Source organism: Muntiacus reevesi, chromosome 1, assembly GCF_963930625.1.
Source record: "Muntiacus reevesi chromosome 1, mMunRee1.1, whole genome shotgun sequence".
In the NCBI taxonomy this organism is placed as follows: domain Eukaryota; kingdom Metazoa; phylum Chordata; class Mammalia; order Artiodactyla; family Cervidae; genus Muntiacus; species Muntiacus reevesi.
This window is the reverse complement of record NC_089249.1, coordinates 249,098,563-249,242,292: the sequence shown is the minus strand read 5'-3', so window position 1 is coordinate 249,242,292 and position 143,730 is coordinate 249,098,563. Positions and strand designations below refer to the sequence as shown.

At 42.5% G+C, this 143,730-nt stretch overlaps 4 protein-coding genes, 1 long non-coding RNA gene, 1 other non-coding gene and 1 pseudogene across 14 annotated transcripts; 3 read left to right on the top strand and 4 right to left on the bottom strand.

Annotated features, from left to right (window-relative positions):
- Window positions 1-33,149: 33,149 nt before the first annotated feature.
- PTTG1 (PTTG1 regulator of sister chromatid separation, securin) lies at window positions 33,150-40,676 on the bottom strand. Of its 5 annotated transcripts, none has more exons than XM_065936397.1 (6): window positions 40,610-40,676; window positions 40,036-40,136; window positions 38,921-39,105; window positions 37,329-37,422; window positions 34,040-34,198; window positions 33,150-33,311 (listed from the first exon to the last, which is right to left on the bottom strand). In XM_065936397.1, exons 2-6 carry the CDS (start codon window positions 40,124-40,126, stop codon window positions 33,232-33,234), a joined length of 609 nt encoding a protein of 202 aa, XP_065792469.1. In that variant the 5' UTR covers window positions 40,127-40,136; window positions 40,610-40,676; the 3' UTR covers window positions 33,150-33,231. The 5 variants fall into 5 exon arrangements, with proteins under 5 accessions (XP_065792469.1, XP_065792483.1, XP_065792475.1 ...); XM_065936411.1 differs by having other exon boundaries at window positions 38,921-39,102; XM_065936403.1 differs by having other exon boundaries at window positions 40,547-40,633.
- A 3,762-nt stretch (window positions 40,677-44,438) lies between these two features.
- SLU7 (SLU7 homolog, splicing factor) lies at window positions 44,439-60,804 on the top strand. The gene is made up of 16 exons (XM_065919036.1): window positions 44,439-44,551; window positions 47,392-47,575; window positions 48,429-48,582; window positions 48,909-48,989; window positions 49,284-49,448; window positions 51,234-51,302; window positions 54,519-54,566; window positions 54,759-54,890; window positions 55,152-55,249; window positions 55,404-55,471; window positions 55,607-55,746; window positions 56,492-56,653; window positions 58,010-58,114; window positions 58,250-58,321; window positions 58,428-58,544; window positions 59,201-60,804. The coding sequence occupies exons 2-16, from the start codon at window positions 47,406-47,408 to the stop codon at window positions 59,378-59,380; spliced, it is 1,761 nt and encodes a 586-aa protein (XP_065775108.1). The 5' UTR covers window positions 44,439-44,551; window positions 47,392-47,405; the 3' UTR covers window positions 59,381-60,804.
- Window positions 60,805-62,605: 1,801 nt separating this feature from the next.
- Window positions 62,606-68,074, top strand: FAM200C (family with sequence similarity 200 member C). 3 transcript variants are annotated; one of them, XM_065919032.1, is made up of 4 exons: window positions 62,615-62,660; window positions 63,501-63,578; window positions 63,680-63,702; window positions 65,652-68,074. In XM_065919032.1, the coding sequence occupies exon 4, from the start codon at window positions 65,701-65,703 to the stop codon at window positions 67,483-67,485; it is 1,785 nt and encodes a 594-aa protein (XP_065775104.1). In that variant the 5' UTR covers window positions 62,615-62,660; window positions 63,501-63,578; window positions 63,680-63,702; window positions 65,652-65,700; the 3' UTR covers window positions 67,486-68,074. The 3 variants fall into 3 exon arrangements, with proteins under 3 accessions (XP_065775102.1, XP_065775104.1, XP_065775103.1); XM_065919031.1 differs by lacking the exon at window positions 63,680-63,702 and adding an exon at window positions 64,350-64,391 and having other exon boundaries at window positions 62,641-62,660; XM_065919030.1 differs by lacking the exon at window positions 63,680-63,702 and having other exon boundaries at window positions 62,606-62,660.
- Window positions 63,499-124,817, top strand: C1QTNF2 (C1q and TNF related 2). 3 transcript variants are annotated; one of them, XM_065919035.1, is made up of 4 exons: window positions 98,694-98,740; window positions 111,944-112,005; window positions 117,139-117,391; window positions 120,078-124,817. In XM_065919035.1, exons 3-4 carry the CDS (start codon window positions 117,148-117,150, stop codon window positions 120,689-120,691), a joined length of 858 nt encoding a protein of 285 aa, XP_065775107.1. In that variant the 5' UTR covers window positions 98,694-98,740; window positions 111,944-112,005; window positions 117,139-117,147; the 3' UTR covers window positions 120,692-124,817. The 3 variants fall into 3 exon arrangements, with proteins under 3 accessions (XP_065775106.1, XP_065775105.1, XP_065775107.1); XM_065919034.1 differs by lacking the exons at window positions 98,694-98,740; window positions 111,944-112,005 and adding an exon at window positions 63,499-63,578; XM_065919033.1 differs by lacking the exon at window positions 111,944-112,005 and having other exon boundaries at window positions 98,639-98,740.
- Window positions 82,313-88,374, bottom strand: LOC136168675 (uncharacterized). The gene is made up of 3 exons (XR_010663341.1): window positions 88,144-88,374; window positions 85,220-85,502; window positions 82,313-82,920 (listed from the first exon to the last, which is right to left on the bottom strand). It is a non-coding gene; the product is annotated as an uncharacterized lncRNA (long non-coding RNA).
- LOC136158529 (glycine cleavage system H protein, mitochondrial-like) lies at window positions 101,622-104,430 on the bottom strand (annotated as a pseudogene).
- On the bottom strand, window positions 110,316-110,418 carry LOC136156716 (U6 spliceosomal RNA). Its single transcript, XR_010661202.1, has one exon. It is a non-coding gene; the product is annotated as a U6 spliceosomal RNA (small nuclear RNA).
- Window positions 124,818-143,730: the final 18,913 nt, after the last annotated feature.

The window sequence follows — 143,730 nt, the reverse complement described above, 5'->3', positions numbered from 1 at the left end:
TTGCCTGGAGAATCCCAGGGACAGAGGAGCCTGGTGGGCTGCTGTCTATGGTGTTGCATGGAGTCGGACACGACTAACACAACTAGCAGCAGCAGCACTGTAACATATATGCTATTGTCTCAGTCAACTCAGGTGGCTGTGACAGAATACCGGAGACTGGGTGGTTTAAGCAACAAACATTTAGTTCTCACGGTGCTGGAGGCTGGAAGTCGACGATCAGGGCACCAGCAAGGTCTGGTTCTTGATAAGGACCCTCTTCCTAAGTTTGCAGATGGACGTCTTTTTGCAGTATACTCAGGTGATGGAGAGCAGAGAGAGAAAAAAGCGAGTTCTCCCTCTCTACTTACAAGGGCACTAACCTTTGTCACCCAAATACCTCCCTAAGGCTCTACATTGGGGATTAGGTTTCAATAAACAAATTTTGGAAGAACATGAACATTCAGTACATTGCATACTGTGTCATATCCATACAGAACAAGCTTTCTTTTCTACAGCTGTGTTTGTTTAACGAGTTCCTTACTGATGGGCATCTAGGTTGTTAACAGTCTTTGTTCAAATGACCAATGCTGAAAAGACTACTTTAAATTATTATTTTAAAACTACATCAGATCATGCTACTCCCTTACTCAAAAATCTCCACTGGAATCTGATCTCACTTAGAGCAAAATTAAAATCCCTCTGACGGCCTACACAGCCCAGGGAAATCTGCACCCAACCCACCACCTCTCAGTTCTGGGACTTCATATTCTACCATCAGCCCTGCCCTTTCCAATGGGTGACAAATGCCTCCTTGCTGTCCCTCAGAACTCTCTTCTCTACTGTCCCCCCGGCTCACTCCTTCACCCACCTCAAGGCTTTGATCAACTCTCACCTTCTCAAGGAGGTGCCCACGTGTTAAACAGCCCACACACTTCAGTATTTCCTGTCTTATCCACTCCCCACTAATTTTTCCATACAATTCATCATCTTCTAACACACAACTTATTATCTTCGTTGTCATCTGCCTTCTCCAAATAAATGTAAGCTCGCCAAGGGCAGGAATTTGTGTCTATCTTGTTCACTGATGTGTCCCCAGTACCTTGAACATAGTCACTGGCACACAGGATGAGTTTAATGAATGTTCGTTGAATGAATAAATATGAATGAATTGCACCTGTGTGTCAGCATCATATACTTTCAACAATTAGAGGATATTAAGGTGTAGGAAAAAGGAAAGGCACACTGTATTTGGAGGAGGGAGCAGGGGAGTCAAAGATATGAATATGCATATAACCTAGCACATATTTCATGAGATCTGTGTCACTTTACACACATATCTCAGACAATCCTCATAATAACCTGTGACTTAAGTACTGTTGTTACCCCTTTTAGGGTTGAAGGGACTTGAGCAAAGACCAGCACAGTGAGGCATCCACAGTAACACAGTGGGAAGGGGGAAGAATCCACTGAGGGATCCAAACACAACAGCCTTGGTCCAGAATCATGCTCTTATCTCCCCAGCTTCAACTTTGATTTCCTCTCAGGCTAGAGGCCTTTGTAATGCAAGTGAAAGCCCAGAAAACCACTAATAAATCACCAAACTCCTTAACTTTATTTTTACAGGTGCACTGGAAGAATCATACACCTGTCCAGGCGAACGGCCCAGTAAGATTTAAGTAACTCACTCAAGCTCCCACTGCTCTGTATAGTGGATGTGAATGCAGATGTTGCTTGTTCCTGAGCTTACTCTCCAAGCACCACACCACACTGCCCACACTTGGGCCAGAATGAAGAAAAAATAAACAGGAGGGTTGTGTGCATGTAAAGACCAAGAAGCGCCCAGGAGTTTCCTTGTCCCCAAGGACTCACATCACCACCAAAGCCGCACAGCATGCTCGCTGGAAAGTTTTGACTTACAAGGTTCTTTCAACAGGAAATGTTGCCAGCTCAGATCTTACCTAGATCAGTGTGGTATCTGGGAGTTCTCCAAGCTACGTTAACAGGGCACGAGACAGATAATACCAGGGCCAGCCTTGAAATATTATCTAAGAGACAGCTGATCATCATCCTCTGGACCATCCAAATGTCTGAATTATGGGCAGTGTCAGCACACATTAGGCCCCTGAGACCCACTGACTGTTGCTCTCCACATCTACCATGAGATCATAGTAGTTTTATCTGGGCAGTGCATCCTTTCAGGGCAGGATATGACCAACATTCAACAGAACTTGACCCAGAGTAGGTTCATGAGTCTCCTGATGCTGCCTGTTTTCACTTGTGAAATAAAAATGAAGCACCGGGGCTATATTTGTTTACAAGCAGCTGCCTAAGGTTTCACTTACTTAAAAATGCCACTAGCCTGAGAGTTGGCAGACATGCGTTAAGATGATATCAATTAGTTTCTGATAGTCACATGGCATCTCTCTGAGTCTCAGTTTCTTCATCTGTAGGGTGGGTGGCTGGAATAAGGGCTGTAAACTCAGGCTCTGTTGTACTCTGAGCTCTGACTCTGGCCAAGCCCAGACCGGGGACCCCTGTTCTTCCTGCTACCCCATTCTTCATTCTGGCCACTATCAAAGGCAGACTAAGCCCAGGTTTCGGGTCTCAGAAAAAGCAGAGCAACCAAGAAAGGAAAGTCTTTTCTCTTAGTTTCTCCCCTCTGCCTTTAGAGCAGGAACTACTCTAGTTGTAGTGTGCGGGCTTCTCGTTGCAGTGGCTTCTCTTGTTGAGGAGCACGGGCTCCAGGGCACATGGGTTTTGTGGTTGTGATGCATGCGCTCAGCAGTTGTGGCATATAGGCTTAGCTGCCCCGAGGCATATGGAATCTTCCAGACCAGGGGTCAAACCCATGTCCTTTCACTGGCAGGCGGATTCTTTACCACTGGACCACCAGGGAAGTCCAGGAATGTCTTGAAAGCAAAAGATAATTCAATAAAAACACCACAGTGAAAACACATCTGAACATTTTTGTTATATTAAGTAACAATTTTTACTAACGGGGGAGAAGCATTATCTTTCCATGTTTTTAACCTTCCAACCTGACCCTGTTCTAAAAATGTAGAGGCTTCTGACTTCCTCCCTTTCTCCCTCCTTCCCTCCCTTCATTTGAGAAGATTCATAAAAACCTCTGTGTCTTGGTCTCCTATTTTTAAAAGGGAAGCAATTACCCAGAGTTATCTCATAATGTACACATTTGCATGTAAGGGGATACAAATCACTTACCATGAGGGCAAAGAAGTGCGTGCAAGGGCATTCATCACAGCATTGTTTGTAATAGCAAAATAGGGGAAATAAACTAAATACCCATCAACGTAAGTGCTCATCAAACCAAACCTGGCACATCCATCCTACAGAACACTAAAGTGCTCTTACAGTGATAGCCACAGACCTGCATGTGAGGAATGGAATCCTCCAGAACCTATTTCTAAATGAAAACAACAAGATGCAGAGCAATGCAGAGTAGGCTCCCACTTGCGTTTCTTTTAAAGAAACCCATATTCACATATGCTGATTTATACATGAAATATTTCCGGAACGATAAACAGAACTGTTACCAGTGGTTGTCTCTGGGGATTAGACTAGGCAGCCTGACAGGGAATAAAACTTCATTTTCATTCTATATGCTCTTGCACTACTTAATTATTTTTATCACTCACATGCAGCACTTCTATTTAAATAAACAAAAGGCGCGCATTTATGTACCATATTGTTATCAATGCTAATGGTAGAAGGCAATGAAAAATTACAATGTCAAGACCAAGTGGAAAGCATTCATTCATTTGAAAGATTGTTAGAGCATTCACTATGTGCAAAGTGACATATCTAGGAGCACCTACCCACTTAGGTCCTTCTAGGCACCAGCTCAAGCTCTGGAGGGAGGTGGGGCAGATTCCAGGTACACCAAGAATCCACCACTTCCTGGCTGGGCAACTGTGGGAAAGTCAAGGCACCTCCCTGAACCTCTGTTTCTTTATCTGCAAAATCAGGATATTTAAAGAACTTACTTCCCCCGCTCACCCACAAAGAGCTGTGATGAAGACTAAAGTAGATAAGGCAGGTGAGATGCCCAGCCCTGGTCCTTGTTAATGGTGATGAGCACAGGCCATGGTTATGACAGGTGTCTTTCTTTATCTGAACACCAGCCACTCACTCCCTCAAAGTCAGGAACCTCTTAGTTCTTGATAATCAACTGTCCCTCCCTGCCCAAAGATGATATATGAACTCAGAAACGGAACAAAATAGATCCAGAAAGTAAGGGATATCTTTAGTCTTAAGAAACTTAAAAGAGAATCTGAGCTAAGCTTCGCAAGATAAGTAGGCAGATTCAATAGGTATGAGTGTGGGGTGGATTCCTTGCAAAGGAAGCAACAAGGATGAAAGAATAAAGCAATGAAGAGGCCTGAGGAATGGCCAAGAGCCCAGCATGGGTAACTCCATCCCAGGAGTCCAGTGGACCCATCAGGGCAAGATTTCATATGCTGTGATGAGGAGATTCCAGTACAAAGTAGATACTGCAAGTTGAGGAGCAATGGAGTTTCTTGACCCAACACAGAGGTGATGAGGGTATTGGCAGTGAGAATAGAAATGAGAGGAGGGACCCTGAAAGATCTGAGGCTTGAAGACCACTTAGATGTTTAGCTAGGGAAGATGAGGAAGAAGCTCAAGATTAACTCCAGATTTATGGTTAAGGCAATAAATCTGAGCGCTCCATAACAGAGGGAGGCAGGTGGGTACATGTGAGCTTGTATAATATTGCCAAAGACAATTCACCCTTTTTGTTTTAATTTCCAAACTATCAAATGTGAGCCAGCTTTTCTAATTCATTCAATAAATCTTTACTGAGCACTTATTGTACATTAAAGAGTATGATATAAGCCAGGAATATAACAGTAAAGGAAGTACAGCGCTTGATCTCATAGGCCTTAACATCTACCATAGAGTGCAGGCAGGGTAACAGTCCATCAAAACCTTGCTGCTGCTAAGTCACTTCAGTCGTGTCTGACTTTGTGACCCAATAGACAGCAGCCCACCAGGCTCCTCTGTCCCTGGGATTCTCCAGGCAAGAACACTGGAGTGGGTTGCCATTTCTTTCTCCGATGAAGGAAAGTGAAAAGTGAAAGTGAAGTCGCTCAGTCATGTCTGACTCTTCGAGACCCCATGGACTGCAGCCCACCAGGCTCCTCCGTCCATGGGCTTTTCCAGGCAAGAGTACTGGAGTGGGGTGCCATTGCCTTCTCCAAAAACCTTGCTAGATCAGGAGAATTCATGGCATGTTGGGATTTCAGGTAGGGGCACCTACTCCAAGCTTGGGTGGCAGTGAAGGCTTAGGAAGTGACTTCAAAGCTGAGAGTTGAAAGAAAGAGAGGCAGGATTTAAGAAGACAAAGAGTCAGGGAAGAATACTCTAAGCAGGTAGACAGGAAGTACGATGATCACCAGATCTGGAGGAGTTGAAGAGGGGCGGCATGGCTGTACAGAGACTGGGACGTGGGGTGTGGACAGAAAGGAGGCACAGTGGGACCAGGTCACGACAGAAGGCGTTATACCTGCAAGCAAAGGCATCACTCCCTGGGCATTTCTCAGCACCAGCTTCATGGAGCACAAGCCATGCTCCTAAAGCTCCAGTCTGCACGCCTGGGAGAACTGCCTCCAGGTACATTGTCTGGGAGCACCTACCAAAGCCTGTGCAGAAGCACCAGTTTGGCCAATGAGTTAAAATCAAGTTTGGGTTTGAGAATGATGACTTTGGTTTTTGTATCAGATTTCTAAATAGGAATTTTTTTCAGCCCCATCAATGTCATGTGCACTGAGTTCCCCCTTTCACGCCCTTAAAAAAAAAAAAAAAAAAAACTCAGACAAAATCCATATGAAGGTGGATATCCTGGTGTGATGAGGTGGGATATGCATAAGTTTATAGCCTTGTCTGCAGATTTCTCCCATCCTTCATCTGACAATAAAACAACTTCCAAGGCCCTGACAACATTATCTCAGTCTCAGAATACAGAAAGTAAGAGCCATTTAATTTGATGCTGGTTCTGATATTGGAAAATATCTTTCAACTTGCTCAAAGTCATCCAGCGATTTGTGGATCTAAAGGCAGAGCAGTTTGATTTATTTTATTTTTCTACGTATCTTTCCCATTCTTCTCACCATTCATTTTTTTCTTTCCTTTCCTATTCTCAGTAGCACATAATAGAGACATACTTGTTTGCCTTAAGCAGTGGGGGTAGGGCAGAAAGTGCAAGGGAAATAATAAGGCCATTCATATTGGGGAACTTAAGACCTACAGCAGGACAGCAAGAAGGGCTGGAGCATTCACATGCTGGCCCTGGGTCCGTGGAAGCCCCTCGGAGACTGTAGCAGGAAATTCTTGCCCACCTCCCATCCCCCACCCCCCACCCCTCACCCATCCTGTCATTCCTCAGCTTCAGCTGTTTTCAGGACCTGTATTCCCTCTCCTCCCACTACCAACCAGTTTTACAGTAGTGTTTGTCACATTTTGACCCTTGGGTCATTAAAGAGATAGGACAAGTAGGTGGAATTCATGACCTCAGGCAGCTCCCAGGCTGGATATAGAATAACTATAAGAAGAACCGGAGAGGAGGGGACCTATGTATACCTATGGCTAATTCATGTTGATGTTTGGCAGAAACCAACGCAACACTGTAAAGCAATTATCCTTCAATTAAAAATAAGTAATTTTTTTTAAAAAAAGAATAAACACAGAGATCAGAATATGGACTAAAGATGAGGTGACAGTATTGTTGTATCAATGTTACATTTCCTAAATTTGATCACTCTACTGTGGTTGTGTAAGAGAACAGCCTTCATTTTAGGAAATATACTCTGAAGGATTTAAGAGTAAAGGGGCTTGGTATAAATTACTCTCAAATAGTCCAAGGTAAAAAAGCATGTGTGTTTGTTGTTGGGGGACTGGGGTAAATACGGCAAAATGTCTACAGCTGGTAAATCTGGTTAAAGAGTGCTTGGAATTTTTTACAACTATTCTTGCAACTTTTAAGTTTGAAAATATATTCTAAGTTATAAAATAAAATTAATTTTTAAAAAGCCCCAAAACATGGTCCTGGACCAGATGCATCTCCCAGACACTGGTTTAAAAATACTGTACTGGCAGATGCCTCAGAAGGGGGCCTCAAATACATGCAGAACAGCATCCCATAAAGACAGTGACAGCTGTCAGGTGGGATCCACAGGTGGAGAAGGCCTCAAGCCTTCTGCCACTCGAATACGCACAATGACTGGGAAGATGAAAATGTAGGAGATGAAGATGATTGTGAGAGAATACAGGAGGTTGGAACCAGTACCATGAACATGGCAGTCTCATTGACATAAGTATCTGAGCAGGACAGGACAAAGAGAGGTTGGTTCTCACAGTAAAAGTGGTTGATTTCATTGGGTCCACAGAAGGAGAGACAGAGCATCAGAATGGCCTGTGCAAGACCATTTGCAAAGCCATAAATATAAGGAGTGAGTGGGTGTCCCTGGTGGCTCAGTCAGTGAAGCATCTGCCTGCAATGCAGGAGGATCCAAGTTCAGTACCTGAGTCAGGAAGATCCCCTGGAGAAGGAAATGGCAACCCACTCCAGTATTCTTGCCGGGAAATCCCATGGACAGAGGAGCACGGCAGGTTACAGCCCATAGTGTCACAAGAGTCAGACAGGTCTTAGCGACTAAACCTACCTACCTACCTAATTATAAGGAGTACAAATGAGAGAGAAACAGACACATTGGGACATTTTACTGACTTATAACAAGGGTTTGCAGATTGCCACATAGTGATCATAAAGCATCATTGTGAGCATATAGCAATCTGTGAGCCCCAAGGAAATGGAAAAGTCAAACTGCATAAAGCAATCAAGGAAGGAAATGGATTTCCTTTTGGATAAGAGAGTGACATGCATCTAAGGAGTGACGCTGACGGCATAACAGAGATCTACAAAGGAAAGGTAGCTGAAGAAGTACACTGGAGTGTGAAGTTTTGAGTCACTTTTGATTAACAAAATCATGTTCACATTGCTGATGACTGTGATCAGGTAGATGACTAGGGAGACCACAAAAAGAACAGGCTGCAACTCAACACAATATGTCAGTCCCAGGAGCACAAACTCAGTTACCTCTGTGTAGGTTTCTTTAACATTGTGTTTGCTCAGCTTCTAATGAGGTCTAAAGTAAAGGAATTAAAAAGGAAAAAAAAAAATACTGTACTGGCTCCCAAGTCCCAACCCAGAACACTGGAATCTGCATCTCTAGGGCTGAGGTCTAGAAATGGCCTGTCAAATAAGCATTGGGAAAGAATGAAAAGAGCATCAGTGAGTTATAAGTCCCCCAAAGGGGGTGGGGGGTGTGGGAACAGGAAGAAAAAAACTCAAGAAATAATGGATGAAAATTTTCTAAATTTGACAAAAAGTATAAACACAGAGATCCAAGAAACTCAGCAAACCCCAAGCACAACAAACATGAAGAAAACCACAGGAAGGTACATCATAATCTAATTATTCAAAATCAGTGATAAGGAGGGAGGGAGGAAGCATCTAACAAAAAAAAAAAAAGACATTACCCACAAGGTGACAAGGATAAGAAAAATAGCAGATTTCTCCTTATTGGAAAAAAAAAAAAAGCAAGACAAGAAGACAGAGGAGCAGCACTTTTAAAGCCCTGGAAGGAATAGACCGGCCAGCCTAGAATCGGGCAACAAAGAGTGTTTCAGAAGTACAAACGCTGAAAGCGTTCATCATCTGCTGACCCAGGCTACAGGAAGTGTTAAAGTTCTCCAGGCAGAAGGGAAAGGATACCAGTTGACAATCTGGATCTACACAAAGGAAGAGCACTGAGAAAAATAATGTTTTCTTGTTATTTAAATCTCTTTAAGAGATAATTGACTGTTTAACAAAAATACAGACAACGTACAATAGGGGTCATAATATATTGGAAAGTACAAAGTTAAGACACCAATGGCACAAAGGGAGGGTGAGGAGAAATGGCAATATATTGTTCAAGACTCATATTATATATGAAGTGATATACCACTTGCAAGTGAGTGGTGATAAGTTAAAGATGTATACTATAAATTCTAAAGCGACCACTTAAAAAAGTTATCAAAAAAGTTCATTTTTTAAAATAATTCTCAATCCAAAAGAAGACAGAAAAAAGGATCAAAGAACAGATGAAATAATTAGAAAACAAATATTAACAGCAAGATAACAAACTTAATCACCTCTACAGAAAAGTTGCAAGAATAGAGAACTTAACTATACTCTTCATACAGATTCACCAACTTTTAAAGTCATTTCATATTTGCTCTATCACTCTCTCTACATATATTTTTTTCTGAACCTTTTGACACTCTGTTATAGACATCATACCCTGTTACACGTAAACACTTTCACATGTATTTATTTCCTTATTTCACATGTATTTATTTATTTCAAGGACATTCTCTTATTTCCTAAGAACAAGAACAAGCCAAGTTACCAAACCCAGGAAATTTAACAACGATGCAATACTCTTACCTTAAAAAACAAAAGTACATTTCAAAATTTCATCATTGCCCCAATCATGTTCCTTAGAATAGCTTTTTCCCAATCAGGGATTTGATCCCAATGACACATTACATTTAATTGTTAAATATCCTCAATGTGCAAATTCAATATACAGCCCTTTTTTGTCTTGCTTGATCTTGCCATGTTTTGAAGAGTACAGGTCAGTTGGGTGTTACTGTTGTTGTTTAGTTAGGTTCGGGTGAAGAACCTCCCTCAAACTGCGGCTCTCTGATAAAAATAATTTTCTTTTAATCTAAATCATATCATGACACTGCTTCCTTCTGAACTAAAAGCCTTGGAAGGGCAGCAATTGTATCTGTCTTATTCACAGATGAGTTCTCAGTACCTAGAATGGTACGCAGCACACAGGCATGCAGTACATATTTTTGGAAAGAACAAATGAAGAAGGGACAGAGGGTACCAAGAAAGAGAGAGAAGAGGAGAGAATGTAGAAGAAACCCTAATGATATCACTAACACCTGTGAGTTCTCCACATGCTAAACATTCTTCTAAGCACTGTGTGAATGCACCAGCTCACTCATGAGATGGTCAGAATCTTAATTCACTTATTTTCTGAGAATCTAGACCCTCTACCAGTAAAATGAGGAACACCTGACATTCTGGGAATATTGGAAAAGCTAAGCGCAGACTCAAAAAAAAAAAAATATGAGGTGTGTCAAGGTTATCTAAAGGGGCCTTCACAATGGGGGAGCCATGTAGAACAGCAGAGACCCATCCGGGGCAGCCAGAATAAAGGTAAACAGTGGGTGGAAGCCACCCGTCATAGTGAATGCCAAGCTCTCCTTCTGGGTAGGAACCCTTAGAACCATAGGTGGAGGCTCCAAACACCCCATTTTTACCACATGACCCTACCTCCTGGACTGTGGACATAAAATGTCAGAAAGCAGAGAGAGAAAAGAAAGGAGCCCAGAGCAGCAAAGCTGAGAGCTAGAGGAAGCGTTCCACTGATGTTCCAGTTCCTGGTTCCAGGCCACTGAAGGTCTGGCTTCCCTCCTGTCCTTACTTTCAGGAAACGCCCTCCAGCCTTCAAGAGCTCTCTTTACTCAGGCTACCTCTAGCTGGTTACTGTGTCTGCAGAATGTCTGTTGATTTGGGAGGGCTGCCTGCGATGGTTTGGGGAAGTCCCCCACTTAAGAGTCTTGGTGGGAAACAGAGAAGTTGAAAATGTCAGTCACTCACTCTCCCAGGACCCTGTGCAGCTGGGATGGTCAAGCACATGATCCATGTGCTTGCAATCAGATGTTACATGCAATGAAATGGAGCCTCGAGGGTTCATCTTAGTGGTTGGTGGCAACAGCTACACCTTCCATCCAGCATCACCAGTGGCAGGAGGTAAGCTGGGATTGCTTGACGGCAGTGGCATCCATGCAAGGCCAAGGCTGCATCATCACACAGACCGCTATTCTGGTGAGGCCTCACCTCCATGGTCACTGCTCTGTATCTCGTGCCTGTTCTGTAACTTTCCTGACATTTCTGTGAACCACCTGACATGCTTTCAATACATCCCCTTCCTGCTTAAGTCAGCTGAATTGGTTTCTGTTGTCTGCAAACTAAGAACTCCAACATATGCAGTCACTTTCCACAAGAATCCTAACTCATTCAAGGATCTCAGTCTTGCCCAAGTCTTAAGTGCATATTTCTGGTCTCTCGATGACCCCTCTTCTCCAGCCACTAATTAATACTGTCTACTGAGCCCAAATAGGGAGAGTCAGCCTCAGGTCAAGTCTGTGGGCAGAGAATTTCCTGCTGGACCTTATATTTTGGTATCCAAGCATATGTTGCAAGGGCTACATTTGGCCTAGGTCCCACTTTTGTGTGAACAGGAAAAGGTGTGGCCATCAACTGGGATGCCTTGTGCAGGGAAAAACCTGCACAGCCACACGCAAAGGCCCTGGTAGCTCAGCTCCTTCATGCCCCTGCTGGGCCAAGGCTCACCTTGCTGGACTGTGAACGAAAGTATGCTAAACACACATTTGTAAATGGACAGGTTCTTCATGTGCTTTAGGTTCAGCAGGAAAGCCAACTTGGAAGGCATGGGCTTCATGGAAGCTTGCAAGCTAAATAAAGCATAGAATCAGTGGTTTGCCACCTGGACTCCACAGAAGGATTTCCAGGGGTGCCTTGAAACAGCCTCAAATTTTATACAAAATTAGTGGGGACCTATGTTTTTCTGGGCTTCCCTGGTAGCTCAGATGGTAAAGCGTCTGCCTGCAATGCCAGAGACCTGGGTTCAATCCCTGGATTGGGACGATCCTCTGGAGAAGGAAATGGCAACCCACTCCAGTACTCTTGCCTGGAAAATCCCATGGATGGAGGCGACTGGTAGGCTTCAGTCCATGGGGCTGCAAAGAGTCGGACACGACTGAGCGACTTCACTTTCTTTTCTTTGTTTTTCTGGAGACAGTCTATATATAACTCTCATCAGTTTGTCCAAGGGCTCTGGACATCTACCCCACACATACACAAATAAGTTGTAACTTAAAAACCACTGGTATGATCTAACCTTTGTTTTACAAATAAAGAAAGGAAGAAACAAAAGGGTTCAGAAAGGTCAGAGAGCTCATTAGTGGTCAGGACAGAATGAAAATCCAGGTCCACAGCTCTAATAACAGAACTTTCTATGCTTCAGGGAGTTGTCACATGATCATCCAAAAAAAATGTCATCAGGAGAATTCCACCTGGTCAGGAATGTCCCAGCAGTGGCAGCAAGATCTCAAAGACAGGTGTGCCCAGGACAAGTGATCCTGCTCTTTCAAATGTCAGGCTCTGCTGCCCCAACCACCTTGCCCAGTCCCACAAGGGCGAGAACAGGCCTGCCATGGTGACGGAGCAGGTCAGGGGCCTTCAAGGGGAACTCTGATCTTCTGCTATTCCCCACCTCACCGCGCCACACTCTCCTCGGTCCCACACGCACACATGCAGACACCTGCACCAAGGGGCCAGGCAGAGATGCAGGAAACCTGTGGGCTGGAAAGCCACAAGCTGCTCAGCTAAAGCTTTTTTAAAAAAAAATATTTTTTTCAAAAGTCCTAAAACCCACACAGATACACTTGGCCTTCATATTAGAACCAAGGCTGTGTGTAAGTTAGACAGCCTTGTACATTCACATTCACCTTTCTCAGACTAGGCTTCCCCTTATTGGTAAACATTCATTTCGTCAGTTTTAAGACACTGGGGACAGGGCCACCAAACAGTTTCCCCCAGTGGCTTACTTCCAAGTTTCACTTTAAATAAATAACTCTTAGGAATTACCATAATAAATAGGAATCACTGCTGAGAGATGGACCAAGCACTGGAGTAAGCACCTAACATTATAATTTCATCTTCACAATGTGGATAAATACTATCACTGTTCCTACTGTATAATTAGAGAAACGGGGGCCGAAGAGGGTAACTTGCTCAAAGTTACAAACATGCCCGAAGAACAGCAAGGACAATACTTACAGGGAGCACAGCAAGGATTTAAATCCAGGTATCTTGGACTCCAGGTTCTAAACACTCAGCTGTTCGGCTATGTTAGGTTAAACTACCCCAAGGTAGAGACAGTGCTGGTCAGAATTTCTGGGAATCCGTGGTTTTCCCCAACCCCCTTCAAAGGTTCTAAGCACAAAATAAAAGGATACCCACCTGAAGTCCTAGATCTCCTTCGGATGAGAATCAGGGCTTCGGAGTCTTCAACTATTAGATCCAGAAGAACTTTAGAGAGCATTTCTTTTAAGCTCGTTTTACAGGTTAGGCCCGAGAGGCCCAGAGAGGGCAAGTGACAAGTTCAGGACACACAGCTAGTAAGTGGTCCCTTGACTCCAAGTTCAGGAAGCCATCTGCTATACCTGTCTCCAGAATGGGAAACTTTTTATCCACTGTTGTATGGTAGATGATTTTCAGGGCACACAGATAAAAGTTTAAATGATGTGGATTCTCTTACATAGTGAGAAAAATATTCCCTTTCACTTCTCTTTTAGCTCTCTGATTACTTTAAGGATCATCTTGGTTTGGTATGACAATGTGCTTAACACTTTTTAAGCTCCTTTTTTATAGAGACAATGAACCTTTGGTGGGAAACCAAGATATAAATAACCAAGATATAAGTAAGAATGCAGTAATTTGGCTTTATTTTGGGGGGGGTTTAAGCCAAACCCCACTTATCACTAGTTAAGCCAAGTGATATAAGCTTTACAGTACACATTTATTTAAGGTTTCTATTTAAATATATGTATTTAGGTTAAAGAAAAATCCACTAGAGAAAAATATTAAATGGATAGTTGAAAAGTGAAAGTGGCTCAGTCGTGTCCGGCTCTTTGCGACCCCACGGACTAGTCCGTGGAATTCCCCACACCAGAATACTGGAGTGGGTAGCCTTTCCCTTCTCCAGGGGATCTTCCCAACCCAGGGATCTAACCCAGGTCTCCCGCATTGCAGGTGGATTCTTTCCTAGCTGAGCCACAAGGGAAGCCCCAGGTCTCTACAGCTTGCCATAATACAAAGTAACCTAAAAAATAATTTCAGTGAAAATAAAACAAACATGTAGCTTCATGATCACTTTTTAAGCAAAAGATTCAACAACAAAAGTAAAACTCGAAAGAATGTGACTCTAATCCTGGCAAGTTCATGTGACTAGAAATCCAGCACACCAACTTGGTGAGGTCAGCTCCATGCTCCGCGACTTCCTCTCTTCACTCCCCACCCGCCCCGGACCACTGAGGAGCCATCACCTCAGGAGGAGTGTGACGTGAGGCCCCTGCGACGGGAGAGGGGAGCGGCCCGAAGGTACCGCGCCTGGACTGGGGAGCGGTTCGCTGCCGAGGAAGAGATACACCGCCCCCTGGTGGACAGTTTGGGGATTTAGCCTTCCGTTCTCTGGTCTGTGTCACCAGCAAGCCTGCTACTCGACTGATAGGAAGTAATACCTTGCTTTTGTATTAAGTGTAAACATATATGTAAACACAGATATGTGCTACTTTAGAATTTCACTTCAGGATAGTAAAATGGGTGTTACAGAATACTTTCTAAAGAAAGGGGCGTTTTGTGCCCGACAAGATTGAGAACCACCATCTTGGAGCAGTGAGACCTGCTCCCTGCTTTCAGGGCTCACCACGGAGGGCAAGCTCCACCGGAGACCATTTCCCCTGCCTGACAAGACTCCCTCCGGTCTTCTCCTTCTGTCCAGGTCTTGCCTCCCCTTCCAGCTCACAGCCATCTCACCCTCCTCTGCTATCAGCACACTTCCTCTGGATTTGAATCAGCTCCACCACAGTGGACTTCACACAAGTTACCTAACCAGTCAGAGCCCAGGCTTATAGCTGTTAAAAATGAGTGCCCATACCTACCCCCGGTGGTGGTGCTCTGAGAGTTCAGGAAACGTTGCAAGTGAAGCACTTAACACTGCCCGGAATAGAGTCCATGATCCGCAACGTCAGGTGATGGTTGCGACACCCACAATCTCCTTTCCACCAACACCTTCCCTTCAGTTTTATTTAAAGTGAGTGAAAAGTGAAGGTTGCTCAGTCGTGTCCGAGTCTTTGCGACCCCATGGTCTACAGAGTCCATGGAATTCTCTAGGCCAGAATACTGGAGTGGGTAGCCTTTCCCTTACTCCAGGGAATCTTCCCAAACCAGGAATCCAACACAGGTCTCCTGCATTGCAGGCGGATTCTTTATCAGCTAAGCCACAAGGGAAGCCCAAGAAAACTGGAGTGGGTAGCCTATCCCTTCTCCAGGGGATCTTCCCAACCCAGGAATCAAACTGGGGTATCCTGCATTGCAGGCGGATTCTTTACCAACTGAGCTATGAGGGAAGCCCCTTTATTTAAAGAGGTCTCAGTAAATCTGTATTGACTGATTAAAAAAAAAAAGAGTCAGGATTTTCAGACAAAATTTAGCACACTCACAAGCTGTGAGTGTCCTGAAGACAAAAACGCAATTGCCAGCCATCTCAGCTAGAACATTTCCCAATTAGCGAAAGGAGCCAATGGATGAATAAGAAGGCAGAAGTTGCCCTCTACTGGCATAGTTACTTATCTCGGGAAGAAAGGCAGGTTCTGGAAATGGAAAGCAGAGAAGGGTAGCATAACTTTCAAGAAGGACAAATCCAAGTGTTAAATTAAGTTCTGGGGACAGCAATGCCTAGAAGATACAGCAGGAATTTATTATCTCCTCAGTGGACTGTCCCAATGCCTTTATTATCTGACTTTACCCACAGGAAGTAGCTCGCTCAAGGTGATGTCACTAGTAAAGGGTAGAGCTGGAAACTGAACTCGCAGATGCCAACTACAAATCCAGAAATCTCTACCCTGCTGGGCAGCAAACCTCTTCAGAGTAGGAGCTGTGACTTAGGCCATTTTACATCCTGCCAGCACTTAGCAAAGAGTTAGGCACTCAGTCAGTTGTTACATGAAGTAATAATCAACATTTGTGAAATGATCACTCTGTACCCAAATGATCACTGTGCAAAGTGACTTTAATACATTATTTCACTTGTTCACAACACTTGCCTGAGGTGGCCTAGTTCATAGACATAGACTCTCTAAAGTCTCAGAGAGGTTGAGAAACTTGCCTAAGATCACAAAGCCTGGATTCCCACCTAAGCATACTAACTCCAGAGCCTGGCCTCTTATCTTTTAGTTCTCAAACTGTTGGATCCCAAGATTCCTTTACAATCTTAAAAATTATTAAGGACCATAAAGAGCTTTTGTTTTGCTTATAAGGATTATATCTATCAGTATATACAGCATTACAACTCAAAATGGGAATTTGAAATATATACTAGCTTATTTAAATATTGTAATAACTCTTTTAATGTTAACATATTTTTATGAAAAATATGTTCTCAACTGAAAAAATATTTAGTGACTGACACTGTTACACATTTTTGCAGATTTCTTTAATATCTGACTTACAAGAAGACAACTGGGTTTTCATATCTGCCACCGCAGTCAATCAGTTGTGATGTCATACTTCTATAAAACTTCACTATATGCTTATGAAAAGGGCAAATAACCTCTTAGTGTGATTACTGAAATGGTCTTAACCTCACACGTCCCTAATAGAGACCCAGACACCTTTGGAGAACCACTGCTTTGTGACCACCCATCTATAGGGTGAATGAGTCCCTTCTCCCAGAAGTTCATTCCACCTGAAACATTCCTACTGACTTTTCAAACACCTTTTCTTTCTCTTTTCCTCTCCATTCTTGCTCTTCTCCTGGCAACTGCATGTCTTCCACTAAGTCAGCGTTTTCTCCCACTGTACTTTGGATGTAGCCTGTCAAGGCAATGATGAGCCTCAAGATGGAACCCTACAAGCAGTAAAGAGAGGCTCTGCCTTAATCCTAGATGCCTCTATCTGAAGACCAAGGAGCATAAATGATTAATTCCTGCTATTCCATTTTTAAGGATAAGAACTTCTCAAAAACCCTCACTCAATTTCATCTAGACTAAGAAGCCTAATATTAAGAAGTTATAATCATTTAGGTTTTATTAAATAGTCATCAACAGCAATATCCTAAAAGTCAATTGCCTTTCACAGCTAGAGGGAATCATGGCCCCCTGCTTCCATCTCTCCCAAGCTGCCCATGATCATCAGTTAAGAGAGGCCCTCTGTTCCACTGCTGCTTCCAGACCACACACCCTCCCTCTGCCCTGAAATCCCAGCTCGCAATCTCTCATCATCAGAATATATCATCCATTGCCTGTTTTGTTGCAAATGCCTGGGTCAGTCCATTCCCTGCTTGAAGAATTTAACTACTAGCTCACTGCCATTCTCTCTAAAACCACTCTTTCATCCTGTTTATTCCTTCTAAGACCCTGCTCTCAAAATTCCCATAGTTCTTTTCCAATGAGCTTGGCTTCCACTACCTGACTACTGTGGTCATCTCCTGGATGATATCACTACCAACAACTTCAAACTGTCTATAATCTGATCCTCAGGCACCCCACCCTCCATCTTCCTGGCTCAGTGATACCCTGACCCCAACAATCCTTTAGTCCCCCAGGGACCAACACTTCAGGTCCAAACTCATTTCCTCAAACTCACGGCTCTCAAGATTCTACATGATTTAGTCCCTGCCTACCTCTCTGGCATTGTCTCCCAGTCCTCTCCCTGTTATTCACAACCCACCAGCCCTTCTGACCTCTCTGCATTTTCTCAAACAAGTCCATTCCTAGCTCAGGGCCTTTGCACTTGCTCTCTCCTCTGCCTAGATAGTCCTACTAAAGGCAGATGTCCTCAGGACTCTTTCCTCACCTCTTTCAAACTTTTGTTCATAAGTACCTTCTCAATGTGATCATCTATAATCTATTTAAAATTTCAACCCACCAACCCAAAGGACATACACTCTCTTCCCTACTTTACTTTTTCCATGCCACTTATCACTATAGCATATGGTATAACTTACTCTTATTTTGCAAATAGTCTGTTTCCTCCAACTAGGATGTAGGTAGACATTTGTATCCACTTTATTCAACTATATTCCTAGTACCTAGAATGGTGTCTGGCACCTAGTGAGCACTCAATAGATATTTTCTACATGAAAAAGGAAATTGGATTATGCAGATTTCAAACAATTTTTAAAAAGTTATTAAGTCATTTTCTACAAAAAATTTTAAACTGCAAAGCATCTACCAATTTTTCAGAATTTGTCAAGAATCTTTATTTGAAGTTTTAACAGGTTTAAAAGTGAAGTCTAAGTTACGTTTATGCCATTACCACTTAGCCTTGCCTCTTTAATAGAAACACACATCTGTTATGGGCTGAATTGGGTCTCTCCTCACCACACCCGAAATTCATATGGTGAATTCTTAACCCCAGTACTTCAGAATGTGACTACATTTGGAGATGGGGCTTTTAAAGAGCTAATTAAATCAAAATGAGGTCCTTAGGGTAGACCCTAATCCAACATGACTGGTGTTTTTTAGGACACGGACAACACCCAGCAGCCACTTGTCATACTTCCTGCTGTAACTCAATCCCACAAACTGATTGTCTACCCACAAAAGGGCTGTGGACTGGGAGACTGCAAAGATAAACCACGCCTCTGCAAGAAATCACTTGAGCTAGGGAGGAAGGGAAGAGCTGCCATTTCACTGTCCCCATTGCTTGAGCACATGGGGCCTAGGTCCCCAAAAGCCATTAAGCGCGGCATGTTCTAAAGTTTGTTCTGAGATTGCTGAGAGATGTCAGAACCAGCCATCAACCACCAGGGAAGGAAAGCCTGATAAAGTTAGCTTTGGGGTGTCTGCAGGGAAAACCTGCGGCTTCCTTGGTGGCTCAGTGGTAAAGAATCCACCTGCCAATGTCGGAGACCTGGGTTTGATCCCTGGGCCAACAAGATTCCCTGGAGAATGAAATGGCAACTCACTCCAGTACTCTTACCTGGGAAATTCCATGGACAGAGGATCCTGGTGGGCTATAGTCCATTGGGTCGCAAGAGTTGGACACGACTGAGCAACAAGGGAAAACCCATGTCCATGGTGGGACAGCATGGTTCCTCCCCTCCTGTAGCCAAGAGTAGCTCTAAACAAATCTCATATGAAGACTGGGGGACCTGCAAGAAGGAGAAAGAAGGACGCCTGCAAGAAGGTGTCCCCCAGATGCACACCTGCTGAGCTGCAGAAATTATAGGCCCTCCTGTTGCCACCAATAGAGCTGAGCATGGTGAGGAGCATCCTGAATGTCTGAGAACGTGGTGGGTGTCCTTTGTACTCTTCTCACTGCATCATGGGGATGGAGAGGGGATCGTTGGCCTGTGGGGACATGAACGCAAACAACGTTGCTGCTCCTGGCCCAGAGATGGCTCTCCTGCCAGAGTAGCCCAGGACTACAGGGTCTAAAGAGCCTCTGATGTGATGTGCCTGAAAAACCTTCACCCCATCTAAATCTCCATGGCCCTCGAAGGGCCCCATGGTTATTATTGTGGACCCTGGTGGTTATTAATGGAAGAGCAGAGGCCATGGATGGCCTTGGGACGAAGCAAGAGGAGTCCCATAAGGGAGGAGTGTGGGAAGAGGCATGGCTGCCATTCTCAGGAGGGCGGGGATCCACAGCCATGGGGGAGCATCTGATCACACACACATACCCACACAGTGGTGGCCCCCAGCACTGCACAGAACCAACACCCAGGGCAAAGCCAGGACACTCCCCATAACCAACATGCAGTTGGTCACACAGGAGATTCTCTCTTCTTCCAGCTGCCCACCTCCCCCACCCCCCAGCACCAGGCTGCAGAAGACCCACGAGGGGCTTGGCAGCTTCAGGGTAGGGGAGGAGGGTCAAGAGAAGAACGCGCAGTGTTGGTTCAGTCCCAGCTCTAGCTTGTGCTGGGCCACAGGGAGAAGGCTTGCGATGAGTTTGAGATTGGAGTTTTTAGACAAATAGGACTGAGTCTTCTATTCCAAGCTCCAAATTCATTTTAACCAAAAGTAACCAGAGAGCTATGGAATCTCTCGAAATTCTGTTAAGCATCACCTACCACCTACCCTGAAGGAAATAAACCCTGAATATTCACTGGAACAATTGATGCTGAAGCTTCAATACTTTAGCCACCAGATGTGAAGAGACGACTCATTGGAAAAGACCCTGATGCTGGGAAAGATTGCCGGCAGGAGGAGAAGGGGGTGACAGAGGATGAGATCTTTCAGTGCCATCATCGACTCAATAGCCATGAGCTTGAGCAAACTCCAGGAAATAGTGAAGGGCAGGGAAGCCTGGCACGCTGTAGTCCATGGGGTCATAAAGAATCAAACACAACTGAGTGACTGAACAACATAAAGGCAAAGTCAACAAAACACTGGTAGTAATTACTGAAGAGGGAAACTGGTTCACATTTCTACCCCGATGGCTGGGAACGTCTCAGAACACAAACAATCATCTACCAGGGCTGGGGGAGGGGAGGATGGAACGGGAGGTCAGCCCCCATATTTGCGCTCTGCCTACACCTCTCTGTGGAAGCCTTTGATGAGGGACGGCTCCTCAGCCCTGACTCTGCATGATGTTAACATTGGACACAGTGCAGTCACCAGATCTCCCTGGACAGAATCCCTCATTTCAGCAAATACTGGAACACCTACCACATTCCAGGCAAGACAGAAGACAGACCTCAGCCAGCTGCCGGGGTCACAGAAGAGACAGCCAGATACACCTTAGTCTGATAATCACTAGAAGTTTAAGGGTCTGGGGCTAATTGAGCAAAATGAAAGGAACCTAGCTCAATATTAGTGTATTAGAAAAAGCTTCTGGTAAGAGAAGTGTCTCTGTGGAGAGCTAAAGGATGGATGGGTGTGAGTTGAGTCACTAGGAAGAGATTTCCAGGTGATTCGTCACATCATCATGTCCCTGGGAGCCACCACATAACCTTGGGAGCCATGTAGAATTTATCCCAAGGGCAAATAGGCTTTATTAAAAAGTAAATGAAATGAGGACTGACTGCTTAATGGGCATGGGTTTCTTTTTTGGGGTGATGAAATTTTCTGAAATTAGGTAGTGGTCGTGGCTGCCTAGCAATGCAAATGTACTAAAAGTCACTGAATTGTACACATTAAATGGTTAAAATTTTTAAATGGTGAATTTGATGTATGTAATTTTACCTGGAAAAAAAAAGATGATACCTGGAGGGAACTTTTGATTTCAACCAAGTAAGATGGAATAAGGACCAATTTACCCTCCTGCCGAAAACAACTAAAACCAAGACAAATCTAAGAAATATGGTTTCCAGGAGAATAGACATTGGGCAAGAAAAGACAGCAATCCCTGAGGAATGGGAAACAAATAAAGTGAGTTCTAGAACTGCCCCAGCATATTACTTTGAGGGCTTCAAGGCCACAAAGTGGGGAAGAAAGAAGAGCTAAGCCAGCCCCCAGAGCTGAAGAAACAAGAGCAGAAACTCGGGGAAGACCATGGCAGCCAGCGCACTAGAGAGGAAGAGAGAACCCTGAAAATCTACAGGGGGTCTCCCTCCAGAGTCCACCACATGCATGCAAGAAACTGGATTAGAGGAAAGAATGCCAGAGCTCAGACAGAGCTGGGAATAGCATCTGTTCCCGACAGCCAGGCTGTAAAACTTAATTTATGGAACAGTGAATAGACTACTAAGAGTCTTAACCACATTCCTCAGAAAATTAAAAATAGAACCATCATATGATTCAGCACTCCTAGTACACATCCAGAGAATATGAAAACAGGATTTTGAAGAGATTTCTGCTGCATGTTCATTGCAGTATCATTCACAGATACAAAAACAACCTAAGTGTCCATCAACAGATGAATGGATTAAAAAGATGTGATATACATATATACAGACACACACAATGGAATATTATTCAGTGGTGAGAAAGAAGGATATCCTGTCATTTGCAACAACATGAATACACCTTGAGGACATTATGATAAGTGAAATAAGCCAGAGAAAGACTAATACTATATGTATGGTGTCACTTATATGTGGATTTTTAAAAAGTCAAATTTATAGAAACAAGTAGAGTGAGATGTTGCTCAAAGGGTACAAACTTTGTTATAAGACAAATAAGTTCCTAGGATCTAATGTACAGCATGGTGTTATGGCTAAATAGTGTATTATATAACTGAAAGTTGCTAGCAGATCTGTTTTTTTTTTCTTTTTTGTGTGTAATAAAGTTTTATTAAAGTATAAAGGAGATAGAGAAAGTTTCTGACATAGGCATCAGAAGGGGGCAAAAGAGTACCCCTTTGCTTGTATTAGCAATGGAGTTATATACTCTCCAATGAATCCAAAGAATGTCTGGAGGCTGCAAAGACCTCACCAGACCCACTCCCATAATTTACATTTTAAGATAACAGAGTTGGCCAGAAGGTTTAATCCAAAGATCGTCCTCAGGCAGGATACATCCTTGTAAAGACCAGACCTACTCCCATAAATTATGTTCTAAGATAACAGAATTAGCCAGAGGGTTTAATCCAAAGACTGTCCTTAGGCAGGATACATTATTGTTATATAATCCTAAGGAATGTAGAGGAAAAAAAGTTAAAAAGTTTGTCCTTTCTTCCTCCTTGAATATCCCAGACCTCTCTCTCCTTGGGGACCCCTAGACTTCTTATCAATCTACCTAGGAAATGACTCTCTCATTCCCCCCCTTTTTTTTAGGAGAATTATGTTGCCTAGGGAAAAGGGGCGTCGTTCTCATTCCATAACTGCTTCCGAGCTGACAAGGGGCGTTGTCCCTAAATTGGTGAGGCAACATATTCTCCTAATCCTCATAGTCAGGATGTCTGATCCAGGGGCTCCAAGTAATAGTTGGAGGAGGCTGTGGCACTCATAGGAGCTCGGACAACTATTTGTAAACTAAAAAAATTTTTTTCCCAATTATTTTTATTAGTTGGAGGCTAATTACTTTACAATATTGTAGTGGTTTTTGCCATACATTGACATGAATCAGCCATGGATTTACATGTGTTCCCCATCTTGAACCCCCCTCCCACCTCCCTCCCCATCCATGCCTCTGGGTCATCCCAGTGCACCAGCCCCAAGCACTTATCTCATGCATCCAACCTGGGCTGGCAATCTGTTTCACACTAGATAATATACATATTTTGATGCTATTCTCTCAGGTCATCCCACCCTCGCCTTCTCCCAGAGTCCAAAAGTCTGTTGTATACACCTGTGTCTCTTTTTCTGTCTTGCATATAGGGTTATTGTTACTATCTTTCTAAATTCCATATATATGCATTAGCATACTGTATTGGTCTTTATCTTTCTGGCTTACTTCACTCTGTATAATGGGCTCCAGTTTCATCCATCTCATTAGAACTGATTCAAATGAATTCTTTTTAACAGCTGAGTCATATTCCATGGTATATATGTACCACAACTTCCTTATCCATTCGTCTGCTGATGGGCATCTAGGTTGCTTCCATGTCCTGGCTATTATAAACAGTGCCGCGATGAACATTGGGGTACACTTGTCTCTTTCAGATCTGGTTTCCTCGGTGTGTATGCCCAGAAGTGGGATTGCCGGGTCATATGGCAGTTCTATTTCCAGTTTTTTAAGAAATCTCTACACTGTTCTCCATAGCGGCTGTACTAGTTTGCATTCCCACCATCAGTGTAAGAGGGTTCCCTTTTCTCCACACCCTCTCCAGCATTTATTGCTTGTAGACTTTTGGATAGTAGCCATCCTGACTGGTGTGTAATGGTACCTCATTGAGGTTTTGATTTGCATTTCTCTGATAATGAGTGATGTTGAGCATCTTTTCATGTGTTTGTTAGCCATCTGTATGTCTTCTTTGGAGAAATGTCTGGCTAACAGATCTTAAATGTTCACACCACAAAAAAGATATACATGTGATGGAGGTATTAGCTAACACTATAGTGGTAATCATTTTGTAATATATGTATCTCAAATCAACACATTGTACACCTTACACAGTGCTTTATGCCAGTTATATTTCAATAAAGCTGAAGGAAAAAACAGACTGGGGCCAGACAGATATGAGTGTGATTCTAGGCTCCAACAACCCATCACCTGTTTCACAAACTTTAGAAGCCTCATTTCCTCATTTGTAATACAAAGATTCATTTTATAAAGATACATGAGAAAACCATAAGATACATGGGAAAACCATAGTAAGAAAGTTGTAAGTCAGTACTAAGGGGAAATTAACCCTAGTCCTGTCTGACTGATTGAGTGAGTGAAGTAGCTCAGTCGTGTCTGACTCTTTGCAACCCCGTGGACTGTAGCCTACCAGGCGCCTCCCTCCATGGGATTCTCCAGGCAAGAATACTGGAGTGGGTTGCCATTTCCTTCTCCAGGGGATCTTCCCGACCCAGGGATCGAAGCAGGCAGACACTTTAACCGCTGAGCCACCAGGGAAGAACAGAGTCCTGTATAAAACACCTTAAAAGCAAGATTCAAACGAATCAAACTGTTTCCAAGTATTAATAGCTTATTTATATCCTAGAACAAAGTTTAAGAATGTTTCTAGAAATGTAAAATTAAAAAAATTCACATCTTATACCTAATTAAAAATTGTCAAAGCAGTAGGAAAACATGAACTGTAAAGAGGGGAAAAAACAAGCAAAAAAATCAATTGAAATCAACCCAGAGTTGACATAGATGTCAGAAAGAGCAGACAAGAACATTAAAACAGAGATTATAACTGCATTCTGTATTTTTAAAACATTGATTAGAGACACAGAAGATATTAAAAAAAAAAGACTAATCAAATTTCTAGAGGTGAAAACTACAGTGTCTGAAGTTAAATGATACCATAACATTTGCTGAGTCGGAAAACTTGTTCTGGGTGCCACCTGGAGAATGGTCTTAGGGAAAATAATATTAAAGTGGGAATAAGAAGCTGTTAGAACATCCCAGGTGAGAAAAGATGGTGGTCTGAGTAGGAATGCCAAGCACTGGAAGAAGCAGGCCTTTGTGAAACATTTAACAGAAGGAATTGGCAGGATGAGGTAGAGTGCACAGGTGTGTGAGGTAAGGAAGCTGAAGGTGACTGTGTGAAATGTAAGATGATGGGAAGTGAGCAGCTTCTCCACTTGAGGTGAGGGCAGGGAGCATCAGCTGTGCCTCACATGGAATCAGCAATGGGTAATGGAAATGCAATTCAGCAGGTATGAGAGTCGCTCAGTTGTGTCTGACTCTTTGTGACCCATGGACTATACAGTCCGTGGAATTCTCCAGGCCAGGATACTGGAGTGGGTAGCCTTTCCCTTCTCCAGGGGATCTTCCCAACCCAGGGATCAAACCCAGGTCTCCTGCATGCAGGCAGATTCTTTCCCAGAAGATCCATCAGGGAAGCCCTCAGGAGGTGTGCCTGCACGCTTCAGTCGTGTCTGACTCCATGTGACACTGCGGACTTCAGTCTGCCAGGCTCCTCTGTCCATGGGATTCTCCATGCAAGAATATTGGAGTTGGGTTGCCGTGCCCTCCGACAGAGGATCTTCCCAACCCAGGGATTGAACTGGCATCTCTTATGTCTCCTGCATTGGTAGGTGGGTTCTTTACCACAAGTGCCACCTGCGAAGCCCAACTCAGGAGGTATCTGCCACGAAACCAGGTGATGCCTCCTGCAGGGGCCACACCGGCAGCAGAAACGGTGAGCTCAAAAGCTGAAAGATAGGTACAGCTGGCTTCATGGGAGACGGAGGACAGAAAAGGGGGACACTGGAAGGCCAGGTAGGGCCCAGATCAGGCAGAGCTTACAGGGCCAGGGAGACAAATTCAGATGCTACCTGAGGTAGGATGGGAATCTACTTAGATTACAGTCTTAGCAGTGGACTGACAATTAGATTGGCCTTTTCAGCTGTCACTCTGGTCGATGGTTTGAATGGACTGGAAGGGGCATGAGCAGAAGCAGAATGACCAGTGTGAGGAATTTGATCATCATGAGAGATAACAGCTTGCACTGGAAGGGTGGGGAAGAAGCCAGTAAATTGAAGCTAGAAGTGTATACTAGAAGCAGAACCAGCATGTCTGGTTTGAGGTGAGTAAATGCCATTTATGGAAGTCGAGAAGGCTAGCAAAGGGCAGATTTGGGGGAGGAGAACCAAGAGTTCTAATTTATATATATTAGATGAGATCTCAGGTAAGCAACTATAGACAGGGGTCTCAGAGTTCAGGGGAAAGAAGTAGGCTAGAGACACAAACACAGCACAGAGGTGGGATTCTAAACCGCAGCAGTAAACAAGATCACAAGGAGAAGGTTTGTAGAGTGAGAAAAAAGGCCCACACTGAACCCTTACAATGTGACATTTAAGAAAGATATGGAGAAAAGGAAAGATTTTTTTAAAGGTGCAGTTGAGACTAAAGAATTTGCAAGAATTAAATAAATAAAACAAAATGCAGAGGAAGATGATAACTGAAGAGGGGAAATGACCCAGAGCACATGTGGAGACACTGGCCTATGACAGCAGGAAGGACACCTCTTTGGCAAGATTAAATTAAGGCAGCTTATAGAATAAATGACTGTTGGTGGGAGCCTTCCTCTGCTGCAGGGAGGTACACTACCTGAGAGGCAGAGGTGCTGGGGAGGAAAGGTAAAAGTTTAGAGAGTAGAGAAGGTATGAATAATCCACAGGACCTATTATATAGTACAGGGAACTCTATTCAATACACTGTAATAACCTGTATGGGAAAAGGATAGATGTATAAATAAATCACTTTACTATATACCTGAAACTAACACAATATTGTAAACCAACTATACTCCAATATAAAATAAAAAAAATTTTAATAAAATTTTTTGCCACTTTAAAAAAAAAGAGAGGAGGTATGAAAACAGTTGACTCAAAGTAGGAGGATAAATATGAGTGTAAAACTTGTCAGGTCATGTTGCATGGGGTCAGCTCCCAAAGTTAGTTGATCCTGAATCCTTAGGGATGCTAACTGGCTACAGAAGATGATTTTCTCCAGGAATGCTCCTCAGTTTTCAAAGATACTAACTACCACAGTACTGCATCCAATCCCTAGCCTCTTTTGAGGCTGTCCCAGAATCAGCTGCCCAGTCTCCAACTTAAGTCACAAACTGGGTGTTCAGACATCCTACAACCTTCAGAGCAGGTCAAGGCAAGGTTAAAATCTGACGCTCCCAACTCCACAATGAGCTCAGTGGGTAATCAACAATAGGAAGGCAATCTCTCAAACCTCCAGGCCCTCAAGGTTCCAGAAGGAAGGGCATTTTCTTTCTTCCAATGGTATAATGCTATTAATACACAAATTTTCATAAATTTAGACTATGCTAATCTCCCAAATGTGAGCACACACACACACACATAAGATAATGCTGGTAAGAGATGAACACATAGCTTTACAGATATTTTCATACTTGCTCTGGAAGTAGGGAGACCAATTTGGACTCTCTTGCAGATCATGATGATGATGAAGAAAAGATCTTGAGATGACAGTGGAAACAAGACTAAGGATTCAGGAGGAATCAAGGAGTTGGAACTGGAAGGATGACAAATGATAGGAAGAAAGCACAAGAAAGAGTCAAAAATGTACAAGGAAAACTCTCATACAAGAGTCCTCAGGTGTTTTTACAAGGATGTTTGCTGTTGCATAGTTTATAATTAGAAAATATGATACAGTTATACAATGGAAAATATGTTCATTAAAAAGGATAAAGTAAATCTACATATGTAGACATGGATATATGTAGACATGGAAAGACATACAATGTTCTTGGATTGGAAGAATCATTACTGTCAAAATGACAATAGTACTCAAGGCAATCTATGGATTCAATATAATCCCTATCAAATTACTACTGATGGTGTTTTTCACAGAACTAGACCAAAAAATCTTAGAATTTTTATGAAGACACAAAAGACTCTTAATAGCCAAAGAAACTTTTAGAAAGGAAAACAGCACTGGAAGAATCAGGCTCCCTGAATTCAGACTATACTACAAAACAACAGTCATCAAAACAGTATGGTATTGGCACAAAAACAGCTATAGATCAGCGGAACAGGGTAGAAAACCCAGAAATAAACCCACGCTCCTATGGTCACCTAGTCTATGACAAAGGAGGCAAGAGTATACTATGGAAAACGGTCCTGGGAAAATTGGAAAACTACAAGTAAAAAATGAAATTAAAATAGCCTTTAATACCATATACAATTACTCAAAATGGATTAAAGACCTAAATGTAAGACCAGATACAAAACTTTTAGAAAAAAACATATGCAGAATACTCCCTGACATAAATCACAGCAATATCTTTTTTGATTCATCTATTAGAGTAATGGAAATAAAAACAAAAATAAACAAATAGGATGTAATTAAGCTCAAAAGCTTTTGCACAGCAAAGCAAACCATAAACAAAAAAAAACCACCTACAGGATGGCAGAAAATACTTGCCAAAAAAGGGACAAAGGATTAATCTCCAAAATTTACTAACAGCTCATGCAGCTCAACATCAAAAAAAAAATCCAATAAAAAACTGGGCAGAAGACCTAAATCTCAAAAAAAAAAAAAAAAAAAATACAGATGGACAAGAAGCACATGAAAAGATGTTCAACATCACTAATTATTAGAGAAATGCAAATCAAAACTACCATACCTCACTCACACTGGTCAGTAAGGTCATGATCAAAAAGTCTACAAATAACAAATGCTGAAAAGCGTGTGGAGAAAAAGGAACCCTCCAACACTGTTAGTAGGAAAGTAAATTGGTACAGCTACTATAGAGAACAGAACTAAAAATAGAGGTACCATATGATCCATCAATCCCACCTCTGGGCATATATCCAGAGAAAAATATGGTTCAGAAGGATTCATGCACCCCAATATTCACTGGAGCACTGTTTACAATAGGCAAGACACAGAAGCAACCTAAATGTCCCATGAACAAATGAATTGATAAAGAAGATGTGATACATACATATAATGGAATATTACTCAGCCATTAAAAAGAAGGAAATAATGCCATTTGCAGTAGCAAGAACGGACTTGGAGATTATCATACTAAGTGAAGTATGTCAGAGAAAGAGAAATATCATATGATTTTACTTATACATGGAATCTAAAATATATATATATACACAAATAAACTTATTTATAAAACAGAAAGACTCACAGTCTTAGAGAACTTATGGTTACCAGAGGGGAAGGTGCAGAGGAGGAATAGATTGGGAGTTTAGGACATGTATACACTGATATATTTAAAACAGATAACAAGGACTTATTGTATAGTACAGGGAATTCTGCTCAATATTCTGTAATAACCTAAATGGGAAAAGAACTTGGAAAAGAATACATATATATGTACAACTGAATCACTTTGCTATATACCTGAAAGTAACAACACTGTTAATCATCTGTACACCAATATAAAATAAAAATTTTTTTAAATGTATAGTGCACCTTGGAAAGAGTATACATGGTTTCTATGACAGCAAAAGAACTTTTAAGAACTCAAGATGGTATATACAAAAGAGCATTTCTCATTATGGGATCCCTGGAACACTGCAGAACTGTTTCTACATTTCAAAGGGAAAACATTAGTGAAATTTATATTTGCAGATATAAGAAAAAATTAAATGCATCAATAGTTCAGAAGGATGATACTCAAAGTGTATATTGATACAGAGGCAGCACAACTAACCACCCCATATATGCTCTTTTCAGTAAGTGGATTTTGCTACATATCTTGTCAAAATTTCAAATTTTTCTGTAATATTTTTTGGTTTTATATACAGTTGAGGTATATGTATACAGTTTAAGATATATGTATATTCATTGCTGAAAATAGTTTGCCATGATTTTGCAGAAAAATACTATTAAATAAATGATAAATGAAAAACAAAAGAAAATCTTTCCATGGCACCCAACACCCCCATGCCAAACTCAAAACCCCTTGCACAGTTCAAATAGCCACATGGTCCCTGCTTCACTCTGCTTTGTTTGCAACCACACTGTTTGCTCAAACCTAAAGCCGGAAAAAAACAAAGGCAATTTTCATTTAGCAAGCTGTGTTCACTTGCTTCCTGCCATTTGCAAAAGCTGTTCCCTCTGCTCAGAACTCTCTTCCATCAAGCCTCCATCCACATGCACTTCCCCAGGAAGCCTTCCCCCGACTGGGCTGGGGAGTGCTCCCCAAGTCCTGGTCCTCCCCACCCCAGTGCATCTTCCTGTATCACAATGGCATTTGATACCTCTCTCCCCAAGGATGGCAGGCATCTGAGTGCAGGGGCAACATTGGTATTTAACCACGGTAGGCTTAGTTCCTAGCACATTGAGACTAAAGTGATAAATGATCAGATTACTGGAAAGAACAAAGTCAAATTAGGATTTCTATCATAGTACTAACCCTTTTGGCACTTGGTATAGGGACTAACCTTCCTATACAGGTTAGATCAGAATTAGTCTAATAGAGAATACTAACAATATATTTTTTAAAAATTCCAATTGCGTTTCTGTTGAAGGTTAATTGGAATTTGAAACCTGAAAAACTGCCAATGCAAAAATAAGTTAGGTGTGAACGAACCTTACATAAGTAAGATCATGCTTAAATGCAGTGTAGGGGAATGGTATGATTGAAAGAAATAAACTTTAATTCTACATTTAGGACAGATCATATTTCCAAACAAGCCTTCTCATGAGCTTTCTCTTAATGAAGCCAAACAATGTAAACTGCTACAAACAGCAATAATACCCACAAAAAGAGAATTATCTATGCTAAAGAAGTATCTGTTTAAAATTCTTAAAGTCAACAAACATTAAGCACTTTGAGTTCTGATAAACAGCGAAGAGAAGATCATTTGTGCTCAGGTCTGACCAAGGACCTGGTAAAGAATTGACCAGTCACCTTGCTCCCAGATCTTTGTTTCCTCCACCACAACAAACCACTTTCTAAAGTTTCTAAATGTACTGTAGGGTATGAAAGCCACTCAGATTAGGGTTAGCTTTTCAAACTGGCCTGATTATACCTAAGGATGTGAGGTCTAATCCTCTTAAAGTCAAGTGCCAAGTTGTCTTATTCTCTTTCAAAAATCTTTCTACTGATTTCAGAAATCCAGACTGATTCAGTAACGTTTAAAGGGTCAAAGTTTTGAAGTTAGGACCAGTGACTGTGTGTGTTCCTGTCATTTCATGCCTAGTATCTTGTGATTCCTCTAATAATAATGGGAAAGGGTTCACATTCTAACTTGACTATAGATGCTACAGACATTTCGGGAGAAAGATTTCCTGTATAGGTTAGTATTAAGCAAGGATCAAATTCAGTTGACTGCCTGGCTAGGCAAGTTAAGTGAGTTAAATAGGCTGGGTCACAGAAGAGACAGAATAAGAGGAATACTTCAATTCTCCCTTCAAGCCATCTCACATAGGGTCTAGAGGACAGAAAACCCACACTCCACCAAAAAGGCAGCCAGCACTCTATCATCACTCGACCAAGTGCTGGAAACAAGGGCCTACTATTTAATAGGTCTGCCTTTCAAAGAGAATCTCTAAATCCAAATATATGTGAAAACTAATTTAAAATAGTGGCAACAATTTTCTAAAATCATCATCAGCCCTCTCTGCCCAATAAGAAAAAAAATCCAGAGGCAACCATTAGCACTGATATTTTGATTCTGGTATCAGTTATGGAATCAAAATACCAGTTCTATCATTTTCTAGCACTTCATACCTTCAGTACACGAAGCTTCTAAACTTCAATGTCCTCATCTGAAAAACAGGATCATGAACGTGAAACATAACGCTTATTAAAGACTTAAAAACAATTCCCAACAGAGTTATCAACTAAATAGAGTTTCCTGTAGGTAAAGAGTGGATCTCACTACAAGTAAATTATCTGCTGTGGTCTTCAAAGAACCCAATTGAAGAGCTCAAGAAGGCAGAATTCTCAGGAGATTTAGAGCCTTTCAAATTTTGATCACTGAATACAGGGTATTGAAGTCATTAGAAACTAGATAGAAACAGCAATAAAGAATTCCTAGCAATAGACACTTAATGAGCTGGAAGTGGCTCTTCTAATTAAGAGGTCTAATAACTGTCACCAGTTAATGGCCACAAAAACGGAGTAAAGTATACATGGAGAGATATATGTTTCAGGAAAAACAGTGGCAGCTTTTAAAGCAAGCTGTTAAATCAAAGGGTTTTAGGATAAGTTTTTCAACTTAGACAAACTTCTCATCACATTATAGACTCTCATCTGTTAAACAGGTCTACTAGTTTTCACAGTTTTTATTACCAAAATACAAGTTGGTGTGCCCTACACCCAGGGGTAGGGCAAACAATACCAAAACGCTGGAGTATGGTATAGAGAAAGGTTCACTGAGCGCCACGCAAGGAGGTTGATGGCTCATGCCTCAAAACCCCCAAACTCCCCAAAAGCCTGCAGCAAAGCCCTTGTCTAGGAAAGCTGAGGGAGGAGAATGGTTAATTGTTGTGAACTTCTTGTGTCAGATCCTTTGTTCTTGAAGTCAGGTCATGGTCAGGTAAATGTTATATTAAACAAAAGTTACTCCCTGTTCTGACAAGAAAGGACCAGGTCCCAGGTACAACTTTCACCCTCCGAGGTCTGGGTTCTGGCTGAGAGGAGGCAGAGCTTAGTTTGTGGCTCCCTCAGGGCCAGGTCCCAGGACCCTGGTCATCGCTGAGGGAGCAGGCACCCAGGACCCAGCTGGCCCTCACGCTCCTCAGGCCGCCCGTATGGCAGGGATAGGTCCCGAAAATTGTGACCCAGACTGACAGCCGCTGCCCTTCGGTCACAGAGACAGGGATGGGGAGAGGTTCATCGCCTCCTCAAGGTCTGGGCCGGGCCGGTGGCCAGCCTTGGTGAGGGCTCTGGAGCCCTGCAGGCATAGACAACTCCTCGCCGGGTCCCTGGGCCCCTCAGCTCACTCACTGGGCTGAGGGTGGGCGAGCTGGAGGCCCCCAGAGAAAAGGCCAGGATCTTTCTCTTAACCTCACTCTCCACCTGACAACCACCACTTCTGCCACTAACAGTCGCTCATTGGCAGTTGGTTGCCTGGGGGATGGGCCCACTGCAGCGCCAATCAATGGCTGAGCAGACCACTAAAGAGTCTCATGGTGCAAGGTTACGGCAGCAGGCGCTGCCTGTAGCCTGCTACATTTTAAGCAAATTCTAAACAATACCAACCACAATATTAGGAAGAGTCTGTTAAACAAAGAATTGCTTTATTAATACAAACTATTAATACATGCCCACACCATAAAGTGCTAAGAAATTTAAATATCTAAGTCACAGCAAACAGGTGGCAACTCAACATCCAGAGTCGACAGAATGCTTGAGGGAGACTGCAACAGATCTAGAAAACAGGAATTTTTTATTCAGTATCTGCAAATCCACATGTCCATCAACACACACATTAGTTTCACTTTAATCATGAACTCGAACTCTTATTTTTCCCTTTGTCTCATGAATTACCCCCGCCCCACCTACATACATATACATACACCTTCTCACTTATTTCTTGGAATGTGGCTATGGTCCCAGAATTAACCTTCATTATGAAATAAATCATAGAAGTACCCCAAATTCTATCATTCTTAGAGACCCAAGTAACTGCCAACAATTATCACTAGTGTAATCTGGCAAATAATGTAAGGTATTCCATCAGATATAATAGAAAACATGCTGATAATGGCTTTCGACCACCAGTTTGAACCAAGACCTAAAACCTCCTGCTATTGTGTGGGTCTTATCCTACATGAGCTTTGGATTAACTTGGAACTCTCATTTCAAGCAAGTTTATTTTACATCAACTTTTAATATAAAAAGTTATACACTAAATTTCACCTTGTTTTGCTTGTATGTTGTAAGACTGTCCAGATTACAGAATGACTTAATTTTACTGGGCATTTGCAACTAAAAAACAGTACCAGTTGAAAATAGTTTTCATTATCCTGAAACCTTATCCCTTCAGTCTGAAGTATAGAAATTACTAGCCTTCTGCACAACCCTATCTTCACAGTAATGGAAGTGTTATGACACAGATTGTTTACAGCCCTTCTAGAAGGGCACTTGTTCACTTACTAGACTCCCACAGTGGAGGAGGCATCTTCAGAGGCGAAGGGGGGCCCACATGTAACAGCTGCTCAAGCTCCCTCTCCTTATCAAGGATCATGAGAGGCACTCCATTCAAGGGGAGGTGTGCGATCTGGTGCTCCTCAGGCAGGTCAAAACTCTCAAAATCTGTCACAGAAAGCACTTTGTCAGGGCAGCAGTTCTCAGGGTGGTGAGTGGCACCCTGCCAGTCTAAGACCCTTTCATGGGGCCCAGGAGTTCAAACTATTTTCATAATAATACTAATACATTTTCCCACTGTGCTGATATCTGCAATGGTGGTCCAAAAGCAACAGAGGATAAAACTTCTGTGCCTTAGCACAAATCAAGGCAGTGGCAATAAATTATATTTAGTATACTTCTCACTATCCTTCACTGATATTAAAAAAAATGCCTGTTTCACATATCACTTTTACCATATGCAATAAAAAGGTATTAATTTTATGAGCTCTCAACCCTTGAAAACATGTCTTTTTAGTATTCTGAATAAGTTGTGAAGTATGCCATTAAACAGTTTTATCATATACTGAAGTATCGTGGTGTTTTCCAAGAAAAACGATATGTGCAATTATTTGATTTGCAAGCTAAACCAGAGGTGTTACTTCTGGACACCGTTTACTATAAAGAACTAAAAGACAAACTTTGGTAACTCGGACTTGGATACGTGTTGCACATTTTCTCCAAGCAATGAAAGTCTACCAGTTCAAGAGAAGCAGTATTTGTTGCCAATGATAAAATCCACAGTTTCAAGGGGGAAAAAACCCTAAAATTTCAGAAAACTTATTTGCAATCATTAGCTTGACAGCTTCCCAGTACTGAATACTTTTCTGATGAGGTCAGTGGTGAGCATTAATGAGTGTGCTCTTGACATGCGTAAAGAAACATTTCAACTTGTGGATGACCTACATTTCCCAGCAAACCAGTATTTCTAAATGATCAATGGTGATAAATGCAGGATAAAAGATACATTCAAAGTGCAAAACAGACCAATGGATTTAAGTGTCAGAGAATAATACAATGATTACTGAAATGGTTTCAGATTCTACATTGCAACTATGCATACAGAAGCAGCCACAAGTTGAATTTTAGTGTAATAGCGAAGAAAACTATCTATACTTATCTGAAAAGACTTAAAATATTTCTTTTTTCCTAACCATGGCTGCAAAAGGCCAGATTTTCTTCATATACATCAACCAAAAACAGATTCAACAGACGGAATGCACAATCCCATGTGAATCTAGCTGTTTTATGTTAAGACAGATTAAGCAAATTTTCAAAAACATAAAACCACGCCACTCTTCTCATTAAATTTTGTTTTAAGTTATGTACATTAATGTAATGGGTTTATTGTATTTTAACAAATTAACACTTTTTAACTTCTCAATTTTAATTTAAAATATAGGATATATAAACAACATGCAAAAGTTCTTTGGGGTCTTCACTACTTTTTAAGAGTGTAAAAGTCCTAAAACAAATTTAAGAAACAGTATATGTGACTACTTAATTTAAACCACTGAATTGTAAAAAAAAAACAGACAGATCAAAGACCCCAGAGGAAATAAGTCTGCAACACACAGGGCTAATTACCTTTATCCAGAGAGTTCTTTACACACACAGATACAGAGTGTAAGAAAGTCACAAAAATCAAGAGAAAACAAAGATACAAACAGAAAATTTAAACCTATAAATGACCAATAGTCAAATATGCTCAGGCACACTCACATACCACAATTTTAAAGAATAAAATACCAATTATCTTTCTGATAATTTTAAAACATTTGCAGTTAGAAAACAAGGGGAAAGCGGCCATCCTCATCCACTGAAGGTGGTTTCAATAACTTATGCTATTTTGGAAGGTAGTTTAGCAATATCTCTTTCCCCCCAACACAGCTATTGTACATAGTCCTCTTTCCTGGCCAATATGCTTAAAGTGTGAAAGTGTTAGTCGCTCAGTCGTGTCCAACCTCATGGACTGTGGCTTACCAGGTTCCTCCGTTCATGCGGGAATTCTTCAGGCAAGAATACTGGAATGGGTTTCCATGCCTTTCTCCAGGGAATCTTCCCAACCCAGGGATTGAACCCAGGTTGCCCGCATTGCAGGCAGATACTTTACCATTTGAGTTATCTGGGAAGCCCTCAATATGCATAAATCTACCTCATTTTCCTGAATGGTAATAATGAGATGCACCACATTTTATCAAAACTTAATCACACAGCTTTGAGACCCAGTAATTCTTCTTGGCATTTACTCTCTAGGTATACTCACAAACTCTCAACAATAATTGCAGAATTGTTTTGTAATATATATATAAAAGCCAGAAACAGCCCAGATGTATACTAGTGGAATAATTAAATGCTCTTTGGATCAAAAAACAAAGAACCCAGCTCAGAAATCTCAAAGACCCCGTGTGATTTGACCAACCCCCTCACCAGTGTCCTCCCTCACCCTGCTTTTCAGTTTTCCAGAACCTCTCCAGTCCTTCTTTCTGCCTCAAGATCTTTTGTCTGTTACAGTGGGGATGCCCAGCCCTACCCCTTCTCCACCCAACTATCTCCTTACATCCTTCAAGCCTCCACTGGGTGTCACTTTCTGAGAAACACTTCCTGCTCCTCCAGGCTAGGTTTAGTCCCCACTAACAAGCCCTGTTTTTCTCCTTGGCTCACACTCCAAGTGAAAGGATTCATTCAGTGTCTGAATTTCCCTCCAAATCTTGGGCTTCCTCAGCATGAGGCCTGCCTTGTTAACCACTACATCCTAAGCCAATAGCGCCTGGCATACAGTCTACTCTCCTCAATGTGAGTACATTAAAGCTTGAAAAAAGCCGATTCTATAGTAGGAAATATTTCAGATACATGTACGAGGTTGAAGAAGTCAAAAAGCACATGTTCTCACTGGCTATGTGGATTTTTCAGGCTTGTTTTTTATTGTTCAACTTGACATCAAGTTCACTTTCTAAAAGTGGGCTTGCTATTGCTAGGAAGGCTGTCTGCTAACACTGAACAAGTAATCCCCCCCAGGTGGTTTTAGCTTTTGAGGACAAGAATTATGTTCTCCCATCTTTGCTCTGATTCTTCTTCTGACTTAAGATGATGCCTTAAAAATAAATCCACAAGTTAATTGCCCAAAGCACCCCAGATTCAGACAGCCTTGTTATAGTTTTAGATCACATGTCATATTCAGAGCCATATCAAGTTACAGTTGAATTGGATACTAAGAGAAACTAAAAGCTAAAGCATTTGGACAATACCAAAAGATTACCTAAAGGATCAAAGGGAAAGAATTTTTCTATTTCTGGATAGGTGTCATCTGAGGCAGGAACCGAACTTTTTGCCTTAACAGTCTTCTCAGTAATCTAAAAGAAACCCAAGAAAATATCCATTAGTAAGAGTGGAAGCCTTGTCAACTGATTATTACAAAAAATTGGAGAGATTCTTCAAGATATGGGATTACTTCACCACATTTTAAATTTGTCTTCCATTTCTAAGAAACCATAATCCCTCATTCTCAAAATCACACACAAATACAATTCAGCAATCAATTCTAGTATCATGGCTCAAAAGTTAAGGCTGAAATACAAGTATTATCACCTGTTAGCATAAATTATCAAAATGCAGAGCAGTCTGTTTTTAGTCGATAAGTCGTGTTCAACTCTTTTGCAACCCCATGGACTATGTAGCCCACCAAGTTTCTTTGTCCGTTAAGATTTCCCATGCAAAAATACTGGAGTGGGTTGCCAGTTCCTTGTCCAAGGCATCTTCTCCACCCAGAGATCGAATCTGAGTCTCCTGCATTGCGGGCAGATTCTTTACTACTGAGTCACCAGGGAAGCCCCAGAGTAGAGTTAATTCAGAGCTAATTGACTCAATCGCCCAACCTAACCTAATAGAAAAGAAAAAGGGCATAAATCACCCAGAAGAGAAACTAATCCTAGAAGCCATTTTTGGCTTTTGGAAATGTGATTTTCCATCTGGGTTACCTAAATTATTGGGTTAATATTAAAAATCAATTTGTGTTCCTCAAATACACACACTGAGTAAGAGACAGTCAAAGACAGTCAAGGACTTTAGAGGCCCACCGTGGATAATTCTCTAGTCTGGAACTGGTAGGCAGTCCGTGATGGTGGTGGGCCAAGATGGAAGCTTGTAGAGTCTTGATTTATTCTTACATAACATGTGCACGCCTAGAGGAAATTACTAGGACAAGGTTTCCCACATTTCAGTTCTGTCACGTTCATCATTTTTGCTATATCCTTGCAATACCTACACTTAGCATTTCTCTTACTCAACTCAGTTTTTTTTAAAAAAAAGACATCTTTATCCTAAAACCACACATAACAGTTTGACATCAAGTATACTAGTTATTTTTTTCCTAATACACACTCAAACAATTACTGAAATGCAGTGCTAATTCACATGCTAAAGTTATCTTTCACAGCCAAGTCCTCTCAGTCTGGGATGCACTGACCTACAGTTTGTAAACACATGTACAAAGGTCAACATGCTACCAAGTTATAATCTACAAAGCTACCGCTTGCTCTGAAAGGAGGGGAAGAGGATGGCAGCACCTGAGCTGTTATATTAGCATCATGACCTCTTGCAAAGTACCCTCCCTCACAGTACTCAGTAGTCTAAGACACTTGCTAAAGACAGGTGAGGCAAAAATATCAACAGCTGCTCCTGTGATCTCAAGGTATAGAGGAAGTCCATAAAGACTGTATGATGATTCTCTTCTGTTAATCTACTTTGTTAGTCTCTATTTCCTTCCATTCACAGAGGAGAAGGTCAGGTAAGATGCTAGAAATCATTTTAAGAGTCAAAGTGCTGAAGTCTTTAATTATAGCCAACACTTACCTTTTTGGTCGAGAAAGTTGTCTGTTTCTGTTTGAGCGGTCCATTTGTCTTAACTGATTTTTCTGTAGCTCTGTTGACAGTTCCCAAAGCCTTTCTGGCAGTTTTTGGTAAAGCTGGTGGAGCATCAAACATTTTGCCAACACGCGGTGTTGAAACCTGAGATCTCCCATCTAAAGCTTTCACTGCTAAAGAAAAAGTCATACTATAAGATCATTCCAGCAGTAAACACCCGTGCAACTTGAAAGCTGACTGCCTATAAACTTGGCCTAATTCTCACAGCCAAACTTAACCCCCATTTTTGACAGTGGCATGGTCCTATGTCTAACAGCACTTCAGTTCACTACCCTCTTAAATAATCTCTTTAAGATACTGAACATGAGGGCTTCTCTGGTTTCTCAGTAGTAAAGAATCTGCCCGCCAACGCAGGAGACAGGGGTGAGATCCCTGACCCAGGAACCCCGACATGCCACAAAGCAACTAAGTCCATGTGCCACAAATATTGAGCCTGTGCTCTGGAGCCACAACTACTGAGCCCATGTGTCTCAACTGCTGAAGTCAGCATCCCCTAGAACCCATGCTCTGCAACAATGCAAGCTACTGCAATGAGAAGCCTGGGCATCACAAATAGAAAAGTATCCCCCACTCATCGCACCTAGAGAAAAGGCCAGGCAGCAACAAAGACCCAGTACATCCAAAAATAAATAAATAATTTTTTTTTAAAAGATACTGAACATAAAGAGACCCATAAGTACTTGGCAGTAAGAGTATTGGGTAAACTCGACTCCAACTGGGCTTCCCAGGTGGCGCTCCTGGTAAAGAACCCGCCTGGCAATACAGGAGATTTAAGAGACTCCGGTTTAATCCCTGGATCATAAAGATCCCCTGGAGAAGGGCATGGCGACCCACGCCAGTATTCTTGCCTGGAGAAGTCCATGGACAGAAGAGCCTGCCCGGCTACACAGTCCACAGGGCCGCAAAAAGTCGGAGACGACTGAAGCGACTTAGCACGGACGACTCCAACTGCCCACAAAGTATATTTGGGCCTCCCCCAGCTCCAAGCACACCCACCACTGATTCACAATACCTGTGTACCTGAGAGCCGCCTGTATACTTACAAGGTGCAGACCCCAGCTTCAGCCCTTCCTTAGGAGCCACATGGATGCCTGGTTCTCCATTTTCCTTATCAACATAGATCAGAGTAGCCATTCTGGATCAACTAGAGGTGTGAAACACTCATTAAACCTTGGGAGTTAGGAAGATGAAAGAAGCTAAAGTGTAGCACTGACCCAACTTTCTACCCTGGGGACGTCTACGCAAAAACAGGAGCTAAGCAGAGGTAGAAGCCGGATCTTGAGCCAACAAGCATTTAATCCAGTTCTTAAATCTTGACGCCTGCGTCAGGGGCCTTAAGTTCCTGAAAAGCTGGCGGTCTGGGACTGGCACAGGCCCTGGTACTCATTGGAACCAAACTGACGTGGGTCGCACACGCAGCTCAAGACCGTGGCTCAAGCCAGGTGAGCGCGTCTGACGTTCCAGGAAAGTCCCAGCCCCCAAACCCCAGGCCCCGGCTCCCAGACACCCGGACCCCGGTTCCCAGGACCCAGAGCCCCCACACATAAAGCCTACTCCCGCTTCCTACGCCGCTGGACCGTGCCCGACTAACCACTCGGTACCGCTCGGTTCACCCACGTTCGGAGTAACAGCCAAACTCTCTCAAGACACGGCTCCAGCGGCCGCGCCAGACTCCGCGTTTAAACCACAACTTACGTCCCTATTGGTTCATCCATCCAGGAGGCGGGACAGGGGCGGGGCGGAGGCTCCGGAAGAACCAATGGGAGGAACGTACGCTCCCTGGGCTCCGCCCTGAAAGCTTTTCCCCGCAAGTTCGTCGTTTGTTCCCCGGGAGGAAAAAAAATCAAACCCGCTCACAACTTGGTCGTGGATGTCTATTAATGGTTGTTTTTAAATCTCCCCCCCAGAGAGATAGAGGAGAGTAAATACGGTCTTTAATTCCAAGAAAGTTATTATTAATGTTATAACAAGATACAGAGTTGGCTTTTGCAATTTTCTGTTTTTTTCCTGAGACACTTTGATGTGTCCAAAGTCAAAGTCATTTGACTTTGGACAATACAGTCCATGGAATTCTCCAGGCCAGGATAGCCTTTCCCTTCTCCAGGAGATATTCCCAAACCAGGGATCGAACCAAGGTGTCCCTCGTTTTGAATTGATTCCTTTATCTTGTTTGATATATTTCCATTTACCATAGAAGGGCTTCCCTTGAGGCTCAGCTGGTAAAGAATCCGCCTGCAATGCAAGAGACCTGGGTTCGGTCCCTGGGTTGGGAAATCCCCTGGAGGACGGAAAGGCTACCCACTTCAGTATTCTGACCTGGAGAATTCCATGGACTATAGGGTCGCAAAGAGTCAGACACGACTGAGCGACTTTCACTTTCACTTTACCATAGAAAGGGCTTCCCTTGTGGCTCCAGCTGGTAAAGAGTCCACCTGCAATGCGGGACACCTGGGTTCCATCCCTGGATTGGGAAGATCCCCTGGAGAAGAAAAAAGCTACCCACTCCAGTATTCTGGCCTGGAGAATTCCATGGACTATCCATGGGGTTGCAAAGAGTTGGACAGGACCGAGCCACTATCACTTCACTTCGCCATAGAAAGAAAAAGGTCATCAACTTTTTAAACCACAATTTCATTGTGCTTTAATTTCATTGCAGGTGGATTTACCAGCTGAGCCACAAGGGAAACCCTTCTATGGTAAATGGAAATATATTAAACAATATAAAGGAATCAATTCAAAAGACCAAGGATGATCTGTGTCATCTAAACTCTACTCCCAACAGGTCACCAAATACTTTTTAACTTAGCGGGTAAGTTGGGAGGGAGGAGTTAAGCCTACATTACTCTTTCACAAAAGCCTTAGCACTACCTGGCATAGATATGGTTCGAAATATATGCCAGTTCATTGTCCCTTCTTCCCTGGCATTTCAGGGCCAAAACATTGAATGACTCATTCATTCAATAAATATTTATTAAACGTTAGTCACTGTGCTAGACATCAAGAAGAAAAGAGGGGGAGAAAGTGTGTATGTTTTTACTCTTTCCATATCCTCTTTTATCCCTAGTTTACTAGTTCAGTTCAGTCACTGAGCCGTGTCCGACCCTTTGCGACCCCATGGACTGCAGTATGCCAGGTTTCCCTATCACCAACGCCCAGAGCTTGCTCAAACTCATGTCCATTGAGTCAGTGATGCCATCCAACCATCTGTCAAACACTTCTCCTCCTGCCTTCAACCTTTCCCAGCATCAGGATCTTTTTCAGTGAGTCAGTTCTTCGAATCAGGTGGCCAAATACTGGAGCTTCAGCTTCAGCATCAGTCTTTCCAATGAATATTCAGGACTGATTTCCTTTAGGATGGACTGGTTTGATCTCCTTGCTGTCCAAGGGACTCTCAAGAGTCTTCTCCAACACCACAGTTCAAAAGCATCAGTTCTTCAGCACTCAGCTTTGTTTATGGTCCAACTCTCACATCCATACATGACTACTGGAAAAACCATAGCTTTGACTAGACAGACCTTTGTAACCCTCCCATTATTTCCTCCCTATATCTCCTTCTAAGTGCCTCAGCTCTGAATTACATCATTAGCACACAAAAATATTCATATTGAAACCAAGTCTGCACAACACTGTCAAAAAATTTCAATCAAGTAAATTTGAAGATCTAATTGGTTTTATTAAATGACTCAAGAATCAGAAGGCCTCCCACTGAGCAATCAGAAGGGTGCTCCAAGGGGTTGTACAAACAGAAGTTTTTAGAGGAAAAACGGTGGGGCATGGGAGCTATTAGTAAAATTTAAAAAAAAGGATTATTTATAGGCCAGAATCTCCTTGGAGGGAAGAAAAGAAGGAACAGCAAGGTTTTCACAGCTAATTGCCTCTTCTTCCACTGAGAGGCAGGGTGGGGGTGAGGAGATAATGGAAAGGGGCCATGTGCCAGATTACTTCTTCAGTAATGACCAGGAAATTCCCAACTGGTTCATTGGATTACATTTCTGGTGATTGAATTTTGAAGTTGTGATTAAGTTAGTTATTAAATATAAATTTTGTATCAAGGGCTTTAGCACAAGTGAAGCCATTTTGGGCCTGTGGCTTTTCTCTTTAACAGCACCTACAGCTTCCAAGTGGGAATTTTTTATCTCCTGAGGTTTTTGGATGCAAAGTTTCTGTCTCCCTAGGTTAAGTCTGCCCTCCTACAACAGGAAGCACTGTTTCCCAAGGTAACTGTAAAATGCCACAACCAATACTTCTGTTTTCTTACTAATGATGCCCCAAACTCACTTTGCTCTGCCCTGGACTGTTACTGGAGATATCCAATTGCTAAACTACCCTCACCTCACAACCGCACCAAGATCCTAATTGATCCCAGTTTATCAAACAGCCTGATTCCTGCTTCCTCAGACCCTCCTCAGAATACTCCAGGAGGGAATCTGAACCTTACAAAAAGTTCTTCCCTCTTGTCCAGCACGTTCCATAATTCCACTGGGAGATGTGTTCCCTGACTTGTGCCTGGTAGTTTTAACTAAACGGACATTAACACTTTCAAACAAATTTCAGGAATTGTATTAAAGAGATACAAATTAAGTATGAGTGATTGATAGACTACTCACTTTCAGACTATTTTCTGACAACTTCCATTCCTTCAACTTTTGCCCTGTAAAATCAAAATGAATATTTACATTCCTATGCTCTATGCACTAAAATTTCTTAATAAGAGTATGATGAGATTCTTTTAGAGGCAAGGATGTCATTTTGACATCTGAAAGGAGCACATATTGTTTTGAAAAATAAAACATTACCAAAACCGATAGGATTTAAAGGGGGGAGGGAGGAAACTGTACTCCAAAATTATTATTTTCCAGTATTTTATTTCCTATTCTTCTTTAAAGGAAGGTTGAGCTATCTATGACATTGTTTTTCCACAATGGAAATCGTTTTACAGTATTTTTTTCCTAATGGTAAAATACAGTATCAACATCAGGGGTGAGGTGTCACAATTGCTGAATTGCCCTATGTCTTCAAAGTACCTAGTACACCCTTCATAGCGGCTTTCTAGAACTGTAAATTACTTAAATAATTCAGTATTTCTCACTCTATATGATGTAAATTCGAGAAGAGGAAGACAATTTTGTGTTTACCTTGTCCCTAACGTGTTACACTACCTGGCTACTAATTAATACTGATTTTAACTGTTTTAACTTCACGCACCTCGTAGCGCTCTAGCGATGCTTACGCTATTGTCTGTTCTCCGTATGAAATTTGTTTTGTTTTATTTTACGTCGTAATACTCGTCGAGTCTAAGAGTTGAAAACTACGGAGCAGAAAAGCACCTCCTCAAACCTAACCCATTCTACTGACCTACTGTAGAGCTAAAGAAAAAGCTCGAGATCTCGCGAGACCAGTTTCGCTTTGGCCCCCCGCCCTGAGGCCCAAGTGCGCATGTGTGGGTCGCCCGGAAAGTGCTGCAGTGGCTGCCGGGAGAGAGAGGAAGTCAGGAAGTAAACATTGGCGATCGTCTTCATTCTTGTCGAACTGTACCAGGGTCAGCAGCGTTGGGACCGGGTAAGGAAATCTTGTGAGAACTTGGAACGAGGAGGAGAGTGAAGGTGGAGAACTCGGGGAAGAGGGCCAGAGGCTCCTAATTCTTAGGAATATCCTCACGGGATTGATGAACGCCCGGTTGAGAAGGGAACGGGGACCGAGAACCAAGGAAGCAGCTGTCCTAGGCCTCAGTAGTGGTATTTGTGCCCAGTCAGACCAGGACTGTGTCTTTAGTGGTTTTTAAAGTAAGAATTAAAAAAAAAAAAATTAAAAAGAAAAAGTAAGAATTATAAGGTGCTGTTGGAGCTGAACTGTGCTTGTAGTTCTTAAGCGCTTGAAATGTTGACCAATCTAAATAGATGTAAAATCCGTATCAGATTTTAAAGAATTGATTTATTTTTTCCTGTGTTGAAATGAAAATGTGTTGGTAATTAGGCAAAATATTGCAAAAAACGAATTTTATCTGTTTCCTTTTGCTTTTTTAATATGCTTACGGAATATTTAAAATGACATATAGGTCTGGTGGTATATTTCTCTTGGACAGCGTTTCATTTGAGGGTTTTCAGCTTGGGTAGTGGGACATGATATGACCAAATCTGTGTTTGAAAAAATAACACTGCAGTGTGGTGAACTGATTGGCAGAAAGCAGAAGAGACTAGTAGGGAAAAGTAATACACTCAGGTTATTGATAGAAGTAGATGAATTCGAGTGATATTCAGAAAATGAAAATAACAGTACTTCATGATGAAATAGGTATGGGAATTAGCTGGAACACTTCTGAAAAGGAATGGATAGTGGTATCTTTCATCAAGAGAGGGAACAGTGGAAGAAGATTAGATTTCATAGAGAAGATTATGAATTTGAATTAAGACTAGTTGAGTTCAGATTTCTTTGAGACATCTAAGTGGAGGTACTTTGAAGTAAGCAATTGGACTGTGTTTATCTGAAGCTCAGAAAAAAGATCTGAAGTAGAGAAATAAATTGGAGAGCCAGCAGTTGTATATCGTGGCTATTGAAACCTTGGAAATAGATGAACTTGTCCTCTGGTGGAGTTTAAAGTGATGAAGGAAGCCTAGAATTGAGCCTTGAGGAGTCCAAAACTAAGTAACTGGGCAGAAGTGGAAGAACTTACGAAGGATACAGGAGGAGCAGTGATAGGGGTACAAAAAAACCCATGGGAATATGATGTCATATCAGCCAAAGGATAAGAATATATCAAAAGAAAAGGGGGAGAAATAGAACTGAACAATGTCCAGAGGACTTACCACATTGCTAACTTAGAGGTATCTTTGGAGCGGGAAGGGGAATGATTGAGAAGGGCAGCAGATAATGTGGAAATAGAGATAATGAATATAGGTGATCTTAAATCATCCGGTTTTTAAGAGGAACAGAGATAGGACCCTGTGTACTCATTAAGGATTAATGTGGTAGAAAAGTTTGAGACACATACGTAGAGAGGAAATCAGGAATATATATATGAAAGAATGAGTCTCATGAAATTTTAAATGCATGTGCATGTCTCTCCACTTAACCAATAGAGTTGAAAGCACAGCTGCAACAGTATATAAAGATTTTAGTGGAGTAGAAAGAGACCTTTCCCTTACAGATGCTTTGAAAGAAAAAGAACATATGATACATTATATATAACCCACAGTATGTGTTATTAGGGTGTACTTTTTTTTTATCATATCATTTTATTTATTGATTCATTTATTTTTATTAGTTGGAGGCTAATTACTTTACAATATTGTAGTGGTTTTTGTCATACATTGACATGAATCAGCCATGGATTTACATGTATTCCTCATCCAGATCCCCCCTCCCACCTCCCTCTCCACCAGATTCCTCTGGGTCTTCCCAGTGTTCCAGGCCCGAGCACTTGTCTCATGCATCCAGCCTGGGCTGGTGATCTGTTTCACCCTAGATAATATACATGTTTCGATGCTGTTCTCTCGAAACATCCCACCCTCGCCTTCTCCCACAGAGTCCAAAATTCTGTTCTGTACATCTGTGGCTCTTTTTCTGTTTTGCATATAGGGTTATCGTTAACCATCTTTCTAAATTCCATATATGTGCATTAGTATATTGTATTGGTCTTTATCTTTCTGGCTTACTTCACTCTGTATAATGGGCTCCAGTTTCATCCATCTCATTAGAACTGATTCAAATGAATTCTTTTTAACAGCTGAGTCATATTCCATGGTGTATATGTACCACAGCTTCCTTATCCATTCGTCTGCTGATGGACATCTAGGTTGCTTCCAAGTCCTGGCTATTATAAATAGTTCCTCAATGAACATTGGGGTGCACATGTCTCTTTCAGATCTGGTTTCCTCAGTGTGTATGCCCAGAAGTGAGATTGCTGGGTCATATGGAAGTTCTAATTCCAGTTTTTTAAGAAATCTCCACACTGTTCTCCATAGCGGCTGTACTAGTTTGCATTCCCACCAACAGTGTAAGAGGGTTCCCTTTTCTTCACACCCTCTCCAGCATTTATGGCTTTTAGACTTTTGGATAGCAGCCATCCTGACTGGTGTGTAATGGTACCTCATTGTGGTTTTGATTTGCATTTCTCTGATAATGAGTGATGTTGAGCATCTTTTCATGTGTTTGTTAGCCATCTGTATGTCTTCTTTGGAGAAATGTCTGTTTAGTTCTTTGGCCCATTTTTTGATTGGGTCATTTATTTTTCTGGAATTGAGCTTCAGGAGTTGCTTGTATATTTTTGAGATTAATCCTTTGTCTGTTGCTTCGTTTGCTATTATTTTCTCCCAATCTGTAGGGTGTACTTTTGATAGTTTCTCTGGTGAATTCAGGAAGGCCTAGTTTATTCTAATAGATATTTTTTCCTTTTCATGCAGGAGGCCAGATAACCATGTCAGCTGCAGCTGTGGATGCAGCTAATGCAGCCCCCTTGTCGGGGTCCAAAGAAATGAGTTTGGAGGAACCAAAGAAGATGACTAGAGAGGACTGGAGAAAGAAGAAGGAGCTTGAAGAACAGCGAAAATTGGGTAATGCCCCTGCAGAAGTTGATGAAGAAGGAAAGTGAGTACTTAAATTTTTTTGCAAGATCTGTTCATTCAGAATTCAAATTCATGTCTACTTAGTCTACCTATTTCTCATCCTTTGCTTTGACCAGAAACCATCTTTACCATTTCCATCATTTTTGTTTTCATTTATTGTATCAAACTCATATGTATAAAGTTTAATAAATAATAACAAAGGACTTGTAATGATAACTATAGTCCTTTTTAGTTCTTCCCACTCCCTGTCCTACTGTACACAAGTGACTACAGCTGACGTTGAACAACACAGATTTGAACTGTGTTGGTCCACTTATACTCATATTTTTCTCAGTAAGTACATGCAGTGCCACAAGATCTGCCACTGGTTGGATCTTCAGATTCCAAACCATGGATACAGAGGCCCAGCTGTGCAACTTGAGCCTCCACAGGTTTTGGTATCTGAGCTTCCACAGGTTTTGGTATCTGAGGCAGGTCCTGGAACCAGTCCCTCTCAGATACCAAGCGAGGACTGAATTTGTCAATCTGTTTTGAGTTTTTCTGGTTGATACCTCCACATTTCTAAATAACATACCTATACTACTATTATTATAATCAACTCGACATTATTAATTAATTTCTTGTTCTGATAAAAGGTTAATCTAACATATATCCCTGTCTTCCTTCATCTCTCCTACATCTTCAGTTATATGACTATTTTTAGTTTCTCTGTTCGAAATTTTTTCACTCTAATATACTTTATTTTTAACTCTTTTTATTATAGTGATAACAAGTATATTTTGTCTCCCCCTCCCACTGCAATATCTCTGTCCTTACATTCTGTAAAGATACCCTTACAGTCTACAACTTTGTTTAAAAATTTTTTTTTATTACAGAGACATCAATCCTCATATTCCTCAGTATATTTCTTCAGTGCCATGGTATATTGATCCATCAAAAAGGCCTACTTTAAAGCACCAGAGACCACAGCCAGAGAAACAAAAACAGTACAGCTCATCAGGAGAATGGTACAAGAGGGGTGTAAAAGAGGTAGGTATGTAACCTGTATATATGTCTGTAGAAATGGAGATTTTTAAGAACTTAATATAAGAACCTCTAAGGTAATACTATATAAAACATAAACAGATTACATGACCTTTTTATCTGGTATTAGAATTCACAATACCTACTACTTTAGTTTCTATATTTTATAAATTTGATATTGCTAAAGTCTTTAAGCTTTCTCATTTATAACTGGTTTTCCTCTTAACAAATAAGTCATTTCATTAGACAGTACAGTAATGAGAGCCAAAGTTATTCTTAACTTATTTAGATAAATAAAAATTTTCTTTGGTTTTCTTTATATCCGCTTATAGAATTCCATAACTACTAAATACCGAAAAGGAGCGTGTGAAAACTGTGGAGCCATGACACACAAAAAGAAAGACTGTTTTGAGGTAAGCTCACCTTTGAGAATTTTGGAAACTGCTGTCAGAGAGTCTCTTTATTTGTGTCAGAGAAGTTAATTCTGTTTTTTAAATTACCTATATTTAGGTACAAGTTAAATGAAAACATTAACTTGAATGAAATTAGTTCAGCACCGTCAAAATTTTTTGCAGGAGGACTAACTGATAATTGAATAAACCATAAAGTCCCATGGTATGTTCACACTGCTCTGTAAAGGTTATATGAAATTTTCCTCATGGCTTCAAATACTTAGGGGAAAAATTTAATCTTACTCTGTTTTCCAGAGACCTAGGCGAGTTGGAGCAAAATTTACAGGGACTAACATAGCTCCAGATGAACATGTCCAGCCTCAGCTGATGTTTGACTACGATGGGAAGAGGGATCGGTGGAATGGCTACAATCCAGAAGAACACATGAAAATTGTAGAAGAGTATGCCAAAGTTGACCTGGTGAGCACAGTTCACTGCTTCCCTGCTGTCCTTAAAGAATGTATATTTTGGTATATCTCTAGCTTCGTAACTCTGTTTTTTGTCTATGCAGTATAAAAATGATCGCATTTTTATTGTAGTAGTAGTAAGCCTAATTGAATAGTGAAATAAACAGTATACTAGCCTTATTTGGCAGCAGTTTCTTTTTACTTTATTCTCATATTGTCCATTACTCCCTGCTTTAGTTTGCAGGAAATACTGGAAGCTTGAAAATAGATTAGTGTTCAAAACTTTTGGCTTCCTGAGGTTATAAACTCTTGGCTCCCAGACTGTATCTTGCCTATGGACCTGTTTTATAGTTGTCTCACATACCATTTGAAGGCGGGGAAAGAATAGGATAACTCCTTTCAGGAAACTGAATTTTAATTTAACCTCAGTTTTTTCTGTTATGATTTCACCTACTCACTCCCATTTTTTTTAAAAACATAGTCACTACTGTTTTTTGGTTTCGTATTCCTTTTTTTTTTGAAGTAGAGTTAACATTTAAGACCATGGGATTTCACATTTTAATAAAATCTGAATTTTATCTTTTCTCAAGCAATGAAATATGTGGTAAGGGTAATCCTGGGCCAGCCGAGAAGAGTCAGTCATCTGGAGTTAAGTGGCTCCTTGTCAGCAAGGCTTGCTGTCTGCAGTTTATCCCTGGTTCTATCTAGCTTAGTTTATATTAATGCCTGACTCAAACAGGACTTTGTAACTCCTGCTTAAATATGGCCAATTGGATCTAACTCATTTTCATTTCGGGTTTTTTTTAAATTTATTTTTTATTAAATGAAAGATTCTTTAAATTCTACAGTGCTTTATAATTTTCAAAAGTTTCACACACACGATTTCATATAATCCCATAATAACCCCCCTTTTATTAATCTCCTACCTGCCTATTGCCCCTCCCCTTTTCTTCTACCAATTGGTAACCACTAGTTTGTTTTCTGTTATCTGTGAATCTATTTCTTTCTTGTTTTATTCAGTAGTTTGTTGTATTTTTTAGATTCCACACAGTACTTTCTTTCTCTGACCAATTTCACTTAGTATAATGCCTTCCGAGTCCATCCATGTTGCTGCAAATGACAAAATTTCATTCTTTTTTATAGCTAAGTAGTATTCCATTGTATACCACATCTTCTTTATTCATTCATCTTTTTTTTTTAAATTAATTTGTATTATTGCTGCTTTACAATGTTGTGTTAGTTTCTGCTATACAACAAAGTGAATCAGTTGCATTTATATGTACATACATCCTTTTTTAGGCCACTACAGTGTTGAGTAGTTTGGGGCATTTTTTGTTTGTGTTTTGGCTGCCCTACGTAGCTTGTGGAATCTTAGTTCCCCAATCAGGGATCAAACCTGGGCCCTTGGCAGTGAAAGCACGGAGTCCTAACCATTTGACTACAAGGAAATTCCCTATAATTTGTGTTCTTCAGGAGCCAGAGGTCTAGAGCTACAAGACAGCCTTGTCCACTGACCTTTTCTGAAAACAGTAAACTTACGCATTTAACTCATATAAAAATTAAATCTTCGTGTGATGGGACTTCCTGGTGACCCACTGGCCAGAACTCCGTACGCCAGTGCTGGGGGCTGGGGTTCATTACCTGGTCAGGGAGCCAGATCCCACATGATACAGTTAAGGGTCTGCATGCCACAACTAAGACCCAATACAGCCAGATAAATAAATGAAAATAAATATATAAAAAACTAAATGCTCATTTGAATATTGAAAGTAAATTTCAAATGTTTCTTTTTCCTTAGGCAAAACGAACGCTGAAAGCCCAAAAACTCCAAGAAGAATTAGCCTCAGGAAAATTAGTGGAACAGGCTGTAAGTAATAAAATGATTGTTAAAAAATTTCAAATTCTTAGTAAACAAGAAATGAAGATTGATACAAAAATTCATTTTATATCTCTCCAGTTAGAAGAAATTTGAGAGAGAGAGAAGTGCTATCAAGGGGAAAGAGTAAGGGGAAAGAGTAAAACTGACACATTAAAGGTTCAAGGGACTATAAATTGATGCAGTCATTTTGGAGAGAATATTGCGATAAAATATTTATATACCTTTTCTGGAATTAAATTAGTAGATTCACCCATCCTAAAAATGTTCTAGTATTCAGAAAAATCACTCTGCACAAAAATGTTCACTTCAACACTTTTTACAACAGTAAGAAATTGAAAATAGTTTAATAAGGAATTAGTGAAGTGAGCTATCCTTCCCCTGCATGAGAGAATGTTGCATAGCTCTTAAAATGGCTTTCATCAAAGCTTAGTAACAACACCGGATAACACATATTTTAATGACACATGTAAAATATCATATTACCTCACAGGGAAGACGACTAGAACACTAGTTCTCATTTAATATAGAAATTAAACACTGATTCTCATTTAGTATAGAATTAGTGGATTTTTCTTTTTATTTATTTTAGCGTTTCCTACACTTTGAACATGTAAGGCAAAAAGAATTTTCAAACTAAAAAAAGAAAAGGATGTATTGCAGACAGGTTTTTTCCTATTTTTTTCCCCAGTCAGTCAGTTTAATAGTTAAGTTATGCTTATTAGTTGTGAAAGTTTCATTTTAACAAATTTATGGTGTAAGTAAAAAACATTTTCGAGTTATCAAGTTTAAATTTCTAAAAGGGACCCTTAATAAGTGAAGTCTTTCAGTCGTATCCGACTCTTTGCAACCCCATGGACGGTAGCCTATGAGGCTCCTCTGTCCATGGCATTTTCCAGGCAAGAGTACTGGAGTGGGTTGCCATTTCCTTCTCCAGGAAGGGACTCTTAGCAAGTATAATTACAAAGCAAACAGAGCTATGTAAGTTAATTACTAAGTGAGCAGTCACAGAGGCTAGTTCAAGCACAAGTTAACAGAGAGATGATGTTAAAATCCAGCTGTGCCCCTAGCTAGCAAGATGGTCCTGGAAAAATTAATTTGCTTCTCTGAGCCTCAGTTCATCATCTCTAAAGCAGAGATAACGACGCCTACCCACCCCCTACCCCAACACACACACTCACACACATACACACACAGGAAGCTTAGCATACATATCACACAGTAAACACTTGGTAATTGGTAGCTAGTGTTGTGATTGTTAATCATTACCAACTCTGGAAGAAAGAAGAGAAAGAAAATTTATTTTCCTAGTAAGCATACTTAAATGTTTGTAAGGGACTGGTGAGTTTTGCCCATTTGGATGTGAAGATTAACTGCATACAGTAGGACTGTGTCTATTATAAAGATTTAACAATGTAAATATCCTTTGTTGAACTAGCAACTTGCAAGAACTCAAAAAAATTCTTAAAAAAAATTTCCAATTTTGAAAGTAACACATACTCAGAAAAAACATATAGAAAATTATAAAGAAGAAAAATATTCCTTATATTAACCATTTACATTTTAAAGTAGGCCTTTTAGTGTCCCAGTTCACTCCCTCACATATATCCATGTATGTATATGATTATAATACAACATGTTTTTTAAATGGATTCATCTTTACATTCTCATTTATCATCTACTTTTTCTATTAAATAATATACAGTGCAATGAGGACTTGTTTTCTGTATCATTAAATGTAGACCTATAACTTATTTTTATATAAATTCACATGGTTCAATAATCAAAATTAATTTAAGACAGATGTCCATTGAGAAGTCTCCCACTCCTGCCTCAGTCCATCCTATCTCTAAACCTCACCCCCCATAATCTTTTTTCTTTTTCTTACAGATCCTTTCAGAGTGTCTTGTGTAAATACAAACAAATACAAATGTATAATCTTATTCCCATCTTTCCCTCTTTTTTTTCCCAAACAAAAAAGGTAGCAAAGTATGAAAAGTAAAAAGAAAAGTGAAAATGTTAGTCACTCAGTTGTGGCTGACTCTTTGTGACCCACTGGACTGAAACGCACCAGGCTCCTCTGTTCATGGAATTCTCCAAACAAGAATACTGGAGTGGGTAGCCATTCCCTTCTCCAGGAGATCTTCCTAACCCAGTTATGGAATCTGGGTCTCCTGTATTACAGGCAGATTCTTTACCATCTCACCCACTAGGGAGCCCAAAGTATACATATTAATATTTTTCTGCACCTTGGACAAATCACTTTAATGGTTGTTCAGTGTTTATTGAGTGCAGTAATTTAAATAACCATTCATCTCTTGTTGATTTGTTTTTTTCCCAGTTATCTGTACAGTAGTACACAACATTAGCGTCTTACATACATATACATCTTTATATAATAGCCATACTAATTTCCTTACAATAAATTCCTGAAAGTGCAATTGTTGATGCACTGAATATGTATATATAAAATCTGATGACTTATCACTTAGCAAGCATTTTAAAAGGCTATACTAAAATTTTTGCTTCCACCAATATACTATATATAGATATATATTTTTTTTTATACATACATATTTCCACACACCCCTACTGAGCTATAAGATACTCTTTTTAACTTGTGAAGCTTTTTAAAGGGACATAATGAAATACTGAGCACTTTGTTCCAGGCATTTTGTGGAGTTAGAGAATATCCTGACCAACTGCTAATTAAGAAAGGGTATCTTTGAGGCATGGAGTTCACACCCTCCTTAAATCACAGTATGTTGTCACCTGAGTAGATTTCTTCATTGCCGAAATTTTACAAAGACTGTTTTGGCTCTAGAGATACTTATTACATGATCCTGGTAACTTTCCTTTTTGGTCTTAATAGAAAAACAGTGAAATTTAATGAAAATGTTATGGCTGAAGATAAACATGTATGAAAAGAATATTTATTAGGTATATTGATCAACTTAATCTTTCTATTACATTTTTGTGATTATAATCATCAAGATTATATCATCAATGAAAATTTTGGATTTGTAGACAGTGATAAAATTATTCACAATGACATACCTGTGTTTAAAACTTATGTGCTCACTACAGGTGAGAAATATGAGAATTTGTTCAGTTAAATTTATTATTTTAACTATGTTTTTAAAAGTGTTAAATAATCATTTGATTCAGTATAATAAAATCACAATTTCATTTTCTTTTGTGGCATAGAATTCTCCGAAACATCAGTGGGGAGAAGAGGAACCGAATTCTCAGACGGTAATACATACAGATCCTATCAGGGTATACATTAAGGTTTAAATTTCTGATGGCTAATGTTAGTAATAACTCATGATAATAATAATAGGCTTAAAGAACACAAGGAATAAGGGTTGGGTTAAAGGGAAAATAAGAACTAGATACTGCTCTTTTTTTCTCAAAAAAATTTCCCCTTCTCTCTTCCTCTTTCAGGAAAAAGATCATAACAGTGAAGATGAGGATGAAGACAAATATGCAGATGATATTGACATGCCTGGACAGAATTTTGACTCTAAGAGACGAATTACTGTCCGGAATCTCAGGATTCGAGAAGATATTGCAAAAGTAAGCCTTGCCAACTTAACATACATATTCAGAAAAATATGTCTTCCCAACCTAAATTTTGTCTACTCACATGGTATCTGGATAATATATGGGTAATATACTCAGTCATTCCAAAGTATTTCATTCTGGATTTCTTTCTCTTCAACTGTACCCCCAGACATGCACACACATACACACACTTAATTGTCTCCTCCTACTAGTCTGCTAAAATCTTTGATGAAAGTAAACATTAACAAGTCTTAAAACATTTTTTCTTTCTAGTATTTGCGGAATTTAGATCCAAATTCTGCTTACTATGATCCCAAAACTAGAGCGATGAGAGAGAATCCCTATGCGAATGCTGGAAAGAATCCAGATGAGTAAGTAACAAGTTCACTGTAAAGATTTCAGAGTAGGGACGGGAGTTTTTATTAATAAAATGCAATCTGAATTAAAATGAGTATCATCTATGGTTGGGAAAAATTTCCTTAAATTAATCTCTGAAACAGTTTTTGTTTTGTTCTTTTTAAACAGAGTCAGCTATGCGGGGGATAACTTCGTTAGATACACAGGTGATACCATATCAATGGCCCAGACACAATGTAAGTGTTTCCTCTATGTCAAGGTATTTTATGTCAGCTCATAAGAAATTTGGGGGCATTTTTTTAAAGCTTGTTTTCAAGAAGCCCAAAAACAATGTAGCTGACAACTCATTACGATGGTTTTAATTACCCTAGTGTTTGCTTGGGAAGCCTATGACAAAGGGTCTGAAGTGCATCTACAAGCAGATCCTACAAAACTAGAGTTATTGTATAAGTCCTTCAAAGTCAAGAAAGAAGACTTCAAAGAACAGCAGAAAGAAAGCATCCTGGAAAAGGTAATTGTGACCAAACGATACACAGTCCATTTTAATCCATTGGGATTAGGTGCAGTTGGTATACAGTATCAGTATAACTGTATCAGTGAGCTTTTATAGCAAAACAAGCCACCTCAAAACCTGATAGTTTGAACAGATATTTCTTACTTCTCACCGTTTTATACATCAGCTGGGTCTCCTGTTCTGAGCCTGCCTATCTGGAACCAGATGATCTAGAATGGCCTCCCTTTGGTTTCTAGCAGGTAACAGGCCTCCTCTGTCCCATGGAGGCCTCACCTCTACCCCACGTGGGTTCTCGTCCTCTGATAGGCTAGCCCAGCTTCTTTACATGACATTCTCAGGATACCAGAGGTTAGCAACAAAGTGTGCTGGTGCACAAGTGTTTTTCAGATCTTTGCTTACATCATATTTGCCAATATTCCAGGGGCCAGAACAAACAGCATGGCCAGGCCCAGATCCAAGGGATAAAGCAGCAAAATCATGTGGCAAATGGGCATGCACACAGGATAAGGGGAATTTTATATGAGCATTTTGTAATTCACCACACTCAACAAATGAATAGCAATTGAGACATCTTTTATTTGCCTATGAAAGTTTGGTGACTTTTTTTTTTCCACTGTGTTTTATGTAACAAAGCCCATGAAGATTAGTCCTCTAATCTTTGTGATTGGAGATAAACCCCTCAGTAAAGATTTGAATGCAAATCTTTGTAAAATATATTTAATAATGTTCAATGTTCTTTTAGTATGGTGGTCAAGAACACTTGGATGCTCCTCCAGCTGAATTGCTGTTAGCTCAGACTGAAGACTATGTGGAGTACTCAAGACATGGGACAGTCATCAAAGGACAGGAGCGGGCTGTTGCCTGCTCCAAGTATGAGGAAGATGTGAAGATCAACAATCATACAGTATGTGTTGAACTAGAATTATATTGTGTCCTTGTTAGCATTTTGCTCTGAGTTATATTTTTCATTAGTAAATCATTGTTGTATTTTGGTTTTTTGTATTTTAACTTTCTTATTTTTAACAATTTTTAAAGGTTATATTCCATTTACAGTTTTTACAAGATATTGGCTATATTCCCTGCATTGTACAGTGCATCCTTTAGCCTGTCTTACACCCAGTAGTTTGTACCTTCCACTCTTCAATCCCTGTACCTCCTCTCGGCTCCTCCCCATTGTTAACCACTTGTTTGATCTGTGAGTCTGTGTCTTTTTTTTGTATTCACTAGTTTTATTTTTGTATTCACTAGTTTGTTGTATTTGTTTAGATTCCACATGTAAGTGATATACAGTATTTGTCTTTGACTTATTTTGCTAAGCATAATGCCCCTTCAGTTCCATCCATGTTGCTGCAAACGGTAAAATTTTATTCTTTTTTATGACTGAGTAGTATTCCGTTGTATACCACATCTTCTTTATGATTCATCTGTGTTTTAATTAATTTTTATTGTAATATTGTTGCATTATTCCGTGTATTTCCTATAAACAGGAATTCAGATACAAAGGCTTGATATAAGTTAAATATTTTGACGGAGACACTTCATAGATGACAAAGTATATGTCATATTGCATATTGTATCACATGATAAAGCTTATTTAATTTGCTGTACTTTTATAGTCCCCAGACTACACTTGTCTTTCTAAGTAAGGGTCAAAAACCTAGCTACCAAATAAGAACCAGGCCAGTAATCATGTATGAGTGAAATGAGCCAGGCAAATTTTCCAAACTAGAGAACACGAGCCCTGTCTAAAAGGAGCATCCACTGGTCAGCAACAGGCAGTTACTGACAAGTGTGAATGTGCCTAGAATTTCCCAGTCCTTCTGAATTTTTCAAGAGAAGTCAAGTAGCCTAATTTTTTTTAATTTTGGGGGGGAGAGTGAGAATAGAATGTAAGATTATTGTAACCACACACTCTGCCTGTTAAGCCAACCCTGGAGTCCCCACAATTTTCACTTTTTATCACCAGCATGTGAGACTAACCCAACAAGGACCTACTGTATAGCACAGGGGACTATACTCAATATTTTTTAATAATCTATGAGAGAAAAGAATCTGAAAGAGGAAAAATAAAATATATATATATATGTATATATTCTGTGCTGTACACCTGAAACTAACACGACATGGTAAATCACCTGTACTTCAGGTTTTAAAAAATAATACGATTAATTAAAGATAGGATGTTTTTACAAAGAAAAACAGTATATGAGAAACCTGTTTCAGGCTCCTTTTAAAATAACCTCTCTCTCTCTCTCTGCAGCATATCTGGGGATCTTACTGGAAAGAAGGCCGATGGGGATACAAATGCTGTCACTCTTTTTTCAAGTATTCCTATTGTACTGGAGAAGCTGGGAAGGAGATTGCTGTAAGTAATTGTCCTTTAGTTCATAAAAACAGCCAAAGTTCTTAGATCAAAAATCTGTATGAAACATATATTTTCATGTTTCAAATTTAACTTTTTCTTAGACACTCAAGTTAGATTACATATATTTTTCCACAGAATTCAGAGGAATGTATTATAAATGATGCAACTGGAGAAGAATCTGTGAAAAAACCTCAAACCCTCATGGAGGTATGTCCATGATCAGTTGTCCTGAGTTTTTAAGTCTTAAAGGGAAGACTTTAAAACTTGCACTAAAACTTTGGTTTTGCATTAATAACACTGTGTAAATCCTCAGATGCATCAGGAGAAACTAAAAGAGGAGAAAAAGAAGAAGAAGAAGAAGAAGAGGAAGCATCGGAAGAGCAGTTCAGAGAGTGATGAGGAGGAAAAGAAACACGAGAAGTTGAAAAAGGTACTTTGTGAAGGCTAAATAAATAGTAAAAGTGACCACAGTCGTCTTTATTTGTAGGAATCTTAGAAAATTATCTTGTCTTATTCCCAAGCTCATTTTAAAAATGAGCAAACAAACGCCAAGACTGGGTGATTTGCTTGGGTCACCTATCAGGTCTAGAATACAAATGGAGATTTTTTATGTCTCCATATTGCCTGCCTTTTGAACTTTTGTTGAATATCACTAATGCACAGAAGAAAAATGGTTGGTATAGCTGTTGTTTTAGAGTTATTGACATGTTCCCCAGAGGTAATTGCCATCTAGCTCTATAATTTTTAAGTTTCAGCAAGTCTTGGGAAAAGTCAGAATTGTATTCCCACCAAAAGCATTGGTTGTCGGCTTCTATCAGTAAAATGAATCTCATTCAGTTTTTGTTGTTAAATAAAATTTCTTTAACATTGAAAATGTCATAGAATGTTTTGTGCTCTGTGAAAATTTTTGAGCCAAATAATGATTAGTTGTAGCTTGACAGCGATAGAGCTGACTCCCAAGCTGAGGCAGTCTAGGTTTTTGATGTAACAGTTCATAGTCAGTGGGGTCTTTTGGTACTCTGCCACTTCTGAACCAAAGGGATCTGACTCAGAGCCATGGTACTCATGTATTTCTTCTCACTATAGGCACTGAATGCAGAGGAGGCCCGTCTTCTTCATGTCAAGGAGATCATGCAGATCGATGAGAGGAAGCGACCTTACAACAGCATATATGAAACTCGGGAACCCACTGAAGAGGAAATGGAGGCCTACAGAATGAAACGTCAGAGGCCAGATGACCCCATGGCCTCCTTCCTCGGACAGTAGTAACTTGTCACTGACCGTGACCCAAGATAGACTCTGCTGATGCATTCTTTTAGATTCTTGCTGTTGATTATCGATGGAAAAACCCATATCTATTCTCGTTAAAGTCAGGAAGCAAGGAGACTGCCTAATAAAGCATCCAGAAATCTCATAGTAAATTCATTCCTTTACACAGTGAAGAACAAAGAAGAAATAAAGTGGTACATTAAGTGCAGGTTAAGATTTTATTTCAGATTTTATATTAGTGATGTGGGAAAAGATCTTAGTTCTCCACCTATCATGACTATCTTCTCAACGTTTATTTATTAAGTTTCAAACTTTATTTCGTCAATTTTTATGGCCCTTTATCTAGTGTTAGGACTCATTGTGAAGGCCAATTAGTTACTCTTTCTTGAAACAAGGGCTTCATTTTTGTTTTTAATTAATAGTAACTATAACTGTAGTTACTTAATAATCATTTCTTTTTGCCTTCTCATATTTTTCTGATCTGAAACTGATAACCTATCTTGAGCTTTAGATTATTGGAAGGAAATCTGTAGAACGTGTGAATAACTTTATCCCTGATGTCAAGTCTGTGTAGTAAAAATTCTGTTTCCCACTTGGTTATAAAATTTTGATTTTCAAAACATTTCCTTGTATCTTATACTCAGAACTAAATGTGCTAGCCTTTGAATGGGGGAAAATGTTTTTCACCCTGAGTCAGTGTTGACTGATCAGTCCTAGGTCTTTTACCATTCTGGACGAGAGTATTCAGACACAGAAATCCTCTCCTTTGTCACAGAGGATATGATTTGTATTATTAATTGCTATTTTAATTGTGATTGCCTTTATGTAACAGTCGAGAATATTAGATTTTTAAAAGATTGTAGAGTATCTCTTGTACCTAATCTTTATAGCCAGCAGGTGTCTCTCAGTAAAATTTGCAAAAAGTGAAACCTGAAGTTGAAGGTGTCTTCAGAATATTACAAGCAGAGCCTGTAGGGTTATTAGTATCTGAGAATGACATGATTTTTAAGCTGCTTCTAATAACATTGGGAAGATAACACTGACAGAGTGGGACCGGTGGAAACAACCTGTTTAAAACCCCTGACACAAGTACATTGACTTTCAACAGTTCACTGGCTTTTCCGAACTACCAAATCCCACCTGAGTATTGCATTAAGTTAACATCTCAGAAATACTGCTAATGGGAAAGTGACTGAATCAAACTGTCTAGTACTGTGGATATACATTGTGTCTAAATTCAGACCAGTATGAAATTAAAACAGTGATCAAACAAATCTAATTCTTACCTACTTTAAGAATGTCAAAAATTTATGTTTTCATATTCCTACCTTAACATAGGGTGGTTCAATGTAAAATCTGATATTAGTGTCTACTTTGTATTTTATTTATCTTTTGTTAATAAAGATATATAATTAAAAATATTTAACTGTGAGTGGTTTGCAGCATTATTTCAAATATTTGGCAGAAAAGTAGTTTATAGGACTGGCAGGAAGGCTGAGTTAGCTTCTGCACATTTGAGTTAGAAAATTTCAGGACACTTTAACTCAAAACAATGTATCACCTAACATTTCTGGGCTTCTGTTTTCTCTTGTCAAACCTAATTTATGCTGATTTCAGGAAGAATTCTATAATATCTGAAATCATGTCTTATTTCTGTTTCATTTTGTCTAGAAGTCCAATGCGCTATCCATTGCGCCACAGAGCCCGGTATCTGTTTCATTTTGGATAAACGGTAACATCTAGAACATCACTCAAGATATGAGCTTTGATTTTATTATCTCAGTTATAGATGAGTGCTGGAACTATGTGCTATAGTTTGCATATGTTATCCCTCAGAAGACTTTCATGGGGTGAGTAATAGGATGATATCCATATTTCACAATAAGCATAAGGACTCAATGAGTCCAGGTAGCTTGCTCAGGTCCTAACAGTAAAAGTTTGGGGTCAGGACATAAACCAAAGTCTTTGACTCTAAAGCCTATTCCTTTCTCTAACATTAAAAGGCCCAGATTTTGGACCAAGAATGCTGGCCTTTTGCAGTTTCTCATTGACAGAAACCATAAGCAGGTTCTTGGTGTTTTTATCAGGTTCACCCTCAATACCTGAAAACGAGGTTATTTGTCCCACATTCTTTAACACTTCTCACTCCCCTAGGCTTGTGGGATGCTGCTTCTCACAAGACTGACTACAAAAATGAATAAAATGTGATTTCATTAAAAACCCCTAAAATAGGAAAGAGAAATGTATTTAGGTTTGTTTCATTCAACATTTTCTAGTTTCTACTTGAGAGTTTTTCTCTAAAATCTGATATGGGTTTATTTCTCTAAACGTCTTGTTTAAAAGATTCTTAAAAGTCATTTCTCTAAGATGGATGATGATTCTTAGCAAATTCACCCACACGGTCTAATTAATTGGGAGATGGGGGCAAACAGCATGGGCAAGAGGACACAAGCCCATCCTCTCCCGTTTTATCATGACCGAATTTACAGCTTGTCTTATTTGCCTGGATGTTTAATTTGGAAGTAGAATGAACTTCCTTCTCTTCTTCCTCATTGATTCCACAAAGAACATGGTTAATTATTGGAGCTTCATAATCGCCAAGATCAAAGCCTGACAATATAAAATTTTATTTCTAGTGCTCTGAATGTTAAAAAGTAGAACTATGTGGGTTTACAGTGCCTTTCGTCCCTGAGATTCTACGATGCATCTTCTCTGCAGACACAACATGCACAAAATTCCCAGCTCCACGTATACAACCCGAAAAGAGAACCAACGCGCGTGCTCCTTCCTGGAGGCGGTGGGGGGCCCTAGCCGTTTGCCAGTGCGCCTGCGTGCGGGGATTCGCCTCGCCCTGTCTGCGGGCGGGAAGGCTCCAGGAGGACCCGGATGGAGCCCGGCGCGGCGAGAGCGGGGGACGCTGCGGGCGCAGCTATCACACCGCGCCCCGCAGGGTCCTACTCCGGAGTCGCACCCGAGGAGCCGCCGCCTAGACTGGTTCCAGCGCCCGGAGGCTGAGCCCCAGCCTGAACGGAGAGGGAAGTGGAACCCGAAACGGGCGCCTAAAAGAAGCCCGAGCATCCCTGGGGCCTGCGCCTGTGTCTCGGAGCCGTCGGCTGGAGAGCGAGCAGTCTTCTTCCCGCGCCGCCGGCGTCCTTAGCTCGCCCGGGCAGCCTCCTAAATGCTCCGTCCTTTGTAATACACCAACAAGCCTTGCCAGTTACAAGCCCATGTCGTTTACATGCACGCTCATAATTAAACCTCCCAACAACCCTATAAGGTAGGTACTATTGTCATCCCCAGTTGAGGGATTGAAGCTTGGACAGGTCCCAGCCTCTAAGTGACAAAGCCAGCATCCCAGGCGTTTACCTCTGGAGCATTTGCTCGGCTGTTGCTTTCCCGTACTTTCCCTCCTGGCTTTTGCTTTTAATAACGTAAAGATAGTGAATTTTCAACCCTCTGCCTCCCTGGATACCTGCACCTACCATGGACTGGCATAGGCAGAGGCCAGGTAGAAGTTTGATTGTGTTTGGTTTGGCATTTAAGGTTTACTGCTGCTCTTTGCATGTTGTCACTGCTGAAATAGATGTTTTAGCCTTCCCCGGGTATTTCTGTTATATGAATGTTTACTTGTAACTGACTGATTTTTCTCTCAATTGTGATTCTGGTTCATATTTACCCTTCATAAACTTGCAAAACATTTTACTCTGTTGTATCTGTTCTTTCATTCTGCATCTTCAGATGGCTTTCAAAATTTCTCAAAAAAAAAAAAAACTTTCTGAAAACTAATTATGTCTATCTTAGTAAGTAAGCCTTTTTGTTTATTTTACTGTTTATTATGAGAAATTTCAATCATACATAGAGTGAGTACGGTGTAATGATGTATGCCCATCACCCAGCCAACTCAAGACCAGTCCTATTCTATTTCTACCCCCATTGTGTGTGTGTGCTGAAGTACTGTATTTCAGAGAGCCCAGACATCATTCCACCAGTAAATAATTAAGTCTGTGTTTCTAATAATGAAGACTTTTTAAAAACACAACCATGCCATTATCACACTGTTTCAGTTAATAATAATTTCTTAATAAGTTGATGCTTTTTTAATGTTTACATATTTTAGGGTATTGTGATTGCTAAATACCACAAAGGAACAAGTGAGAATTGTGAGATTCTATAACACAAGAAAGCCTCTTGGGCGGTAAGTTCATCTTTGAGGATCTTAAAACTTCTTGCTACCTATTCTCCCTTTTTGAGGGGGAGGGAGAAGAATTTTTCTAAAAATTCTCTTGTTCCAAACAGGTAAATCTTCAATCAAAATATATGTGAGTAACATAGAATGGATAGGAATGTACTCTTAACTCATCCTATAATTTCTAGTTGGAAGTCATTAGAAGTAAACCTGAAGTAAAGAAAATCATTTGAAGTAAAGCTTTCTCCTTCACTTTCTCTGTACCCCCAAAATATACATAACAATATACAGAAAGATAAGCATTTTTCTATGTTCATCTCATAATGCTCTTATCAACTAGGAGAGGTTCTAAACAGTCTGCCCATGGTCTCCTCACTTGACAAAGCTTAAGATCAACTCTAAATTGTCTATACCGACTGGGAGACATCTTTCAATTTTCAACTGGTCGATAGCAACCATATGGCAAATCAACTTAGTAGTTACATAGAAGTATGTTTTACAATTAGTTATTCTTGGCAGAGCCTCTAGCAAGCTAGGGCTTTAAGTAAATATTCTGGGCTTGCTTACTGTGATTTTTTTTATGGCTAAAGTGGGTATTTGGATTTCAGTGTACCCCTGTTACATTATTTCAGCCACATTCTGTGGCACAGAACTTTGGGAATCATTTATATGGGAGATAGAATTGTTTTCTAAGGTATATTTGAGCCTACATGTGGATTATACCATTACTCATTGCTCAGGAGGGAGAAAGAGAAAAAAAAAACATATCTTTCTTTTTAGGTCCCTCAGCTTTCATAGGAAGTTGTCATCAACTCAGAAAAGGTAAATGGGTGTTAAAGCACTTAGTGTTTACTTAGCAACCTAGAATATCTATAAGGCTAGGAATTGGCCTGGGAATGTGTTCATTCCTCTAAATCTGTCTGTGTACTTGGATATGTATCAGAATCACCTGGACAACTTTATTTTAGATTCTCTTGTCCTACTTCTGGAGAATGATGATGTAGTAGTTCTGAGGTGGTGCAGGGACATGTTTTCTTTCAGAAGTGCTCCAAGTGATTGTGATAGGCAATCTCATTAAGAGATTCCTATTCTGGGTACTATTCAGAAAAATTGTCTAAAACACTTTATTTAGAATGCATACTTGGGGCCCCTACTCCAGAGCTAGGGAATCAGAATATCTGAGTGTAGGGTCCAAGAATATGTATTTTAGGGTCCAAGAATATGTATAGAGACTTAGATGATTCCTCCATTTATTTACTAAACTAGAGAATGCCTGCCTTCTACATCCTTTCCTACTATAATTAAGGCTTTTCTTCTACACTTGATCTTAGCCAAAAGGCCGAGAAGCGATTAAGGCTTTTCTTCTATGAGAGAACTTTTTCTGAAATTTCAGTAACAAGAATAGTTGTGTTTCTCCTGAGCTTCTTGTTTTGCTTTTTTTATATGACAGTGTGAATCATGGACTGATAGTATGTATCCTGCTTCTGTGTCAAAGGTGGCTTAGTCAGACCTGTTTGAAATTCTCTGCTTAGGTTGGAGTCAAAGCCACTCAAGGATCAAAGAGTTGGCTATTTGATTTAAATCCTTATATATTAGAAAGAACTAGCCACCATGTCAAAATCTGCCCTTCCTTAGAGTATTTAGTGAAGACTTCATTCTCCATTCACTAGTTCATAACTGGGGGGTGTGCATGCATCTCTGGCATAGGATGGAAGGAAGGGATGGCAGTGAGATGCCTTTTCTGGGGATACAAAATGTACCAGATTTGTTTGGAATATACATCACTGAAAACAAAGTAAGCCATAACTGCAGCTCACCAATAGAGAACTTACAGGGTATTCACAATTTGCATAAGCCCTAATCTCTCATATATAACTTGCTTGGCAAGGTGTTTGTTCCAGGGCTTTAGCTGTGAGTTTGCTCAGTTTAAGTTGTGTCATATTGTCATGGCTTACTTTGAACTGACATGTTACAGGACATTTCTTGACATGTACACAGATAACAGGATGGCATGAGAAGTGGCTTTGTTTTAATTCAGTTAGCCACTGGTTTTTAATGTCTGGGTTATATTTTACTTCCAAGCAAAAATCTTCAACATCTGTGGAATACTCCGTGAGAAGTTTGGGGTGCCATGTCGAAGAAACGCAAGTGGGACGATGACTATGTTCGTTACTGGTTCACCTGTCTGACAGAGATTGATGGAACTCAGCGCCCACAGTGTGTGTTGTGTAACTCGGTGCTTTCAAATGCTGACCTCCGGCCATCAAAACTGTCTGACCATTTTAACAGACAGCATGGTGGTATAGGTGGGCACGATCTCAGTAGCCTGAAACACGTGCCAGCACCAGCTGATCAGAGTGAAACCCTGAAAACATTTGGGGTTGCATCTCAGGAAGATGCCTTACTACAGGCGTCATATCAGTTTGCATATTTATGTGCTAAGGAGAAGAATCCTCATACAATAGCTGAAAAATTAGTGAAACCTTGTGCACTGGAAATAGCACAAATAGTTTTGGGACCAGATGCACAAAAGAAGCTTCAGCAGGTACCCTTATCAGATGATGTAATCCATTCTAGAATTGATGAAATGAGCCAGGATATCTTACAGCAAGTTCTAGAAGATATCAAAGCCAGTCCTCTTAAAGTGGGTATTCAGCTTGCAGAGACAACAGACGTGGATGACTGCAGTCAGCTGATGGCATTTGTACGGTACGTAAGAGAGAGAGAGATTGTAGAAGAATTCCTGTTCTGTGAACCCCTGCAGTTAACAATGAAGGGAAAAGATGTGTTTAACCTGTTCAGAGACTTCTTTTTGAAACATAAGATAGCACTCGATGTATGCGGCTCTGTTTGTACTGACGGTGCCTCTTCTATGCTAGGAGAAAATTCAGAGTTTGTTTGCTGTGTGAAAAAAGAGGTACCTCATATCGTGATCACACATTGTTTGTTGAACCCTCATACACTTGTCACAAAGACATTGCCTACAAAACTGAGGGATGCTCTTTTTACTGTGGTGAGGGTAATAAATTTTATCAAAGGGCGGGCACCAAATCATCGCCTGTTTCAGGCTTTTTTTGAAGAAATTGGAATAGAGTATAGTGTTCTCCTTTTCCATACTGAAATGAGGTGGCTTTCCCGAGGCCAAATACTTACTCATATTTTTGAAATGCATGAAGAAATAAATCAGTTTCTTCACCACCAAAGCAGCAATTTAGTTGGTGGCTTTGAAAACAAAGAGTTTAAAGTTCACCTCGCATACCTTGCAGATTTATTCAAACACCTAAATGAACTTAGTGCATCTATGCAAAGAACTGGAATGAACACAGTATCAGCTAGAGAGAAGTTGTCTGCCTTTGTTAGGAAGTTTCCATTTTGGCTAAAGCGAATTGAGAAAAGAAATTTTACCAACTTTCCTTTTCTTGAAGAAACTGTTGTTTCTGATAATGAAGCTTTATGCATCACAGCTGAAATAACACTGCACCTGCAACAGCTGAGCGGCTTCTTCCATGGCTATTTCTCTGTTGGAGATCTTGATGAGGCAAGTAAATGGATACTGGATCCATTTCTTTTTAACCTGGACTTTGTCGATGATGGTTATGTAGTGAAAAATGATCTTGCTGAATTACGAGCTAGTGGCCAAATCCTAATGGAATTTGAGACAATGAAGCTTGAGGATTTCTGGTGTGCTCAATTCACAGTGTTTCCCAGCCTGGCAAAGACAGCGCTAGAAATCCTCATACCATTTGCAACTACATACCTTTGTGAGTTGGCATTTTCATCACTTTTGCATTTTAAAACAAAGCCCAGAAGCTGCTTGAATATGAGTGATGATATCCGTGTGGCTATTTCCAAAAAAGTTCCTCGTTTCTCAGATATCATTGAACAAAAACTACAGCTGCAGCAGAAGTCACTGTAAAATGACAAACTTTTTGTGTATAATTTTTAACATATTCTTAAGTCCATTGTAAAATTAAGCTATAATTCTCTCTTTTATATTTATGATATACCAAATCCTATGTTTTAAAAGTTTAGTATTTTTAACTTTTGATTTTCATGTGAGATGTGAAAATATGTTTTGAAAATAAAAGCACAAGAAGCAGAAAAGATTAAGTGCTATTAATACATAGGATTCTTCTAGGTATCTGTTTAGCCTTTTGATGTGATACATATAAAAAAGACACCCAAGCCTTGGAATATCCAAGCTACCTGGTATAATAGGCAATGAATAGAGCCAAGAGAAAAAGAGAAGACGTCCCAGAACATACCATCTCACGTTAAAAGTCAAAATCAAAGGATGAAATGACATACTGAGTCTTCCCATGTCCTTCAGGGTTGTTTTAGGGAGGTAATGTTATCAGAAGAGGATTATGAAATATAATAGTGAAAGAAAGGATGATCCTAGTTAACATAAGATTTATTTTTAAATGTATTATTTGGAGTTAGTCTCAATGTCCATTCCTCTAGTTCTATGCTCTAAATTCCATGACACTAATAAACATCCTGATATCTTGGTAGTCACTCCTTGTCTTCTTTTAAGTTACATCTAGACTCCAAGTCATCAGAGCAGCTAAAGAGGAGATCCTAAAGCTCTGTTCTTCCCTGGTGCTCAACGGTTAAAGCGTCTGCCTGCAATGCGGGAGACCTGGGTTCGATCCCTGGGTCGGGAAGATCCCCTGGAGATCTTGACAACCCTCTCCAGTATTTTTACTTGGAGAATCCCATGGAGGGAGGAGCCTGGTAGGTTACAGTCCACCGGGTCACAAAGAGTCAGACACGACTGAGCTACTTCACTCACTCAGAGCTTTGTTCAAGAGATTCTAATTTAACTAACCTGGGCCAAGGAGCTTCATTCTCAACCAGCTTTCCAGATGGTTCCAATGGATTCTTTTCCCTCTCACCTCATCTTATTTTTCCTACACTTGGTTTTCCTTTGCCCCAGTTTCTTCACTTATTTTATACCTTATGCTATGTGTATTTTTCTAAGATCAAAACTTTTGAATGGATCAAAATATAAATAATAGAGAAATTAACATGAAGTCACTGTAGTAATTCAGGGTCACCAAAAAAAAGGTCCCCATGGGACTCTAGGTTAATATACTTTCCTGGATGATAATTTGACTAGATTTATTTGTAAATATGAAGAAACTAGGATTTTTACTTCAAAAATAAAAATCATACAGTTTTATCCAAGTACTGTATGCTCAAGGCTGGAGAAGAATTGAGTCATATAGTGAAAAGCCACAGTCCCCTTCCTACCCTGTTACCTTAACAATTGCTGTTTTAACAATTTATGGTCCCCCCAAAATATCGAAGTAATATGTTATACCAAATATACATATGCCAGTTTTGACTTACAAGAGTCAGAAGTTATATATTGACTCCTCTAGATAATATGTGAGGACTGAATTTATAAATCATCCATCTCCTACTACTTCCAGTTTTTTGTCATGGCAGTATTAATTTTATTTCCTCTGTTGATTCTTCATAGCCGTTTGATTGAGGATTTTTTCCCTCTTGGAATTTCTCACATGGAAAGAATCAGGGGTGTCCACAAAGTTTTTAAGGTGGGTAATCATAGGATTTTTGAAAAACAATTTTTTTAACTTGAAGGGGAATGAAGTCTTATCAAATTTAGATGGCACTTGAGTATGCAAATTGAAATTTATATTTCCTACACAAAACTAAACTTTATCACTATCCACCAAAATGCTTTATCAATGAATATAAATACACCCCTTCTTTTCTATGAGAATTTTAGTTAGAAAATATAAGTTCTAATTTTTTCTAGTATAATCTAACATCAAGAGCAGTGGGAGAAATTTCCAAAGCTAATACAGGAAAAAATCTGGAAGCGTATATATGAAGTTTAATATGTATGCATATCTAGAGATAGGAAGGAAGTAGGGATGGGAGCAAAGGCATGAGTGAAGCCTGGGACCTAACAATACAATAGCAAAATTAGGATGAAATGCCAAAAGCAAATGAGTTGTGATAGCCAGCCGTTAGTCCACTAAAATTTTTTCCTAGACTAAATTCATTAATTTCTGCTCTGTAACAAAAATCCAAAGGACATTTTAAAGGCAATGGCTAACCAAGTTCTTCATTCTTTTTTAAATTCTAGAACAGTTTATTTTCCTCTGATCAAATGAAAGAGACTGCAGTGTCTGCTAAAATGAAAACTTGAATTTTTTTTTAATTTAGAAAATCTACAGTGGTATATATATTGGCAGATTTAAGTCCTATATGTTGTTTATTTTTCTTCCAAGGAAGAAATAATTTCTTATATTTTCACAGTATGAGGTCATTGATAATTGCAAAAAGAAGTCAAGACGTATAAAGTATAGACATAATTTTATGACCAGCAGATGTCACTCTTAGTGCATGATTGGTTAAAAGCAAACTCACTCTCATTACAATTTCCCCAAATATCTGATTTTCAACATCTTTAGAAAAGGGGTGTGAGTCTGGAGCTTCCAGTTGTCAACTTCCCTGCCAGAGAAGCCAGCAGAGACAAAGCCAAGAAAAGGAGAGATTCCTTACGACATTGCTTCCGCACCTAAATGCATTATACTTTTTTAACTTTTTAGTTCTATTAATGAATTCCCTTTTCTGCAGTTTCCTGTCACATGCAACAGAGAGACTTATTTCATATACTTGGTTTCCAGTCTTTTATGACTGGCTAACAGGAAAGTTTTGACTTCATTAATTTTACTATGAATTTTGGACAACTCTTACTTGTCCCCTATAAGATGAAACAATTGGACAAGTTTTCCCTAGGGAACTTTTTCATTTTTTTCTACAGAGGTCATATTTCATCTGCTTAAGTTTTGAATTTTGATGGTATGACATAGTAGACCCTTTCCTAGATATAAACAGAAAAATAGACTTTTTTTTTTTTTTTTTTTTCCCTTTTTGGTAATGGCATCAGCTTGGTTTCTGGAGCAATCACAGTTCCTATGTATCATTTCCTTCTACTAACAAAAGACGTAACCTAGAATTTTGGACACTTTCACCCTTTATCAGATTTACTTTTTTATTCTGGTACTGATATTTATTCAAATACTCAAGAGACCTTTATCTCTAATGCTATATTATGAGAGGTCTCAAACATACCAAAAAGTTGGACGAGTAGTACAGTGGGCACCCATATGGTTATTTTCTAGATTCAAAAACTTAACATTTTGCTATAGTTACCTGTTTATATAAATGTATAGGTGTCCCTGTATCCAACAGGGTCCAGTAAGAACAGAAACTGTACCAATTTTTAAATTAAAAGTATCTACAATAAATAATCACTGACCTGCTACTAGAGAACTGGAAAGCCAAAAGGGGATACTGAGGTGTCACAGAGATAATAAATTGACGAAACAGCTAGCATCAATATTGGGCTAGATAAACAAAAGGCTGACTTTATTAACACAAGCTTGAATGAGGGGTCCCTTGGAAATGAGACTCGGGTGTCTGAGGAAGAAGCCCTGACTGGTATTAATATCTCAGGAGCTCAAAAGTCTTGGGAATGGGTGCCAGCCTGCTGGTGCTGCTGTCTCTAAGCATGTATGATGAGGTTGGCTCCAGAAAACACTGAAAACCTAAACCAACTGCTGCTCCTAAAGTAACTCGCACTGCCAGGGTGAAGAATCGCTGCACAGATGATATTGTCAGCAGTAGGAAGCAAAAGAGGAAGGAGCAAATCCCTGGTCCTTCCTCTAGATTTCCACCATGTCTCTTGTTTACCCCTTATTTACAGGGCCTAACAGAAAGCTGGGTGATAAAGAAGTGTACTTTGTGAGGTTCCAGCCCCAGCATGACAAAGCAAATGACAGGAAGTAGAGAGGGTGGGTTTGAAGCCGAAAGACAATAGCGTAGTGACCAGCACAGCCCATCTTTTTGGCTGCTCATCCTTTTATCCATAATTGAATCTCTATATAAATAAACATAACTGTGGCTCTTTTAAGATGTAACTGTCCTCTGTACAAATAAAGATGCTTACCTTCTCCCCAGAGTGAGGAAACAGAAGTCTTAACTCCTCACATTTAGTAACAGTGCCATTTATTCTGTTGCCTAAAAACTAGCCCCAACAACCAACTTTTTTGTGTGGGGTTGAGTGGGCATAAAAGAAGTCTCCAGGTATAAATCGTCTTATCTCACTGTTACAATAAACACTAAAATAAATTGGGACAAACCACCTTAAAACTCTTCAGATACATGGTTACATAACTACACCATCCATCAGGGCGTGCCATGCCTTGAAGAGACCAATTTCAGGCCCACTGGCATTAACCCCCACAGCACAAGCCAAATATGGTCAGTAGTAGCCTCAAGTCCCAATTCAGTAGAAACAGTGTTAGGTCCCTTGGTGAAAGCATTCCCCCCTTGGGAACCAAGACTTCCAAAATAGAGCCACAGTCGCAATGATGGGAAGCGAAGATTCTGTGTGCCCACCCCGATTCCCAAACTAATGTATTCCAGCTTGGAGGATAAAAAAAGTATATTCATCGGTGACCAATACAAAGTATAATTGCATCCTATAAGAACTTTAGCTTTTAGATTAGTTTTTCCCAATTGCAAGTAACTGAGTATTAAGTAGGTCATTCTGTCATTGTAACAGACTAGGTGCTTCAGAGTGATCAAGTACACGGTAAGATCAATAAATTCCATAGGTTGTCAATGTGTTGCCATAGTCTGTCATGAATGTCTGTGTCCACTTCCAAATTCATATGGTGGAGTCATAACCCCAATGCATAATATTTGAAGATGTGGCCTTTGGGAGTTAAGTTAGGTTTAGATGAAGTCATGAGGGTGGAAGCCTGGCCCAGTGGGATTAATGCCTTTATGAAAGTCTCGCCCTGTATCTCTGGTGCTCAAAGAAATGTGAGCACACAGAAAGGTGGCAGCCTCCTGCAAGCCAAGAAAGGAGGTCAGAATGAAACCTGTCTTGCGACACCTTGATCTCGGATTTGTCGGCCTCCATAACTGAGGAGTTTCTCTTGGTTAAGCCAGTCAGTCTATGGCATTTTCTTCTGGCAGCCCAAGCAGACTAACAGACCCTCCTTTGCTGCTGCTTGACAAGGTACAGTGTGGTGCAGGATACAAGGACACAGTAAGGCTGGCAGAGGCACTGAAGACGAAGCCACATCCAGGTGGTGTGTCTTTTTTCCAGTGAGACTAAGCAGCTGCCTCTTCCATGATAGAAGGGATCTAATGTAATAGATCTACCACCAGGTGCCCATGTCTGGGGCTAAGTATTGGTCTCTGCGGTTGGCAGCTCAGGCTCTCAGTGGGACAATATTGGTGGAGGGAGGTGCATGTTGTTGAGCAGCCATTCTTGCCAATGTGGCCACTGCTGTATGTGGGCCCATAGGGCAATCATTAGGATGACTGGAGAAAGGCTGACTCATCACTGCAAAGTATATCATCTTGTCCTCTCGATTATTGAGAGCTTCATCTTCATTAATGTAGGTTCACTAAGGCCAATAGGAAATCCTCAAGCCAAAGGCAGCTGTCACAGGAATAGGCCTGCCATAGATGAAAGTGAAAGAGGAGAGTGAAAAAGCTGGCTTAAAACTCACCATTCAGAAAACTGAGATCATGGCATCCGGTCCCATCACTTCATAGCAAATAGATGAGGAAACAATGGAAACAGAGACTATTTTGGGGGGCTCCCAAATCACTGCACATGGTGACTGCAGCCATGAAATTAAAAGACGCTTGCTCCTTGGAAGAAAAGATATGACCAACCTAGACAGCATATTAAAAAGCAGAGACATTACCAACAAAGGTCCATCTAGTCAAAGCTATGGTTTTTCCAGTGGTCATGTCTGGATGTGACAGTTGGACTACAAAGAAAGCTAAGCACCGAAGAATTGGTGCTTTTGTTGGAGAAGACTCTTGAGAGTCCCTTGGACTGCAAGAAGATCCAACCAGCCCATCCTAAAGGAAATCAGTCCTGAATATTCATTGGAAGGACTGATGCTGAAGCTGAAACTCCACTACTTTGGCCACCTAATGTGAAGAACCGACTCACTGGAAAAGACCCTAATGCAGCCTGGGCTGGTGATCTGTTTCACACTTGATAATATGCATGTTTCAATGCTATTCTGTCAGATCATCCCACCCTCGCATTCTCCCACAGAGTCCAAAAGTCTGTTCTATACATCTGGTTCTCTTTTTCTGTCCTGCATATAGGGTTATCATTACCAAATGGAAAAAAAAAGAAAAGACCCTAATCCTGGCAAGGATTGAAGGCGGGAGAAGAAGGGGATGACAGAGGATGAGATGGTTGGATGGCATCACTGACATGATGGACATGAGTTTGAGTATACTCTGGGAGTTGGTGATGGACAGGGAAGCCTAGTGTGCTGCAGTCCATAGGGTCAACATAGAGTCAACATGACTGAGCTGAACATTTCAGTACCTTGAACTGAACTGAGTATCCCTGCCTCTCTCAGTCACTGGCTGGGAACAGCTTGTGGGATGAGTGAACCAGCCCAGGTGCAGTGGTGTGCATCAGAGGGCAGCAGCTAGGGCTTTGGTTAATCATGTTCCCTGAAATTGTATGTCTTCAGAATGCATTCTCATGTTTGCACAGTCCTTTGGTGAACATTCTTCCAGAGCACAATTAACTTCAGCACTGCCCACTGAGAGGTCCTTCCATATACCTCACCCCCAGACCCTCTTGTCACTTGTCTTCTTAAGTCTTTTCTTTCCAAGACCCTCACCAGCCATCATACCATGAGTGAGATTTCCCTGGTGGTCCAGTGGCTAAGACTCCACGCTTCCAATGCAGGGGTGAAAAAAAAGAAAGGAAGTGAAGTCACTCAATCAGGTCCAACTCTGCAATCCCAATCACAGGCTACAGACTGTAGCCTGTGAGGCTCCTCTGTCCATGTGATTTTCCAGGCAAGAACACTGGAATGGGTTGCCATTTCCTTCTCCAGGGGATCTTCCCGACTCAGGGGTTGAACCCAGGTCTCCTGCATTGCAGGCAGACTCTTTACGGTCTAAGCCACCAGGGAAGCCCTATGCAGGGGACCTGGGTTCAATTCCTGGTCAGGGAACTAGATTCCACATGCCAAAACTAAAGATCCTGTGTGCTACAACTAAGACCTGCTGCAGCCAAATAAATAAATATTAAAAAAAAAAGAAAAGAGTAACTGACCTTGAATACTAGAGTTTAGATCCATACTTCTGGATCATGCTCAGTTTAGACAATCAAATGTACTGCTCAAAATTCTGCCCCCTGAGAAGATTCCCTTCAGTAGGATCTTTCACAGACATACCTGATTGGAATGGTAATGCTACAGAGTTTTTTTCAGCAACCAGCTGATTCTAGCATATTGGGCAGAAAAAAACTGTAAACCAGGCCTAAATTACTTCCTCCTAGTCAGCTAGTCCTAAGGAGTTCCCCATGTAGCCAGGAGTTACAGACTGAGAGGAAAGGAAGGCTTTCAGGAGTAACTGTCACAGGAGCTGGGTTACCTCTTCAAGCAACTTGCTTACGCCTTCCCAACCTGCATGATCTCTAACCCTCGTATACCACTTTCAGCTCACGGGAGATGACTGCCGTGCCCACTCCAGTTTGTGACTTGCTGGATCACACAGCACCCAATCCCATGGTCATGTGTTCACTTCTGACAGGGCCTAGTAGCAAACCAAGAGCTATTTCTCAAGAGGAGAATAGCAGTCTTCAAAAGAGGGTGTGAAGAAAAGAGAAGGTGTGGACTTGCTCCAAAATCGTAAGGGTCTATGCTTCCATTCCCCTACGGGCATTTGCCAAAGAACCCATGCAGAATCCAAATTTGCCACATTCAGGTGTTGCTGGATCTGCTGTGTCTCAGGTGGCAGGGTAGCAAGCCCCACAGCATGGGCTTGCTGCAGGACCTGTTGGCACTCTGGTCTTCACTGGCAGTGCCGTGGGTCAGGATGGCACCTAAAGGTGCTGTCTGGTGCCTCCAGAAGCCAAAAAGGCCCATCAAACCTTGTGCCTCTGTTGTAGTGGCCGGAGCAGTGCTAGTGCAATATAGACTATAGGACTAGTGCAATATAGACAGCAGCGGTGTGTTACAATTATCAGCTTGTTAAGAAACTCGATTTTAATTATTCCCATCGCCCAAAGGAAATGATAATTATGTGACAGGACAGAGGTGCTAACATCACTACAATGGCAATCATAACTTTTAAATGTATCAAATCAGCATGTTGTACGCCTTAAATTTACAATGTTTTTTTTTTAAATATTTTTTTAAATGTAGAACATTTTAAAAGTCTTTATTGAATTTGTTAGTATTGTTTCTGTTTTATGTTTTGGTTTTTTGGCCTCCTGGAGCCATATTGGATCTTAGCTCCCCCACCAGGGATTGATTGCATTGGAAGGCAAAGTCTTAACCACTGGACTGCCAGGGGAGTCCCAATTTACAATGTTATGTCAGAATATATTTCAACTAAAAAAGACAATTTTTTGCTTTTTGCTTATTTATTTATTTTTTTAAAGATAATTTTTTAAAAAAGGAATAGACTGTTGCAACATACTTCAGACCATTAGCACATCAGAAACTTCACCACAGTGTATGAGTCCCTGAATTTTTATGAGGTTTATCTCCCACTCTCTGACTCATGTGCATTTTACTAAGGCATCTAAAGTAGTTTCTTCTGCATTCTTATCAGATCCTTCTGTCAGTCATCAGTGAGGGGGACAAATTTGATGATCTGTGAAATGGCAAGATCATCAAAATCTCTGCAGATTAGCTTATCGCAGACATTAAGTCGATGTAGCCCTAGGGCAGAACTGTGAAGGTGATCTCTTGGTTCTGCAAGGTGAAAACAACTTGCTTGTGGTATTTCATTGAAATTGATTTCAGTTCAGTCACTCAGTTGTGTCCGACACTTTGCGAGCCCATGAACTGAAGCGTGCCAGGCTTCCCTTTCCATCACCAACTCCCAGAGCTTGCTGAAACTCGTGTCCATTGAGTCGGTGATGCCATCCACTCATCTCATCCTCTGTTGCCCTCTTCTCCTCCTGCCTTCAATCTTTCTCAGCATCAGGGGCTTTTCCAATGAGTCAGTTCTTTGCATTAGGTGACCAAAGTATTGGAGTTTCAGCATCAGTCCTTCCAAGGAATATTCAGGACTGATTTCCTTTAGGATTGACTGGTTTGATCTCCTTGCAGTTCGAGGGACTCTCAAGAGTCTTCTCCAACACCACAGTTCAAAAGCATCGATTCTTCGGTGCTCAGCTTTCTTCACAGTCCAACTCTCACATCCATACATGACTACTGGAAAAACCAGAGCTTTGACTAGATGGACCTTTGTCGGCAAAGTAATGTCTCTGCTTTTCAATATACTGTCTAGATTGATCATAGCTTTTCTTCCAAGGAACAAGTATCTTTTAATTTCGTGGCTGGAGTCACCATGTGCAGTGATTTTTGGAGGCCCCAAAAATAAAGTCTCTCACTGTTTCCTTTGTTTCCCCATCTATTTGCTATAAAGTGATGGGACCAGATGCCATGATCTTAGTTTTCTGAATGTTGAATTTAAGCCTACTTTTTCACTGTCTTTCACATTCATCAAGAGGATCTTTAGTTCTTCTTCACTTTCTGCCATAAAGGTGGTGTCATCTGCATATCTGAGGTTATTGATATTTCTCCTGGCAATCTTGATTCCACCTTGTGCTTCATCCAGCCTGGCATTTTGCATGATGTACTCTGCATGTAAGTTAAATAGGCAGGGTGACAATATACAGCCTTGCCATACTCCTTTCCCAATTTGGAACCAGGCTGTTGCTCCATGTCTGGTTCTAACTGTTACTTCTTGACCTGCATACAGATTTCTCAGGAGGCAGGTAAGGTGGCCTGGTATTCCCATCTCTTTAAGAATTTTCCATAGTGTATTGTGATCCACACAGTCAAAGGCTTTGACATAGTCAATAAAGCAGAAGTAGATGTTTTTCTGGAACTCTCTTGCTTTTTCGATGATCCATTGGATGTTGGCAATTTGATCTCTGGTTCCTCTGCCTTTTCTAATTCCAGCTTGAACATCTGGAAGTTCACAGTTCACATACTGTTGAATCCTGGCTTGGAGAATTTTTAGCATTATTTTGCTAGCGTGTAAGATGAGTGCAATTGTGCAGTAGTTTGAGCATTCTTTGGCATTGCCTTTCTTTGGAATTGGAATGAAAACTGACCTTTTCCAGTCCTGTGGCCACTGCTGAGTTTTCCAAATTTACTGGCATATTGAGTGCAGCACTTTCACAACATTATTTTTTAGGATTTGAAATAGCTCAACTGGAATTCCATCACCTCCACTAGCTTTGTTCATAGTGATGCTTCCTAAGGCCCACTTGACTTCGCATTCCAGAATGTCTGGCTCTAGGTTGGTGATCACACTATAGTGATTATCTGTGTTGTGAAGATGTTTTTTGTATAGTTCTTCTGTGTATTCTTGCCACCTCTTCTTAATAGCCCCTGCTTCTGTTAGGTCCATACCATTTCTGTCCTTTATTGAGCCCATCTTTGCATGAAATGTTCCCTTGGTACCTCTAATTTTCTTGAAGAGATCTCTAGTCTTTCCCATTCTATTGTTTTCCTCTATTTCTTTGCACTGATCACTGAGGAAGCCTTTCTTATCTCTCCTTGCTATTCTTTGGAACTCTGCATTCACATGGGTATATCTGTCCTTTTCTCCTTTGCCTTTCATGTCTCTTCTTTTCTCAGCTATCTGTAAGGCCTCCTCAGACAACCATTTTGCCTTTTTGCATTTCTTTTTCTTGGGGATCGTCTTGATCACTGCCTCCTGTACAATGTCATGAACCTTCATCCATATTCTTCAGACACTCTATCAAATCTAATCTCTTGAATCTATTTGTCACTTCCACTGTATAGTTGTAAGGGATTAGATTTGGGTCATACTTGAATGATCTAGTGGTTTTCCCTACTTTCTTCAATTTAAGTCTGAATTTGGCCATAAGTAGTTCATGATCTGAGCCACAGTCAGCTCCCGGTCTTGTTTTTGCTAACTGTATAGAGCTTCTTCATCTTTAGCTGCAAAGAATATAAGCAATCTGATTTCAGTGTTGACCATCTGGTGATGTCCATGTGTAGAGTCTTCTCTTGTGTTGTTGGAAGAGGGTGCTTGCTATGACCAGTGCGTTCTCCTGGCAAAACTCTGTTAGCCTTTGCCCTGCTTCATTTTGTACTCCAAGGCCAAATTTGCCTGTTGCTCCAGGTATCTCTTGACTTCCTACTTTTGCATTCCACTCCCCTATATGAAAGGGACATCTTTTTGGGGTGTTAGTTCTAGAAGGTCCATAAGTCTTCATAGAACCATTCAACTTCAGCTTCTTCAGCATTGCTGGTCAGTGTATAGACTTGGATTATTGTGATACTGAATGGTTTGCCTTGGAGTGAACAGAGATCATTCTGTCGTTTTTGAGATTGCATCCAAGTACTGCATTTCAATGGAGAAGGTAATGGCACCCCACTCTAGTACTCTTGCCTAGAAAATCCCATGGACAGAGGAGCCTGGTAGGCTGCAGTCCATGGGGTCGCAAAGAGTCGGACACGACTGAAGTGACTTAACAGCAGCAACTGCATTTCGAACTCTTGTTGACTATAAGGGCTACTCCATTTCTTCTTGCCCGCAGTAGTAGATATAATGGTCATCTGAGTTAAGTTGATATAGAGGGGCAAAAGCATTTGCCAGATCACTACTGGTATATGCCAGTTATGCTGATTCTCTTTGGTAGAGTTACACATCTGAAACAGTTGGTGCAATTAGAGTCATCATCTGTGCAGTTTACAGGAATCCACAGTCATTGTCCAGATCCAACAACCTTATGCACAGGAAAAGCAGCTGAATGTAAATGGGGATGTGATACGTATTAAGCCTATGGTGGTAGCATTAATCCTCTGCACTTTCCTCCAGGAATGTGGTAACATTTTGATTTACTAATCTGGTAGGGAGGGGCTTCCCTGGTGGCTCAGATGGTAAAGAATCCACCTGCAATGCAGGAGACGCTTTTTTGATCCCTGGATCAGGAAGATATATTGGAGAAGGGCATGGCAACCCACTCCAGTGTTCTTGCCTGGAGAATCCCGTGGACAGAGGAGCCTGGCGGATTAGAGTCCATGGGGTGGTGAAGAGTAGGACATGACTGAGAGACTAGACACACACACCCTGATAGGGACTTCTACTTGGCCCTTTTTACCATGATAGCCCTCACTCCATGGATCCGAGAGTGAATCTGGGGATTCTGCCAGAATTGAGTACGTCTATTCCAATTACATATTCACGAACTAGAGATATAACCACTGGGTTCACAGACCTATTAGGCTGTCTGTAACTTTAGCTTGGGCCAACACTCCACTCATTACCTGACCACCACCGGTTCTCACTGTAACTGGAGGACCATTGTAGTATTTTGGCCCCAGGAATTAGCCATAATTCAGGGTGAGTGCCTATTATTTAATCCCTAAAAACCTGAGGATTTCCTTTTTTCATAATCCTAAGTCACCTATTAAAGACTACAGGTCTCTGAGGAAGTATTGAAGGAAGTCTCTAGTATATACATGTGGCAATGTTGTGGAGTGTTTTTTTTTTTTTTTAATTTTTTTTTGGCTGTTCTGGGTCTTCATTGCTGCATGGGTTTTTCTTTAGTTGCTGAGAGTGGGGTCTATTTTTTGCAGTGTGAGGGCTTCTCACTGAAGTGGCTTCTCGTTATGAAGCACAGGCTCTAGGGTGCACAAGCTTAAATAGCTGCAGCTTCCAGGCTTAGTTGTTCTGCAGCATGGGGGAATCTTCCCAGATTACTGTTGAACCTGCATCTCCTGCATTGGCAGATTCTTTACCGCTGAGCCACCAGGGAAGCCTTGTTGTGGAGTTCTTCAGGGAACTCAACATGTCCTTCAATCAAGGGGCTCTGGATCTGACAACTGACTTAGGTCTAGAAACTGGAGGAGAGATCCTGATTCTCTCTGTAGTGACTTCAATCAGATTTCTGGGCACCAGACCTCGTGCTTTTCCTGTTATAAAGATCAAGCAGTTCTTTAGTAGACTGTCTGTCTATTCCATTCCTAGATGTGCCGTACCATTTAGCTGCTGTTTTAGTCAGGGCTCTCTAGAGAAACAGAATCGGTAGGGTTGATTGATTAATGATAGGAATTGTCTCACGCAGTTATGGAGGTTGGTAAGTCCAAAGTCTGCAGGGTGAGCCAGGAGACCTTAGGGCCAGGAGAGACAGTGCTGCAGCTCCAAAGACAGCCATCTACAGAATGCTCTCTTGCTTGAGGGTAGTCTTTTTGTTCTGTTCAGGTTTCCAGCTGGCTGGATGAGGTCCACCCACATTTTGGAGAGCAGTCTGCTTTACTGAAAGCCCACCTCATCCCAAATGTTCATCTCATCCAAAAACATCCTCACAGAAACACCCAGAATAGTGTTGGACCAAATATCTGGGCACCTGCTGACCCGGCCAAGTCAACACATAAAATTAACCGCCACAGCTACTATCAGCAATCCCTGTGGGTCAAAACACTCTGATTTCCATCTTGTCTCTGCTGTGCTTTAAGTGCATCCGCCTTATCCCTCAGGACTGAACACTGCCGCGTGGCCCTCGCTACTCCAGGATCCTATCGACCCCACCACAATCCATGAACTCATCTCAGTGGCAGCACCTTCTACCGTCCTACCAGCCCACAGAGAACAGCCACCACAGAGATTTTTGAGGATATCGGTGATCTCCTCACTAATGTATTGCTCAGTATCTCAGGGAAGGGGTGCCCTCTGGGCCCTCTTGAACCATATAGCACTGAGGGTAGTGGGTGAGGGAAGTTCGAAGGTCATACATACAAGTTTACCAACATTTCTGTCTCCCCAAGTCTCTGAATTCCTGTCTCTACTTTGTGCCAGGGAAGTTCTGGGATCTCAGACTCATTATATGTAGCTCACTGTTCAGTCCGGGTTCTCAAAGTAAGTGAATTCTTACACAAGCTAACATATTAAGTCCAGAATCCCTGATAAGTATACCCATATCAGTGCATTTGGCCTGTTATATCCTGCCTTTTTTGGTCTAATGCTCCTAGAATCCCATTCCCACATATATTCACCAGGTTTCTGCCTATATAAATTAGAAAAATCTTGTAGTTCTTTTGGATTATACATTATACATTCTTTCAGACTTTGTACTTGTTGCCTTGGAATATGCTGGATCTGACCCTAGTTATAGGTCTAGTGGCAGCGAAGAGCAGTAAGGTAGGTCTTGAAGAGTATAAGTATCTCCTTCAGTCACCTGTCTCAGGTGAGGGTATTACAGGAACTTCAAGCAAAAGAAGCCTAATCTCAGACACAGAAGGGGAAGGCTCAGAGTGACTTAGAGGTTAAGATTCTCAGTTTCATCTGAGTCCACCTGGACGTTACTCATTCCAAGTCCTGAGGACACTTCCCCAGCCCTCATCCTAACTTTCCCTGAGGGATATCAGCTGTGAACTCAATCTACATTAAATTCTGCAACCTTCACAATGAAATCCTGCGTCTGAGTTAGTAACTCAGATGGATCTGAGATACCTTTAGGGGCTGTCATAGACTCTCTCTAGTTCTCTGACTGGGACTTGAGCTGAGATGTTAAAGGGCTGAGTGTGTTTTCCTTCTGTAAGCACTCCAAAGCACTCAGAAGGAGGCATCTCACCCCACAGTCCTTGTAGTCATTGTTATTCCCAGCAGCCACTTGGGTCCCCCCCAAGGTACCTATCGAGTCTGGCTTAGCAAGCCAGGGTTTCGTGAAAGCGCAATACGGCAAAAGAATGAAAGACAAGAGAATTGAAAGCGAGGGTCAGGGGACCAACACTGCTCCGAGGTGAAGATGCCCAAACTGATCAAATCAGTTTTATTATATGTTTTCAGGCAGAGGAGTACATGCAAGAGAGAATGTGCTCTCAGAATCATATGGAGCCATATGGCTGTTAAAGATAGGCTAAGAATGTAACATAAAGATTAACTAAGAAAGATTTACTTTTAACTAATGATTTAGGTTGCTGTCTAAATAATAAAGCTCCAGATACAAAAACCATTTGACTCAGAGACGCCAGGTCATAGAACAGACTGATGATGGCTTCTCACCTCCAGGCACATATCCTGCTTTCAAGATGTTTTTCTGTTCCCTCTGGACTTAATTCAAGAGTCATATGTCTTGAGGTATCTGGTCAGCAAGATTGATAATGCTTTCGCACGCCTTTCCTGGGGTCTGCTTTTTCCTCCTTGTACTTGCTTCCTACATCTCCCCCTTGTTGTTTTTCAGCAAGCGAAGTAATTATAAGAAAGGCTAATTTTTGTTGGTGATGTTGTCTTCTCGCTGTTCTCCTCCAGACTACACAGAAGCAAAAGAAAACAATTAAAATTATAGCACAGGTTAACATAATTCCATATCTATAGGGCTTCATCTGTTTAAGAGGATTTAGAGAGGATACCATTAGCAATAGTAGCAAGTAAATTAGATCCAGAAATTATATCCAACTTTTTATTAAAGATTTTTAATATATCATGTTGTAGATCTTGAATATCTAGAGAAATATTTTCTTGATTTAATACATGTTGCTTGACTTTGTCCCAATTAAATGTTGACTGATTGTATTTATGTGTTGTAACACAAAAAGAGGTGTAATTCCAATCACATTTTAATCTTAGCTGCTTTTGTAAACAAACCAGTTGATCTCCCAACAGTATTACTGTCTGTTGGAGATCAGCCACCTGAGAAGCTAATTTTCCATCTATTTTTTGTTGAGTGGACCATAAAATGTCAGCATCCTTATGCCATTCTTGTACAAACTGTACTTTTTGAACAGATTGATGTAAAGCTACTCCAGCCACTGTGGCAGTGGTAGTGATAGCCATAATACCTAAAATAGCAGCTATAAGCATTCCAGTGAATCTTTTGGCACATTTTAAACCTTTAATAATTTCTTCAATGGCATACAGTATAGGACTTTCTTGCCAAGATTCTTTGTAAATCTACTGGTATCCAAATGTCCACTCTAGTTTTAAGAATGTAAGCTGTCACTGGATGGGATAGCATTATCTAAATATATGTAAAAGGAACACTGTAAACAATTTATAAGTCCTGTAATTTTATCATAATTAGCTGGACCAACCATGAATACAAAAGGAAGTCTAACACAAGCTTGGATATTATGAGTAGAGTTGTTTGTAAAAGTTGTTTTAGGATCATTAAAATATATTCAGTATGTCAACCATTCCATGTCTCAAGAGTTTTCAAAGCCAAAGGTATTTTCCATATCTCATTATGAATAGGATAGTGAACTAAATGTGGAAAGGGAAGGGCAAATCCTACTCCATGCAAAATCAAAGATTCATTACCAAATGTATTAAGAGTCCCATTAAAAAGCAGAGACATTACTTGCCAACAAAAGTCCACATAGACAAGGCTATGGTTTTTCCAGTAGTCATGTATGAATGTGAGAGTTGGACTATAAAGAAAGTTGAGCGCTGAAGAATTGATGCTTTTGAACTGTGGTGTTGGAGAAGACTCTTGAGAGTCCCTTGGACTGCAAGGAGATCCAACCAGTCCATCCTAAAGGAGATCAGTCCTGAATGTTCATTGGAAGGACTGATGTTGAAGCTGAAACTCCAATACTTTGGCCACCTGTTGCGAAGAGCTGACTCATTGGAAAAGCCCCTGATGCTGGGAAAGATTGAAGGCAGGAGGAGAAGGGGACAACAGAGGATGAGATGGTTGGATGGCATCACAGACTCAATGGACATGAGTTTGAGTGAACTCCAGGAGTTGGTGATGGACAGGAAGGCCTGGTGTGCTGCAGTCCTTGGGGTTGCAAAGATTCGGACATGACAGCGACTGAGCTGAACTGAACTGAAGAGTCCCTTGGTATATCCAAGGACTGGGGATATTGGTGTCTTTTAATTTTGGAGTCCCTCTGGGTCCCTAATCAATTATGCGACCTTCAGTAGTGTTGATCAATAGATGGCCTTCTGCTCCTTTACAATTATTCCATTGTATCCAGTCTTCTATTCCATGTCCTATCCTCATAATACATTCTGGAATATCAGGAGGACTATAATGTATTACGTTATTTTCCTTTTCTAAAAATGTGAGAGCGGTTACAAGAAAAAAGGAAGTCTTATCATCCTTAGTAGATTTAACAACAGATAACCATTTTTGATAATCCGTTTTTAAATAGATCTCTCCATGTCCAATGCAAATGGAGGTACTTTCAGACCCAATAGTGTAATTGTTTAATATATACCCTGCTTCTTCTGGCTTATCTGGGAGATTGTGATCATAGGGGCCGGGAAGCCAAGCTGAGTCATTCACAAAAATGTGAACTGTTGAATCTTCCCATGTAACTGGTCGTAATAGAGGTGGGTTAGGAACATACAAAGAAAGAAAGTGAAGTCGCTCAGTCACGTCTGACTCTTTCGACCGCATGGACTGTAGCCTATGAGGCTTCTCCATCCATGGGATTTTCCAGGCAAGAGTACTGGAGTGGGTTGCCATTTCCTTCTCCAGGGGATCTTCCCCACCCAGGGATCGAACCCAGGTCTCCCAGATTGCAAGCTGACACCTTTATCATCTGAGCCACCGGGGAAGCTCACTCCCAATATTAATAATTGGAACTAGCCTGTACACTTACCGCCATTGTTAACAATGTTACCATGGCCAAGAACAGGTTGTCAGGTGTTTTAGGAAGTTTTCGCCTATGTAGTATCTTTTCAGCTTCTTGGGATAGCTTCTTTATTTGTCCCTATGTGGGTAGAATGGCGATCTGTGTCCGTTTAGTTTTGGATGGACCTGGTATAAGTATTAATTGAGACATGGCTCCAATTGGTGGCTCAAACGGGATCTGTGTCAAACCATGTTCTTTTCTTTCCAATACCGGATTTTTCATCTTGGGATCCACGGATGTTCATTGTCCTCTGTCAAAATAAGAGCATAACCTCGTCCTTGTTTAAGCATAAGCCCAGTTTTCCACTGTTTATCATCTTTCCATATATTTTTAGGTGAACTGTCTGTGTTTGTTCTTTTTTACCAATTATTTCATGAGATGTTTGTACTTCATCCCAATGTACTTCGGCTGCTGGCTTTTCATTACTTCCCCTAATATCCAAGAAATTTAATATAAATAAGGCTACAGCAAGTTTATTTTTAGGGGAGTTAGGCCCTAATCCATACCTCTCTCCCCCTTTTTGTTTTAATAATGTTTGTTTTAATGTGTGGTGGTCTCTTTTTACTGTCACTTGACCTTGAGGATTATGGGGGATTCCAGTTATATGCTGAATTGACCAATCTTCAAAAAATAATTTTTAAGTATGGTTTTTATAGGCTGAGCCGTTATCTGTTTTTATAGTTTTGGGGAGTTCCATATATGCAAAGGCTTGTTTAAAATGAGAAATGCAATGGAGAGTCTCTCCTACATGACGTGAAGCAAAAATCATTCCTGAAAATGTGTCAATAGTCCAGAATTTCCAAAAGCTGGCATATGAGTTACATCTGTTTGCCATATAACTTTGGGGTATAATCCTAAAGGATTAACACCTTCTGGTAAAGACAGGATGAAGTTAGTTTGTTGACATGTAGGGCATTGTGAGATGATGTCACAGCAATGATGTTTGTTGCAGTTAAATTTGAAATATATATCGTAGTCTTTTTACATTTGTATGAGTTAATTCATGAAATTGAGTGGGTGTCATAAAAGAGATAAGTTTGGTATCTATTGTCTCATTATCAGCCACTAATGGTCCAGGAAGTTGGCTATGGGAATGAATATGGGTAATATAGAAAGGATAAGCCCTATTATTTATTACTGATTGTAATTTTTAAAATATTTGATATCTTATTAGATTGGACATAGGGATTGTAATCAATCTGAGATGTGACTTTTACAGCATATTGGGAACCAGAAACAATATTAATGGGGGCATTTACATCCGTCAAAACAGTAAGAATAGCATCTAATTTAACTTTTTGTACAGAAGAATATTGGGATTGTCAAATTTTTTCCTATAGGGCCAAAATATCCAGATTTAAAATCTTTGTTTGCATCTGTAAAATAAATATCAGCATCTTTTATAGGGTCTGATTTAGTAATCTTGGGTAGTATCAGGGTATGTTTTTTTAGAAAATTAATAAGTTTAGATGATGGAAAATGACAATATTACCTATAAAATTAGAGAGCAATTTGCCTTTCAATATTTTGCATATATGAATTTCAATTTATTCCTTTGAAAGAGGGACTATAATTTTATGTGGATCATATACGGAAAGATGTTGAGTATGATTACATATTTTAAAAAATCAGTTTGCTGATAATATCTATATAGGTGGTTAGCAATTTTACTTTTTTATGAGGTAAAAATAGCCATTCAATTATAGCTTCTGTTAACATTCTCCATTTTCCTGATTTTTTCTTTATAACAAGAACAGGGGAATTCCAGGGGCTAGTAGATTCTATGACATGTCCCAATTCTTTTTGTTCATTAACTAATGTGGTTAAACCTTCTAGTTTTTCTTTTTGTTAAGGGCCTGAATTCCAAAATATGCACCAGATCCCATCAATTGTTCTAAAGAAATGTTAACGGGGCGGGGGGTGGGGGGCATTGGCGGCTGCATTCCTATGAACTTGCTGACTAGCCTCTTCTTGTCACCATTGTCCTAAATTGTAAAAATTCAGAAGTAGTTAAACAGGTCCTAGCAACCATCTCCCAATCATGAGGGATCAGTCTTTCTGCCTGGGACAAACCTTGAATCAATCCCATAGTATAAGGAGAATTAGTTCCATATTGAGTACAAGCCTGTTTGATCTCTTTAATAGCTTTAAAAGGTAAAGGGTTATAATCATAATTTAATCCTCTATGTGGGAATTGAGGTCTGGGTGGAACCTGTGTCACTATTACAGGAAGAGCTAAAGCATCTTCGTCACCTTGTAACTTAGCCATATGAACTCCCCGAATTTCCCAGTGAAATGGAGAGATCGGGTTGGGAATGGTTCCTTGTGGCTTTAACATAAAGCCATCATCCCAAGGAGTCTCCAGATCAAAAGGAAGAGACTCACCCAGGGGTGCAGACGGGCAAGCTGTTCTAGCAAACAAAATTTGTTCATTATTTCCATACCATTTCCCTCTTTTAATTTTTGCTTTTAAAGGTTTTTTCTCCTCCTCTGAATCACTGTTGTCATATATGTGTAACTCTTCTAATTGTGTCTCTGTTTGAGAAGTGGAATCATCAGACTCGGAAACCTCGGATTGTAGTGGACCCAAAGCCGTGCGAATGAGATTTCCTAATGACCATAATGACAAGGGTATTTTTTTCTCTACTTTGATAAGCTCAGCACAAGCAATGCATTACTTCTTGCCATTCTTTATACCTTAAAGTTCCTTTGGCCAGATCAAGCCAATAGCAATGTTTTTCAATAGCAGAAAATAAGTCTAACAGCAGATTGAGAGTCTTGCACTCCCGACCTTTTCAACAAAGTCTTTAAGACCTGCGTATATTCTGCATGCTTAGAAGGATTTTGCCCCATTGTTACCCTGATTGACAAATCCACAGGAATGTACTTACCAAGTACTTCAGTCATCCTCCACACCAGCTGGATTTCCCCATGTTCTCCGCTGCTCCGAGCTGAGCCTCGTAGGCTGGTTTCACTTTCAGGTCCTTGTTCAGCCGCCACTTGTCAAGTCCAACTCAACAAGCCAGGGTTTCCCAAAAACACAATACAGAGAAAGAATGAGAAAGACACAGGAATTGAAAGCGAGGGTCAGGGGACCAACACCGCTCCGAGGTGAAGGTGCCCAAACTGATCAAGTCAGCTTTATTGTATGTTTTCAGGCAGGGGAGTACGTGCAAGGGAGAACGTGCTCTCAGAAGCATATGGAGCCATATGGCTGTTAAAGATAGGCTAGGAGTGTGACATGAAGATTAACTAAGAGAGACTTACTTTTAACTAATGATTTAGGTTGCTGTCTAAATAACAAAGCCCCAGATACAAGAAACATTTGACTCAGAGACGCCAGGTCATGGAACAGTCTAATGATGGCTTCCCACCTCCAGGCACACATCCTGCTTTCAAGATGTTTTTCTGTTCCCTCTGGACTTAATTCAAGAGTCATACGTCTTGAGGTATCTGGTCAGCAAGATTGATAATGCTTTTGCATGCCTTTCTTGGGGTCTGCTTTTTCTCTCTTGTACTTGCTTCCTACAGTACCTGCTTTAGGAGGTTCTTTTTTTTTTTTTTGGCTGCACCTTATGGCATGCAGGATCTTAGTTCCCCAACAAGGGATTGAACCTATACCCCCTGCAGTGGAGGTCCCCAGGAGGTTCCTTATCACAATAATCTACAGCCAACAATTTGATTAATCAGGGCCACTCCATGCCTTGAGTTACTAGCATCTCATTTCCATGACAAGGAGTTCAACTTCGCACTCAAGTCTAAAGACAAACCCAAACACCTAAAAAAAGGGGGTCTGTTTCCTGAGATCCATTGTTCCAATTTCTGTATCAGTCAAGGTTCAGTCAGGAGATGCAAACGCCACCAGGTACTTTTGCAGAGAGAATTTAAAGAACTGTCAACCAGGTATTAGAGAACTAGAAAGGTAAAAGGAATACTGTAGTAAACACAGAAAGCAGCTACCATCCCTAGGGCTGGGAAAATAGGAGAAGAGCTCAGGATTAATAAAATTTAGAAGCTTGGATTAGGGGTCCCATGGAGCTGGGACAGAGAAGGCATTAGCCAGCTGATACAAGTATTTTCTTTGCCTGCAAAATCACTGCAGATGGTGACAGCAGCCATGAAATTAAAAGATGCTTGCTCCTTGGAAGAAAAGCTGTGACAAACCTTGATAGCATATTCAAAAGCAGAGACATCACTTTGCCAACAAAGGTCTGTATAGTCAAAGCTATGTTTTTTCCAGTAGTAATGTGTAGATGTGAGAGTTGGACCATAAAGAAGGCTGAGCACAGAAGAATTGATGCTTTTAAACTGTGGTGTTTGAGAAGACTCTTGAGAGTCCCTTGAACTGCAATGAGTTCAAACCCATCAACCCTAAGGAAATCAGTCCTGAATATTCATTGGAAGGACTGATGCTGAAGCTGAAGCTCCAAGTACTTTGGCCACCTGATGTGAAGAACTGACTCACTGGAAAAGACCCTGATGCTGGAAAAGATTGAGGGCAGGAGGAGAAGGGACACAGGATGAGATGGTTGGATGGTATCACCGACTCAATGGACATGAGTTTGAGCAATTCCAGGAGATAGTGAAGAACAGGGAAGTGTGGCATCTTGCAGTCTGTGGGGTCGCAAGGAGTCAGACACAACTGGGTAACTGAACAGCAACAACAGGTATGTCTGAAGAAGCATAATGAGGCTGGTTCTGAGATTGTGGAAAAAATGTAAACTTACTGCTTCTACAGAAAATAAATGTCATTCCCAGGGTGAGGGACTGTTGCTTGGGTGCGGCTGAGAGTAACAGAAGCAAAACAGAAACAAGCAAGCTCTTTGCGACTCCTTTAGACTACTCATTCTCTCCTAGAGCCCCCTACAGGCAGACTAGCAGAAGGTCCAATGGCAGAGGAGAAAGGTCATTTGCAGAGTCCCAGCCCTGACATCACAGAGCTCAGTTTGAAACTAAGAATACAGCTTAATATTAATCAACTCTGTGTGCGTGTGTAGCAGGAGTGGGGTGGAGTGGAGGGGTTGTTCATGTGTGTACGTGAATTTCTGTGTGTTCATGTGTGTTTTCTAAACCATTTAAAAATAAGTTCCCAACATCGTGATTCCTCCTTCCATACTTCAGCATGCATCCACTAAGAATGACGTTATCCTATATAACCACAAAACCACTATTCACACACAAGAAAATTATCAATAATTCCCTAATATTGTCTAATACTCAGACCATATTCAAACTTCTTGCAATTGCCCCCCAAAATTTTTACTCCTAATTTTTTAAACCTCCTTTTAATATTTCTGTGACATTAACATTTTGAAGAATGCCTCACTCTCTGAATTGATTGTTTTCTCCTGTGTTCACCTAATTTCTCTATTCCCTATGCTTTCTGCTAATCAGAGGTTAGGTGTGAAGGTTTAATTATAGTCAGGTTAAAACCTGGATGTATCATGTAAACATCAGGTTTCATGCACTTGGTAATGCTAAATTTCCCTACTTGATTAACAGATTGGCCACCAAATCTCTCCATTATAAAGGTATGTTTTTCCCTTTGAGGTTTTTAAGAGCATGTTTTACTTTTAAAATGTGAAACAGGCATATTGTAAATGGAGACAGTAGAGTGAAGGCTGTACCTCCCACCCCATCTCAGCTCCGCAGTTCTCTTCCTAAGAGGCAGCCACAGCTACCAGGTTGCATGTCTTTAAAGAGTGGTTAAAAATGTGTGTGCACGTAAACTTTTATCTTCATATTCAGTAGTACATTAGACAGACTCTTGTGTGCTTTTTAAATTTTTTACCATACCTATAATAAAGTGGATGAGATGTGTAGAGTTAAGTGTCTTCTGAGTATTTCTTAAATCTGCAGAAATCTTTTAAAATACAAGGTTTAGAGAAATTAATCTTTTTCCACATCACAGCAGCTAACAGAATAAAACATTTCTTTCTAGCCACAAGGTAAATCTCATTTATGCAGTTTCAGCAAGCCTCATTTTCTCAATCTGGGATGTCTGCTGTTCCTCTCGGCCAAAAGGCAGGGACAGACTCTGTATTTCACGTATTCCTTCCCAAAATTATGCTGGCAAAGCATGGCAAAGATTTGCCTCCTGTACTCATAGGCTACTTTCTCTAAGCTTGATTCTACAAACCAGAAGGCTCTAGACTTTCTTAACAGGGCATCTCCCTCAAATCAAACGTCTGTTCATTTTTTGATCCACAAACTGAGTTGAGAAATCTGATCAAGAGGTTTTTGCATCAGATTCCAAAATGAAGTCTCTCCAATTGAAGCCTTTCAAATTACATCTGGAAACTGGTTGGATCTTTTCTGGGTCATTTCCCGTTGAATATAAGTGGTGTCTATTTTGGTCTGACTTAATTTGTGCTGGGACATTGTGGCTGTGACATTGTGCTGGGACATTTGTGCTGGGACATTGTAGCTGGCTCAGGCCTTTAACTCTCCTGAAACCTCAGACCAGAAGAGCCCCTTAGAATTCTCTGGTTCTTCTTTTTCTTCCCATGAAAACTATGCTTGCTGAAGCCCTCTGCCCAGCTAAACATGGCCAATAAGAAGGAACTTACGCCTGGGCGAGTTCTGAGCTCTCATCCCAGTGTTGCCCCTCTCTCGCTGTGTGACCTTGAGAAGATGGCCTTGCTTCTGGACCCCAGTTCCTTCAACTGTACTTGTCCCAAAAGTGGAAGACTGCAACAGACTGTTCTTTGAGAATTTTTTTTTCCAAAAAGTAAGTATATAATTGTCAGTGGGATATTATTATTAGCTCCCTAAACTCTCTGCCACATCCCCATATCTAACTCATCTATCAGAGCAAAAGAAGAATTTCTAAGAAGCACAACACAGTATTTCTTTAGTTTTTATTTTATTGAGTGTTAAGTAATGATTTCCATTGTTTTAAAAATCAAATTATTCCAAAAGACATAAGCGAAAAAATACAACTCTCTCTTATTGCTATTTTCCAGTTCCTCTCTCAAAGACAACTTCTGCTGTTACAAGCTTTTATATATCCTCCTAGAGATAGAATATGTTCATACATCCATGTGCATCTGTGCTTTCCTCAACTCTTCTTTTTTAAAAATTTTTATTTATTTATTTTTGGCTGTGCTGCATCTTCATTGCTGTGTGGGCTTTTTTCCCCCCCTCTTGTTGTGGTGGGGGCTGCTTTCTAGTTGTGGTGCACAGACTTCTCACTGCAAGCATTCTTCCTGTTGTGGAGCACAGGCTCCAGGGCACACAGGTTTCGGGAGCTGTAGTTCTCGGGCTCCAGAGCACAGGTTCAGTAGCTCCGTGGCATGTGGGATCTTCCCAGACCAGGGATCGAACCCATGTCTCCTGCATGGGCAGGCAGATTCTGTACCACTGAGTCACCAGGGAAGCCTCTCCTCTTCTTTTTTAAATTTGAATGGCAGCAAACTATACATACCATTCTGTTCCTTATTTTTATCACTAAATAGTATGTCTTGGAGAAAATTCCATAATAGTACATAGAGTTCTGCCTGTGTGTGTACATACATACATATATATATATACACACACACACATATATATATAATGCTTTATTTAATTAGTCCCGTATTGCTTAACATTTAGATTGTTTCCAGTCTTTTATTAGTTCAAACAAGGTTGCAATGGATACCCATATGAATACTTCCAGGATAAATTACTGGATATAGAACAGCTGTATTTAAAAAAAAATAGTGTATTTTGAATTTTTAGAAATCTGCAAAGCTTTCCTTGCAATTCAACTATCATCTTGTTTCATTCTAAGTGTTGTAACACCCAGGGCAGCCAACCTTCACTCCAGCATTGTGATCTTTCCACGGGAAGGTAGCAAGTCCCCTTTGTGAACAGCTGTCTCCCCAGTACTGCCACGTTATTAAGACCCATCTGGAATGATCTCATTCTGGAGACTTCACAACCTCGAAGTCCCTTGTTGAATGTAAGCACTGACAACTTGGATCTTGGCCATTAGCTATTTGGAGTGATTCAACAATCATTTTAAAACCCTCTTTTGTACCAAAATCAGAGAAAGGAAAGGTTGAAAAAGGCACAGAGGAAGACCAGGAAGGCCTGTATTTTAATAATGCGTGTAAGTCAAAAGATCTCAGGCTAACTACCAACTAACTACTACTAGTTCACAACTAACTATCAAGTTACTGAAGGTCTCTGGATCTCTTTGTCCTTGTGTGTGAAGTGAAGACCTTGGGCCAAATTATTTCTCAAGACCTTTCCTCCTTTGAGATTCTGAAGGCTTAGATGCAGCCTATGTTGAGGGCACTTGCCTTCCCAACTTCACCATATTAGAAAAGCAAGAGATGTCACAAAGTAGTGAATGATTAATATTCAAATGGGGGTAAAACTGAGAAGATTTAGACAGTGGTATGCTGGTAAACTGGCTGTGGTCGGAAAAAGAGACCCCTGATTTGTAGTATTTGCTGATTTCCATGGTATAATTATTCTATGATGATTTCAAATAGCGGCTTGATGTCACTAAACTCAAACTTGGGAAAAGAGGCAAAGAATTGACTGCTGGCTCCAGAAAACCACCAGCAATGGATTCAAAGCTAACATCCCCTTCAGACTGTCCTAAGTTGAGAGGATTTCATGAAAGGGGAGAGATTTGAACCAGGCATTGAGGGAAATTGAATTAGGACACTTTTTGTGATAACTGATAGAAACAATCCCAACTAACTTAAGGGGGGTGAGAGAGAACAGAGAATGTGAATGCTTTAGCGCAAGTCTCTGAACAAAAGGCTCTAATAATGTGGTCACAGGCTTGGAGCAGGCCCTCTCCAAGTGGCAGGTTCCCTGCTGGTGGCAGTCTAGGGCTCTGTACTCAGAGTTAACAGTTCAGAAGAGAAGAGTGTCCTTCCATGGAGAGCCCATGGAAAGCCTGCCTGGCTTAGCTTGGGGGGCTGACTGGTTCACATCCAGCCTCTGGCTCTTAACTGGACACAGAAGGAAAGGTCATGGGTCCACACACCTGGGCAGACACTCAAACACATGAGAGTCATCCAATACAACCAAAGGACAGAGGGATGCTGGGTAGATAAGAGCCATGCATTTCTTGTACGAATATGGGTAAGGCTTTGTGGAGGGGCAGAAGAGCAGGTAATAATTAGAGGGAACTGCATAAGTGGAGGTGCAGAAACATACAAGGTTAAAGGTGCATTTGGGAGCCAGCAAGACCACCCGATCAAAGCGGAGGGGGCAGGGAGCAGGCAGGGAGGCGGCAGTTTTCAGAGAGGCAACATTGCCCCTCTCGGGACGTTTGGCAATATCTGGAGTTATTTTTGGTTGTCATAACTAGGGGCAGAGGCCTAAGTACTATCACCTAGAGAGTAGAGGCCAGCGGTAACATCCAATAGGGCACAGGACAGTCCCCACAGTGGAAGACTCATCCAGCCCCAGATGTCACTAATGCCAAGACCGAGGAACACCGTCACATGGGAAAAACAGGAGAAATGTCTGGGAGGATGACAAATCACAGAGGGCTTTCAGTTACTGAGGCTACAAAAAGGCTGAGGATTGAGGCATTGTCCTATGGCTATTACACAGGGAGCAACAGGAAGACGTTGAGAAAGGCTCACATGGGTCTTCCACACTCTGTTCCTGCTGCCTGACACCTCTCCTGCACCTCCTCTGCCCTTGGCACAGTTGTCTCCTTTTTATTCCTGTGTGGCTCACCTTAAACGCTACCTACTTGAACGATCTTCCCAGACCTCTCAATCAAAATAAGTTCTCTTGCAGGCTCCACACACTCATTTTCTCCCACAGTTCTCTCTTCTTTCCCTTCATAACTCTTATCATTATTTTGAATTCTGTGTTAAATATTTGAGTCCTGGTAGAACATCTGTCTTTGCATAAGTGGAGACCTTGTGTATCCGTTCACAACTGTGACACTCAACAACAGAGTGCCTTGTGCACTGTAGTTGTTTGACACAATCAATTCAATTGATTAATTCATTTGAAGATTGATTATAGGATGGAAGAGGGGCTGAGGGTAGGAGGTGAAATTGAAAGAGGAAAGAATTGCAGTCCTCTGGATTTCTTCCCTGCTTGTTCCTATGTGCACTCATATCCCTTCTCTGACTTTTCTGGCACCTGTACTTCACAGCATAACATACCAATTAGGGTTCAAGTGAAGAGATAAAACCCTTCTAGCTATTTTAAGGAAACTTGGAATTAACAAAGAAAATCAAGTGAGTTCAGAATCAGCACAGAGCGAGTTCTGCCTGGTATCCAGGAATGATTCCCAGAACACCATCCATAGTACTGGACCCCCACACCCCCCTGCCCCACACACACATCCAATCGGGAAGCTAGAGTTCAGGGATGAACTGGCCCAGTCTCTGGCTACAGGAACACACCATCCTAGGTATAATCTGGAGACCAGGAGCTATTGCCAGAACTCCAGAGCCATGCTGTGCCTTTTGGGCTGATCCCAGCAAAATGGATTTCTCCCAGGCTGTTGCCTCCTCTCCAAACTCAATCAGCTTTTCTTCCTAACTCAGTTTTGAATTCAGGTCTTGCACAAGCACACAGGACTAACTAAACCTAAATCTCAAACAGGAACCCAGCAGCAAGGAACCTAGCAAACGGGTTTTTAGTTTTCCAGCCATGGCATCATCAACTCATTGAGCATGAATTTAAGCAAACTCAGAGAGATAGTGAAGGACAGGGAAGCCTGGCATGCTGCAGTCCATGGGGTAGCTAAGAGTCAGACATGACAGAGTGACTGAACAACAAGAACCTCTGCGGCAGGGGATGGCACACTCATGAGAGGCGTGGACAGATGTGGAAAAGCAAATTTACCCTGGCAGGCACATGGCTGCCCCTATCAGACTGTAAACCCTCTGTGGTCATCAGTATCCTAATGTATTCATCTCTCATTCAACGGTGAGCATGTTCTCCAGACATGAATGAAACTGTGAACTGAACTGAACTGAATCAAAGGGGGGAAGCCTTCTCATTTTTTATAACACATTGTACTTTTCCCCTGACATATTGTATTTTGTATCTTAATTTGTGCTCATATTCATTTTCCTGTAGACCAGAAGTTCATCTCTCTGTCTCCACATTCATAACAGGTAATACATGTTCGTGGACTGAATAAAAAACATAAATAAGTTAGTGAGAAGAAGTCCTGAGCCCCCATGTAGCTAGAAGCAGCTCCCGGAATAGCCATGTCATGAATGTTTTAGATTTCCTGCTCCGTGAAACCATCACCACTGCAAAGACCCACAGGACACGGTCCCCAGGAATCTCCTCGGCTTCAGGGGACCTGGGTTCCAGGGCACCTCCAAAAGTTGGGAAAACATCCACTCCTTTTGATGCGGCCAGTAAACGCTTGCCCGATGCTAAGTGTGGCACCGCTGCCTTTCCCTATGCTGTTCATTAACCATTTTCTGGCCAACAAGGGTGTGCCCGTGATCTCAGCCTGAGTCACAGTGGAGCCCCGTGGGTAACAGAGAGATTCTTCCCTACCCTAGGAGAGGGGCTTTCCTGAGCCCTTTAGATGCTGAGTGGCCTCCAGGCATCCTTAGCCAGGTTCCCTCACCTTGTCTATTCCTGACACATCTGGGAGCAGACCAACCACCCTTTCCAACCACCTGTGAATCAAAACACCAAACTCCACTTCACATGTTATCACATGAGAGTTCAGAGCTCTCACTCTCTCAACTCCCCTACACCTAGACAAGCCCCCGCCATCCCTCAGGCTCAACTGAACGCTGCTGCCCCAGGTCCTCCCCTGACCTCCCAGTTTCATATTCAGTATCTCCCTCTTCTGTAATACATTTCACATGAAACCACCTGAATCATCCCCACTAGATTCTAAGTTCCACAAGGCCAGGCACCAAGTCTATTTGGTTTACCTCTAGATCCCCAGGTGGCTCAGTGGTAAAGAATCTGCCTGCAATGCAGGAGACACAGGAGACATGGGATTAATCCCTGGGTCAGGAAGATCCCCTGGAGGAGGAAACGGCTACCCACTCTAGTATTCGTGCCTGGAGAATCCCATGGACAGAGGAACCTGGCAGGTTACAGTCCGTAGGGTCACGAAGAGTCAGATACAGCTGAGTACGGGTGCATCTAGATCCCCAGCACCTAGATGGGGGCTGACACATACTAGATGTTTACTAAATGTTTGCTGAGCCCACTAACTTTCATCCTCAAATAATATTTACTTAATATTAATTCTCTACATAGCTCAATGGCTTACCAAACCTCTCTGTGAGCGAGTGCCACAACTCCGGGGGGAAAGACAGAGCAAGTAATGTAATTATTATTCTCCCTACTTTTCAGAAAGTGAAATATTACCTGAGGTAACTGACGTGTCTACAGTGGTGGAACCAGCATGAGAATCTAAATGCATATCTGCATTCAAATAAACCCTGGGTCATATACCATCTGTTCATCAGATGCTTTGGCAGCCAAGTGAAATGCTGGTAGCTAGTGAAAGAGAGCAGGGGAAGGAATAGGGAAAAGCAAAAGCCAGGCCTCTAATCACTTTTCTTTCCTCTGGTGTCTAATTGCTACCTAAACATGGTCACCCTGCCCATCTGGGGGCTGGGGTCCTCCAGCAGGGGCATGTCTCTCAAGGACCTGAGCCTCGGCCAAAGAGTTAGTGAGGCCAGTGAAGCCTCATGCTCTGGGGAGGAGGGAGATGAGGGTGGGGTCACAGGGGCCCCCATCCATTATTATGTATGTGCATACATTCACATCTGGACAAAACCCACACCAAGGTACATTTACATATAAACACTGCACAAACAGGTGCCTCACAGTATCACACACATACACATTGATAAGCAGTTACTGCCTACTCATACACACATTTAAACATGCACCCAACATAGACATCCAACCACTAGTGTGTACATACCACAACTGAAGTACACTTCTGTTGCACACCAAGCTGCAAGCTTGGATATATGCATGTGTTTGTGCAGACATAGCCCTGACGTATATTTGGACACATGCTCTCATGCACACACACATAAAACTAAACACATACACATAATTCATGATCTCTCTGGAGCACCCTTACATTCACTACACATGGAAAGGTACTCTGTTATAAGCTGTCACGTCCACAGTACTCCTAGATTCACAGCGAGATGCATGCTCACACACAGGCCTCATTAGACATGTGCCACATACCCACACCCTTGCAAACGCCTGGATAAGGATCACTCTCCTGCACAGACATCTTCAAATGCACTGACAAGTTCTACGCACGGTACGATCCATCGACACAATCAAGTTGTCACAGGAGCTGAAAGGTTTTTCCAACCAGAGCCCAAGAGTGCGCGGCCGCTCTGCAGGCCAGCCCACGTGACCGGGTGGAAAGCTCTCCCGCCCATGACGGGATGGGAAAAGTATGCCTGGGGCGGGCGCCGGCTGGGCTGCAGCAGCGGGAGGCGGGACGGCCCAGAGCTTCGTGGCTGCAGACGCCCCTGGACGTGGCCGGCGGCGGTAAGGGTAAGTGTCCACACGCGGTCCGCCCAGCCCGCACCTCCGCTGCCTTCCGGCTGGGACATTTAATGCGGGCAGGGAGGGAGAGAATACACAATGACTGAGGGGGTAGGGGGAAGTGCGAGGGAGGGAACCGCCAACAGCCCCTCGTCGCAGGCCGGGCAACCCGCGGATTCCTGGCTCTCGTCCTCTGCCTTATGAATTACAGCATGAATTGACATTTACTGAGCGCTTACAGAGCCTGTGGCAGGATCTGTGCTCAGTGGTTTTCTTGATAATAATGGTTATAGCTCGACCTTTTGTTGAGCGCTTATTTTGTGCCAGGCCCTGCCAGCATCATTTCCATGACAACAGGTTATCCCCACCTGCAGAAGGGGCACCGGGTTCAGAGACAATAATGACTTGCACAAGTCACACAGCTAGCCGTTGGTGGTAAAAGGATTTGAACCCTGGTAAGTCTGAGCCCAACACCTGAGCTAACAATCATAGATACCTATCAAGTGCATTATTTCTTGACTCGTGACTTTAATTAAATATATCATACAGATGGGCAAGCTGAGATCTGGAACCCACAAGCTGAGATCTGCACTCAGTTCTTCACAATGCTCTTCACTCTCCCTCCCTGCTGCCTCTCTCCAAGCCTTGTCTTATTTACTCTGTTCTTATTTCTCCATCCCCACTGCCACTGCCCCTTTCTGGGACTGCTCCTCTCAACTAAACAGCTGCACTGCCCCCCTGCAGCCTCACGGCTCAGGTCAGGCCTTTGTACAACCTCAGCACAATCCTCTGCTCTTTGACTGCGTGGAACCCTAATCCTTCAAGGGTCCCCTCCTTAGACCTGCCATCTCCCAGAGACCCCACTGAACCAGCAGCAACTGCAACAACACTGTCCTATATCTGTCAACCCCAAAGCTGATGCTCAGTGAGCATTGTTCAAAATCCTCTCTGTTCCTCCATTTCTGCCCTCCCACCTACACAGCTCTCCTCTGATTCATTCTGTTGTCTGGTAATCATACCCATTATGCCCACTTTCAATTGCCCCTCTGCAACTCCCCCCCCCGCCCCCACACTTCTCAGACCCTCACTACTGCCCTTCATTCTAATACATCCAGTGCAACCACAGGCTTCCTTTCTTGCCAGATGTCTGACTTCTCCCCATTCCCTAGCAGGAACACAACCTTGCCTATCTTCCAATCCTCAAGCCTTAGGGTTACCTTTTGTTTTAAATGACACAAAACTAACAACATTTATCTTAAGAAATTCACACAGTATATAAAGGTGGAAAGTGAAAAGTAAAAATTCACACACCCTTTCCCAATTCTGGGAGGTAACCCCTTTAAGATGTGTGTCCTTGCAGAAATTTCATATATATATATATATATATAATCTGTCTATATATACACACATATAGATATACATCTCTATTTATCTGTATCTGTCTTGTTTAACTCAAAGAAGTCATACTTGACATTCCCTGCTGCAACTTGCTTTTTCATCTTTCTGTATCTGCATATACTTTGTTCCTGTGTATAGTGCGTCATTACACAAACGAATTCTCTTTCACAAGTATGGGGCATCTTGAAAGCCACTCAGCCTCATGAGATATTCAGCGAGTTCCCCCAGGAAGTTACTTCTTTTTCTGCACATCCCTCCATTCTTTCTTATCTTGCTGTTCCTCCTCTCATCTTCACCTGCAGACTGGACATAGATGACTGGACCTTCTCTGCCACAGTCCCAGGCTCTGATGCTTTCTACTCCCAAATGCTCATTACGGGCAGCACAGTCCCTGTGTTACTGATAGCTTCCCCTACTCCTTCCTCCAGGTCAGAGGCCTTCTAAGCTGGCATTGCCTCCATGAGATAAACTGCTTCAGAAGTCAGATTTCTGTTAATCAAGTTCTAATCTAGGTTTCACTTGTGAAGGGAATTCTATGCCAAATATTTTTTCAAGAGACTTGTGGATTACTATAACTGGCTTATACTACACACACACACACACACACACACACACACACACACACACACACACACACACACACACACACACACACACCTGCCCAGTTAGTTAAGGCTTGGGTTCTGTCATAGCTTTGACCTGGGAAAAATGAGTTCACTTTTCTGAGCTCTGTATTCTCTCCTGCCAAATGGGGTGACAGAACTAGCCACTTAGAAGTTTAGGGAAAATGAAAGGAGAAAATGAACATGAGAGCTCTGAAACAGGAACACACAACTTATATGGAGAACACGTATGGAGAATACCCTCTTCCTCTGGATCAGGGATTGCAAACTCATATGCCAACAGGGACCATGCATGATAAATAAGTGAACAGGATGCATAGCATTTAGGAGTGGTGAGGACTGGACACTGAAGAACGTAGGTCCTGGGTATTAGTTTGCTAGGGCTGTCTTAGCAAAGTAACACAACTGGAGGGCTTAAACAACAAAAATGTATTTTCTCACAGTTCTGAAAACTAGAAGTCTATGATTAAGGTGATCACAGATTTGATTTCTTCTGAGGCCTCTCTCCTTGGCTGACAAATGCCTACCTTTTGACTGTGACCTCACATGGTCATCCCTTGGTCTGGGTGTTGTGTCCTAATCTCCTTTTATTATAAAGATATTAGCCATATTGGATTAGGACTCATCAATATGACTTTGACATTAATTACCTCTTTAAAGATCCTGTCTCTAAGTACGGTCCCACTCTGGGGTCCCAGGGGTTAGGATTTTAACACATGAATTTTGGAGAAACACAGTTCAGCCCATGACACCTTGTCCAAGAGGCAGTCAATTGGTGCCCTGCCAGAATGTTGCCAGGTCCTCCAGATCCTGAAAAACAGCTGGAAATCTTTTTTTGTTTCAAACTAGTTTATTTAGGGGTTCCATTTTCAGTCCTCAATAGATTTTGTGTATTTCTCATATACTTCTTCACTCATTAGTTCATCTATTTCTGAAGGGTTATGGAGTGTCATCTTGATCAGCCAACCATCTTCATAACAAGTTTTGTTAACAAGTCCTGGATTTGCTGCTAGAGCTTCATTAATTTCAGTTACTTCTCCTGATATAGGAGAAAAGAGTTCCCTAGTAGCTTTCACAATTTCCAAAGCACCAAATTCCTGGTTTGTTCAATTTTGTCCCCAATTCAGGCAGATTACAGTAAACATCTCCCAAAACTTCCTGTATGAAACTGCTGATTGCCACTGCTCCAACACCATTTTCTGTTGTTACCCATTCATGTTTTTCTGTGAATTTCCACACCATCTTCAGAGCAGAGTCCCCAGGGCCATGGTGGGCAGGGCACGTTGGGTGCAGAGATGGTGCGCAGGGAACAGACCACAGCCTGAACACTCCACACTGGCTGCTCACAGCGCCACGTTTGCAGGGGTGCCTGGAAATCTTTTTTTAACTGAAATACAACTGACTTAGGATATTAGTTTCAAATGTATAACACAGTGATTCCATATTTTTATACATTACAAAATAATCACAATAAGTCTAGTTATCATCTGTTACTATACAAGTTTATTACAATGTTATTGACTATATTCCCTAGGCCGCATGTTACATTTCTGTGACTTATTTGTTGTGTAACTGGAAGTTTTTATCTCTTGCTCTCCTTCACCTATTTCACCCATGTCTCCTTTGCCTCCCCCCGGCAAACATCTGTTTGTTCTCTGTGTCTATGACTCTGTTTGTTTTGTTATGTTTTTCATTTGTTTTGTTTTTTAGATTCCATATGTAAGTGAAAATCATATGGTATTTGTCTTCTCTGGCTGACTTATTTCCTGTGACATAAAATCCTCTATGTTCATTCTAGGTCTATCTATGTTGTCACAAATGTCAAGATTTCATTCTTTTTCATGGCTGATAATATTCTATATCTTCTTTATACATTTATCTATCAATGGACACTTAGGTTGCTTCCATATTTTGGCTATTGTAAATTGTACTACAATGAACATAAGGGTACACATATCTTTTCAAAGTGGTGCTTTTGTTCTCTTCAGATAAATACCTAGAAGTACAATTTCTGGATCATATGGAAGTTCCACTTTTAATTTTATTAGGAACTTCCTTACTGTTATCCACAGTGGCCGCACCAATTTACATTCCTCTCAACAATGTACAAGGGTTCCCTTTTCTCCCCATTCTGTCCAACATTTACATATTGTCTGTTTGATAACTGCCATTCTAGCAACTGTGAGATGATATTGTGGTTTAGATTTGCATTTCTTTGATGATTAGTGATATTGAGCATCTTTTCATGTGTCTATTGGCCATCATTAGGAAAATGTCCATTCAGATCCTCTGTTCATTTTTCATCAGGTTTGTTTTTGTTTGCTTGTTTGTTTTGCTGCTGAGTTGTATGCGTTCTTTGTATATTGTGGATATTAACCCTTTATCAGATATATTGTTTGCAAATATCTTCTCTTGTTCAATTGGTTGTCTTCATTTTGTTGATAGTTTCCTTTGCTATGCAGAAGCTTTTTAATTTGATGTAATAACATTTGTTTATTTTTACTTTTGTTGCCTGTGGCTGAAGAGACATACTAAAAAAATTATTGCTCAGAGTGATGTCAAAAAGCATACTACCTATGTTTTCTTCTAGAAGTCTTATGATTGCAAGTCCCACATTTAAGTCTTTAATCGATTTTGAGTTTATTTTTGTGTATAGTATGTGGAAGTGGTTCAGTTTCTCAACATCAAGTTTGAAGAGGCTGTCTTTGTCTCATTATATGTTCTTGCCTCCTTGGTCATAGATTAATTGACCATACAAGTATGGGTTTATTTCTGGGCTCTTTATTCTGTTCCATTAATCTAAGTGTCTGTTTTTGTGCCAGAGCCAACACTGTAGCTTTGTAGTATTGTTTGCAATCAGGGAGCATGATACCTTCAGCTTTGTTCTCCTTTTCCAAGATTGTTTTGGCTATTTGGGGTCTTTTGTGTTTCCATGCAAATATTAGAATCATTGGTTCTAATTCTGTGGAAAATGCCATTAGTATTTTGATAGAGATTCCACTGAACCTGTAGATTACCTTGGGTAGTATCATCATCTCAACAATATTAATTATTTCATTCATGAGTACTATATATCTTTCCATCTGTTTCTGTCATCTTTAATTTCTTTCATCAAAGTCTTATAGTTTCTAAGTACAAGCCTTTTACCTCCTTGGTTAGATATATTCTGTATTTTATTTTGAAATCTTGATTTTAACATAAAATCTCCCAAATTTTACATTGGCAACAATTTCAAAGTTAAAAATAAATAAATAAATGAATGAAAGCACAGTGCAGTCTGTGGTTTGCATAAGGCCATTGATAACCCAGTTGGTCACCTCTTGTCTAGATTATAACTTCATCAGTGGCAGGACCATCTTCCACAGCTCTCAGCCAAAGTCCTTGCACATTGCAATCTCAACAAAAAACTGATCTTTGAATGATTAAATTCTAATTTTAGATCCTTGTTTAAAGTAGGGTACACCCATAGAAATCCTCCACCTTTGCATTCATGCCATGCAATAAAATCACCTCAACTGTTACAACTGCCTTCGATGCTGTTTATCCCAAAGCTTACAACTGTTCAACTCCTCACAAGGTCACTGTACTCACCATTTTACAGATGAGGACACAGTAGACCCAGGTCTGCTCCTTTATCCTTCTCCCATTATATCTCTCATTGTCTTCAAATTTTATCATTATATCAGAATAATACCATTATTAATATTACTGAGGTCTTACTGTGAGCTATTTACTGAATGATCCTATTTAGTATTCACAATTACTCTATAATGAGGTATGAGCAATCAAATTATTCATGGAGACATTCCTAAAGTCCTCAAATAATTCAAATTGATGTAACTCAATACTCATCTGCTGAAGGATGACAGGTATTTCTGCTTACCCATTAGAATTTCTGCTTACCTATTAGAATATCCTTGCAAGGTTTCCACAAATTTCACATATAAAGTGAAACAATAAATATTTTTATACCATGCTTTTTCAAATTTAATACTTCAAATAAGACCATACACATGGTTTTTCCTATTTCACAGACAAGAAAACTGAGAGCTTAAATAATGTTACAGAGGTCAAGCAGCTAGAAAATGACTGTTAACCACTTCTTAACCACCAGTCCAGCCGTGTGATCTCAAAGGCTAGCATTGTGTCACACCTTTAAAGTTACCCTGAATGCCCATCATGGCCTGACTGGAAGTGAATTCCTGGAAACCAGAAAGCCCAAGGAAGTCAAGGAAACCAGTTTTTTCTCCTCAACCCCTCAGAGTACAGAAGCATAGTCCCTTCCATACCATTCCAAGGGATCATCTAGTTCCCAAATTTCCTTCCTCTGCCTCTGTATGGTCCTGGATGCTCCTCAAGGGCTCCTAGATCAAAGAGAAAGGAGGAGCAAGGCTTGTTTCTCTCCTGGTCGCATAGGTATGCCAGTGGGACCCTCAGTATAACCAGATCATGTGCCCTAGAAGAGCAGCACCCACATCTTTTCATCTTCAGATCCCCAATGTCTAGGCTCCAATGCAATAAGAATAAGCCACATCATTAGGCATCCTTTCTAAGTCACGGTACCAAGTATTTGCATACATGATAGCCCATTTGGCCCTCCTGTCAGTTAATGAGATCAACACTCTGACTAACTCCCCTATCTTTGTTCCGTGGAGCCTGAACATGCCAAATGGATCAGGGGTAGGGGGCCAAGCCAGACACCCCCATTCTTCCCTCTTGATGGAATGGCAGGAGTGAAGGCCAAGCCTCCATAGGACTCTCCTTAGGTAGCAAGAGACAGAAAAACAAACTATCTTACTTGAAAATGGAGAATTTATTAGGAGAATGCAGAGGCTCCAGGTGAAATGCCACAGGACTCATGGAGGAGGTGAGGGTAATTTTTCATTGATTCAGTTTCTGGTGGTGACAATTTTAAACAAGGTCTGAATTTTTGTATCATGTTTCCTTTCAACTCCATCATCAAAAAAAAAAAAAAAAAAAAATCCATCATCTTGTTTGCTTTTCAGAAGGACAGAATAGGCAATGCTTTTATATCTCTTCCCCTATACCAGGCCTTACTCTAGGAAAATTAAATCCTTATAAAAGCCTTCTAAGTTAGGTACCATTATTATCATCCCCATTTTGGAGGGGGGATAAGGATGAGGGAGGGAGCATAAGTAACCTGTAGAAGGACCCATAGCTAGTGGCCAGTGCTGCAAGTGTGAAATACACACTGGGCTTCAAAGACTTGGTGGTAATTAAAGAATGTAAAATGTCTCAACAACTTTTACACTGACTACATGTTGAAATGATGGTATTTGAGATATATTGGGCTAAAATAGCAAGAAAATTAATTTCATCTGCTTCTTTTTATCTTTCTCACGTGGCGGTGAACCCAATTAAAAAGACACATGTGACTCATATCCTCCTCCTATTGGGCAGCACTTTGGAAGGCCACGTAGAGGGCAGGCCTCAGTAAAAGCTGAACACAGGGCTCTGAACACGTTCGGGCCTCCTCGCCCGTCCTCACACCCTATACGTCAGCTGCCTGCTTCTCTCACTAGGGTCTTTGGTCTCCTGGGCAGAGAAAGCTGTGGGTAGCACTGAAACAGGAGAAGGCAATGGCAACCCACTCCAGTGTTCTTGCCCGGAGAACCCCAGGGACGGGGGAGCCTTGTGGGCTGCGTCTATGGGGTCGCACAGAGTCGGACACGACTGATGCGACTTAGCAGCAGCAGCCGCACTGAAACAAGACGGCTTTGGCTTCAGCCGCCTCAGACTCCCACCGCAGCTGAGGTCCCATGTGAAGCAGCCTCGGGCCCAGAGAGCGGGCTGCAGGCCCACCACACGTCACGCGTTTTGGTGTGTAAGAAATTGGCCCTATCTGTCAGAGACTTGGTGGCATACTGCAGTGCCCGTCAAGCTGACTTCCGGTGTGCCGTCAGCGTTCCCAGCTGAGGCAAATCTCGCGAGAGCTGGCTCCTAAGCCTAGTTAGGAGTTTTGGCGGTGGACCCTTTTTATTCTCTAGACTGAGCCAAAAACAGGGGCAGAGGGTGGGAGAAGGAGAAAGCAGCAAATCAGATATTTTCGGAGGTCTCCTGACAAATGGGCCCCACGACTTTTAATCCTTTGTGTCTAGACTCGGTGCTGCAGTGTTTCCACATGGGCATCCGTCTCCAGACACCAGGAAAAAGGGGCCTGGTTCCGTGAGCCCTGTGGGAGGACCGGCAGCCAGCCCCTCTCTTCCCTTCGGGCCTCTTTCAGCTTCTCAGAGAAGCTGTTTCCAATTTGCTTCCTGGAATTCAGGGAGGGCATGGAATGTTTTTCATCATGGAATTTCACTCCCATCAACGTGAATTTTCAACGAGCAAGCCCCACCCCATTCCCACCACCAGCCCTTTTCTTTAAACTGCAAACACAGGGATTTTCAGAGTCAGGTGTCCTTCCCCTGAAGCATTCCAGGGGCTTCTGCTGGGAGGTCAGGAAAGTGCTGCTGTTAGTTCCGCTGCAGTTGGTGGCAGTTATTGTTTTAAACAAGGCTCTGACTTTTGTATCATGTTTTGCTTTCAACTTTGATTATCTTATTAGATTCTCAAAAGAACCCTGTAAGGCATCCAGGGTGAGGGTTATGATCTCCATCTTACAGGTGAGGAAGTGGAGGCCCAGCTAAGAGGAAATGACTTTTCCAAAGCCACAAGGCCAATGAGTTACAAAACTAGGACTGGGACCCACCTCTTCTGAATCCAAGACCAGTGGTCTCCTTGGGTTTCCCTCAGTAGCCAAGTGTGGGTTTGTCATCCTTTTGCTCCTGTTGCTCTTTTATTACATACGAGTGACCATTTCATTCAAGGCTGCTGACCAGCTGAGCTGAGCTCTGAGCACTGGTGACATAACAGAGAGCAAGATAGGCAGGGCCTCTGTATTCCTGGACCTTCCACCCTAGGGGGGAAGACAGACAGCAGAAAGTTAATGAGCCAAGAAACAAAAAAGATATAATCACAACTTGGGCCAAGTGCTTTGGAAGGAAGACCAGGGTGGTCTGAGCAAACAGGCAGGGGTGGGCCTCTCTGAGGAGGCACTAGCCCTGAGATGTGAAGCAGGCAGGCAGCTCTCTGAAGGCTTCCAAGGGAAGGCAGTTAGGCAGAGTTCAGAGTTCTCTTCAGCTGCTTTTACTTTGTCACACTTGGGGCTAGAAGCTTTGAATACATTAGCTGTTATTCCTGCGCAAACTCCATGAGTCGAGTATACTGTTATTCCCATTGGATAGTTGAGGAAACTAAGTGACTGTGTTTCCTACAGCTCCTGGCACTGAGAGAAACACCACCTCTACCTGTCAGCATGTCACAACCTAGCTAACAGGTCAAATTTATTTGAGCACAATTTATATCTTCCAGTCTCCAAGGAAGATTGTGCAAAACTCAGGCCCAGCAGCCTCAAGGCCCAGACAAGTGTCTCTAGAGTTTGCACTGGCAGCCACATTCAGGTGGAGGCAGTGAGAGACCCATGTCCCCGCTGCTGGCCCTTCTCACGTCACTTTGTGAATAGAGGGCCCCTGGGAATGATGCCCTGAAGACCATGAACAAGAGCAGGGAGGAGGTCCTGACAGTGGACCTCAGGCCGAGGCCCTTTAGCTCCTCCTGTTTTCTTAGAACATATAGCTTTATGATTCATTAGCTACTTAACTTAGAGATGAGGAACTCAGGGACTGAGCAAATTAAAACCAGACTGAAGAACTTCATCCAAGTTCAGCACCTCATGATTGCATTTTAGGGGTTGAACCAACTAATATTGTTTTCTGTTCAGCAGGAAAACTACCATGCAGCCTTCCCTGTTCAACTCACACCAGCAAGGACAATTTAGGAACTAAGAGAGTTTTTTTTAAAAGATGGGAAGGGATCTTCCCTGGTGTCCAGTGGCTAAGGCTCCACACTCCAAATTGCAGGGGCCCTGGATTCAATCCCTGGTCAGGGAAATAGATCTGGCATGCTGCAACTAAGACCCAATGTGACCAAATAAATAAGTAAACAAAATATAAGGAAGGACCAATACTTTTTTTTCTTATCAGTTGAACAGATGTTTATGGAGTATCTGCCATGTGTAAAATATTCTGCAAGCCCTATCCCCAGAGGAGGGGTAGAGCCCTGTGCCCTGTGAGGTAAAAAAGAAGGTGGTGGAATGGAGCTTGAAGACCAAGGGGTGGGTTAGAGCTTGGCCTGAAGGGGAGGGGAGTGCAGGAAGAGAGGGGACTAGCCTGGGTTAGGATGGAGGCAAGGGGCCATTTCCTTTAGGTTCACATCAGGGGTTCCAATATTTGCTGTTTGCAGCCGGCAGCCACTGGAGTAAGACTGTTGGGAAAGTGATGTGGCGGAGTTACATTTGTAAATGATCCCTCTGGCTTGAGCAGGTGAATGGCCATCAGGGGAGCAAGAGACCTGGGCAGAGGTACTTGCCAGGTCTAAGCCGGGAATGAGCTGATGGTGCTTGGGAGGAGGTGCTTTCTGCACCCTCATCTTTTGGTTCAGCCCCTGGGAACACCCCATCAACCTTCCAAAGGGGCATCCCAATGGTGGGATGTCAGGGCTCAGGAAACTGCTCCTAATCACCTTGGCTAAGCCACATTTGGGCCCCTCAGAGGACAGGAGTTTCCCTGAAATGTCAATCTCAAATATCCCGAGGGAGAAAAAGCATCACTTTTACATTTTCCAAATCATGTATTTTATATATGTGTGTATGTTTGGCATGTGTGTCTGTGCATATAAAATGATATAATAAAAAGATATCAAAGAAATTTCTCTATTGCTGTGCGTGGCTTTGACCTATGCTTTAAGGTCTCTGCTATGATTTGGGATATTTAGGAAGAAAAATCTAGGAAATGCTGACATAATGGAAAGCATTTGCACATTAGGGTCAGCCAAACCCAAATTCAAATATAACTTCTGCCACTAACTAGTTGTATAAACACGAGCAAATTAGCCTCTCTGAGTTCAGTTTCCTTTTCTATAAATCAGAGAGGGGGGGAAAAAAATAGAGAAGGAAAGAAGGTGTAGTAGATTATACATCGTCTCCAGAGCCCGTCTGACTTGGGTTCAAATTGTCTCCCCAGAACTCAAATTGTGTGATTTGGGGTAAATCATTTCACTTCTCAGAGCCTCTGTTTCTTCCAATGAAAAATGAGACAGTAAGTTTACTGCCTTGTAGGGTTTATTGTAAACTTCAAATAAAATAATTCCAGTAAAGAGCTTTGCACAGTGCCAGGAACTTTTTAGGTGTCCAATTAAGTCAGTTTGCCTCTGTCTCAGTTTCCCTGTCTGTAACCGATCAGGTTGGATTGGATGGTCCCTTGAGGCTCTCCTCAAGTTTAATTCTAAATTTTTAATATATATTTATTTTTAATTGGAAGATAATTACTTTACAATGTTGTGTTGGTTTCTGCCATACATCAACATGAATCAGCTATAGGTATACATATGTCCCCTCCCTCTGAACCTCCCTCCCACCTCCCACCCCATCTCTGCCCTCTAGCTTGTCACAGAGCACTGGTTTGAGCTCCCTGTGTCATATAGTAAATTCCCACTGGCTATCTATTTTTAGGGAACGCTTCACAGATTTGCATGTCATCCTTGTGCAGGGGCCATGCTAATCTTCTCTCTATAGTTCCAATTTTAGTATATTTGCTGCCAAAGCGAGCACCTAAGTTTTATTTTTAAAACTCAGCAAGAGTTCACTTGTCTGGATGCCTAGGCACTTGTCCATTCTCCACGCACTCACCCCTAGTTTTTTCACCAATGTGGAGAGTAGGCTGGGAACAGGGCTGTGTGGAGCTGGTTGTTTTGGAGGAGCCGCAGAGGGAAGGAAACTCTCCTCTCCCTCCCTCTGGGTTTGGAGTCAGAACCTAGTCTCCCCGCCTCTATTTCCAAAACAGTTGCTGGCTGGAGCTGCAGGAACCTTCATGCTCCAGCTCAGAGAAATCCATTCCTCCCGTCCAGAGCCCCATGCCTCCACCCAGCCCTTGGGGCCTGCCCTGGGCCAGCTTCACTAAGCCAGATCCCCTGCTGTCCACAGAGGCTGGAGAGCAGACCCTAGTCCCTCTTGCTGGGCTTGTGTGTCCGGAGTAGAGATGACAAGCAAGAGGGGAGCCAACCTGAAGCACAGGGTTCCCCTTTCACCTTTCTCTCTCTCCTCTGACCTTCTGTCTTTCCTGCCTGTCTTGCAGACTCTCTCATCTGCCTGGAAAACTTGCTCCCACCTGCTTCCTTCCTTCCTTCCTCCTTCCCTCCTTCCCTCTTCCAAAATACCTGCAGGTTGCAACTTTCCAAATTATTTCAAATCTGCTTTGAGAAGTGGGTTTCTCTTCTGGGGTCCCAGATGTGTCCCAGCTCACAAGTAACACCAAGACTAGTTTTGCAAGACTCCTGTCAAGCAGACAAGGGAAGGCGATGGAGCCTGGGGACTCTAGGACACAGTTTTCCAAAAGTATATCAAACATGTAAGTTTCCACTACGTTTCCTAAGTCTACCTCCCATCCCTACCACTGACTACACGGCCCATGTTGAGAACAGTAGGCACCAGAAGACAACAGCTTAATTAAACTGCAGCTTAATTTTTGCCTCCCTCTGCTCGTTTATAGGGCTTCCCAGGTGGCACTAGTGGTAAAGAACCCGCTTGGCAATCCAGGAGCCATAAGAGTTTGATCTCGGGGCCGGAATATCCCTTGGAGGAGGGCATGGCATCCCATTCGAATATCCTTGCCAGGAGAATCCCATGGACAGAGGAGCCTGAAGGGCTCCAGTCCATAGGATCGAAGAGTCAGACACAACTGAAGCAACTCAGCACACATGCCCCTTTATAATTTAGCCAGCGAAGGTGTTGCAGAAACCAGTACTCGAGAAACCAAGCAACACACTTGGAGAGTTGGAGAACTCAGGTCTGTTATGTCAGCGGGCCCAGAGGAGTTAACACTCCAAGCTCTGAGCCCCGAACAAAGTTACAGAGTTTTTATACATGAACAGGCGTGATTAAGCAGGTTTTCAGGCTTGCAGGAGCTAAGACAATTGCAAAGAGCAGGACAAAGGTGAGTGAGATAAGCACCAGTTCCTAGTATGGTGAGTCCCCACTTTCTGAGACTTACATGATCTAGACTTTGCAAGGAGCAAGCTGAGTTACAGAGGCAGAAGGCAAAGGAGGTAAAATTTCAACTTTTCCTCTCCAAAGGTGCTCCCCCTTCTGCCTGACGTCTACTCCCAGGTAATCTGCTCTTCAATCATCATTCAAAGGTGAGGCTTCCTCCCGTCCCGCCGTGCAGCCGTGACGCTGGCTGGGACACCTCAGCTCACCTCTTTCCAGGTTGAAGGAAGGAGCAGAGGAAGCACTAATGGGACAGATGGCAGGCGTGGGTGTGGTTCCTGTCTCACGGCTGAGATAGGGCTAAGCTCCCCTGGAACCGCCAGAAACGATGATGTCTCTTTCTTGGGGGTACCTTCTGTGGGGGTCCTTGGGTGTTCCCAAGTTAAGCCCTCTGACTGTAACAATGGTGACGCAGTCTGTCACACTTTCATTTTGAAGGCAAGTCCAGGCTTCTCATTTTCAGATAACCCTGCATGATTATCCCTGCTGGGCCCCTCACTTCCTATCCTGGTCCCTCTGGCCCAGGATGGCTCCTACTGCCGAATGTCTCGTACCTTCCATGTACCAGGGAGGGTGAGAAGGCAGTCTGCTCCCTCCTGTGCCCCAGAGAGCTCTCTTCCTCCTTCCATGCGGCAAGCAGCTGCTGTCCTAGCCGCCAACTTGGCATGCAATCCTCAGATGCATGTCCACAGGTCTCCCCCTCCCAGCCTCATGGGTGGCATTTTTTTTAATATATATTTATTTATTTGGTTGAGCCAGGTCTTTGCTGTGGCATGCGGGATCTTTAGTTGCAGTATGTGAACTCTTAGCTGCAGCATGTGGGATCTAGTTCCCAGACCAGAGATCTAACCTGGGCCCCCTGCATTGGGAGAACAGTATCTTAGCCACTAGGCCACCAGGGAATTCCCAAAGTTTGCCTTTTAAAATCCAAGAGTGCCCAGAGTCATGAAATGAGCTCTCAAAACCATTCCTTTGGATTTCCCTGGCGGTTCAGTTGTTAAGAATCTGCTTGTCAATCAGGGGTCATGGGTTTGATCCCTGGTTCAGGATATCCCTCATGCCCTGGGGCAGCTAAGCTCCTGAACAACAGAGACTGAGCTGGAACTCTAGAGCCACAACTCCTGAGCCTGCTCCACAACAAGAGAAGCCAGCACAGTGAGAAGCCTGTGAACTGCAACTAGAGAGTAGTTCCAGCTCTCTGCAACTGCAGTAAGCCTGTGCCTAGCAATGAAGACCCAGTGCAGCCAAAAATAAGTAAATAAATAAAAAGAAAGAAAAAGAACTTTAAAAACAAAACAAGAAAAAAAGGTCCTCCTTTGTCAGTTCTTCACTTTGGCCTGACCCCTCGATTGAGCATGCAGTATGTCCTCTCATATGTCCTGGTGCCCAGATGAAAATATGGATTTTTAACACACTCTTTCTATCACCCACTAGGTCTTTCTTTTCATCCTCTCCAAAGGACTAGATCCCCAGGGCTAACCTGTGCCCTTGTTGAGTCCCTTTCCTCACATCGGGCCACAGACCTTCCTTGCACCCCAGCAGAGGCTCTGTCCCAGGGTGTCTGGCACCGTAGTCCTGTCTGGAGGTCTCCAAGGTTTCCAAATTGCACAAAATTCCATAAGAATGGGTGTGCACTGCCACAGATGACAGTGTTCTTTATTGAAAAGGGATATTAGGAAGGGGTATAGAGACGTGAAAGATATACTTTCAGCAAACTGAAACCTTTTTTCTTTCCTTAATTAGGACTACAGAAATTGAAAAGATAGTAACTTTGTTACTACATGTTATTTAAGGCAGTTTCTGGTACTAAATCATCTCTCCCTGGCCAGGGACACTTCTGTGACATTTCTTCTCTGAGGTCCAGAGAAGGAAAGTGACTGGTGCAAAGTCACCAGGTTGGTGAGCCATGGAGCTGGAACTAGACCAGCTCCCCGAGTCTCACTCCTCTTCCTGGCAGGGGAGGCCTGGTCTTCTCTCCTCCTCATGTGTTCCCAGGGTTAAAGATTTGGAGGGGCAAGGAGGAGGGGCAGAGTCAACCCGTTTCCAGAGCCAGCGCAGAGGTCTGGACAGGCTCCCAGGCCCCAGGCAAAGCAGGATGTGAAGGGAAACTGAGGGCCCAGGAGGGAAGTGTGAGCCTTGAGGGTGAGACCTGAGCAGTGTTTCAGCTTTACTGCCAGCCCTGCGGCTGCAGGAAGCCCTGTCATGCTTGAAGGCTCTGATGAAGTGGTCGAAGGTTATGTGGGAACAGAGAAGCCACCAAGGCTTTGCATCTATTAAGAGAGGGCAGAGTGGAGTCTGAGAGTCTCAGTCAGCATCAGAGGTGAAGGGGCCTTAGAAATCATCTAGTCTGTGTGTGTGCTAAGTTCAGTCCTGTCCAACTCTTGTGACACCGCCCCCCCCCCCCCCCCCATGGACTGTAGCCTGTCAGACTCCTCTGTCCAAGGGATTCTCCAGGAAAGAATACTGGAGTGAGTTGCCATGCCTTCCTCCAGGGAATTGTCCTGACCAGGGATCAAACCTGCGTCTCTGGTGTCTCCTGCCTTGGCAGGTGAGTTATTTATCACTAGTGCCACCTGGGAAGCCCAGGTTGCAGTCAAATGGGTCCCTGGACCACCAGCCTCAGCATTCCTCAAAATACCTCAAATCCTCCAGCTCCAACGCAGACCTACTGAACTGCAAACTCTGGGGATTGGGCCCAGAAAACTGGGTTTCGACAAGTCCTCCAATTGAGTCTGATGCACACTCGAGTGTGGAAACCAACCCCTTATTTTTGGTAGATTTTTTTTTTAAGTTTTATTTTTATTTTTGACTGTGCTGAGTCTTCATTGCTGAGTGCGGACTTTCTCTAGTTGTGCCTTGTGAAGTGTGTCCCTTATGAGAAAAGACCCTGGGGCCAAGGACAATTTTATTGCAGAGAGATGCACTGAGTTCTGGGTCTTCCTCAGTGCCTAAAACATGAAGGCCTAAAGATAGACGGTGTTTGCCGGGTCACACAGGAAGCAGCCAGACTTGGAGGAAGGGCTGGTCCCCCAGGGTATCTGGGAAGGTCACTTCCTTGGTACACAGGCTTCGCATTTTCTGTCTTATCATGCTTCAGAACATGGGATTTAGGGCGTGCCGTCTTCAGTAGTTGTGGCACGTGGGCTTAGTAGTTGCAGCTCGAAAGCTCTAGAGCCCATTATCAGTAGCTGTGGCCCACGGGCTTAGTTACCCTATGGCTTGTAGAATCTTCCTAGACCAAGGATTGAACCCATGTGCCCTGCATTGGCAGGAGGACTCTTAACCACTGAACCACCAGGGAGGTCCTCCAATCCCTTATGTTTCAGGGGGTAGAAACTGAGGCCTAGACACGAAAAAGGGCTTACCTAAATTCACAAAGCCAGTTACCGCTTCAGAGCCCATCCTAGAGGCAGAAAGTCTTGCTTAGAATATTCCCCCTCCTGGTTTCATTCCTAGGAGAGAGGCTATTGGTTGCAAAGTGATTGAGTCACTTTGTTGAGAGATCTTGAACAAGTGGCTTATTTCTGCTCTGGACCTTGGCTTTAGCATCTTCCCAGAGAGGGGCTGGGGTAGATAATCACTGGTCATGTAACACTCTGGTCTCTATTGTGATCATGTTGCCACTGCCCCAGCCTTAAGAACATGGCGTGAAATTAAGACTTATTGAGACTTGCAAAGTGTCCCCCAAAATTACATCCCACACTTTTTATCCAGGAAGCTATTGTAGGATATGTGTCACCAAAATGAGAGAGTGAAAAAAAAATAAAATAAAAGGAAGGCATGTATTTGTAAAGCAGGGGATAAAACACAGGAGAGAGGCAAAGAGAATCACCATGATGGTTAAAAAGGAAAATTCTGGGCTGTAAAGTGTGTACACAGTTGGAACAGGAGGAGGGAGGGCTCTGGGACTTATGTCTTTAGGAAAATAGATGGGAGAGGTAAATTATCTGATATATTTGATAATGTACAAATTAGTGATGTAGAAAACTAAGCAAATAAAATTATTAATATCTCCAGTAAGAAACGTGTATATAATGAAGTATAATTATAGTATGGTGCTTAGCTTAGCAGTAAATAATAGTTATAATACTTCAAAGAGTGAATTTTGGTTTAGTCAAAAATTATTTTTAAACAGCATGAGGGAGAAAACAGGGTCCTTGAGTGATACAAGAGGGCTGAATCCTCATCTGTCATAATAGGAATTCAAAAGGCAATGTCTGAAATTGATGGGACCTGCCTGGTGGCTCAGTGATTGGGACTCTGAGCTTTCACTGCAAGGGGCACAGGTTCAATCCCTGGTGAGGGAACTAGAATCCTGCATGCTTACGGCACAGTACAAAAGAAAAGAAAACAACAAACAACTTTAAAACAGATAAAAAGAAGCTACGTAAGCATATTATCTTTTAATGTCAATAAATTTGTGAAAAAACAGCCAAAAGAGTTTGGGGGAGAGGAGAGGGTTGATGTGGAAGATGGGTGGGGCTGAAGATTACGCACGGTTTTTCATTATAAGCTTTATGTTATTATTTGACTTTATAACAATGTGAGTATATTATTTTTATTATTCTTTAAGTGAAAAAAAAAAAAATCAGTGTAGCCTGGAGCAAAGCACATGTGCTCTGGCTCTTCATGGCCTCATTCAAATCCCAGCCCTGCCACACTAATTGCCTGCCTTAGTCACCTTGTGAACTTCTCTGAGCTCCCTTTCCTCCTCATATCTATTCGGTTAGGATGCTATGAGATTAAGTAACGTGTGGAAAGTTCCTGGCCCAGGCCTGGTACACAGGGAGCCCCCAGCAGAAAAGCTGTGCCCATCGTCTCCCAGTGCTGCTCAGGCTTGCGGCACCGACGCTCAGAACTGACGCCTCACTTCTGACCCGCTAATGCGCTGCCCCGAATCCTCTAGCATAGTTACAAATCACCACCAGCAGTCTGAAGTATCTCTGCCCTTGTAACTTTCCATTCAGGCCACATATTTGAATGAAACCATGGAACGATTCTCTGCATCCACAGTTCCTCCCCATCAGCGGTCACTGGGCTCAGTCCTGCCACTCCAGAGCACGAGGATGTGAGGATGAGTGCCTCCCCCGTCCAGGACTCCTCCAAAGTGTATTCTGAGCCCGTGACGCGGCTCATCCAGAGATGTCCGGGTGTGAGGACACCGTCCGGTTACTTGCTTGTGATGTGAGAGAGAGGGAGGAGAGGTGCCCTCTCCTCTGGCGACTGACCTCCAGCCAGCTCCGTGGCCAGACTCACCACTCACAGCTCTCTGCCTCCCGCAGGTGACCACCATGCTCCCCTGGGTGCTGCTGGCCTGCGCCCTTCCTTGTGCGGCCGACCCACTGCTGGCTGCCTTCGCCCGCAGAGACTTCCAGAAGGGTTCCCCTCAACTCATCTGCAGCATGCCTGGCCCCCAGGGTCCACCCGGCCCCCCAGGAGCCCCAGGGCCCTCAGGAATGGTGGGAAGAATGGGCTTTCCAGGCAAAGATGGCCAGGATGGCCAGGACGGGGACCGAGGAGAGAGCGGAGAGGAAGGTAAGAAGCCCAGGGCCTGTCCCTCTTGTTCCCACCTGTTGACAACTGCTGCTGCTGCTGCTAAGTCACATCAGTTGTGTCTGACTCTGTGCGACCCCATAGACAGCAGCCCACCAGGCTCCTCCATCCATGGGATTCTCCAGGCAAGAACACTGGAGTGGGTTGCCAGTGCCTTCTTTGCCTGTTGATAACATCTGACTCAAAAGGGGTTTGCAAAGTTACGAAAACTAATATGTATGAATCTTATTTCCTTATAAACCAAACTAATGTCTCTTTAAAAGACAGAGTAGGAATTATCCAACAGTCCAGTATTTAGGACATTCCACTTCAGGGGGCACGAGTTCAATCCTGGTTGGGAACTAAGATCCCATACATTGCACAGCGCAGCCAAAAAAATTTTTTTTAATTAAAAAAAAAATGGTGTATTCTCTGGAAAGGAACAGTGAGCCTCAATTTTCTGTTCTTGCCCCAGCTGCACTGTTGATTTGCTCAGTGACCTTAAGCAAGTCTCCTGAAATAGTACTCAGAACTCTCTAGGTTGCAAGAGACAGAAACCCAATTTAAATAAATAAATAAAAATTTAAAAAGAAGTCCAGTTTATAGCCCCAAATGGAATTCATTGGTTCATACAACTAGAAAGTCTGAGAGCCAAGCTTCAGGAATAGCTGCATCCAGGAGCTCAAATATTGTCAAGGCTTTGCTTCTCTGTATACTGGCTTGGTTCTCACAAAGGTTGGAATTTATGAAATGCCCACTTGATCCATAGAGCAATTCTCAGGAGGACTGATTCTTCTTGATCACATATTCATTCTGAACCAATCACTTTGACCTTAGAGGTGAGGTACCACCATTCGCCAGGACTGGGTCAAGTGCCCACCCCTGGGTGTGAGTGTGTGTTGTGTGTGTGGTGAGGGCAGTTGATCACTGTGATTGACAGCCTCACTAGGACCACATTCAGTAGTGAACAGAAGTTTTCCAAAGGAAGGGGTGCCAGGCAGACAGCAGACAAACTGAAAACTGTTCACTCCACCTCAGCATCCTCCTGTCATCCTCCAAAGGTTATCACTATTAACTGGTTAAATGCATACCTGTTCTGGTCTCTTTCTGTGTATTTACATATATATATACTAATACCAAACATTGCCAAGTACTTAGCCTAAGCAATCTGTTCCTGAAAACTAGATGTTCAGAGAGAATGTTTGGGAATTTATTTCCCAATTACTTAAAATAGGAAAAATTTAAATGCATTACACATTAACCCAAAACTCTAAATCACACACACAAAAAAGGCCTGTATATATACATATGAGAAGCAAAGCACCTTGTTAGAATGTAAAATATCTGCAGCATTACTTGCTGATCACCCAGTTCATAGGGTGGTTAACGGACCCTTGCTTTGTGTGCAGTGACGCTAAGACACTGCTTACACCTGGCAACCTCCAGCTGCAGGCTCCTTAATTGATCCAGCATGTTTCCCTGACGGCTCAACAGGTAAGAATATACTGGCAATGCAGGAGACACAGGAGACCCAGATTCAACGCCTGGATCCGGAAGATCCCCTGGAGGAGGGTCTGGGAACCCACTCTAGTATTCTTGCCTGGAGAATCCCCATGGACAGAGGAGCCTGGCAGGGATAGTCCAAAGCATTGCAAAGAGTCGGACACGACTAAGCATAAACATGCTTTCCAAAACATCTGCCTACCCCCCTAGCTGTGCCAGCCTGCCAACTGTTTCAATTAACCATTGTGTTTGGATATGACTCCAGTTACCCATACATTTTGTTTAAAATGTAAAATGTTGTGTTGAGTTTGGGGAACATAAATACATATGTTTTTATATAATCATCAGCCAAAAATACTGTGTTGAGAGAAATGTACATTATTAGAATAAGGGAATTAAAAACTCAGAGGTGTTCTTCAGGCACACATTACCATGGAAATGTTCTGTAGGATACACCAAGTGTATACATCTAGCAAATGGTTACTAAGTGCCAGGCACTCAAAAGTGCAAAGTAATGGGCATTGTGGTTTCCTTTGAACAAAACAGAGTTTCTACCACCTTCTTTTTCCACTTAACAGTATATTTTAGAGAAGTTTTCATATGGTACGTGTAAATCTGTGTCATTTTTTTTTAAAACTCCTGCAGAGAATTGCATATAAGAGATGGACCATAATTTTTCTCATTATCTCCCTTTGAATAGGCATTTAATTGTTCCTAGTTTTTGTTATTGTAAGCAATGCTGCTGTAAAAACCCTTGCCCACATGGGCAGGGATCTCTGGCACTGGTCAAGGATTTCACGAAGGTCAGTGCTTTGAAGTCAAGAGGCTTCCTACAATTCTTGTCTCAACCCATTATTACCACAGCCTGGGGAAGGGCTGATCTGGCAGACAAACCAGACTCTTCCTTCAAAGGCAGGACAAGGGAAGGGCATGAATTGTGACAAGTTATCTTTGCCCGAATCCACATGATGCTGGAAGGTGAATATTACCATTCCCACTTTCCACATAAGATGGGAGAAATGCCCCTGGTGATACCATCATGGTTTGCATCCATTTCTGTGTGAGTGCACAGACTGTGTTCTTTCCTTTCCCCAAAGCCTTGTGTTCCAAGAATGGAAAGCCAAAGCCCGCCCCCTGCCTAGTTCTCCACGGTCCCCTCCATAACACCAGCTGTTCTGTCTTCCAGGCTCACCTGGCCGGACAGGTAATCGTGGGAAGCCAGGCCCGAAGGGCAAAGCCGGGGCCATTGGGCGGGCCGGCCCACGTGGCCCCAAAGGGATCAGCGGTGCCCCGGGCAGGCACGGGACACCCGGCAGGAAGGGGCCCAAGGGCAAGAAGGGGGAGCCGGGCCTCCCGGGGCCCTGCAGCTGCGGCAGCAGCCACGCCAAGTCGGCCTTCTCCGTGGCGGTGACCAAGAGCTATCCGCGGGAGCGGCTGCCCATCAAATTCGACAAGATACTGATGAACGAGGGCGGACACTACAACGCTTCCAGTGGCAAGTTCGTCTGCAGCGTGCCGGGCATCTACTACTTCACCTACGACATCACGCTGGCCAACAAGCACCTGGCCATTGGCCTGGTGCACAACGGCCAGTATCGCATCCGGACCTTCGACGCCAACACAGGCAACCACGACGTGGCCTCGGGCTCCACCATCCTGGCGCTCAGGCAGGGGGACGAGGTCTGGCTGCAGATCTTCTACTCTGAGCAGAACGGGCTCTTCTACGACCCATACTGGACCGACAGCCTCTTCACGGGCTTCCTTATCTACGCTGATCAGGACAGCCCCAGTGAGGTGTAGACGGGCCAGTGCTGGGTCTCCCAGCAGCTCCTGGACTTGGGCTTCCAGCACAAGACCCCTAAACTGTTGCGGGCTGAAAGTCGGGAGCATCTAACCTCAGGCTGACCTCCTCCACCCCTTTTTCCTCCATCATTAAATCCAAGCTTTTTTATTCATCCTTCCATCTATCCATTTGCTAATTTTCTTAATAGGCACGATGTGACAGGCACTGTGCTATCCTCCAGAAGGTACCTCAGTGAACAAACAGAGAAAGGTTCTCCTTACATTCTAATGGGAGAAACAATTTACAAACAACAAATAGTGTAATTATTGTACCAGAATGGAAAGGCATGTGCCGTGGTGGAGAGTCATAGAAGAACAGGAGACAGGGAAGTAGGTGAAATTGTTTTTTTTAGATATTTTCTTTTGGGGTTTATTTACATAAAATCTGGGCTTCCCCGGTGGCTGAGGCAGTAAAGAATCTGCCTACAAAGCAAGGTACCTGGGTTCGATCCCTAGGTCGGGAAGATCCCCTGGAGGAGAGCATGACAACCCACTCCAGTATTCTTGCCTGGAGAATCCCATGGACAGAGGAGCCTGGCAGGCTACAGTCCATGGGGTCACAAAGAGTCAGACATGACTGAAGCAACTTAGCATGCACGTGAAGTCTACAAATCTTAAATGGACAGCTCGGTGAATTGTCATGTATTCACCCACCTTGTCATCTTCGTGTAGATCAAGTACAGAATATCACCAGCTCCCCAACTCCTCAAGGCAATCTGAAATCCCCTCCACAGCAGTACAGAAAGAGGTTAATTTTTAAGCTGGGCCCCAAAGCTCGAGCTATAGCAAGACAAAAGCAGGGAGGGATGTCCTGGCAGAAGGAGCAGTCCCAATGTAGGAAAGAGCTTGGCGTATCCGAGGAACTAGCTGAAGGCCAGCGGGATGAGTGAGTGAGAAAGGAGACAAGGACAAGAGATGCAAGGCTGGAAGTGTATTCAGAACCTCACAGGCCATGGCAGAGAGTTCATTCTGCTCGAGAAAGCAAGAGTGAGCATGATGGTCAGATAGGGATGACCTTGAATCTGTTCCAGGCATGAGTCAAGTCAACATCATGCTTAAGTGCTTCATTATCAGTTACAAATCACCCCCAGGCCCACTTCTCCCTCAGTGGGGTACACGGGGTACGCCAGCCTGCCTGAGAACCACCGGGCAGACGTGAGGAACCTATAGATGAATCTTGCCCCCGGGCCAGGGGTTTCCAGCGTGCAGGGATCTGAGAGACTGGTGCTGAGAAGGCCCCTTTCCCTCCCAGGTCAATTAGGGGAGAGGATTTTCTGATGGAGCCACAGTGCTAGCAGATTGTCTGACTGACTTATGGCTGGAAAAGTGGGACCAGGGGGACCCTCGGGGACAGGAAACACTGCCTGGAGTAGTCCTGGAAGAAGTGGACCCATCCATAAAGAAAATGGAGTTTGCTTAAAATAATTCCATTCTCTTTGATGCATAAAACCTATGGGGTGCGGAGGGTTTGGGGCCCAAGCAGATGAGTATGTGGTTGGGACCTTCCCCAGCTCCCTGTAAAAAAAGGGCCAGCTTCTGAGCTCAAGAAGCATCTTTGTCTATGAACAATTGTTTTGTCTCTTTCTTTTACTCTTTTTAAAAGAGCATCTTTAGCCACTCCCTCTCCCTTCCCCTAGGGTTGCAAATATTTGAAGGCAGGTGGCAACCCTGTGAAGCCTGGGTAATAAATCCAGCCTGATAAAGATGGACAGGGCCCCGTAGTTGCCACTTCTGGGCCTGATCTAAACCCATGTCCCATTAACAGCCTGCCAGGAAACCCCAGAGAGGGCGGTAGGGATGATGGGGATCACTCAGCGCTCTTTGTGGGGGTGGGCAGAGGCACAGAGAGGCCTTGTAGGACCAAAGGGCCAGGGTCTTGTCTTCCGTGGATGTGGCCCAGGGCTGCTGGAAAGGGTGAGATAGGATTGCTGGGTTTGTGGGGGTGGACAGAAGCAGGTGACACAGGTGAGGGGTCTCTGATAGCAAGGATGAGGGCTGATGTGCTCCTAACGCCTCTGAGGGTGCCTGCCTCCTAGGTGCCGTGAGGACTTGGGGTCCTCCAGCAGGTGATGCAGTCACCAGTCGAGGAAGGTGTTCCAAGCAGGTGGCCTTCCCAGACATCCTGGGGCACCAGCCCCTCCTCCAAGGCTGGCTGCTTCCTGTGGGACTCGGCAAAGAGCACCTGTCCTCAGGCCTTTATGCTTAAGGCACTGAGGAAGACCCAGAACTCAGTTCAGTTCAATTCAGTTACTCAGTCGTGTACGACTCTTTGCGACCCCATGGATTGCAGCACGCCAGGCCTCCTTATCCATCACCAACTCCTGGAGCTTACTCAAACTCATGTCCATTGAGTTGGTGATGCCATCCAACCATCTCATCCTCTATCATTCCCTTCTCCTCCTGCATTCTGTCTTTCCCAGCATCAGGGGCTTTTCCGATGAGTCAGTTCTTCACATCAGGTGGCCACAGTATTGGAGTTTCAGCTTCAGCATCAGTCCTTCCAAAGAATATTCAGGACTGATTTCCTTTAGGATGGACTGGTTGGATCTCCTTGCAGTCCGAGGGACTCTCAAGAGTCTTCTCCAACACCACAGTTTAAAAGCATCAATTCTTCGGTGCTCAGCTTTCTTTACCGTCCAACCCTCAAATCCATACATGGCTACTGGAAAAACCACAGTTTTGACTAGGTGGACCTTTGTTGGCAAAGTAATGTCTCTGCTTTTTAATATGTTGTCTAGGTTGCTCATAACTTTCTTCCAAGGAACAAGCATCTTTTAATTTCATGCCTGCAGTCACCATCTGCAGTGATTTTGGAGCCCAAAAAATAAAGTCTCTCACTGTTTCCAGTGTTTCCCCATCTATCTGCCATGAAGTGACAGGACCGGATACCAGGATCTTATTTTTCTGAATGTTGAGTTTTAAGCCTACTTTTTCACTCTCCTCTTTTACTTTCATCAAGAGACTCTTTAATTCTTCTTCACTTTCTGCCATAAGGGTGGTGTCTTCTGTATATATGAGGTTATTGATATTTCTCCCAGAATCTTGATTCCAGCTTGTGCTTCACCCAGCCCAGCACTTCACATGATGTATTCTGCATATAAGTTAAATAAGCAGGGTGACAATATGCAGCCTTGACATACTTCTTTTCCTATTTGGAACCAGTCTGTTGTTCCATGTCCAGTTCTAACTATTGCTTCTTGGCCTGCATACGGATTTCTCAGGGGGCAGGTAAGGTGGTCTGGTATTCCCATCTCTTTAAGAATTTTCCACAGTTTGCTGTGATCCGCACAGTCAAAGGCTTTGGCATAGTCAATAAAGCAGAAGTAGATGTTTTTCTGGAACTCTCTTGCTTTTTTGATGATCCAGCGGATGTTGGCAATTTGATCTCTGGTTCCTCTGCCTTTTCTAAATCCAGTTCAAACATCTGGATGTTCATGGTTCACTGTTGAAGACTGGCTTGGAGAATTTTAAGCATTATGTTGCTAGGGTGTGAGATTAGTGCAATTGTGCAGTAGGTTGAACATTCTTTGGCCTTGCTTTTCTTTGGGATTGGAATGAAAACTGACCTTTTCCAGTCCTGTGGCCACTGTTGAGTTTTCCAAATTTGCTGGCATATTGAGTGCAGTACTTTCACAGCATCATCTTTCAGGATGTGAAATAACTCAAATGGAATTCCACCACCTCCACTACCTTTGTTTGTAGTGATACTTGGTAAGGCCCACTTGACTTTGCATTCCAGGATATCTGGCTCTAGTGAGTGATCACACCATTGTGATTTTCTGGGTAATGAAGAACTCAGTGCATCTTTATGGAATAAAATTTCCTTTGGCCCCAGGGTCTTTTCTCATAAGAGACACACTTCAAAAGGCTGCTGCTAAGTCACTTCAGTAGTGTCTGACTCTGTGCGACCCCACAGACGGCAGCCCACCAGGCTCCCCCGTCCCTGGGATTCTCCAGGCAAGAACACTGGAGTGGGTTGCCGTTTTCTTCTCCACTGTAAAAGGCAGCTGTTATCAAATAGGAACAAAGCTGATCACTAGTTAAAGTGGGAGGGACTGATTTTAATCAGGCATGTATCACTGCTGTAGGGAAGATTCCAGTGTGAACTGGACTCACTTTGGTTTATGCAGCAGTGTTAAATGAAGGATGAGGGAGTGGGGGTAGGGCTGGGGCAGAGGAGCTCTGTAGACTCAGGGAAATGGAAAATTACAGAAGGGGGAGGGGCTGATCCAGGTGAATCTCAGATGTGCCTTTATGCCTGTAAGCAAGCCCATGGTGAAGGACAGAGAAACCTTGTGTCTGCAGTCCATGGGGTCGCAAAGAGTCAGACACGACTGAGCGACTGAACAAAAAAAACCATGCCTTTATCAAAATGGGGCTCCTACCCTCCCACAAAGACTGGGAAACAGGGTGCTATCTTCAGATGCTGGGTGGAACGATCAGTACATTCTTTTGGCAGCCTTGAGTGTTTTCAGGCAGACACTTTAAGTGGGGGGATGGGTCATCCTAAGGATGTGGCCTTGAGCTGTTGAAAGCCTTATTAGTGTTTGTTCAAGTCTTCAGGGCCGCGATCCACAGGCCCAGTAAAGAAGAAGGAGCCTGGCTGGAGTTTGGGGAAGGAGAGCATCTTTGTCACCATTCACTTCTGGAGAACGCCTGGGGAATCTGCAGCTCTGACTATTATGAGCAGAGAGCCCGAGACCCACACTGCCCTCACAGGCCAGTCCAGCCCAGCCCGGCCCTCGCCCGGCCTCGGGGTGCCCCTGACGACGAGGGGGTCGGCACATCAGGCACCGCAGGTCTTCCAGTGCTACCTTCTGAATTAAGACTGTGATCAAGGGGAGGTCAACGAATCAGTCACCTCAGGCACAGAATTCAAGGGGTGCCCCCCAAAGTAGTCAATGGAAATAATATTTAAATGCAACATTTTAATAAATCAAAATTGATAGAAAAAAAGGTTTTGATGAACAAAACATCAAAATGTTAAGTAAAGATGGGGTCTGGCAGTGCCGGCATTCGGGCAAGATAAGGGAGGCCCAGTAATGCGAGCATGCCTCAGACTCCCTGGGCAGCCAGGCCCTAGAGGTGGAAACTCTTCAGTCCCGTGGGTGTCATCTTCACTCTTTCCACGAGGGGGCGAGCGTCTACCACACAAACCTCACCAGTCCCGCTGCTTAGAGGCTGGAAGACATCCCTGGTGTCTTCTCTCTGCTGTTTCTAGATTCTGAGCCAAAGGGAAATAAAAGGGCGGGGGTGGAAGGTGGGGAGAAAGAGAGATTCTGATCCATGATATTATTCGACCATGACCCTCTGCTAGAGAAAAGAAAAAGAACCCAAGAGCCGCACATCTTCCTAGCATTTTCAGTTAAAGGGATTGTGCGTGCAGTCACTCAGTCGGGTCTGGCTCTTGTGACCTTATGGGCTATAGCCCACCAGGCTTCTCCGTGCGTACATTCACAATCACAGAGGCAGCTGGCAGAGTGCAGGCATACAGCAGTTGTCCAGGAAACAAGAAATCTGGGTTCCAGCCCTAGCTCTGTCTTCCCATCCCTTGTGTGGCTTCAGCCAAGCCATTTCACGTCAGATGGCCTCAGTTTTACTGCCTGTGAAGCAAAGGATGGATCAGGTGATCTCAGAATCCATTTAGCGCTAAACATCTGTGCTTCGGTCTCCAAAGCAGAGCTAAGAAAAGAGCCTGAAATTACTGAAACATAAATTAAAGCAGCTGGATGAATCAAGCCAGCATGCTCCAAAGCACTGAACTTTCACATCTGGCCCTCTGCTTCTTAGGAAGACAATCGTCGGTTGCTATTATTAGGTTTCCTGAGCTGGAAGACAAGAAGACTCAGTACTAGTGAACATTAGCCACATTCTGGGTGTTACGTGTATCGTCTCTTCTCAGTTTCTCAACCCCGCTGTGAGCAGTTATCATGACCACCATTCCCACTTTACAGATGGGGACAGTTGAGTCCTCAGAAGCTTGGATCAATGCCAAAGGTCAATCTGAGGCAGGAGATAGATGGTCTCCAGGTTAGACATTTACAACTGGCCTCCTATTTGCCTTTCATGGGCCACAAAGAAGTGGGCTTCAGGCTGGATGCCTACAACTCTTAGCACTTCCTGAGACAAGAGATAGGTGGGCTCCAGTTGAGCAATTTTACAGTCAGCCTCCTGTTTTCCCTCCAAAATGAAAGGAACAACAGAAACAGGGTAAACAGCCAGTCTTTGTCTCTTGTAAACACATTAAGGTAATAGTCATGACAATAGTCAAGGCAATAGTCACAACAAGGACAAAGAGGGACAAAACCCTTCTTAAGTAAAGGATTACAGGATCTTTGCTTACTGCTGCCCCACCACCACCACCACCACCTTTCTTTGGGACAAGGAAGACACTACATATATGTAAAGTCTCCTTGTGGGTCAAAAGTCAGGGGATAACACCAGTCCCTGAGTCTTGTTCCTCCCAGAAGCCTTCACTTCAAGATCCATCTTGACTGAGGGGCGCATGCACACTCAGGGGAGTTTCCTAGGGCAGGTCAGCTGTGGAAAAAGAAACCAGATAATTGGCTAAAGGTAAATAAAGGCCTGGAAGAACCGACCTATGTCAATGACTTAACCGCCCCTTAACTGCTCCCCCCCTCACTAGGGGGGACACTCACACACATTCTCTTTGGGTGTGCATCTCTACCTTACTTCTGTCTTAACTGAACAAGTCGTTTCTCTGTTTGCTCTCATAACACACAACAAATCGTTGTGCTATGTGTCTAGTAATAAACTTTAGACCTGCATTTATAGTTTTTGCCTCTGTGATAAATGCATCTTTCACTGGGGGCATTTGGATCTTTTTCCCCCTGGATCTTTAGCCTATATCCGTGGTTAGTCTGGTGGCTAGGATTCCTGCTTTTCATCCAGCTACCCAGGTTTAATTCCTGGGTAGGAAATTAAGATCTCACCTCACACCACCGCTCACTGCTGCCTCGGCAAGATCAGATCCAATAGCTAAGACTGGAACCAAATGGGCGATTCTAGAGTCTGCACTTTGAGCGACATTGGCCATGAATGGGCCCCTCGGTGGGCCCAGGGAAATCAGGACAGCCCAGATTTAGAAGCACTCCCAAATACTTCCTTCCCACAACACAGGATTCTGTCTAAATTATTAAAGATTACATGTTTCATTTTCAGCAGACACCTCCTAAGGCCTCAGTGTGGCGAGGCCAGGGGACTTGCCCGTGGTCCCTAAGACAGGTGGGGAGTCAGAAGCTCCCAGGCAGCGGAGGCTGTGGACACGGCCACACCTCCTGCAGCTTCCTCAGCGGGGCTTGGGAGCCTGGCCCATTCACCAAGCTCCTCAAGCCAACTCCGGAGTACAGCCACTTTGCCGACCCCTGGGCCAGGCTGAGGGGAAAACTACCAAACAAAAGACTTGGATTCTGCTCTGTAATGGGGGCCTGAACCTGCGTGTGTCCCTTTTTCGTCATTTTCTCCTTTCCTGGGGTCCCTTCCACAGCCGTCCTCAGGCCCTGGTGGCCGCTGACCATGGCGCTCTGAGCTTAAGGTGGAAGCTAACCTCCCCCGAGAGGTCCAGCTCCTCAGGCAGCAGTAGGACATGAGGAGGGCAGGCGCTTACTTACTGGCTCCTAAGAACCTCTGCAAAATTCCAGGTCTCTCCCTGCTTCAGAGACGAAAGCCTAAACTGAATTTCCCAGAAAGCACCCCCAAATGGCTCTGGGCGAGTCACTTTAAAAAAAAAAGACATTCATCACCTGCTTTATCATTTTGCCTCAGATTGACCCTGATGAAAAATAAGAAGGAAGGAACTTCCCTGGCGGTCAGTGGTTAGGACTCTGCGTTTTCACTGCCATGGGCCTCGGTTCAATCCCTATTCGGGGAACTAAGATTCCACAAGTCACAGAGCACAGACGAAATAGGAAAAAAAATAATTTTTTTTTAAGTAACAAAAAAGAAGAGTTCAGCTTCATCCTTGAATTTATTTTCACCGACACCCTTGTAAACTCACAACACACATTCATCCCTACCTCAAGTGATTTTTCAAGCTGAGGCTGACAATTGCCCCAAGTGGCCTCCTGGTGTGAAAAGTTGGTATTCCACATGGGGCTTTTCCATTCTCTAAAACTCATTTAATGTATGAGCTTAGTTACATGGAGAACGAGGGCCTCATAGGTGAAAGGCTAAGGAGGGCATTACATTCTGAAACACCTCTGAGCAGCCCCTTCACCTGGCACAACTGCACAGACAAATCACACTTAAGCTCCTGAGCACACGGAGGTCTGGAAGGGCCCCCTTCCGTAAGGAATAGAGAGGAGAGAAGAGTAGGGGTCCGCAGGGTACCTGCCCAGGCCTGTAGGGCAGTCCTGGAGTCCAGGGCACTGACTGCTGTGAGTAGCTGAACTTGGACTGGTGGACTTGATCATGAGGCCAGTTTTGGCCAGTTCATTTATTCAACAGATATTTGAACAACCCTCAACTCAGCACCAAACCCTGAGTTAGGCACTGGGGATGCTGGGATAAGCAAAATGCAAACATGGTCTCTGTCTTACTGCACCCATGAGTCTAGCACAGGCAACAAGCGCTAGACAAATGACCAGGGTAATAAATGTAAAATGTCAGCTGCCAGACGGTGTCATGAGAATGGCAAGGTAGGAGAACTTTACTGGTTGAGTGATATGAACAAGCTGAAAACTGCAGGGTAAATTATTGGAGAAGTGGGGCGTGTGTGTGCTTAGTCACTCAAAGGTGTCCGACTCTTTGCGACCCCATGGACTGCAGCCTGCTAGGCTCCTCTGTTCAGAGGGATTCTCCAGGCAAGAATACTAGAGTGGGTTGCCATGCCCTCCTCCAAGGAATCTTCCCAACCTGGGGATCGAGCCCAGGTCTCCCACATTGTAGGCAGATTCTTTACCAACTGAGCCACCAGGGAAGCCCAAGAACACTGAAGTGGGTAGACTATTCCTTCTCCAGGGGAATTTCTCAACCCAGGAATCAAACCAGGGTCTCCTGCATTGCAGGCAAATTCTTTACAGCTGAGCTACCAGGGAAGTCCTGAAGCAGGGTGGGGAAGGTATCTGAGTGGAGAAGGAGTGAGAGCATCATATGCAAAGGCCCTGTGGTGGGACCAGAAGGGCAGTTTGGGGGACTCAAAGTATGACGACCACCATGATCCCCAGGTCATGATGGGGGGATGGAGGAACACTGCAAAATAATAAGGTGAGGGGTCTGAGCTCAGAGCTTGAAGACTACTAGGTCAAATTCAAGACTTCTGCCTTGACTCTGAGAATAAAGGAAAACCACAGAATGATTTTAAGTGGATGGGTGACATAAGCAATCTTGGATTTTGAGAAGATCACTCTTATTGTAGCCATTGCAATTTAACCTAAAGAGGAGCTTTGCAATAGAATACTTAATCTTGGGAAAGTAATAACAATAAACATATGAATTGGGTTTTGTTGCATAGGAACCTGGAATGTTAGGTCCATGAATCAAGGTAAATTGGAAGTGGTCAAACAGGAGATGGTAAGAGTAAATATTGACATTTTAGGAATCAGTAAACTAAAATGGACTGGAATGGGTGAACTTAATTCAGATTACCATTATATCTACTACTGTGGGCAAGAATCCCTTAGAAGAAATGGAGTGGCCCTCATAAGTCAACAAAAGAGTCCAAAATGCAGTACTTCGATGCAATTTCAAAAACAACAGAATGGTCTCTGTTTATTTCCAAGGCAAATCATTCAATGTCACAATAATCCATGTCTATGCCCCAACCAGTAATGCTAAAGAAGATGAAGTTGAACAGTTTTATTAAGACCTACAAGACCTTTTAGAACTAACACCCCCAAAAGATGTCCCTTTCATTATAGGGGACTGGAATGCAAAAGTAGGAAGTCAAGAGATACCTGGAGTAACAGGCAAATTTGGCCTTGGAGTACAAAATGAAACAGGGCAAAGGGCAACAGAGTTTTGCCAAGAGAACCCACTGGTCATAGCAAACACCCTCTTCCAACAACACAAGAGAAGACTCTACACGTGGACATCACCAGATGGTCAATACTGAAATCAGATTGATTATATTCTTTGCAGCTGAAGATGAAGAAGCTCTATACATTCAGCAAAAACAAGACTGGGGGCTGACTGGCTCAGAACATGAAATCCTTACTGCAAATTCAGACTTAAATTGAAGAAACTAAGGAAAACCACTACACCATTCAAGTATGACCTAAATCAAATCCCTTACAACTATACAGTGGAAGTGACAAATAGATTCAAGGGATTAGATCTGATAGACAGACTGCCTGAAGAACCATGGATGGAGGTTCGTGACATTGTACAGGAGGCAGTGATCAAGACCATCCCCAAGGGAAAAAAATTGCAAAAAGACAAAATGGTTGTCTGAAGAGGCCTTACAAATAGCTGAGAAAAGAAGAGAAGCTAAAGGCAAAGGAGAAAAGGAAAGATATACCCATTTGAATGCAGAGTTTCAAAGAATAGCAAAGAGAGATCACTTCCTCAGTGATCAATGCAAAGAAAGAGAGGAAACAATAGAATGGCAAAGACTAGAGATCTCTTCAAGAAAATTAGAGATACCAAGGGAACATTTCATGCAAAGATGGGCACAATAAAGGACAGAAATGGTATGGACCTAACAGAAGCAGAAGCTGTTAAGAAGAGGTGGCAAAAATACATAGAAGAATTATACAAAAAAGATCTTCATGACCCAGATAGCCATGATGGTGTGACCACTGACCTACAGCCATCCTGGAATGCAAAGTCAAGTGGGCCTTAGGAAGCATCAGTAGGAACAAAGCTAGTGGAAGTGATGGAATTCCAGTTGAGCTATTTCAAATCCTAAAAGATGATGCTGTGAAAGTACTGCATTCAATATGCCAACAAATTTGGAAAACTCAACAGTGGCCACAGGACTGGAAAAGGTCAGTTCATTCCAATCCCAAAGAAAGGCAATGCCAAAGAATGCTCAAACTACTGCACAATTGCACTCATCTCACACGCTAGCAAAGTAATGCTTAAAATTCTCTAAGCCAGGCTTCAGTAGTATATGAACCATGAACTTCCAGATGTTCAAACTGGATTTAGAAAAAGCAGAGGAACCAGAGATCAAATTGCCAACATCCACTGGATCATCGAAAAAGCAAGAGAGTTCCAAAAAAAATCTACTTCTGCTTTACTGATTATGCCAAAGCCTTTGACTGTGTGGATCACAACAAACTGTGGGAAATTCTTAAAGAGATGAGAATACCAGACCACCTTACCTGCCTCCTGAGAAATCTGTATGCAGGTCAAGAAGTAACAGAACAAGACATGGAGCAACAGACTGGTTCCAAATTGGGAAAGGAGTGCGTAAGGCTGCATATTGTCACTCTGCCTATTTAAATTATATGCAGAGTACATCATGTGAAATGCCAGGCTGGATGAAACACAAACTAGAATCAAGATTGCCGGGAGAAATATCAGTAATCTCAGATATGCAGATGACACCACCCTTATTGCAGAAAGTGAAGAAGAACTAAAGAGCCTCTTGATGAAAGTGAAAGAGGAGAGTGAAAAAGTAGGCTTAAATTAAACATTCAGAAAAGTAAGATCATTGCATCTGGTCTGATCACTTTATGGCAAATAGATGGGGAAACAATGGAAAAACAGTGAGAGACTTTATTTTGGGGGGGGCTCCAAAATCACTGCAGAGGGTGACTGCAGCCATGAAATTAAAAGATGCTTACTCCTTGGAAGAAAAGCTATGACCAACCTAGACAGCATATTGAAAAGCAGAGACATTACTTTGTTGACAAAGGTCCATCTAGTCAAAGCTATGGTTTTTCCAGTAGTCATGTATGGATGTGAGAGTTGGACTGTGAAGAAAGCTGAGCACTGAAGAATTGATGCTTTTGAACTGTGGTGTTGGAGAAGACTCTTGAGAGTCCCTTGGACTGCAAGGAGATCCAGCCAGTCCGTCCTAAAGGAAATCAGTCCTGAATATTCTTTGGAAGGACTGATGCTGAAGCTGAAACTCCAGTACTTTGGCCACCTGATGTGAAGAACTAACTCATTAGAAAAGACCCTGATGCTGGGAAAGAATGAAGGCAGGAGGAGAAGGGGACAACAGAGGATGAGATGGTCAGATGGCATCCCCAACTCAATGGACATGAGTTTAAGTAAGCTCTAGGAGTTGGTGATGAACAGGGAAGCCTGGCGTGTTGCAGTCCATGGGATCACAAAGAATCAGACATGACTAAATGACTGGACTGAACTGATTGTGTTTTATTAGGTTTGAGACCTCTGTGCCATGTGTTTATCATGGATTAATATCTTTGGCCTTGAAAACAACATGTAAGGTATTTATATTACTATGATGCACTTTTCACAGATGAGGGGATCAAGGCTCACAGAGGCTCAGATAATTGGTTGAGTTCATTCAACTGGTGAAGCTGCAGAGCTGGAGTTCAAATCAATTTCATCTGACTTCCAAACCACTGAAAGCTCCTAGCGGCCACAGCCCTGGTCCTCAACAGAGGTTGCACAATGGAATCTCCTGAGTGGGGTGTACATATTCAAATCCTCCCCAAAGAGGTTATGATGTAATTATAACCAGGTTATATAATTATAACCAGAGTACAGCCAGGACTTTGGGAATTTTTGTAGATAGGTGAGTCTATTGTGAATTCCCTTCCTGCTCAGATTGGCTGTGATTTCACCAGTTCTGCTGCCAGTAGCCTTTCTCCCAAAGTGACTAGGGTTTCAGGAACTGACAGATGAAAGCTGAGGGATCTTGGTGACATCAGTTTGGCTTTAATGGCTGAGCAGGGAAAGCCAAGTCCTCCAGGCTGCATCTCTAAGCCCTGCTAGCCACTCACCTTTGGCCCAGACCCAGCCTGCAGACAAGGGGAGATGAGGAAGAGGAATGGTCAGCTGATCTCAGGTGGGCCCTGTTACCAGAGACTGATGGACCCCTCTGAGAGCCTCTCCTTTTCCCCTCTCCAGTCACTTGGTCTGCTGCCCCTTGAACCTGCCCAGTCATTCCCCCTTCTAGGCCTTGGTATTGCTGGTCCCTGGGCTTGGCATGCCTTCCCCCATCCAGTCACTTGGCGACTCCAGGTCTGGAACCCAGGTGGGCCCCCGACAGAGCTCTGAGCAGACTCTGAGTTGAGAGGCCCAGAGGCAGGCTCTACCCAAGGCTCCTGCTCCTCCTCCTCCTCCTCTCTGATATCTGGGGTAAGTTTTTATCCGCCCCCAGGGAAACCAGCCCCCACCACACCCCAACCGCCATCATTCCTGCAGTCCAAAGACTCAAGTTGAAAATGCTTACTTGATCCTCTCTGACTCATGACTACGCAACTGCAAGAATTTAGAAAGAGTTGGGGCAGCAGAGAGCAAAAAACAATACCTCACATCTGGGGGCTGCTTTCTGTCTTTTCCAGCACCTTCTGGAGCTATTATCTCACTTATAGACTCAGACTCTGACAGCTTTATGGAGACTGCATATGCCCTGTCCCCATAATGCAAATAAGAAACTTTGGGGGGCGGTTGTTGCAGAGATTTTATGGCTGAGGCAAGGTCATGAGGCCTAAACTACAATCACAGATGATGTTGATTCACATTTGGTATCCAGGATAACTCTGCAAGACTGGCAGAACAGTATCATCAGCCCACTGGACAGATGATGAAATAGAGGTACAGAGATGAACAATCTGCCCAAAGTCACAACGGACCTCACTGGGGAACAGAGACCAGAAATCTGCACCCTTGGCCCTTGCCAGTTGACACCACACAGCTCTGCTTCTGAGAGGGGCAGAGAGAAGGCAGGTAGGGCCCCCATAATGCCAGTTGATGTGAACGGAAAAGTTTGCTTTTAAGACTATGAGTTCTCAACTGTTCAATGCTATTAGTTTGCCTGACAAGCTTAATCCCAGCTCAGCTTTTTTCCTTGACCTCTTAGGAGTCTCAGTTTTCTCATTTATTAATGAGGATGGTAATATTCCTTAGTTCATAGATCATTGTGAGGATTAAACAAGAGAAAAAGCCCACCAAATGAATAAACTGTACTCACAGGCAGCAAAGAACAGTTGCTATTTTTACTTTAATAACCCTTAGTAGAATTTCCACTGTAATACAAACCATTCTGGGACTTCTCTAGCGGTCCAGTCATTAAGACTCTGAGCTTCCACTGTAGTGAGCACAGGTTCGATCCATAGTCAGGGAACTAAGATCCCATATGGCAGGAGACCCAGCCAAAAGTAAAAACAAAAGATTCTGGAAAACAAACCATTAAAACAGCTCTCTCTGAGGATGAGGCCTCCTGGGCTCCTAGCTTGTGAAATCAAACCAGAGGAAGTCTCTCCGTTTTGTCTTTCCTTTTTTTTCCCTCAAAATACATTGGTATACTGGAGCCAATTTGTACTGACTTCTGAGGGCCTATTGTTCCATTTTCAGGAATTTGTGGGCTGGTTGTTAAACACAGCCATTATTAAAAATTAAATTATATAAGCTGTTTGGAGCCAATTCTTCAAGGGTTTCTCTCATTTCAGTCGGTCCTGTGAGAGGGAGCACTAACAGTCTTTGTTCAGGATTATCTTTTCAAGCTTGTTTGTATCGTGTTTCCGTTAAGAAAAAAAGGGCAGGTTTGCTTATCATCCAGAATAATAAAGACAATGTCTGGCTCTGAACATTATAAAAGATGATTATTTAGCATTATAAAAGATTTGGGTCCCTAAGCTCAGGATTCCTCTCCTATGTACAACTCACTACACGTGCAAGTGCCAGCTGGTCCATTTTGCATCACCATTTGGGAACTGGGGCTCAGGGAACCAGTACGAGACAATGCTGACCCTTTAGTTACTGCAGTTGCTGTAAATAATAAAGTCCATTGTCTCTGACCCAGGAATCTCATGTCTTCCATCAGCTTCCATGAAACTGACAATGTGTTAGTTGACAAGTACAGTAAATCTTAGAACCTCCAAAGTTTTTGACATACACTTAAAATTGAATAAGTTATATTTAAAATAAAGTTGATAAATACTCAAAACACATCACTTCCTACCACCTTTTATTATTCTCTATACTTCTAAGGTCATGTGCATCTATTGTAAGTGTGAGTGTATTACATAACGGTGTGCTCCTACGAATCTCTTCCTAACTCTGTGCTCAGGGGCATCCTGTCAGTTGCTAGCAATCAGCAATCAGCTATCCCTCCCCACCAAGATTTGGCTGTGAACCATTTACCATCACATCGCCATCTAAATCCTACCAATCCCTCCCAGAAATTTCTCAGACCTTGATATTCCCAAAGATCTGTTAAAATGCAGGCTCTGAATTAGACATCCATAGGAAAAACAACACAAACAAACAAGAAGATCTCAACCTAATCTTACACTTTATTACACAAAGTAACTCAAAATTGATCATAGATTTAGGGAAATTCCCTGGTGGTCCAGTGGTTAGGCCTCTGTGCTTCCGCTGCAGGACTGCGGGAACAGGTGTCTGATGCCTGGTCAGGGAACTAAGATCTCGCATGTGGCAAAGCCATAAAAAGAATTCAGTGAGAGAAAAAGTAATAGGTAAGAAGTGAGTTTATTTAGAGAGATACACATTCCACAGGCAACAAGTAGTCTGTCTCAAAAAGCGAGAAGGGCTCCGGGAGAAACACATTCCACAGACAAAGTGGAGGCCATCTCAGGTGAGAGACCCTGAAATATGGGGGTGGTTAGCTTTTATGAGCTGGGTAGTTTCATAGGCTAAGTAGTGGGAGGATTATCCCACTATTTTGGAAGAGGGGGTGGAAATTTCCAGGAATTGGGCCACCGTCCACTTTTGGGCCTTTTATGGTCAACCTTGGAACTGTCCTGGCACTCATGGATATCATTTAGTTTATGCTAATGTCTTAGAGGAGGAACTAAAAAGCCTCTTGATGAAAGTGAAAGAGGAGAGTGAAGAAGTTGGCTTAAATCTCAACATTCAGAAAACTAAGATCATGGCATCTGGTCCCATCACTTCATGGGAAATAGATGGGGAAACAATGGAAATAGTGTCAGACTTTATTCTTTGTGGCTCCAAAATCACTGCAGATGGTGATTGCAGCCATGAAATTAAAAGACGCTTGGAAGGAAAGTTATGACCAACCTAGATAGCATATTAAAAAGCTGAGACATTACTTTGCCAACAAAGGTCCGTCTAGTCAAGGCTATGGTTTTTCCAGTGGTCATGTATGGATGTGAGAGTTGGACCATGAAGAAAGTTGAGCACCAGAGAACTGATGATTTTGAGCTATGGTGTTGGAGAAGACTCTTCAGAGTCCCTTGGACTGCAAGGAGATCAAACCAGTCCATCCTAAAGGAGATCAGTCCTGGGGGTTCATTGGAAGGACTGATGTTGAAGCTGAAGCTCCAATACTTTGGCCACCTGATGTGAAGAGTTGACTCATTGGAAAAGACCCTGATGCTGGGAGGGATTGGGGGCAGGAGAAGGGGATGACAGAGGATGAGATGGCTGGATGGCGTCACCAACTCGATGGACATGAGTTTGAGTAAATTCCAGGAGTTGGTGATGGACAGGGAGGCTTGGCGTGCTGTGATTCATGGGGTCACAAAGAGTCGGACATGACTGAGCGCCTGAACTGAACTGAACTGAATGTATTACAATGGCTTCCCAGGTGGTAATAGTGGTAAAGAACCATCCTGCCAAGGCAGGAAAAGTAAGAGACTTGAGTTTGATCCCTGGGTCGAGAAGATCCCCTGGAAGAGGACATGGCAACCCACTCCAGTATTTTTGCGTGAAGAATCCCATGGACAGAGGCTAGCTGGTTACAGACCATAGGGTCGCAAAGAATCAGTCATGAGTGAATCGACTTAGCACACATGAATATATTACAAAGAGCAAGTAATGAGGTTCAGGATCTCCTGGAAGCTGAATCTTCCCCCGTCTTGGACCTAGTTGGGTCTAACCAGTTTATGTTGTATCCTCAAGGATTATGTCATTTTTTGGAGGTTGTGCCCGGTCCTCTTGCCTCCTCTTTTAGTTCCAATTTAAAGAAGGGATATGTGAGGCACATAAAGACTAGTTCTTCTTTTTTTAAAAATAATTTTATTGACTGACTGATTTTTGACTGTGCCGGGCCTTCATTGCTATGTGGGATTTTCTCTACTTACAGAGAGCAGGGGCTACTCTCTAGCTGCAGTGTGCTGGCTTCTCACTGCAGTAGCTTCTCTTATTGTGAACTACAGGCCCTAGGGCAAGTGGGCTCAGTAGGTATGCCTCCCAGTCTCGAGAGAACAGGCTTAGTAGTTGTAGCATATGGGCTTAGTTGCTCTGCAGCATGTGGGATCTTCCCGGACCAGGGATGGAACCTGTGTCCCCTGCATTGGCAGGCAGATTCTTTACCACTGAGCCACCTGGGACACCTAAAGACTAGTCCTTACTGCGTACCTATATGTGCAGCTGTGTTCTGGACAGTGGTGATAAAACAGCAAACACGATAGAGGAAGATTCCTGCCTTCAAGAAACTTACTCTAGTAAAGAGAGGCAATAAACCAGGTAAGAAGGTAATATAATATGTTGCATGTTCTTAATTACTATGGAGAGAGAATAAAAAAGGAGAGGACATAGGGAGCTTGTTAGAGGTGGGTAAGGAATTTAACGACAGAAAGGGTGAACTGTGTTCACAAAAGGTGAACTGTGCTGTGCTTAATCGTTCAGTCCTGTCTGACTCTTTGCGACCCCATGGACTGCACCCCACCAGGCTCCTTGGTCCAGGGGGATTTTCCAGGCAAGAACACTGGAGTGGGTAGCCTATCCCTTCTCCAGGGGATCTTCCCAACCCAGGAATTGAAGCGGGGTTTCCTGCATTGCAGTCAGATTCTTTACCAGCTGAACTACCAGGGAAACCCAAGGTGTTACTACAAAGGTGGCACTTGAGCATTAGTCATCTCACTCTTCAAGGATGAGTTGCAACTATCTGAGGGTGCTATTGGGGAGGGGAGCATTTCAAAGGCTTGAACTGGCAGCTCGCACCCTGTGTTCAGCCAACCAGTCACCTTGGCTAGAGAACCAATGGCAGGAGATCAGGGATGGCATTAAGGGCCTTTGACCTCACGTGGGCTTAGCATGCAGACAGAGAGACTGCAGTCATGAAATTAAAAGATGCTTGTTTCTTGGAAAAAACCTGTGACCAAACTAAACAGTATATTAAAAAACAGAGATGTTACTTTGCCAACAAAGGTCCATCTAGTCAAAGCTATGGGTCTTCCAGTAGTCATTTATGGATCTGAAAGTTGGACTACAAAGAAAGCTGAGCACTGAAGAATTGATGCTTTTGAACTGTGGTGTTAGAGAAGACTCTTTAGAGTCCCTTGGACTGCAAGGAGATCAAACTAGTAAATCCTAAAGGAAATCAGTCCTAGATATTCACTGAAAGGACTGATGCTGAAGCTAAAATTCCAAGACCCTGATACTGGGAAAGATTGAAGGCAGGAGGAGGAGGGGACAACAGAGGATGAGATGGTTGGATGGCATCACTGACTCAATGGACATGAGTTTGAGCAAGCTCTGGGAGTTGGTGATGGACAGGGAAGCCTGGCTTGCTGCAGTCCATGGGGTAGCAAAGAGCCGAACAAGACTGAGAGACTAAACCGAACCTGGAGAGTCCCTGGAGTGTTTGAACAATGACTTTGCATAAATGATGCACAGGTAAACAGGAAGTAAATGCAGGCTGCAGGTCCCCCTGTGGAGGTGTGGGTGAGATCTGACAAGGCTCTGAAATAGGATTCAAGGTGATCAACAAAATAAAGGAAGTGCGGTAGGAAATAGCATCAGAGAAATCCAAGTCCCTGAACCTCATTACAACAAATTATAGACAAGAAGTAACCCTGCAGAACAGGGTAGGGATGTTTTCCTTCTGCTTATTCTGCCTTGCTCTGCCAGGTCACAGCGTAGATAAGATGACATGGAAATCTTGGCAGCATTCGGGGCTGGGAAGGACGACACAGAGGGCTGCAGCATCCCTTCTTCCCCACCCCCTAGGTCCAGGCACTCCCTTAAATGCTTTACCTACAACAATTCATTTCTGCTAACTTAATCCTCTCAACAGCCTTATGTGCTGCAGCAGGGGCCTCTCTGCTTCACTATAACTCAACACTAAGAAATAGAATTACTTTCTGTTTTATTCTTTTTTCATTTAAAAACAAAGACTATTCCTTCAAATGGGTTAATTTTAAGACACACTCTCATATCAGAAATGTGAAAAAGTGAATGACAGAATTGAGGCAATTTGGAGTCATCCATTTCAGATGAAATCAAGGCTCCTGCAGTTAAGTGTAAAACCAGAGACTTGAACCCATAACCCTTGGTTCTACTCGGAGGTCCCCCATTTAGTAGCTGGCAGAGGAGCCCAGCGGGCTTCCATCCGTGGGGTCACAAAGACAGCCTCGACTTAGCAACCAAACAGCAACGACAAAAGTCATCACGTTTGATGCTTACTCAGGCATGTCAGGCCGTTCCCTCTATCACAGTGCTGACACACGGCGTTCTTTTAAATCCTCAACTAGCAGGACCTCGGCAGATGGAGCCTCCTACCACAATTCCCATCTGTTGATTTTTTGCTCCATGGCCCAGCTCCTGAATTTTGCTGATATGTTTTAATCTTTAAAATCCATGTGACTGACATTCTACTCATTAATACTGTATGAACACCGAAACAATATGTTTTTCTTAGCCAAATCTTTGAATAATATTGAAGTTTGATGGGAAATGGGCCATGGCCTTGGGTACACAGAATACATTGATAAAGTCAATCCATTTGCTCGTGTGTTTCCAATTAGTCGACCACAGCTTGCCTCTTGGCAAATATGGGTAACAGATGAAAAGTTACTTTCTGGGTCAGCATTAATGCATCACTGAAAGCAAGTCAGTGACAATTTGTAAGATGAAACATAAATCTAAGAGGAAGTCACCAGTATCATCAGGCTGAAATCTGTGGTGCATGCACGCTCAGTCACTCAGTCATGTCTGACTCTTTGTGACCCCATGGACTATAGCCTGCCAGGCTCCTCTGTGCTTGGGATTCTCCAGGCAAGAACACTGGAATAGTTGCCATGCCCTCCTCTAGGGGATCTCCCCAAGCCAGGGATTGAACCCAAGTCTCTTATGTCTCCTGCATTGGCAGATGGGTTTTTTACCACTAGTCCCACCAGAGTGACTCAACTGATTGACCTTGGAACTGAATCTGGACAAGGTGAAACAGTGGAGAGGTATCAGGATTCAGGACTTCAAGGATCATTGGGGTCTGGATTCTAGAGGGAGAAAGCTAGAAATTGAGCTTATGGAAGGGGTGAGACCATGGTAAGGAAGATGGGGTGATTGGAAGATGGGAAGTCAAGGAATAAGAGGCCAGAATCTTGGAAGGTGCATCTATCTGCTTGGATATTAAAAATATGAAGAATTAAAACCGAAGTCGGTTAGAGAGAGTGACAGTGAGCCAGACAGGCGTTAAAATCCTCAAGCAAGGAAGTCATGGCCTCGAGGTCAGGAGGTGACTGCCATAAGGAAAGGTGACAGGAGCTGTACTCTGATGACAAGTGGTTCCAAGCCAGAAGGTTTTACAGGAACAACAATGGTGGAAGGTCCGGCAGAGACAAGGGGGAGCAGGGAGAGCCCCCCACCTCCAGGTCCATGAGCAGAGAGGCAGGAGCGCCAAAACCTCCACCTGCAGAGAGGGCTGAGAAGCTGAGCGCCCTGCAGAACCAGGGTCCGTGGTTCTCCACCTGAGCCCCAAACGATCAACAGAGGGGGACTCTGTGTCTCTGTCAGCATCTGGACCCCACCATCCGGCCTTTTCATTTAATTAGTCTGGTGAGGAGCTTGGACTTTAGTGTGCTTTTGAGTCCTGGAGGTGACTTAAATGTGTAGCCCGGGAATGACAATAGAAGGTAAAGGGGACACAGAGAGGAGTTTGAGGATGTAGGGGGCTTTGCCCAGGATTGGCCTGGGGTTAGAGGGAAAACAGTGGACTTTAGGGACAGGTTAGAACAACGGAGGGTGGTGAGCATGGGGATAAGAGCCTGGGGGAGGGATGGGAGGTCTGGGAGACCTGGGCAGAAGAGGTGGATCATGTGGTGGTGAAGCTGTGAGTGCTGGGGAACCAGAGGGGCAGGGTCTTGCCTGGAGCACAGAGAAGGTGGTGGCCCACTTCACCAACACAGGGACCTGGAGGCTGAGGGAAGCCTTTCCTAAAGGAACACCTGGGACTCTGGCCTTCCCACTGACTCCCAGCTGCCTTCTTCCCATCAGATTCCCCAGCACATCACACTCCAGTGAGGCAGGGCAATGTAAGTCCCCCCCTTATCCAAGGGAAGGGCTCACTTTCTGTAGTTTCAGTTACCCTTGGTCTGAAAATATTAAAAGGAAAATTCCAGAAATAAGCAATTCATAAGTTTTAAATTGCTTGCCATCCTAAGTTGTGTGATGAAATCCACTGCCCTCCTGCTCCCTGAATCATCTAGTCTCTGTCGTCAGATGGACTATCACGGTATCACCATGCTTGTGTCCAAGTCACCCTCATTTTACTCACAGGACTCCAAAGTGCAAGAGCCGTCCATGATGCTGGTAATTCAGATCTGCCAAAGAGGAACTGGAAGTACTTCCTTTAAATGGAAAGGTGAAAGTTCTTGATTTAATAAGGAAAAAAAATCATACACTGAAGTTGCTAAGATCTGCAATAAGAATGAATTTTCTATCAATTTGTGAATAAGAAAAAGACACTCGTGCTAGTTTTGCTGTTGTACCTCAAACTGCAAAAATTACAACCACAGTGTGTGATAAGTGTTTTGTTAAGAAGGAAAATGCATTGCAGTTGTACAAGGCATTAAATTTTGGGAGACTACATTCATATAACTTTTATTCCAGTATATTGCTATGATTGTTCTAGTTTATCATTAGTTGTTAATCTCCCACTGTGCCTAAATTATAAATTAAACTTTGTCATAGGTATGTATGTGTAGGAAGAGACGTGTGTGTGTACTCAGTTGCTCAGTAACCTCCGACTCTTATTGACCCCATGGACTGTAGCCCATCAGTTTTCTCTATCTATGGAATTCTCCAGACAAGAATACAGGAGTGGAGACGTCCCTGGTGGTCCAGTGGCTAAGACTCTGTGCTCCCAATGCAGGGTGCCTGGATTCAATCCCTGATCAGGGAACTAGATTCTGCATGCCACAACTAAAATGTTCCACATTCTTCAACAAAAATTGAAGATCCTGTAGGCTCCAACTAAGACCAAATTATTATTATATATTGTATTATATATATATTATATATTGAGGCCAAATATATAGATACTTTTTTTTTAGATACTTTTTAAAAAGAATACTGGAATTGTATGTATGTATAGGAAAAAACATGGTACATATATAAGATTTGGCACTATTCGAGATTTCAGGCCACCACTGGGGATCTTGAAATGTATCCTCCACGGATAAGAGGGTACTGTCACAGTCAGAGCCTAGACTGTGGAGTCAGAAGAACTTGGTTCAAATCTCTGCTCTGGGTGACTTTAGGCAAATTAATCTCTCTGTGCCTCCATTTTCCTATTGGTAAAATGGGGCTAATAATAGTATCCAATACAAAGGGATTTTGTGAGCATTAAATGAGTTAAATTATGGAGGGGATTAGAAGATTGCCTAGCATACAGGAGGCCCTATTTGGGTTTTTCATTCTTTTCTTTCTTTCCTTTTTTTTTTTTTTTTGGCCAGGGGCGGGATCCAGGGGAACACTGCCTATGGGATCTTAGTTTCCTGACCAGGGATCGAACCCAGGCCCTCGGCAGTGAAAGCACAGAATCCGAACCACTAGACAGCCAGGGAATTCGCCTGTGCTTTCCATTCTTCATCAGACATATCCCAAATCTCCTTCTCTCTGTCTCTGTTGTGATAACACTGGTCCAAGATACCATCATTGCCCACTGGGAGTCCTGTTTTCACTCACGT

What these genes read in the sequence shown, in the direction of transcription:
- PTTG1 (XM_065936397.1), bottom strand. Translation starts at nt 40,126, where the DNA reads ATGGCTACTCTGATCTATGTTGATAAGGAAAATGGAGAACCAGGCATC. An exon ending in CAACTTTCTCGACCAAAAAG is followed by an intron (nt 37,423 to 38,920) that starts GTAAGTGTTGGC and finishes GGTTTCTTTTAG; the next exon opens with ATTACTGAGAAGACTGTTAA. An exon ending in TCCTCCACTGTGGGAGTCTA is followed by an intron (nt 33,312 to 34,039) that starts GTAAGTGAACAA and finishes CCTGTTTTCTAG; the next exon opens with ATCTGTTGCAGTCTCCCTCA.
- SLU7 (XM_065919036.1), top strand. Translation starts at nt 47,406, where the DNA reads ATGTCAGCTGCAGCTGTGGATGCAGCTAATGCAGCCCCCTTGTCGGGG. An exon ending in AAAAGAAAGACTGTTTTGAG is followed by an intron (nt 48,990 to 49,283) that starts GTAAGCTCACCT and finishes TCTGTTTTCCAG; the next exon opens with AGACCTAGGCGAGTTGGAGC. An exon ending in AAGAAAGCATCCTGGAAAAG is followed by an intron (nt 55,747 to 56,491) that starts GTAATTGTGACC and finishes ATGTTCTTTTAG; the next exon opens with TATGGTGGTCAAGAACACTT.
- FAM200C (XM_065919030.1), top strand. Translation starts at nt 65,701, where the DNA reads ATGTCGAAGAAACGCAAGTGGGACGATGACTATGTTCGTTACTGGTTC.
- C1QTNF2 (XM_065919034.1), top strand. Translation starts at nt 117,148, where the DNA reads ATGCTCCCCTGGGTGCTGCTGGCCTGCGCCCTTCCTTGTGCGGCCGAC. An exon ending in AGGAGAGAGCGGAGAGGAAG is followed by an intron (nt 117,392 to 120,077) that starts GTAAGAAGCCCA and finishes TCTGTCTTCCAG; the next exon opens with GCTCACCTGGCCGGACAGGT.